The sequence below is a fragment of the Haliotis asinina genome, chromosome 7 (assembly GCF_037392515.1).
Source record: "Haliotis asinina isolate JCU_RB_2024 chromosome 7, JCU_Hal_asi_v2, whole genome shotgun sequence".
Taxonomy (NCBI): Eukaryota; Metazoa; Mollusca; class Gastropoda; order Lepetellida; family Haliotidae; genus Haliotis; species Haliotis asinina.
Genome location: NC_090286.1, coordinates 37506396 through 37650574, shown reverse-complemented (window position 1 = coordinate 37650574; position 144179 = coordinate 37506396). Strand labels below are relative to the sequence as shown.

The window sequence follows — 144179 nt, the reverse complement described above, 5'->3', positions numbered from 1 at the left end:
GACATATAAGACAGATATAGAACGTTCGGGTTTCTGGTCAACTGCACCTTGATCCGCTCAGACTCAGTCTAGAAGTCTCGTTTGCTATCGGAATATATGACACTGCGTCTCAGCGTATTCATTTGTTGGTGAACAAGACTTGCAACAATGCCTCTTAAATAAATAGACGAAAACCACTGTAGATCGTTTGCTGTTTCCAGGGTGTCAAAACAAAACCAGCTTAATTACATCCTGATGTGAAACAGTCTTGTATTTGGTGTTTGTGTAAGGATATATCACCTTTTGTAATGATAATCTCTAGCAGTGATTTCTGTTCATTCAACATCCAAATGAGCCTCTGGGTGGTTTGAAAAGATAAAATTCAGAGATACACTTGAGGTAAATTATTGTGATAATTAGTCATCAAAGTGATGAATCGGCTCTGTGCAACAATTATGTCTGTAAATGCATAGAGATGAATTACTCACTCACAACTTTGTACAGTGGACGTTATGGGTCGTTGTTCATGATATCAGTGACTGGTTAAGCTAACTTACTGGTGACGCATTATCGCTTATTATATTATACCTGAAGGGGGACTGATTATGGTGTATTGTAACATCCAAACACTCCACTGACTGGCTTATAGACCTGTGTAAAGTAGCTGAGAAAAAGAGAACTTAGTATTTATTGATTACTTCGATCGCTGATATTGAGAGCTGATGTGGCTAGTAGTAAAATGGCTCTATATCAGATAAATTACATATCAGACCACAATCAATATATCCGTGTTACAAGGACTTTTACAGAACCAGCTTTACTCGCAGTGGAACTAACACGAGATTCAGACTTGATCCCTAGCTCGTTTATCCTAAATGCCAACATTAAAATTGTATTAAAATTTGGTTTTAGTACAACGTCTTGAGAATCGTATGAACAACGCAGAGGATGTTTGTTTCAAGAACACTTTTACGTAAACGGATATGATTCATATGATACGAGGGGATGTAAATAAGTTTTGAGCTTTGCATAGAAAAACACAAAATATTGGTATGTACCACATTTATTTTTCAACATAGTCCCCTTGTGAGTCAAGACACTTGCTCCATCTTTTCTGCCAGTCGCTGATGCCATCTCTGTAGAAGGCGCCATTTTGGTCCTCAAACCAAGCCTCAGTAGCAGCAATAAGCTCATTATCATCCTGAAATCTACGACCACGCAAGTGTTTCTTGAGATTTGCGTACAGATGGTAATCACTTGGTGCCAGGTCTGGAGAATAGGGGAATGCGGCAGGATTTCGTACCCGCATTTCTGGACAACAGCGGCTGCAACGCGAGAGGTGGAGCATTGTCTTGATGTGGAACAATACCACGTCTGATCTTGCCCCGGGGCTTTTCCTTGATTGACTGTCGCACTTGCCTCAACAAGTTAGCGTAATATTCCCCATTCATTGTTCTTCCTTTCGGTAAGTAATCTATGTGGATGGCACCTTTGCTATCCCAGAAGTCTGTCGCCATTACCTTCTCCACTGATCTGGAGGCTTTGAACTTTTTGATCCTGGGAGAAGTGACATGTTTCCATTCCGTGGATTCTTGTTTGCTCTCAGGATCATAGTGGTGGATCCAGGTTTCATCACAGGTTACCAGCCTAAAGTGAAAATCTTCTGGATTCTTGTTGTATCTGGTTAGCATGGAGTTGCTTATGGTGACCCTTGTTTGCTTCATTTTATCTGTAAGCATTCTCGGCACCCATCTTGCGCACACCTTAGACATGACGAGATGTTCATGAAGAATTGTCTTGATGGATCTTTGTGAAATGCCTGTGGTCTCCTCTAACTCATGGAGCGTGATTCGACGATTTTCTAGCACAAGTCTATGCACTCTGTCAATGTTTTCCTGACTAGTGCTTGTTGTTGGGCGACCTGGACGGAGGTCATGTTCAAGACTCTCTCTACAATGCTTAAATTCAATGACCCATCGTTTGATGGTAGCAGATAAAGGGGAAGACTTCCCATAAACTGCTGAAAGCCTTTCTTCAATGTTCTTCGCCGAGTTTCCTTCAAGAACTAAAAACTTAATTACTGCTCTATACTCAATTTTATTCATTTTCACTGCCGTGAGGGGGGTCTCTTTCTGTCAATGTGAGCTGTTCAATAACTTCTGAGAGTAGGATACCAAAACGTATATATCACATCTGCTACACCCCAAGGTTCAATGTCGTACCATAGGCTGTGACACCTGGGTATGAAAAATTGGTGTAATTCTTTCTCTTGCATTCTAGTTTGTTTGTTTTTTTCAATCTTTCGATACGTGTGTGACTATAGTTACCAAGGGGGTTGATATCCAAATGAATCAGCTACCAAGAACTGATCCCCATCTGCATGCTCGAACAGGTCCCATTGTGTCAACAGCGTAGTGGAGGAGGTGAAGGAAGCGTTTTGGTGGATTTACCATTTTCTACCTTAATGAAACCCAAAGAGCATTGGATGGGTGCAACGGTGTGAAAGTACGTGATGAGCGTGATTAGTAATGCAATGCTGGTGTAATGGTGATACGTTATGCCTGCTGGCATAACCTGACAACCATGATTGGTGGTATGGCATGATAGAGTAATATGTCACCGGTGTCATGATCTGATGCCTGGAATGAGGTGGACGCGTGAATGTGATTATACAACTGAGGTTGCCGTCTAATGGAATGATGACTGGAAGGGTGAATCTATGTGGTTTGTCATGTTGAAGATATGACGTTTAATTGACGGTTACCACCCTACACTATTGTGGGTTATAAACATAAGTACAATGGATGTTCCCTTCGTATCCGTGCTCGCGTGCTTCCCGTTTGAAATACCTTCATGGTGACAAAGCAGTCACAATCATGTATTCAACAGAGGAGTGCTATTGTGATCTAAAACCCCTGACATCCTCATCAAAATCACCAAGGCACGGTAGAATATGTATAACGAAATGTTAGCGGAGCACAACAGAGATTGCATGCCTGCACAGTACAGCCAAGGGTGCACCATCTCACACTCAAACGAGACAAACAAGATACTGTAACTAGCTGTTATGACTCACATCAACCACTGTACATAATTACACCCAAGAAGTGTGTTCCGATCTTGAATTAAAAGCCTCTTATCGTGCCAGTTGGTTTTGGATAAGGAAATTTTCACTATCAAAATCAACCAACATTACTCCTGTATGCTATTGTGTTCCCTGTTTTAAACACCAGCAACCTACAGACACTAAAACTTGCATTATCTCCCATGGTAATACGCGCAGTTTATGAATGAGTACTGACCTCCAAATCAGAAATTGAACTGTTTATTCAAGGTAGATCGATGGAAGTTACATAAAATAGTTTTATCAGGAACGTTTGAGTTACGCTGGAATTTATGTTATTGGAACATGAGAGAGATTTGATTGACACTGGGTGATACAACAAAAAGTTTGTCTAATAAGAACAAATGGTAAATATAATCTGCACTCATTATGTTTCTGACAGCTGGTATTAGGCAGCAGGGAAACTATTCAAGGACGCTTGGTGTGAGCTATCAGGTTTAATGTTCAAGCAACTGCAAACGTAACCCAGTTTTCTCTTTCATATTGCTTTTGCTTCTCGTTTTTAACACATAGAAGGCTTATTAGATCAATTCTCAATTCACATCAAAGACTTGTGTACTGCATCCTAATCAAGTGATGAGGTGATGTTAAAGAATGTTTTGATGGTGGGATTTGAGGTGGATTCTGTGACTTGCAAAATTCGGTGGCGAGAATTCTCACGAGCAAATTCGAAGGACGAGGGTACACGTAAACACAAAACACCTGTATAGGTGGTTGACGTAACAAATAAAGCTAGCAAGATGGATGATGACGTGACCGTGCTGGGAGTTTTCATATAAAAAAACAAAGGAAACTAGAGGAGCGATAATGATACTAACAAATCATTCCTACAGTGCTGACATACAACACACTCAAAGAAGGAGTAGGATGTATTGGCTATCCACAGCGACAGCTATTTCCACGAACAGAGTAGTTCAAGTTGATAGTTATAAACCAGATTATACAAGGAGACAAGGTGACGTGACATCCACACCAGACAATGGGATGGTTAAGTAGCAACGAGTTTAGATAATGACGATTGTAGTTTCAGTCGCTGGGTCAAACGTGGCATTGTCATAGTGAAGTATTTTCTTTTTGTCATGTAATATGTGGCTCTGTGATTCTTTTTCTTAATCACAGGAGCACTGGATCATTGGAACACTGGGAAACTGGATCACTGGAACACCGGGACACTGGAACAGTGGGACACCGGATCACTGGAACACTGGGACACCGGATCACTGGAACACTGGATCATTGGGACACTGGAACACTGGAACACTGGGACACTGGATCACTGGAACACTCGGACTCTGGGACACTGGGACACTGGGACACTAGGACACTGGGACACTGTCAAATGGCTGAAGTAGTTCCTAAGCCAGACACTTTTTTATGTTACATGCAGGTTGCTGTCGAATATGTTTTCACAGACAAATATCATTCGCATAATCGCAGATAGTTCCACAGTGTAAGTGATTTATCGCCAAGCAGAACCACGATGACATAAGTTTGAGTCTAAGAAGCAACCTTGTTTAAGCTTCACCGAACGTAAAGGAATCTTCAGTGACACACATACGGGAGATATCTAGAAAACACTGATTATCGGTGAAATCAAGTGTAGAATTTTAAATGTGGTTTACATAAAAACCAACTTAATCATTTGTTCGGAGGAAAGCATGATTGTACGTCTGTTGTGATGAATTATTTCAACCAAAGTGGAAGAATTCCTCTGATAATATAAATGAGGGTCAGTACAAATAATTGAGCCATCAGCTATCTATCGTTACACAGACTGGAGGGACACGTCTCCCCTAATGAACACCTTATTCATCACAAGTAATCGCTCGAAATTAAAGATTTATTGTAAGCTCAAAGTTTCCACACGAGTGACTTTAGGAACAATTTATCTTCCTTTCCGTCAGAATGCCGACTCTGAGTGTCAAGGATTGTTTAACCGGCACAGGCTGGCCTCAACACAAGGAACAGGTTATTCATCAACGATGGGATTGGGTTAGGACGATGATGTCAGAAATTGTTGAATTTTAACGTAACACACCGACACTGCATCTGTAAGACATCAGTTATGAAAACGGTCTGTAAATAATCTAGTTTGTTCCAGACAATTCAGTGATCAAAGGCATGAGCATCGATCTATGCAGTTGGGATACGATGACATGTGTCAGCCAAGACATCGAGTCTGACCACCCGATCCCGTTAGTCTCCCCTTATGAAAAGCATAGGTTACTGAATATCAATTTTAACCCGGATCTTCACAGGTCCTGCCCGACAAGTGCAGAGGAAAACAGCTGCAGATCCACAGACAAATGGACTGCAGCATGGATCTGTTAGCTTACCAATATCTGACGAACAAAAAAGAAATTCTGGTCTCGGGTATGACCGATGCTTGTTTTCAATGACCCTTGCCTCATGACCCTTACCTCATGACCCTTGCCTCGTTTGAAAACGTTTCTTGAACATTGTCGTTGAGTTTGTAATAACTTCAACTTTCATCACTACATAATATCGTAAAATATATGAAAACGTTTGATTGTCAATGGCAAGAGAGTGATAAAAATGTTATGAATGGCAACTATAGTTTTTTAGAAAAGGTTTGTCCTTCTCTACGCGTAACGCCAGTCAATATCACAATTTGCACAAATACATAGATAGACATCGTATAATTTTCTAACAGATGTAGTGAAACCATTATGCTATGATGATGATGATGAGAGTTGATGTGTATAAAATAGACATACGAGTAAGAAATGATACTCATCCTGTATCAAGTTACAATTACATTTATCAGATTTAATGGAATCCGCATTTACCTTATTGTAACGGTTGTGTTGAATTTTAAGTTTATGACTCATGCGTCTGATTTTGAATAAAATGCGTAAGAGATCTTTATCGATCTTGACATAACTGTGATATATATTTTTCACGTTCAAGTACAGTTTTATATGACGAGTAATGAATTAAGAATGACGAAGGAGTGATTTTTGCATACCAATTCTGGATATGTATGTTTATAAAGCTTTGTTACATCGATACAATCTTGCCATTGTAGTCGTATGTGTTTAACATTCCACAGAACGATCTCTACTCCTCAGTTGTTTTTAAACTGGTACAGGAAAGAGGACCAGATCTGTGGAATGCATTCACAACTTAAAGGGGAGATTTCAAACAATAATTTGTCTTTCTACTTCACACCATGGAGAATCCATCAGCTTCAGCAACATATGCACGGGTTGTTGTCATCAATTAAGGTAAATTAATTCTCTGTCATCACGGCCTGTCGTATGTGAAACGACTCTGAACAAGAATGATGAATCAATTGTCGATGATTGCAGGGCTGTTTACAGCCTGAGGCTTTCACGGCCTGAGCCATTACAGTTGGCTGTGTAGGGTTACTTCCCTTGAGGAGAAAACAGTGGATCTCTGAGCATAGAGTTTGTTGAAAATAGTGAATCCTCACTGAGTCTAATATGAAGCCATAGGTTACCGGGTACAACTATCGTTACCACAATAACACATGCCTTTGAAGTGAGCAGAATGCAGGTTCGTTCAAAACGACCACCCGTGTAGAAATATCTTTAAATGTTAACTTTAAAGGCAATAACGAAGAACCGTCCCTCCAGATACTATGTGTTCTTCTTATGCTACATTGGTGTATAAGTTTGATTACGTCTTCATTACGTCTTGTGCGCAGCACAACCATGGGCTCTTAGTTTATGAAACACCATGGCGTTACACTATTTGAAACATTCGGAGAAGAAATGTCTTTTTTGTTAGAATTTTCATCTTAAGTCATCAATACGCAGAGTCGTTGCTCGTAGTTAATAAGCTTTCATATCCAGTTGTTTTAGACGGTGAAAACGATATTAATGTCATATCACATTATAGATTAGGACAGCTTAAAGAATAATCAGTACGAGGTGCGCCAGGTGTTATCTATTATGTTTCTGTTGTAAATCCAGCAACATGGAGGATAAATATATAAAGGAGTGGTTTCCATACCTTGGTGTTCGTCAAAACGACTTTATCAACACTGTGTGTACTTTATGTAGGAGTTGTTTTTACTAGCTCAAGCACAAATTTCCTGTGATATTAAGACGTTAGTTCCTTCGATGTTGGGACGACAGGATCTTGAGATTAAGGCTCCTATTCTGGCCCCTTCATAGGCACTGTGCTTGAGACCCATTTCAGTAGACATTGACGAAAGCGATTCCCCAACTTACTGACCCAATTAAGACGGAGCTGCGGCCACACCGTTCGATGAGGCATTTGTATGGAGAATCTGACTTTGCCTTTACCCTGATCACTGAGTTGGATCTAAAGCCAGGTTAAACCGAACAGTGATCCAGTCCCACAAAACATTGACAAGAATTTAACCAATATGGGAATCCAATCCGAGGTTCTCCTTGGAAAAGACATAATCCTTTTTCTTCTTGGATTGTATCTTATAGAATTGGACGCGAGAAGGTCCGGGGAAGAAGAGGCCTTCAGTAACCCATGCTTGCCATAAAAGGCGACTATGCTTGTGGTAAAAGGTGACTAACGAGAGCGGGCGGTCAGACTCGCTGACTTGGTTGACACATGTCATCGGTTCCCAATGGCGCAGATCGATGCTCATGTTGTTGATCACTGGATTGTCTGGTCAAGACTCGATTATTTACAGACCGCTGCCATATAACTGGAATATTGCTGAGTGAGGCGTAAAGCTAAACTCACTCACTCAATCACTCAATCACTCAATCACTCAATCACTCACTCTTCTAGAATTGGCTACCTGCCAGGTCAGTTGATGATGGAGGGTATGCAATATGCTAGGACAGCATGAATCTTTGCTAATGACATCAGTGATTGGTTACCCTGCCCTGGAATCGATGCTTTACTGGTTACCATAACCTAGCCTAGAGGGTGCTGGGTTTGATGTGAAACAGCACGCACCCAGTCCATTGTCTATTAAATGATTTGATTATGCAACTATTTAAAGGCAGTTTAGGACAAAGGCACTATGCATTTTGTCACTTTGATTGCTGATGTGATGGGTTCATGTGCACAGTCGAAAAATGGTATAAACGAGGCACTATGTTAGAATGGTTGATGAATTACATATTAGATCGTAATCAATATATTATTGTTGCCATGCCATTTAAGGAATGAGCACGCTGCAGGCGAAGGACACGGTAGTTGGTCATAGGTCCTCCATGGTGTGATACTTCACACTAATTGATTGTTTGCTTCCGGTCTGCACCATAAACGTCACAAAGAACCACTATCCTTGTTCATAGACTTGTCTATCAGTAGCATTTTAAGGGAATCTGTTGACTGCTACTCCAGTACATATGCTCTTTTATATGCATCATCAGAATGCCACATGTTGATCGTCATAGTAACGCGTTCTTCATATTTCAGTTGTCATGGAACGGGACAATATTTTTACTGTGTAAATCCGATTCTTTGTATTCTAATTCGTTCTCTTTGGTATTCTTTTGAATTATGTTTGATTCAAATTTTCTTCGCCCTTCGCACAGGGGCTATGATATGCACATAATTATGAATCAGTTGTCAAGAACATTTGTCATTGATGCCTATTCATGATCACATCTATACATGGACTGTGGACAGACAGAATAAGTGTGTGTGAATAGACGGATCACATGTGTGTTAATAGACGGAACACATGTGTGTGAATAGACGGAGCACATGTGTGTGAATGAAGGGATTTACTTTGATGGCCACCAGTATTTAGGTGATTTCCTATTGTGCCATCTTCATGTGGGAGGCAAGAAAAGTGTAAGGCGGGGATAAATCATTGTCCATATTAGTGAATAGGAATCGTTATTAGGGCGAATCTGTAAAAATCGTAGAAGCCTTGGAACTCCAAGGAATAGTAGACATTTGGCACACACATGCTTCTGATTATTATGCTGTGCTCTAGGGAAGATGGACACCATTTCGTTATGGTTCAATTATATTTTCTTATTTAGTGTACAGCCTAATGATTATTTTGTCATTTAGGTCCACCCTTATTTGGTGGCTGTATCTAAATAAGATAAAGATTATTACATCCCTCCATTGGGACATCTTCCAATCCCCCACCACCTTAAAAGACCCTTCTCTCAGGCCACACACTCACACACGCGTACACACACACACACACACACACACACACACACACACACACACACACTCGGACACACGCCTATGAACACACTGAATGAAACGCAATCCACCCCACCCCCCACCCCCCTCACTCTCTCTCTCTGTGTGATGGTGATGGTATGGCGTTTCACTGGTCCACATCAAGTCACGATATTGTGGGTTGCAAGATCAATGCGATGGGTGACTTTTTTATGTTTGCTCAAATGCCTACAGGATTTCTGTATTGCAGCATGGATATTTGCGTCTTTGGGTGCACATATGAATGTTCTTTGCACTTATATGTACAGAAACTATTCTTGAATGAAGTTTTTTCCGCGGTGATAAGGCGGTCAAATCCTGTTCACAGTTTGACATCTGACATCAACCACGTTACAGTTTTATAACGAAGAGAACGAGATCTCACTCTCACGAGACAAGTGAGAGGTTCCAGCTAGCCCTTATGACTGACACGAACCACTTTACATAATTGCACCCAGGAATTGACAGTAATGCGGCGTGATTATCATATAATGACAGCAGAGATGTCGTTGAACTAAATTTGTTGCAATCGTGAATTGAAAGCGTCTTTTTGTACTAGTTAGTTTGCTATTTGGAAAATTTCATCAACATACCAACAGGCAGCACTCAGTATGCTATTGTACCACCTGTTTTAAACACCCAGAAACAACTTTGACTAAAGCGTGCTTTATTATTATTAAGCCCTGACCTCAAAATCAGAAACCGATGTGTTCATTCAAGATAAATCGCCCCAAGTTACATAAATGGCACCCTTGAAGATCCGGGTTTGTATTGGTCTTCAGCAACCCATGCTTGGTGACTAACGGGACCGGGTGGTCACGCTTGTTGATTTTGACATGTCATCGAATTTCAGTTGTGTACATCTATACACATGTTGTTGATCACTGGATTATCTGATCCAGACTTGATTATTTACAGACCGCCGCCATATAGATAGAGCATTGCTTAGTGCGGCGTTAAACAACAACCAAATAAGCATGAATTCCTTTCAGGAATTTGTCAGGAAAGTTTGTTACTGGTGTAATTAGAGACTAAACTGACACTGGGTGAGATAACAAACAGATTGCATAATAATAACAAATGATAAACATCATCTGCCTTCTTTTGTGTCAGAATGTATCTGGCTTCAGAGAAGCTATGCAATGACGCCATTTGGTTTGATGGTCAAACAATTACAAACTATAACTCAATCTTACCTTTCAATATTCTGCTTGTTTCTCCCTTATAATGAGTAATTTGGGTTATTAAACCCCAAAGTTCGGTCGTGTTTCAATTCCCATCAAAGTACGGTTTCATATCACATGCTCCACTGATTTAATATGATTATTATTTGTTCATTAGAAGTGAGGTGAAAGTTTCATTGATTTCATGCAATGTCTGTGTTGTGAATTCTCGCCAGCAAGTAGACGAAGTTTGATGTCAAAGTGCAAGACAGTCATGTGATTGTTGACGCACCAGATAAGGCTACCCAGATGATTGATGACGAAACAACGACACTAGACGCAACAAACAAATCAAGGATATATGACCCAAATAAGAAAGAAAGTGAGTGAGTGAGTTTAGTTTTACACCGCAATATTCCAGCTATATGGCGGCGGTCTGTAATATAAATCGAGTCTGGACCAGACAATCCAGTGATCAACAACATGAGCATCGATCTGCGCCATTGGGAACCGATGACATGTGTCAACCAAGTCAGCGAGCCTGGCGGACACCAGAAATGGGCTTCAAACATTGTACTCATGCGGGGAATCGACCCCGGGTCTTGGCCGTGAAGAGCGAACACTTTAACCGCAAGGTTACCCCAACCCCCTGGACGGTGTGACAACTACTGGTGGGCAAGGACACAGCTAGCACAACAATCAATGGTTTACAGGTTGGTAGTAACAAACAGTACCATACCAGAGACAGATGAACATCAGAGAATGACAAACCAGATGTCACAAAGAGGACCAATTATCAGCTCCTACGGATCCACAGTGAATTTAAAACCCTTGAAAATCCCACCGATGACAACCTTGAATAGTGTTTTTTGAGTATTTGAGATGATTCCGGTAACGTTTAGAAACTCATTATCATGGCTACAGTGTCGATTCCAGTTGTGGTTGTGTAAGATGTGTTGCTTCAACCGTTACAACAGACATACTGAAATAGATCACTGAAGTCATTAATGGGCGTCTCAGTGATGCCCTTCCGTGGCAGCGTGTTCAATCACTGGAACATTGAAACCCTCGTTCGTGATGTCTACGAACGATTTCAGTCGCAGAATAGTTCATATTTATTGGCCGCTTCGTCCGTCATTTCCTTACAGTTTCCGACGACTATCTCCCTGACACAATGACATATGTTCCATCTGCTTTCCAATTACAAGCCGACCTAATTCGGAAATAACCAAAACCAAAATTGATCTAATATGTCAAATTGGCTGAAGTTGTTCCAAGACATATATACACCAAGGCGTCTGTCGAATACGTTTCCACACACAAATGTCATTCGTACAGTCGCAGACAGTTCCAGGGCGTCAGTGATGTATCACCAAGCAGAGCTCCGATGACATCATAACCTTGGGTTAATAATGCACAGGTCTGCTAACCTGTCAAGTTTATGCCTCAGTGGACATTCTCGGGGTCTTAAGAGATCCAAAATGCAGGAAATATCTTGAAAAGCCAGTGAAGTCAAGTGTAGGACTTGAAGTGTGGTTTACATAAAAAGTAAACTTATCATTTGTCCGGTGGAATTTTTATGTGGTTTTATTTGTTCAAACAGAAGCGGGATTGCACTTCGTAGGTGATGAATTATTTTATCCACTGACGAGGGAAATCCTCTGACAATATATATGAGGGTCGGACCATCAACAATCCATTGCTTGTCAGACTGAAAACATGTCACCCCCAATGAACACCGTATTCATCACTTGAGATCGCACGAAATTAAAGATTTATTGTGAACTCGAAGTTTCCACATGAGGGGTTGTAGGAACAATTTATCTTCCTTTCCGTCAAAATGCGAAGTGTCCGTCAAGGACATGGCTTGTTATCAATACCAGGAACAGCAACGATCGCGTTGTTCTGCGTGTATAAATCGTTGAATATTAAAGCCCTCATTGTATCTGTATGAAATCCTATTGTGTCAACCGTTGCGTGGATACAATAAGAAAAATAGTAACCACCAACGAAACGAAATAATCAGCCTTTTTTCCCTACTGAAGCATATCCCGTATTAAGTAAAAGGCTAAAAGGTGAAAATTACAGCAGTGGGTCACTGAAAATCGGTGATGAAAAATCGGTGATGAAAAATCGGTGATAACACACAAAGCATGTGTTCCTGTACCGGCAGCACCCGCCATACGCTGAATAAGCATGAAAATATAGCTAATTTTGTAAATTCTACTGATGGCAGTATTTTAATTATGTTGGATGTGTTTTGACTTATCAAACGTTTGAGAAAATCACAAATGCTCCCATGTCCAAACACTAAATACCGCTCGTGGTCTCCTTTGGCAAGGATGTCGCTCAGTGTCTTAACGTTGCATCATTGGTGGAACTCAGATTGCGTTGCAGACTTCAAACAGCTCAGCTAGTGTCTAGCTAGTGGACAAATACAATCATTCTCAACACTAGTAGTAGCATTTACACTCAGTAGTATTTCTGACAGTCCGGCAACTGTTAACCCGGTACATATGTCTAATCAGCATTGGTAATCACTGCAACGCGTTTGCATACAGCTTTACGATGTTTCAGTTGTCATGGAACGGGACAGTTATAATTCCTGATTTTTCGCTCAGTTCTTTGTTACTATTTTCAAATGCTAGACATGTCGTGTTCTCCCGCGTGCGTTAAGAAGCTGATACACACTTAAATCTCAATCAGTTGTCAAGAACTGATGTCTGTTCGAGATCACATCTGTACACGCGGACAGTTCCGTACTGAGTGAGGGAGCTTAGTTTGAAGATATTTTCATGTCATATTCAGTTGTGTCAGCTTCATGTCGGATCTACGTACAACGTCATTTAGAAACACGCGTGGCTTGCCATCCGCACTCAGCAAAATACAGATTCGTGTACATGACGGATACGACTCAACCCAACAAAAGTATATGTACTGGAATCTGTACTTAACTGAGAAAGTGTAATCCAACATATGTACCATGTTACAAGTGTGTTGCGGGGATTACTCGTTTCCTTCCTTAACGAAGCGCACGAGTATGGTGTGCCATAGGGCAAAGCTGTAATGATCGTACGGCATGAAAAGAAAAAACTCAAAGAATTTCGGCGCCACAGACAAGTGGGACACCCGTGGCCCTGGTTATTATCCTGTGCTCCAGTGAATTTAGGCGTCGATTCGTAATAGTCTAGTTTCATTTTCTAATTTAACTTCCCCCCAATGATAATTTTGTCAATATAATCATTTCCTCTTTCTGTCGTGCTTGGTGTATTTTAAGTAGCATGGAGAATTTTATGATCATATTCCTCTTTCAGGGCAACGACCCTCCTTCCCCAAACACACGAGTTGCTTTACAATGAAATATGTTCTTTCAACTCTGAACAAGCATTACGATATTTCTTCAATCCATTTACTAAATGCCGGAACAATAAACTCTGAATGGTCTAAAGTCAACAAGCGCAATGAAACTTTCGATTACCTGTAGATCATTCTCAACAAACAGCTAATCTCAGTGACGATGTGGTGGTGTGATGGTATTCTGGTATGGGTTATCAGAAAGCATGATAGTCTGAAAACTTGATGTTTTTCATTGATGTAATGGCCTTGTGGGTGTGATGTCTGATAGTATGATGGGGACTGATGTGTTCTGGAATGACGAGGAGAAGAGTGATGGCATGAGATGTATGGGGTGATGGTGTGACGTTTGACAGGTAGTCTTCAACCTATGCTGTTGTAATTTATAGACGCGAATTCAGTGGATGCTCAATTTGAATGTTTGCTCAAATGTTTCTCAAAAACAACATTAAAATATCAGACTTTGCTGTTGAGTAATTAGGGGCGGTAGGGTAGTCTAGTGGTTAAGACATTTGCTCGTCGCGCTGAAGACCTGGGCTCGAACCTCCATATAGTCACAATGTGTCAAGTCCAGTTCTGGTGTCTCAGATAGTGGTGTTCTGCTGCACTATTGTTAAAAGCGGTATAAAACTAAACTCACTCACTCTTGGTTTTCTTTTTTCAATCGTAACATTGACAATTATGATCCTTGAAACAGATTTGATATCTTTATGTGCTACAGTATTACAATAAGAAATATTTACTTACTGATAAGGTTGTCAAATGTTTAAAGGAATTCAATACAACATATTCGTGGAGACAAACAAAACTTGCATGCCTGCACGTTACAGCCAAGGTTGGAAAATCTCATACTTAAGGCACAAACGAGAGGCTAGCTTTACATAATTACACCAAAGAAGTGACAGTAATGCGGTGCAGTTATCATGTGCAGGTGAGCAAAGAAATACCATTGTGATAAATTTGTCTAATCGTGAATTAAAATCCTCTTATCCTGTCATATTGTTTGGGATTATCAAAAACCAGTTAACATAACTACTGTATGCTACTGTTCCAATTAAAAGGTCATTGTGGTGACATTTCTCCTGGAATTGGAACGCAACCACTACCGCACCAACCGATAGTCCGACAGTTAGCTATTGTACAGCCCTTTTCAAACACCCAGAAACTACAGTTAACCACTGACCTCCAATCCAAAACCGACCTGTTTATTCAAAGCAGATCGATTGAAGTTACATAAAGTTGCTTTGCTAGGAATGTTTGAGCTCCAGATTGTGCGGAAGATTTACGCTATTACTACATGAAAGAGATTTAATTGCCACAAGGTGAGACAACAAACAGTTTATCTAATAAGAACAAATGATAAACCTAATCTGCAGTCTGTTTTCATTATGTTTCTGACAGCTGGTATTAGGCTTCACAGAAGCTATTCATTGAGGCTCGGTGTGAGGTATTTAGTTTAATGTTCAATAACTGCAAAGATGTAGCCCAGCAACTATTTCGACGTTTACTGTTTATTCGCTGGCGTTGGCGCTTTCTATCCTTTTATCCAAAGAAGCAACAGTTGAGAGAACAGGACATTTTACAGCTACGGTGAATGTTTCTTTACGTTTATTGTTCAACAAATATATACTAGCAAAACAAGCACGTTGTAGAAGCACTGTGTCGGTTAAACAAGCCTTGACACTCCGCGTCGGCATTCTAACGGAAAGGACGACAAATTGTTTCTACAACTGATCATGTGGAAACTTTGAGTTCACAATAAATCTTTCCAGCTATCACTAGTGATGAATAAGGTGTTCATCGCTGGTGACATGTTCTTCCAATCTGACAAACGATGGATAGCTAATGGCCCGACTCTCATGTATATTGTCGGAGGATTTCCCTTGCCACTGCTTGGAATAATGTATCACAACAGACGTACAATCATGCTTTTATTTTGCCAAATAACATAATTCAAAATTTCTTCTGAACAAGTGATAGATTTGGGTTTTTTATTTTGAAATTTTACACCTGACTTCACTGGCAAAATGTGTTTCCTATACATCTCCCGTATTTGAATCTCAGATGATCCCAGGGGTGTTCAGTGAGGCATAAACTAGACGGAGTAGATGAATTGAGCATTCCAACCCAATGTTAACCTGTCATTGTAGTTCTGCTTGCTGATAAATCACTGTGGAGTCATTTGCGAATGACATTGGTCTGTGGAAACATATTCAACAAACTCATGTTGGTAATATAAGACGCGTTTGTCTTTGGACAACTTCGACATTTTAGATCGATTTTGCGTTTTGGTTATTTCTTGAATTAGGTCGACTTTTGATTGGAAACCAGAATGAACATACGTCATTATATCAGGAAGATATTGGGCACACGATGTTAAGAGAATGGCGGAAAAAACAAACAATAAATATGAACTGTCTGCGGCCGAAATCGTTCGTAGACATTACGAACGACGGTTTCACTTTTCAGCGATTGAACACACTGGCACTGAAGGGCATGACAGAGACGCCTGTTACATGACTTCAAGGAAATATTTCATTATGGCTGCTGTAACGGTTGGTGCAACATATCTTACCCAGTCAAAACTGGCATCGAAGCTGTAGCCGTGATAATGGGTTTCTAAACGTTACTCGAATCATCTGCAATACGCTTTCAATACCATCTCAGGTATTTCAAACTTGTCATGAGTGGGCTTTCCATGGAGTCATTATTCAGACCGGATCCGAAGGAACTGGAAAGGGATAATATTTGTGACGTGTGGTGTCTAATTGCTTGTTGCATAAACGATCCCATGTATCACTGCAATGATATTTAGTTACAATTCATAAACTGGTGGAAAAAGTGCAGTTTGCCGTGACATCAGCAAAGCACCACCGCTGACTATAATATAGTGGACTGACTTTGACGTCTAACAACATGTGCTCACTAAAGCTTCATTGTACTTCAGGCAGTTTAGGAAAAGAGCATTTTGTATTCATAGCTTCGATAGCTGATATTAAGTGCTGATGTGTAAAGTAGAAAAATGCTGTATGTGAGGCACTATGTTAGATTGCTTGATAAATTACGTATTAGATTGTAATCAATAGATTTTTGTTGCTGTGTCATTCACATGATTAATTGCATGCGCTGAGGGGTCGTTAAGGGCTCAGTAATTGGTCATGTCTTCCACCATACACTAATCTTGGAGTGAACTGCACTGTATGTATGTATGTATGTATGTATGTATGTATGTATGTATGTATGTATGTATGTATGTATGTATGTATGTATGTATGTGTGTGTGTTTGTGTGTGTGAGGGAGAGAGAGTGTGTGTGAGTTTAGTTTTGCGCCGCATTCAGCAATATTCCAGCTAAACTGCGTCGCTCTGTAAATAATCGCGTGAGGACCAGAAAATCCAGTGATCAATAGCATGAGCATCGATCTACGTCATGGAGAACCGACTATATGTATCAGTCGCCTCTTACGACAAGCTTGTGTTAATGAAGACTAATTTTACCCGGGTAGTAAGTCAGGCCGTTGGGGGAACGCGTTTGTATATATTTCTTCATATTTAAGTTGCAATGGAACGTGGCAATATTTTCCCGGTGAAATTCTGATTCTTGCTGTCTAATTAGTTCTCTTTGGTATTCATTTGAAACTTTCTTCGTATTTTATTGGGGTGATAAGCACGGCGGAAATCTGAATCAGCTGTCAAGACCCGATGCCTATTCACCATGACAATGTACCTTGGACAGTTTTTTGTTAGACGGAACACGTGTGTAAATGAATGAGTTTACTTTAATGGACACCTGTTTTCAGTGATTTCTAATGGTATTATGTTCATGTGGGAGGCAAGTCAAGTGTAAGGGGAGATAAACCATTACCACATTTTGAACAAGAATCCATAGCTGGGCAAATCTGTAGTAAGTCCCTGTTAACTCCAAGAAGCTGCAGACAAGGGGTTCTATTATACAATGTAGCTCATTTCTTGCAATTCTGTACCTGCACAACACTATCTTGTGAGTAATGGAATGAAGATGTCTAACGTGATTATCTGTGGTGGTGATGGTATGACGTTTCATGTGTAACTGCAGTGGATACCTTCATATGTTTGATCACATGCTCTTCACTTACAAAACTGAAATTACTTAACTTCAGGATATCTCCATCGCAGCATTAATATGTACGTCCTTTGCTACACATGGCATCCTATTGCACTCAATATAGAGAGCGAGTATCCATGTTTTAACATGGTTAAAACCGTCAAGTTCTGTTTAATGTTACTATCCTTTGAAATCTGATGGTCTCATCAGAATCAAGGCACGATCTGCCTCAGAATATTAGAGGAACTCAACAGACATTGCATGCCTGCACATAACAATCACGGTTGCAAAATCTCACTTTTAAGAGACATACGAGAGGTTGTAGCTTGCTCTTATGACTGAGATCAACCACTTTACATAATTACGCCTGAGAGGTGACAGTAATGTAATACAATTATCATGTAATGGTGAGCAAAGAGATATCACTGAACTATATTTCTTCCAGTGTTAAATTAAAAGCCTCTTAGCGTGCCAGTTGGCGTGGAATCACAACAACCAACAGTACAAATGTATGCTGTTGTACTACCTGCATAAAACACCCAGAAACAGCATTCACTAAATTTTCCTTTATTTCACATGGTAATGGATCTAAGTTACATAAATGGCTTAGTCAGGATTATTAGAACTCTGGATTGTGCGGGAGATTCGGACTGAGAGAGATTTAATTGACCCTGGAGGAGACAACAAACAGCTTGAAGTATAACAACAAATGATAAACATAATGTGCGTTCCTTTTTCATCATGTTTCTGAAGGGAAGCTATTACGTGGACCAACTGGTGCAATATTAAATAACTGCAAACTTATAGTTCAACTTTCCCTTTAATATACTTTTTGCCCCTCCTTTGAAACACGTAATTGGGGCTATTGAAACCAAATGTTTGGTCGTGTTTCAATTCACCTGAAAGTACCGTTTCATATCACGCGTGAACTAGATTTATTGTATTCTATTTTATTATTTGTTCATTAGAAGTGAGGTGGACCTGTGAATGATTCCATGTCTGTGTTCAGACTTTTCACCAGCAAATCCGAAGAAGACGAAGCAAAAAAAACAAAACAAAAAAACAAACAATATAGCCATGGTGACTGACGTAACAAACAAGGCTACCCAGATGATAGATCATGAAACAAACACATAGGCCTTGGTGGGGAATGTCCACAGAGAAAACAATTCAGCATTGAGGATTACTGACCAACAATGACGAATGAAGCAAACAGTTAGACGCTGCAGTAAGCAAATATACCTCGGGAATGGCTGACGAAACAAAAATTATTTAGGTGGGGGACGATATGACAACTACTGGGGCTTTCAAAACAGTAAACACAGATGACATAACAATCAACGGTTTAAACGTTAATAGTAAGAAACAGTAATCTACCAAAAGATTTCAGACAATGCGACAGTAAACGTCACAAATAGTACTCACTATCAGCTATTAGGTTTTGAGTCTGAATAATAGCCTCATGGACATTCCACCGAAGATAATCTGAAATATTTGTTAACAGTGTCACGTTCGTCAAATAATTATCGTGGCGGAAGCTTCGACTACAGTTATGCTTGGGTCTGATATGTCTTTTTAGAACTATATCCCTGTTTACCGGTTCACGTTTTACAATAAACGAATAGTTCATATGTCAATAGGGTCTTATATAATGCTTCTGCCGTTACAGAAACCATGACATTTTCTTGAAGTCATATGATAGGTGTCTCTGTGATGCCCGTCAGTGCCAGTGTGGTCAATCATTGGAACATTGGATCATTTGTTACTTAGTTCAGTCACAGAATGTGAAAGATGATATTTATTGTTCGCGTCGCCCATCATTTCTTTAAAAGCATCCCACTACTATCTTCTTAACAAAATGACGTATGTTTCTTGTGTTTTCCAATTACATGTCGCCCTAATTCGGAAATAACAAAAACGCAAATTTTAAGTTATATGTCAAATTGCCTGAAGTGATTCCAAGACAAGCACGTCCAATATTGCACGCAGGCTCCTGTTGAATGTGTTTCCACAGACAAATGTCACTCGTATAATCGCAGACAGTGTGAATGATTTATCACCAAACAGAACTTCGATGAGCTTTGGTTAAAATGCACAATTTTTCTAACCTGTCTAGTTTATGTCTCACTCGACACTCGGAGGATCTTCAGAGATAAACGTACAGGAGATATCTTGAAAACACATTTTGCTAGTTAAGTCAAGTGTACAATTTCAAATTTGGTTGACATAAAAAGGAAATTTATCATTTGTTTGGGGGAATATTTGTGCGGTTTCATTTGGTCGAACAGAAGCGGGTTCGTACCTCTTACATGATGAGTTATTTGAGGGAAATCCCCCGTACAATATACATGAGCGTCGGACCATCAGCTTTCCATCGTTTGTCAGACTGAAAGAACATGTCACCAGCGATGAACACCTTATTCATCATTAGTAAACGCACGCTATTAAAGAGTCATTGTGAACTCGAAGTTTACACATGAGTGGCTGAAAGGACAATTTATCTTCCTTTCCGTCGGAACGCCGACCCGGAGTGTTAAGGATTGCTTAAGGAGCACGGACTGGACTGGAATAGGATACTCATCAGTCATGGGACTCTTCCGTGAGGAAAAAACACATCACTGTATGTACAAGACGTCCATTCTTTCAACCGTTGCGTTGGTACGATAAAAGAATAGAAAGCAGCAAACCGGAATAAACAGAAAAATTACACGAATGGATCGTAGAACATTAATTATATCACAAAACCTTAAGAAAACAGAAAACATGTCATTCGCTGCTGGCAGCACCCGTCACTCAAAGTTTGCATAAAAGTATATTGTTTGTGAATTTTACTGATGGCACTAGTGAAATCACGTAGGTTCGGTCATTCCACCATTATGGTGCCAGTTGATGTTTATCCATGTCGCCAACAAACAGACGGTAATGGACATTTAAAAATAAACAAGAAACTGCTTTGGGGGCGAATTTAACTTTCGTTTAGGCAAGGATGACTACAAAACAAAAACAAACTGTTTCACTACTGTTTGTTGTCAGTGCCAGAAAGTGGTAGTAATATGTAAAGACACCAAACATGCAATGTCGCCAGTGAATGTCTATAGTTAAATAAGGTGAGGTGCAATGCTGTTGTTGGAATTGTCAAAAATCCATGTTATTTCTTGGCATTAAATGTAGAAAAGTTCTTCTTGAAAATAGTTCCACCACAGAGTACTAAATCCACACTCATTGTTTTGTTTTAAATGTTTTCATGTCGCCCAAACTCGTCTAACCTACGTAATGTTTTGATAATCACTCGGTTATAGTACTATAGGTTTTGTAATTAGATGTCTGTGATGACAAAACCCTAACGTCTGTGACGGTAACCTATACTACAAACAAAACGTATATATACTTAAGCCTGGTGACGTCATAGATACTTTAAGGTAAATGCAACTCTTTGTGTGCGTAATGGACACTTTAAACGGTATGTTGGAACATGCAGTGACGCTGATTAAATACTCATTGAGTTTGAGTGAAATGAAACATTGCCAAAACAGCGAAAAACAAGGGTGCTGAAACACACAAACACCTTTTCGATTCCGAACCACAACAGCCAACTGCATGTGGAAAACAGACTTCCCCTTGCAGCTTCTAATAACTGGGCACTAGCAGTTGTGAATGAGTTCCTAGGGAATTGGAGCAGAACGTATCGGTAATCAGCCGATGTTTTTCGGGGTCTTCCAAAGCGAAGTCTGTCCTTTACAAGAGGCCTGCCCCTCAGTCTAGGAATGGCAAAGGTAGACATTTGAAGACAGCGAGCAACACTTCTTATGGAATCAACAACCTGTAACCATGCAATGGCCCTGCTTCTGTCGTGGGCGCTGAACTCACCAAGCTACGAGTATGGCATGATGAAGAATTTGTGAAGCTTCAATATTGCCTGTAGCTTCTTTCATAGGAAACGGTGCCACAGACTGATTTCCAAGTCAGTCTTCCACATGCACTGGGCTGTTGTGTTTTTCCGCACCCTTTGGTTTTCACGTTTTCAACGAAAATTGAATCATTTACTTCACTATACGTTCCAACATGTAGAATGTGACCATTAAGCAAACAAAAAATTGCTTTTGCCTTAGAGTATAAATGATCCTGAGATTACAACATTTTAGTTTATGTACGATTTGTAAATTTCAGGATGTTTCCATACCATTCGCTTGTAGTATACATAGCAAAGCGGACATTACTTTACAGGGTTCTTCACATGCTTCACGTGTCCAGTGTACACATGGTGGATTCTACGCTTCTCCGGTTTTGATAAAACGTGTAAGCTCCAAAAAGTGACGCAAAGTACAGCATGCATTGCTTAATAACTTTTAGAATTACAGTGATAATGCCCTTTCAGAATTATTACTTTGATACTATCGGTATTTACGCTTATATTTGAGAACTTCATGTCAAAATATAGCCTCCGTAACAGGTAGACGCCAATGTAAATTTGGCATTACCGATCATGTCGTTTGTCTTGTTGTTAAAATGTGTATTCCTAACGTTCATACATGTGAAATCTTGATAAAGTTACTGTTTTGACTGATAATGGTGCATGTTTTATGTAAACACATTTGAAATGAAACATCTATTTTCTGTGTAAGTTTTTCATCAGACACGAATGTTTTCTTTTTACGGTAAAAGAAAATATAAAGGCTCGGGGTAAACAAAGTCTAATGTGCTTCTACGGAATACATATTCCTTTTTCATTTCACAAATATTCAACTGGCTTATCATAATAGGAAGAGATTAAATGTGAAGTATACAATAATTCTTACCTCCATAACAGAGGATTGAGACGGTACATTTGGAGGTTGCATATTTCGAAAAACAAAAGTATTTTGTGTGTGAAATTTTTGTTTTGAATAGGTTAGATGCTTGTTTTCAAGAAATAAATCTTATTGTAATAATATTATTAAATATGTTTTATAAATATTTATATTTATAAATTTGTTATTATTTTTGGTGTATGACTAACCACAATTGGGTCAGTTATGCTGGAACGACCCATAAATGTTGTAGCATCCGAGGCTATCACAGCATGAAAATTGAACACTTTCGTATTGAAGCATGTTTGGTATTCCTTTGGGGGCACTATTTGCTATTGGTATTCCTTTGGGACACTATTGCTTGGCTCCTTGAATAGTGACCAGGGTACATGTGAGGCATGTATATATCTCTTGCCCTGATTTCACGGATATATTAATTTTGTATGTAACAAAGAGTGTCTAAGACCGAGCAAGGTCTTGCAGCAGATTCAGTACATGGTTCCTTATTAAAACTTAGAAGGAACTCAAATGATTTGAACAACTCAGACTCGTTCTTCACATGGTTTTAAACAGGTTAGAAGTAGGGGCTATTGGACTGTATGAAACTAGTGGCGGGGTAGCCTAGTGGTTAATGCCTTGCTCGACCATAGGTACAATGTGTGAAGTCTCCCGCCATGATGTTGTTGGAACTTTATTACTTTATTAAAACCATACCCGGTCATTATTCACTCTCACTGTATGAAACAGCATATGATGCAGGTTGTGGAACAGGGATAACACCAGAACACCTCAAGTTCCTGGGTAACTTCACAGGTATCCAGCTTCGATTAATGATGTTCAGTACAACCTCTTGTGTTGAATCATGCGTATGTTTAAAGTGTTCATAAAACCCATCCACCAGCACTAGAGATGAAACCAATTGCGTAGATCGAGGGTCATGTTGTTGGTTCATGGATTTACTCGTCAGGACCCGATTATTTACAGACCGCCGCGATATAGCAGAGTGCGGCGCAAAACTAAACCCACACACTCACTCCAGATCTCGAGATGAAAAAGTGAAGTTATTTGGCCAGAACTTCTTCAGCGTGACAAGCTTGATTTGTTTGCTTGCTCCCCTTCACTTCATGTTAACATCACAAAGGTGTCCACGACACCTATTGCACGTCCTATATTATACGAGTACAGTGGAAGCTGTCTAAACCGGCATTAATTGGGACTGAAGCAACAATCCGGTTAGGACAATGTGCCGGATTATTGAGCTGATGGTATGAGACTGAGATTTTGTGCGGGTGTTGACAATTTGCCGAATTGTGACAGATGCCGGTTTTGACAGCTTCCACTGTAGTATACACACTGTCTACTAGTAACAGTGCTAGTGCTCTATAAGCACCAGTCCGTGGATAGAACCAAGCAAGCTTGTGTGAGTTCCAACAGTCCTAAAATTCAAGCACTCTTGGTCGGTCCAAGCAAAACACAAATGAGGAGGATGCAATATTATTGTCATGAATAAATAACTCGATCAATACTCACATTGAACGACTGAATGAGCCATTATTGCCAGAGAAATGGTCGGGATTGCATGGCCTGGAGAGTAGTAGCCATCTACGGAAGATCCTAGCTGCTGCTGACCCATGAAGTTCATATCATGGAAATTGAAATAAAAACACAAATTATCCTGCGTCAAACAGAACAAACACGCCGTCGTCGCTAAGTCTACTCAATGCGTGGCTAGCATTATGTTCTCCGAAACATTACAATAAAATTAATTTGATATTTTCAGCGTTTGATGTGTTCTCCACGCCTCATATAAGACGTGTAGAGAGGCATTAAGCGTGAGGAACGTGTTCATCATCAGATCTCTCAGCATTGGAGCTTTTTCACCAACTTTTAAAGCAGACAGGATTTGATTATACATCATTTCGTTATGACATTGTAATTTCCTCAATGTAATTGTGTAATCTGACCGCCATAAATGTCTTTATTGTGGGTAATATTTGTTTCAGTTTGCAGTAATATTACGAAACTCTGTTATATGATCATTTTTGATGATGTAAACTGACGTGCATAGTCGCGTCCTTTCGGCGTGACAGATACTTATGATTGTTGGTCTCAATCCAAAATCATCCCCCTCCCCACTCTTTAAGGGTTAGCTTTGCAAAGCAGCGTATGCATGTCGTAAGGGACGTCTAACAGGATTTAATGTTCAGACTGGTTGGTGCACATGCCATCGTATCTCATTTGCATAGATCGATGTTCATGCTGTTGATCACTGGATTCTCTTGTCTAGATAAGATTATTTACAGAGTGTCGCCATATTGCTTAGATATTGCGTTAAACAACAAATGTTAACTTTTATTATTATAGCAAAACATTTCCCGACATCAATCGTCCACAACAACAAAACAAATCAGCCACAAATCAACCCAACCACACTGCTAACCGGGGCATGTCATACTCAGCGTGTCAGCTGTAGGAATAGAAGACACATGCAATCTGCACCGCCAGCCCCGTAATGCGAGTTCCTTGCAGTCACAGGTCTTGTTTTACAAACCTTTCGCAGGTACATCTGCTATTCCTCGGTAGTTAAGTCCATTGATTCTTGTATTGTCCCATGTAGCATTTCCAGAACAACTGTCGAAACATTTCTTCGTGTTTGGTACTATATACACGACATGGTTGGTTACAACTGAACGTGTCCCAGAATTACCTATTGTCCAGCAAGAGCAAGAGTTATTTACATGAAGAGTAAGGAAGGTGTAATGATATTTTATGACCGCTTCACGTTTGGTAGTTTTGAGTATCCGAGATGAGCCCTGTTGACTCCAGAATGGAAATTTGCTCTGCGACAGCTACACTTTAGAGAAAATGACCAGTTTTCCTACATGCGAGCAAGGCTCGCTTCGGATCGAAAAATATTTTTTCATGTTAAAATATAGCATCGCCATCATCAAAGGTATGCAGCCAGATCTTCACTGGGTTGTGCTCTCACATTTCCAACCCCATGTTGAACAATTACTCACGTGAAATATGTTTTATTCAACATTTTAAGCGCAATTTATTGTGAAATTAGCGGTATCGAGTGATCGAGTCCACCATGTTTGTCCTTCATCCTCAATAAGCATGCACCAACACGATATATCAAGCCACGAAATGAAAATAATACTGGTGTTATATTTTTGACCAATCAGAGAGCAGCTCGTCTTTGGAGCAAGCCTTTTGAGGGTGAAGGACAAACATAGTGGACTCGATCACCCGAGTTCTAGGCGGTTACTCGGTATATAGTGCACCGATTTTGATAATTTTGGATTTATTCGAAAGGGAATTTATCTGGCTTTATTTCAGTAAGGATTGCGGCTGTCCCACCCAGAATTCGCCCATAATGGAGAGTGGGGTGTTTGACAACTTTGTGCGCGTTACATCCCTTTCCTTCTTTATATGTATATGGATATCAGTGTAGGCTTTTTGGACCCAGGAGGTTTTATTTTCATCAATACAAGCCCTTGTGGAAGGGTATTATTCCATATGGAATAGTTACAGTTACCTCCCATGCTTCATTCGCCAGAAATGTTTTTATGTTGAATGAATGTTCCGTAAATAGCGACGACAGATAAGAACGATCTGAATACCGCGAATGGCGCTTAAAATGTTGAATAAAACATATTTCACGAGAGTAATTCGTAAATGTAGGATAGGAAATCTGCGAGCAGAACCAAATGAGGAAATGGGAGTGTACCTTTGATGGTGGTGATATTTTATTTTGACATGAAAAATATTTTTCGATCCGAAGCGAGGGAAGTACGTTGCCAACCTTTGCTCGCTTCGATCGCATGTACGTGGACTTGTCATGTTCTCAATGCTGCGCAACCCCATTTGCACTTGACCTGAGCTACTCAGCATATGCATGACCCGGGAGGTCAAATGGCAGAAACAACTGGTCGAGTTAGGTTCGGTAAATAGGGGAGCAGAGAATGTTGTTATTGTTGCGTTCGTGCGAAACATGCACACATGGATTCGATTGTCCCGGAAAACAGATCTTCTGAAAAGGAGCCAGTCATGTTTCAACTGAATTGTTTTTATAGTCATAAACTATCTAGTTTAGTTTACTCACTTTACAACGTAAAGTCAGTTACTTTCAGAACCCGATTCACTACTGCTGCTGGCTGCCTAGAAACCCGAATAGGAAACACTGAACCATCTGAAGCTAATTGTTCCCGAACAGGAAACACTGATCCATCTGAAACTAATTGTTCCCGAATAGGAAACACTGAACCATATGAAGCTAATTGTTCCCAAATAGGAAACGCTAAACCATCTGAAGCTAATTGTTCCCGAATAGGAAACACTAAACCATCTGAAGCTAATTGTTCCCTAAACGTGCTTTAAAAGGACTATTTAAATATGACGTGACGATCACTGATATTTTATACATTAAATTAAATACATTAAAGTTGTTTCGGAATTATACGATTTGGTCATGATTGGTTTAGGTATGAATAGTATTTACCGACATATTGCCGCTGGTATATTTTGTGGCGTTAAACAATGATCATACAACTTAGCTATGAGTACTTAGGAAGAGTATTTTTAAATTATGTGGCTTACACAATGAGTTGGTCAAAGTGCCTGCGATAAACATCCGTAAACCGCCGACATCGCGGACCAGTGAAAGTTCCAGGGTAGAGTAGGCCTTCAGCAACCCATGCTTGCCATAAAAGGCGACTATGCTTGTCACAAGAGGCGACTAACGGGATCGGGTGGTCAGGCCCGCTGACTTGGTTGATACATGTCATCGGTTCCCAATGGCGCAGATCGATGCTCATGTTGTTGGTCACTGGATTATCTGGTCCAGACTCGATTATTAGACCGCCGCCAAATGGCTGGAATGTTGCTGAGTGCGGCGAAAAATTTAACTCACCCACTCATGATAAACATGCGCTAACCGCTGACATCATGTGTCCAATGTCACTGGAAGCTGCGGTAAAATAATACCTTGAAGCACGATGACTTCTGGTTAGTTTGTTGTTCGATCAGCTAATGACGGGGTCTGTAAACGATCGAATCTTCTGTAATCAATCGCATGATCCTCGATCTACGTAATTCGAATACGATGACATGTGTCGACAAAGTCATCTAGCCTGACCGCTGGTTACTGAAGATCAATTTGAACCCACACGCATCAGAGCTGCGAACACAAAACTAACAGCATCATACATATACAAAGTGAACAAATGTAACGACAATGTGAGGTTTACGGACGACAGTGTTTACTCGGGCTGCAAGTGATTGGTGCATCACACAGACATCGTACATTCTTGTATGATGGTTGTCTTTAAGATAATGTTACCGTTCATAGGTTAATGACACGTTTTACAATTGTCCATGCGACATTAGCCCATTTTCCAAGTATACGAGCCTATTACACGAATATACGCGTTGTTACGGTTAAGAATTTACCGTGACAAACTATGTAAGAAATCCCCAGTGAACCAGCAAAACAGAACAAAGACAAGTTTAAAATACTCAGATATTATTATTTAGCAACGAAAGCAAGTTATACAAAGTCAGAAGTCGATTTCACAATACAGATTTCAAATACAATACAAATGCGGCAAAATCTAAGGCAATGGGTCACAAAATAAATAGTATAGCAAACTCATCAAAGTCTTAGTGTGAGAGAGAAAGAGTCTTGCAGATTGAGCACAGTGAACGTTCTGACAGCAGTAGATCAGGCGTTGAAGGATAAAGCGTTCGCAATATAACTCCAGTGAATGTCCGAATGTGAATCTGTGTCCCTCACAACACGACAGCTAGCATTTATATACATTTTCAGTCGTTTCCCGAAAGTACGAGCACTTACTGTCATCGCTAACAGTGTAGAATGCCATGGAAACAATGTCCCCCGGAAGTAAAACAGGAAGTCAAGGGCAGATATTTCCCAAACAAGCATGCTGCCAAAATCTTAAAATGCGGATCATCCATTATACGAAATGTGACCCATCATATTTATTATTCAAAACACTAAACATTGTGACCCAATAATAATTATTACTGAATTAATAGCACAATATACAGAAAATAGACACTCGTAACAGTGTGAATATATGTGAATGGAGTAACGTGTAGTTATCGCCACTTGTAACGCTTTTGTTCAAATATTTACTAATTGGAAAGTCGCCACTCTCTCAATATGGAGTTTTATTCATTCTGATAAAAAAATTGGTCTTTTAAGGACATATTCATTTTCCTGACAATAAACACAATCACTGAGTTTTGCTATGTAGTGGAAAGAGGCGGTAGTCGTGTTCCAGTTTTTTTTCGTAAATACCAACCAATACGAACTGTAAAGCGTTGTTTTAACGTCTTTTAGAAACGTTTTGCCTGTGTTGAGCATATATCACTAAGAGACGAAGCTCAGTGTACGTTTATCTTGATTTTGCAAATGTCACATAAATAATTCGTGAATTCATTAACGTTCAGGACGTTTCTTTAAGAGGGACGCACCTTTGTCGCTCCACTGGATACACGTTTGTTCAAGCTTAGCAATTACATACAGACTTTGTGTTTCAGTCAAAAACACTGAATTCAATGCCGCTCTAAATATCCCTCGAAGATATTAGCGTCATACACGACCTCCACTGCGACACAGCACACGGCTTCCAATTCTGCAGATGTGATCATGTGACATGAAAGTGCATCTACTCATCCAGCATCGAGGTACTGGTGTCCACCTACCAGCTTCTTTCGGCAATCACCAATGGGCTTGATTTCCCAACCACTTCCTGGCAAGGCGGAAGAAAACTCGCAGAGCGGGAGAGAACAAAGGAAGACGTAAGATACACTTTGAAACGAGAGGAGCGGCGGTCAAAACTCATTTAAACTCTTTATTAACTCCGTGTCTTCAGAACCTGTGTCATCTTAACTGTCATTTTTTTGCATTGTTGATATATATAGAAAGTGGGTTTCATGAAACATTGAGGGTTCAGTGTCCTCTCAGATGCACTGAAAATATACAGTTCGCCCTATCACCATGTAAAGTGCAATAATGCACACTTTCGCCCTGAGCTATTATATACTTAACAGCAAAAGCTTTTTGTCAAGTTTGTAAAAGAGAAGACAAGCAAAATATGTTGAATCATTTATTCTATAGAAAACGTTTAACAGGTAAGAGTTGCTGTTGACATTGAATTGCAATACGTTCACATCGATCGCAGTCCGTCAAGATACCCCTTTAGCAGCGCGTTTAGCCACCTTGAGCTTGCACACGTGCTGCACGATGTTGCCACATTGAGACTGAAAGAATGCCTGAGTCAAGTGGTTCCACTCAAACACCAATCTCTGTTCCAACTGTGCAAGTGTGAGTGGCTGTCAACCTGCTTCAGTTCCCCGTCCAATGTAGTCTCAGAATGTTCAGTGGGAGCCCTAACCCGTGAACGGTCCATGGAAGAACGTTAACATTGTCCTGAGTCATATGGCCCATCGGTACCCTTTCTTTGTGATGACGTTGAGCAAGTTGTGCAATGGTGGTAAGATGACATCCAAACTGGCTACAGCGGTTGCAGGACTACCTCCGTGCAACTTTCCAGTGGTCATTCCCTTCTGCTCGGTCGTTAGTCTAGGTATCGTTTGTGTGGCGTGTACACCTTCCAGCGCCAATACGGAACTGGTTTTGACGCACACCTTCATAAAGGATGCCACAGAGTGAAAAATGTATGCTTTCCACCCAGAGCCTTCGATGATTGTTCAAGCCATTTTGAATTCATGACTAGAATCAAACGTTTTTAGAAAAGAAATTAGAGAGGGAACAGCGAGATTCGTGTTTTGTTTATTTCAATTGTGTTTCATTGTATAAATACCCGTTCACGTAGCAGTTACCATCGCGATTCTGTTCGACTGAAGATCAAGTGACCTATCAAGGAATTTTATACGGAATGTAAACGGCGAGCTACACGGGCTTAGATATCGGTCTCATGTTTGATACCAGTTTTCTCACATGGGTTTGTCACACACGGGTGATAGTCATGCAATAGTTAATTTTGCCATCATGGCCATGGGGGCTATGTGAGATACTCATAAAGAAAATCAAATCTGGAGAGTAATGAGACAGAAGCGAACCTAGGCTGCATACCTAAACCCCATTTGAACTCTTCTTCATTAAGTGAAGAAAAACCGAAGTGCACTTTATCAGAAACGACTTAAAACCGCTTTCATTTTTGTTTGTTTCTTTTGCAGTTTAAATCCATGTATAATACTCCAGCAAAATGTTGTGTAAACATTCGATATGGACCAGAGAATCCAGTGATCAACACCCTGAGCATCGATCTACGTCACTTGAACGCGGAGACGTGTTAGCCAGGTCAGTGAGCCAAACCACCCGTTACACCAGCATGGGCTGCTGATAACTCGGATCTTCACTGGCCCGTATGTGCAAGTTTCAGTGAGGACCCGCAGTAAACAACAACTGTGGGTCTGACTGTTAAACTTCGCACACGTCAATTATTGACCTGAATGACACAGCCCATCGCCATCTGTCATGAAGAACTGATATAACAGAGAGGGGTGGTGAACACTAGATAAGAAATATGCTACTTTCAGTATCCTTTTTTCTTTTCTTTTCTTTCTATTTTTTTTTATTTTTTTTTTTTGAGCTGAGGCTTTATTTAAAAAATACAATTGGAAACGTAACGTTTGTTTCCCAGTGATGTCATTTACCCTTTAGAAGTGCTACCCCGAGCACATCACGAATGATGCAGTATAGTTGTTTCGAGTTCGTGTACCCCACATGTATACCGGATGTTCTTCATTCAAGTTGCAAACTACAACCATATGAAACGGGCTCTCATGTCATATGGTGTCAAATGATCATGCTGATCATTCAGGAAACAGTATGTAAGTGTGTGTGTGTGTGTGTGTGTGTGTGTGTGTGTGTGTGTGTGTGTGTGTGTGTGTGTGCGTGCGTGTACATACATATGTATGCATGCAGGTGTATGTCTGTGTGCGTGCGTGCTGGCGAATGGCTGATTATAAATTTCAGTATTAGCTTCCACATACACTCATATTCTAATCTAGGTGTGGAGAGATGAATTGGGTTTTCCATAATCCATTGTCACCTGTCTGAAGAATACAATGATCAGTGCCTAAGCCACTAAAGATCAAATGATTAACTTTAGCTTCTTCCTGATTACCATGAGAGTGTTTAACCCCAATATTCATCATTGGTACCAGTGTAACACAAACGCTGTTGAGGAAAGATGTCAAGATTTCGATTTCCCGATGTTACTTGTCAATTTCATTTTATTCAATACGCAGCTTATGGGGACTACATTAGCAGGTAAATACTATAATTACTGACTTTACTGTTATAACCATTTCTGTTACATTGTATACCGTTATTGCTGGAACTATCATTCAGCCAATGTCGATTTATTTGTATTCCTAATCAATGGTACAATTCCGTTGTTAATTGCACATCAATTGTTATGTTTGTTGCTCGCACAGTGCATATGTTTGCGGATATATGTTTGAGTGGAGTTATTGTTTCGATGTGGAAAAATAATATTATTTCCATAACTGCATCATGTAGAAGGACACCGTAGGAGCGAGTAGTGTTTACTCGAACTATAAATAACTTAACGTCAATACCGTTAGTTTATTGCTTGCTAGAACGACCAGAGGCGGTAACCATTTGTTCACAGTTAACTTCATCAGGATTACACAACATAGTGTGCTTGTGTCTGATCAATAAGACTAATTGACTTTGAATACTGTGTGCTGTCAACTAGAAAAACGACATCGTCGCAACAGAGTCATCAAGTCTGCGTACCAAATTATATACCTTTTAACCTGATATCACAAAGCTGCCCTTTTTCGTCTGTTTGCTGTACTGTTATATACAAAGGAATGTTTTGAACGATCTCTGAAAGGAGTTAATTGGTTTTAGAAAGGATTTTCTTTGATTTTGATTTCATAGCATCAAGGTGTTAGTGTTCGTCATTAAAGTGGTAACGGTCTGCGTCACTTGGAATGTTTGTCCCGCTTGGAACTGTCACACCTGCACGTGACGTCAACTCATCGATCAGATTTGAAGACACAGGCGATGGGGTGACCTAATGGTTGAAGCGTTCACTCATCTCCTCGAAGACACGGAGTTTATAACACGGAGCTCATTAGAACACTGGTTCACATTATGTGGACATTCATCCATTTGTTTGTACCTACAATCATAACACTTGTACAATTATGTCATTATAAAACCACAACCCCAAAATTTGTATAAAAGTGATACTATGAAAGAAGTAAATTGATACGTAGCTTTAGGCAGCCTGAAAATCAGAAACAAATCCTATGTCCATCAAAATATTCACAAGGCACAAATACTGTCATTGTCACAAAATGTCAAATACCTTGATGTGGAACTTGTTCAATAATAACTACAGACAGCTAAGCAGCATTTTGTGATCACAAACGTAAATAGCATGTCATCAGAAAATGAAGTGAGTTTAGAGTTTTTATTTCTGTACGAAGGTGTCCTGTGAGGGCCATCAGTAGTGAATAAGAAACGTGAAAAGAAAAGGGTGTTTATGTAAGACTGTGAACACATATTAAGATGTACAAAGGTAGATATCTCATAAATATCTCCGTATTTGATCTTGTAATATTTGCTGACCTTGTCCTGACTAAGAGTATCTATGGATAGAAAGGAAAGTGTGATTGTAAACACATTTTGTTTGTTTTGTCCAAATTCCTTGTTTGCACGTCACTATGGACGTAAAATAAGAAATCGCTTCAGATACATGTTGTGAGGTACATTTTGTCAACAGGAAAGATGGTAAATATATGAAAAGCAGTCACCTCTGATATTTGCTTCTCGTCTCGATTTGGTAAAAGAGCCAATTTGTTTTAGAACCTTTTTGTAGCCAACATTGTCCAGTATCTGTAGCAACAGAAGAATGCATGAGGTCAACGAAAACATACCTGAAAAACGTTTATGATTACATCTTTGTAAAAAAATGATGTTATTTGCTCCCACGTTGATAATACCAGGGATAATATACGTCTATATATAGTCTCCCTGATAATACTGATTGGGAAAACGTACTATATCCACCTGACATAAATGTGAGAACTGTAAAAATCCTATCTCATATCTGCGATTCCAATATACCGAACAAAATTGTTACAATAAGAACTAAAGATACTCCTGAATAATAACATTCGCAAACTCATGCGGAAACGAAATCGCGAAACATAAAAATGGTAAAAATGACTGGGCTAATTTTAGATCACTAAGAAATCAAGTGACTTCTGCAGTTAGAAAGGCCAAGAAAGATTATACAACAAAATTAGACATTCAAGTAAACAATAATTATGGCTCTAAACTATTGTGGCGTTTAGTTAAAAACTATATAAACAAAAACTCGGAAAATATATCCTTTCCTCCTGTATTATGCACAATAATGAAGTTTACCAAGAACCAGAATCAATAGACAACGTTTTAAAATAATTACTTTGTTGATCATTACTTTGTTGAACAATCGCCGACTTTACTAAGGATCTTCCAGACATAACCTTAAACAACAATAGTAAATATATGAATCATTTATATCTTACAAAGAAGGGTGTTGAAGACTTTCTTCATCGTTAGATATTACCAAAGCGACTGGACCAGATGGTATTGGAAACCGCTTCCTACGTCTGGTATCCTCCACTTTGTCCCTAACATTAACTAACTTTTTTTAACAAGTCACTTCAAACATCAGTTTTCACAGACATATGGAAAGAATCACCAGTCATACCAATTTACCAAGGTAACATTAACGACCGTTCCAACTACAGACGAGTTGCCTTAACATCTAGTTTATCCAAAGTCTTTGAAAAATATATTTCTAAATGTATGAATAAGTTCCTGACAGATAATATTTGCCTCTCAAATTTACAATCGGGATTCATGCCAGGAGATTCTACAGCTTACCAACTCACGCATTTGTATAATTTTATTGCTAAAGCTATAGACAACGGAAAAGAATTCAGAGATGTATTCTGCGATATAAGCAAGGCATTTGATAAATGGCACAAAGGGATTATCCATAAACTAAAATCATGTGGGACTGATGGGAAGTTACTTAAATTGTTTGAAAGTTATTTGCAAAATAGGAAGCCAAGAGTAGTTATTGAAGGTTACAAATCAGAACTAATTAAAACCGATAATAGCCGGAGTGCCCCAAGGATCCGTCCTTGGACCACTTTTATTCTTAGTATAAATAAATGACATAATTGATGGAATCGAAAGTAATATACGCCTTTTTTGCAGATGATACACCACTCTATGTAATAATCGATGTGCCCCGTGCGAATGCATTTTCTCTTAACTCAGATTCAGAAAAAATATCTAAAAGGCGGAAACCTGGTAAGTAAAATTTAATCCAAACAAAACTATCCAATTTTCGCGCAAAAGTAAACCTTCTATGAAACCTCTTCTCTCGGTGAACGGTACCCGTATAAACAAAGTGCATACTCATAAACACTGAGGCATTACTTTACAGTAACACCTCCTTTGGCATCCTCACATTACGGAAACGATAAGGAAAATCAGCCCTATGATTTAAATACAAACACTCTCACACAAAACTCTCAAAAACAATGTATAAATCCTTTATTTTACTTTCATTTCACTATTGCTGTCATATATGGGACAGTTGTACAAACGGCACTAGAATACCTTCACCTATATTCCTTACGCACAATATGCTGTGCAGTTAGCGGTACGAGTCAAGCAAAACCATTATCGTGACACAAATCTGACTCCCTTAGCGAAACGAAGAGCAGTTTCCTATTAACGTTATTTTGCAAAATGGTAAGCCATATGGCTGTTGTCTGTCTTTGAAATCTTGCTCCAGGGAATGTTTCTGATAACAGTACCTACAATCTTCGGAATGATGACAACTATCAGATTATGAGATGCAAATCTACTAATTATGTCAAATCGGTTTTTCCCAATACAATTAAACTGTGGAAAAACATAGCTATAAATGCCACAAACGCTTCCTCTGATGGACAGCTTGAGAATGTAATCAGACCACAAGGTAATACCGACACTGTTCGATCTAAATTTTGGTAGTCGATTCAGTCAAATAGCACACTGGCCCCTGAGATTGGGATGTAGTGACTTAAACAGTGACAGGTATAACCGTTTCATTTCTGATGATGCTTCTTGTTCCTGCTCACAAAATTATTAGGATGTATTCCACTATTTTTAGGTGTCCTAACTATGATAGCATTGGAAACAAATCATATTTTCACGTGAAAGGTTTCTTTCTGCGGGATGTGCTGAATGGTAGTACATCTAATTCAGTATCACATCAGACGTATATGAATATTCTACGGTCAGTCCATCAATTTTCTTATTACATCAAAACGATTTAACTCATGAGATTTTGTAGTTTACATTATTTTCCCATTTGTATCAACTGGCCACGAAACAAGACTAAGATAAATTGTTGACATTGAAGTTTGAAATTATTCTGAGAGAGTTTATTATAACTATATTACCTTCATGTACAACATTATACATTAATGTGAACCTTCACATGTATTGCGAAGCGGCATTAATATAAGCCAATTAGGCTTGTTTATCAATCCCTTTCTTCTTTAATGGAATACAATATGTTTAAACCGCAGTCATCTCTCGCATTAAGAAGAGCGTTCCTAATAGTTTCCTGTCAGGTTGGAGGATTGTACTGAGCCATCAAGAATGATTCATTAGTCTGCCCACACCAAAATTAGAAACCAAATAGGAGACTTCATACGTAGAGTACATGTGAACGAGCCAACAGTTAAATCCATCCCGGGATTGATATGTCTATCTTTCCCGTTGATGCTTTAGAATTATGGCCTAGTGCTTACAGATGAAACAGTTTTAAAAAATGGAAACGAAATATTGTTTATTCGTTGAAATAACCGTTTGATTTGTCATGGGTGGGGTATCCCAGAGGTTAATGTGTGAAGCCTATTTCTGGAATCTTGCTAAAAGCGTCATAAAACCCAATTAATTCACTCACTTACTCTTGAGCTTTGTATTGTTCGAACGCTAGTGATGTCACCGCTGTTTTCGTTCTCAGACGATCCAGGAAAAGGCCACCCTCAAACCATTGTCCATCCGTTCCAACTCATCTCTGCCCCCCTCCGCTGATTTTGCTGTAATATTGCTAAAAGCGACGTAAAACGTAACTCGCTCACTCCCTCTTACATCTGTCCACTCCTTGTGTGTGTACTAGCAACACATGTCCATTTGATGAATCGTGGATACAAGCTGTATAGTGGTCTTTTTTATTATCCAAGTATCACTTAGCCGTCATTGGTTTCCAATAAATAATAGATACCGACAGCTGTAGGGGGAATCATTTTACAAACATATGAATATAATAACACTACTAAACCCATATCGGCCATGCCGCTGTGGTCAATTAGCAACAGTTTCTGTGAAAGGTCTGTGACAATATGGGGGCTGATGGCTATATTTTAAATTGTATCTACAAATGTCTTTGACCTTTCAGTTTTTAAGGGAATTGTTGGGTGGATTTCTTGAGCACCTTCTTCACTATGACGAGGTATTAGATATATCTCATGGATGGATCCAGGGGTGGGGTGCGCACCCCCACTCCTTGTTCTAAAATTTTGTTGATCATTGAAACTCTGGTGAAAATGAAGTGTGCATCCACCGGTTTCTCAGAAGTGTACCATCTGTCCTCTCTGAAGTGCACAAATTCTTTTGGCCCGCAGACTTTGCGATAATTCTTTATCTAGGTAGTTCAATTGGGATAACAGTGAGACCTCCTCACATTTGCGTCAGAAATCTCCTTGTATTGCACCGCAATTCCAATGGAGTTATTCGCTGGATCTACAGAGGTCCAACGTAATATTTTGTAAATTGAGCTGTACTCCATGATCACAAACAATCTGATCTAAAACAGTCAGTGAGCCAGTCATTACCATTCAGTTGAGATAAAGCTTGGTGAGACGGGGACATTATCCATAACCGTGTTCCTAAAATGTCACAATGTCACAAAAACCAAAACAAGAAAACAACAGATTTTTACTCTGATAACGTTCAGGATTGCAATGAAACATTTTCACTCCGTGAACTAAAGACAGCCATCGGGAAACTCATGACTGCATCAGGAGCCAACAACTATAATGTGAACTCCGGAAATACATGGCAAATTCTTGTGAACAACTAGATAATGTAGTTGATGAAGCACAACTGGGCGTTTACCTCTTTGTGTCTAAATGCCATTGTCACTGTATGTCAAAACCTGGCTGGGATCATACTGGTCCATCCAAATACTACTGCAAATAACAATTTAATTATGGTTTTATAATTAGTGCATGGCCAACAGTCAATCCTGTTCTTGGTGACCAATAACCGGAGGAGCAACATCCACTGTGATGTCTCATCTGGTGCTTTCAGAAGCAATTATCTGAAATTCCATTTTCAACAAACATCATAATATTCACATCTTTTTAGGAAATGCACATGACACAACGTTGTCACGGATTGAAAGTCTTGAGAGTCACATTCACCTTCACATTTGTTGGTTGCGTAAGTCCCAAAACATTCAAAGAAATATAAGCCAACAGATTATTTTGAAATCGTACCATATGCATGGTGTTAACTCGTGTCTAAGATTGACTAACATCTCCAGCAGCTGAAGGGTTGATATGAGTTCGGCAGTTGAAGGGATGAGCACGTATCAAAGGTACTTTAAGTCACAGTAAGTCACCATGGTCTCAAGTGTGGTGATCTGTCTTCAGTTGCAGTGATCTCCAGCCTTGTTGTAATATTATATTGTCCATAATAGAGGTTTAATTAAGTTCGGTGTTAATTTTAATTCGTTATCTGTGATAATTTAGATAGTTTAGTGTAAATTACAGATTTTACAGTATAGCTGTGTTTTTTATCAACATATGTCATGTATAGTCACGATATATTGGGTGAAATATTGCCGATGTGACTATACTTTTAATTCACTCACTGACCTAGATACTTAGTTCCTTATTTAAACAATGATTAAATATTTATAAAAACAACAACATCGCCTTCATGATAGAAATGCCAACTAATCAAAGCTATATATAATTGAATGTTGAATTTGGATTCGTTTTTATATTGGTAAATATTAGCTGCCGTGTTCAGTGACAATAGTTTCAGATTCAAGAACTGTCATCAGCCCTGTCTCCTAAGTAACTGTAAACAATCCCTTGTCACGGGTAAATTAGGCGTTGTATTGATTACTGAACGGTGAGTGTAGTTACCGAGCGACAAGACTATCCGGAACTTGGCCGACAAGTACTGCCTACCAAAGTCACGTCTCAACTAAGGGATTTGCTACCATTAAACATCAATAGTTGTATTGAAGTTCTGCTGTGAGTGTATGTAAATTGTATTCTTCAAGAGGCGATTACGGACATTTGTTCTTTGGGGCCAACTTGTTCAAATTGGGATATTTCTGTGATTGTGTTGAACACTTGTTTAAAGGCCATTCTCCCAAAGTGCTCAATCGAACAGAAAAGTTAGTATGGCCAAAAAGAAATTCAAGATGTTTGCCAAGTCCATGGTGTCCAAAGAAGATGGGAATGGGGAAACGCCTAAACTGTATGACTGTGTGTGCAGATTACAAGATGGGCCGTTATGGATAATCAAGGTGAGGTATTTCCCTTTCAGTCAGATTTCAGTATTGAATATTTGACTGACAGGCGCACGCGGACACGTGTGTTATATGGTCACAAATATCCATGAACATGTTTGAGCATTTCGAACCGTTATATTTTTCTTGGATTGTTTTGGTGATACAGTGAATATCAAATGACAGAAGCTTAAATCGGTGTATAATTCCTCCAAATATCGTACTTAAATTGTGAAGCTCATAATAAGTGATACACAAAATGCCAAAGGGGAATTAATATCAATTCTTTCACTATGAAATGTTGACAATTCCGAGATCCGTAATTTTTTCCTAAGTTTCGTGCCTCAGTTAATTTGAAGTTTACTTGATTCTAAATCCAGTAAAATTAATATGGAAAATTGAAATCGTGATAGCATCACATGTGAAAAATATTTCATTTCTGTACGTGGTAGAGTTGGAAGAAATAAATTTATATTTTTCTGAATTCCAATGTACTTCCATAACAGGTCATCTTGTACGTCGTATCTTACCTTACCGTCTGTGGAAATTAGGGTTTTTTTTAGGAAATTGTACTCAAGTTACACTGTTTATTATAAATATGTTTATTTCTAGTGTCATCCGTGATATCCATCCCGCACATATATAAACCCAACGCTGGCAACCATCATACAATACAACCACTTTACACTGACAATCATAAAACACTTACGGGCATCGCAAACTGGCAGTCATACTACTCTGGCGATCATAATATACTGACAATCATAAAACACTGACAGTCATCATACACTGGCAGTTATGCTACGACAGTCACCGTGCGCTGACAATCACCTCACACTGACAATCATAATTCTGCACTGTCAGCCAGTGTAGAATCACAGTTTAGTGCCACAGTGACAATCATCTTATACTTGCTACTATCGTACACTGACAATCATCCTACACTTGCAAGTATCCTACACTGACAACCATAATACGCTGACAACCACCGTTCACTGATAATTACCCTAAACAGACAATCATCCTGCACTGACAGCGACGCTGCACTGACAACCATTCTACACTGACAACCACCGTACACTGACAGTCTCCTACACTGGCAATGACATCCAATGGCAAAGATAAAAGAATATGTTGCATTTTGTTTAGAGTTGGTTTGGTTTGGTTTGTTATGTTTCGATTTTGTATTTCATTTGTTTGGGATTTTTGCCAAGCACGTATTTTTTTCCTATTTTTGTCTCTTTTTTTTGTTGAATTTTGTTTCGTTTTTTGTTTTGTTTATATTTGTTTTGAGTTTTCCACATATTCTTACGAATAAAATAATGTCATTTATGCACTTGGGTATACCACTCCTTTTGGGAAATACCTTATGGAGAAATAACTACATATCAACAAATGATATGGCTCTGTCAGTCTGATACTTGGTATCCAATAACAGCAGAAGTAACAAATGTATCACTAACCTTCTGATGTCTTCGGAAAGTATTATCACAATTTTCGTTTTTATCAAGCAGAATAGTGTTTCAATCGTTTTCCAGTTAGAGAATGCATACGACACAACGTCAAAAGGTATCATTTTAAAAGACTAGGATAAATGTTGGTTAAGGGGCAGATTACTTCCCCTTATATCTCCAGATAACAATTTCAAACACGTGGTGACCAGTTCAGTCAAGATTAAGGAATCAACCACGTGACATCCTCCCTGTCAGGTGTTTTGATATTAAGACTATTTGCACCATTTCAGTCAAGACCAGGGAATCAATTAGGTAGCATCCTTTCTGTCAAAGGTATCGCATTATATTAATTATAAGACACATTGCACCAGATTGCTTTGAGTAGTCATGCTGGTGATTCACTTTGTGGATGATGATAAGAATTCCGATCCTAGTGCGAAGATAGGTACAATAGACGGACAACTACAGGTATAGCTTAATAAACACGAACATCTACCAATGAGATGAACATCTACCAATGAGTCAAATGATCTGCTGAAGTGACAACATAGAGTTGAAAATTGATATCAATTGATATCCACCGTTCACTGATATCCAGCTGAAACTGGCATCCATCCTCCACTGATATCCAATCTACATTGATATCTGTCCTATCCACTCTGATATCAGTCCTACACAGATTTATTTTATAAAATGTATATATAATCAGTGGTATCCTACGATGACATCTATATAAAATATCCTCCACTGATATCCTACAGAAAATCCATCGAACACTGCCCTCAATCCTACAATAATATCCATCCTACACTTCCTTCAATCATCCAATGATATCCATCCTATAATGATATCCATCTTGCGCTGATATTCAACGGCTTATTAGCATTGAACAATAGCATGTAATAAAATAGCAAGTTGTACATCATTGGAAGAGGCCAGTAGGGAACTAAAAACAACAAACAGCATAAGTGATGAAGCCTGTGAAGAGGGAGATTAAGTAGAAACAACAAATAGACACGATGCTTTGACAAACAAATAGTTTGATTTGCTGAAAAGCGTTGGAAGTCATCGAAATCCGGCGCCACTGGGAAACAAATCAAATTATAGACATCAATATTAATAAAGTCTTTGTCACAACATACCATGTATATAAACTTCTCACCATTTGGTTGTAGTCACTTTTAACATGATAACGATGTGTGAATCTCAATCGAAACGTCGCTCAACGCAGTAGGCGAGAAATTGTAATTATATATAAAGTTGTATGTTTTAGTTTCTACACTGCCATCAGTCCTACACTTCGGCGGATGTGACTTATCATCGTAACAGTTCAGACCGTCTCATATATGAACAATTCATTGTCTATTAAAAAGCAGTATTACACTTATTTCCAGTCTGCATCCTAAATGATCTTTCAAAGTATGTCTGTTTAAATAGAAAATGGAGACTTGTGCACTAACAAAATTCCTTTGCTCATTCGTCGGAGCTAGCACTCGTTTTATTGTGAATAATGGTCAGTCGTATTGGAATTAAACGTACTTTCTTGTAGGCTGCACAAAATACTTAGCTAACTTCGGCATCACATTCTGGTCCTTAAACAGACGACTTAGGGGACTTATCATGGGCGATGTAGTGGTGGTTTGGCTAGTGTCATCGTGTGGTGCACAGATCGATGACTATGATGTCATTCACTGACATGTCATGTCCAGTCATGATTATCTACAGACGGCCGTCACATAGTTGGACTATTCCATAAGGACGGTCAGTGAAAAATGCTTGGTCACAACCAAAGCGCCGGTAACACATACGGAGCGGTGGCTTGTTGGATTATACACAAGGTGTTAATCAACTACCTGATAGAGCAATCTTAGATAACTCTGTGACTGAATATGGCCGCCTGCTGATTGACTTTTCAATTAATGTTAGTTATTGTATTTTTTAATGCAAGAGGGCAATGCGATAACGATTTTCAGTACATGTCTCCCAGAAGTACGTGGGTTGTGGACTACTGTCTCTGTGCATATGAAGACCTCATCAAACTTTTAAGGCAATTCGACTCACTGAACTAGCCAGTTGGACTCATTGTGTCCTCTCTATGAACGCGCAGCTTGTACTTAAATTGGATCATTACTTTCTGACTTGGAAACGTAACATAGAGTACGATGAATTTCCCTCAACAAGGCAGATAGATCCTTGAGCGGAAACGAAAATCATAGGTGACGCTTCGAATCCTCCAAATACCGTCATGACTTCGTCTGATATCTGTGAATATATTTCATTATTGCTTCTTTTGAATCGCCCCAGTCAACACAGGATAATATCTACAATGCTTTCAGTGATATTTTAGAATGCGTTCGGAGTGAGATGCATAGTGCACTTCCCTCGAGGACTGTATTAGTTGATGGAACACGTAGTAGTTGATTTCAGTTCATGGAGTTTATTTCTTCAGGAAGGTTAGAGTCACGCAAGAACATGTGTATAGTGGTACCCCCATTATAGAAACACGCAAAGGGATGAAGAAATCTATATATGTCGCTTTTATTGATTCTATAAAAGCCTGTCATGGTACAGATCGAAGCGTCTTGTGGGAGACTCAAAACCAAAGGCATAAATGACAGTATGCTGAATTCTATTTTATCGTTGTGCAGAAATGTACAGTGCTGAATCGGACTGAAAGGTCTCTTGACATCCGTTTCAGATGTCACATGCGGTTTGAGACAAGGCTCTCGCCGGTTCTGTTGACCTGTACCTTGATGATTTGTTACGCACAATAGACGCTGTCAATATAGCTAGGTGTACGTATACATAATAATGCGATTGGAATTCTGGAATATGTGGATGATATCATCTAGATGGCTGAGAAGGAAGATCCTAATATCCCACTCAACTGATTGCATAGCTGTTGTGTTTCAGACAGAATAACTGTCAACAGTACTAAGTCGAAAGTAATCCACTTTAGATCACGAACTGTACCATAAACAAGTATGACATTTATGTGTGGAGAGAGTGTTTTAGAACCTGAGGAGAGTTACTGCTACCTAGGATTGCTTCTCACAGAATCTCGATTGCGAAAGGATGGCCAAAGCTGGAGTTAATTCGGCCAGTAGGGCGAGTAGTATAGGTAATGGTGGTACGGGACCGTAGAGCAAAATCGCCTGCAAATTTGCAGGGGAAAAAGGTTCATCCACACCTAGTACTAATTATACGTGCACATTCGTTCGCGTGAACGTTTGCAGGGTAAAACCAAGATGCACCCACATCTAGTATTAATTACCTATACTACTGGGCGCTTGGCCTCTTAATATCTAAATACAAATTGCTTGGTGGAATGGAATATGCTACGTTCACTAAACTGTATGATACAATGGTTTGGTCCCTTCTGGACTACGGTTCATGCATAGTGGAATTTTGTGATATGTCTTGTATGAATGATGTCCAGAACCGTGTCATTTGTTTCTTCCTAGGGCGTAAAACATATGCCCCAAACCAGGCTGTGAATTGTGAAATGGTATGGATACCCCCACTTGTACGCCAGTGGGGAAATACTGTAAGATTTTACAAACGTTTATGAAACCTGCTACTTAGTCGCATTACTAAGAAATGTTCTTATGGAGTGATCGATGGGCGACCCGTTGTAAACGTAATTTAAACCTCCGCATAATTACAAAGTCGGAACTGGGACTAACCCGTTTCCCCGTGAATAACTGTTTTAATATACACTGTATTTCGTCAGAGGCACGAGCTATGTTGTATCAAACGCATGTCACTCAGTGGAAAGAAAGTATTTTACAGCCACAAAGTCCGTCCCGAAAGTGAGCTAATATGTTAAGATCATATTAGGACATGTGTTAATCCAGCATGTTATGTCTGTCACAGCTTTCCAAGAGCACATATAAGTGCATTAGCACACTTTAGATAATAATAATATGTGCATTTATATTGCGACTCAGGAGGCGAATGCTCATAGCGCTAACAGTCAAGGCAGGCATATCATTACCCCGGATAACCCAAGCTGTCTGTTAGACGCAAGGTTATAGTCACTTGACTTCTTCCACCGGACACTCACTTTCTGCTGGGTGAACAGAGGCAATTTTGAACAAACTCAAGGTGAGATAGGACTCAAGTCCCAGAAACTCTCAGGAGTTAAGCTGCTGGTCACCCATCCGCGCATGGAGATGAGGCACAGCAGCTGTTAATATTGAGCTGGGCAGATATAACAATACTCCTCTACAAGGGAGAACGTGTTCTAATTGTGTAAATGTAATTCAGGATGCAAGATGCAGTCAAGCGATGTAATTGACATACCAACAGAACTCACCAGGGGGTCATCTCAAAGTCTTATTCAAACAGCAAACATCACACAACAGCAAACAGCAAAACGAACCACATAAATACCAATTACTCGTCTCTTCATTCACGATCAATAAAATTAATGTTCAATACATAAACATGGCTGTAATATTAGCTTTTAAGATTTCAATTTATTAACACAAAAATGATTCACGTATACATCGGTTCACATGACTATGAGATGGGGCAGCGTCTGCATAGTGAAATGAAGTGTTCACACACAACTGAAGTTCTCACACAAGTCTTTTTCGCTTTAGAGGCTTGGATCTAAGTGTCTGTACTTTTTTCTTGGAGGCTGTTCCTTCTGGATATCACTTATGAATTTGAACAAATTTGGAAGAAAAGATTCAGTGTTAATATTTAGATCCTCATTACATATGGCACCCGTGAAGGTTCCTGGGTAGAATAGGCCTTCAGCAACCCATGCTTGTCGTAAGAGGCGACTAACGGGATCGGGTTGACACATGTCATCGGTTCCCGATTGCGCAGATCGATGCTCATGTTGTTGGTCAATGGATTGTCTGGTCCAGACTCGATTATTTACTGACCCCAGCCATATAGCTGGAATATTGCTGAGTGAGGCTTAAAGCTAAACTCACTCACTCACTCACTCATTACATACGGACATATGAATTTACTCATCGTTTCCTAAAATCCTATTCGGATTCGCATTTACATTTGCAAGTTTTTAAGTTTTTTACGAGTTTCTTTTCTGTTTCAGAATTCATAAAAACTACGTGAAGTAATATTGTGTGTGTGTGTGTGTGTGTGTGTGTGTGTGTGTGTGTGTGTGTGTGTGTGTGTGTGTGTGTGTGTGTGTGTGTGTGTGTGTGTGTGTGTGTGCGTGTGCGTGCAAGATGGAACAGGTCTGCTGTCCAGCCTATAACCATGTCCTTCACTGAAGGAACAATTTATCGATGGAAATGGTGGTGGAGTTAGGGTTCGTGATTGTTAATGTTGTTGCCTGTTGTTATGGGGTCCTTGGTAGTGTTGAGCGTGACTGGACATGTAGCTTAGCAACATTTCCGGGGCATAGTGGTGCTTCTAGTTCTCTTCACTCTGTTCTTGAAACCCTGGTACACAAGGCTTCTGACACCACGACTGTTTGGAATGAACTGAATGTCAACATTTTGCAGTTCAGCTCTTTATGTAGTTATGATAACTTAATGGCCAACTGCAAACTTAAATAATACTAATTCTTTCAATAAATTATTTTCAGATTCATTAGTTTACATAACAGGTCATGCCACTAATTACAAAGTGAAATATGTTCACCAATAAGTGAGATTTTGACAGCACCCCTGTGCTTGTATAAACATTGCTAATAGTAGTCAGTGTTAATGCTAGGTGGCCTGGGGGCAAAGTAGGGATAAACCCGGATAACCGGTCCATCTTGGGCCCATGCAGGCAGCACGCGTACTGTATGGTCGATAGTTTGGTGGTCTTTCTTCAGTTGCTTTTTTTCAAGGGTAAATTAGACTTTGTACTGATTACTTCACTGCGAGTGAAGTTTCCGAGCGACAAGACTGTCTGTTGAAGTCACGTCTGATCTGAGACACTGGCTATCATTGAACACTAATAGTTATACTGAAAATCTGCTATGATTGAACGTAAATTGTCTTTTTCTAGTGGCATTTCGGGACATGTACATTTTGTTCTTTTCGTCTAACTTGTTCAAATTGGGATAATTGTGTTGAACGCTTCTTTGTGCCTCGCCGAGTGCGGGATCGTGCAGCTTTAGTCTCTTTGCATCAGAAGAGTAAGTATGACCAGAAAGAAACTCAAGATGTTTGCCAAGTCCACGGAGTCTAATGAAGATGTAAGTGGAGAAAAGCCACGGCTATGTAACTATGTGTGCAGACTTCAAGATGGGCCCATGTGGATAATCCAGGTGAGGCTTTTCCTTATTTGCCAGACTTGAATATTGAAAATTTGACAGACGCACACACAGACAAGCACAAAGACACACGCGGATCATTAAATGATTTGTCATGTCCATGATCATACATGAGCGTTTCAAGACGTTGTAGTTTCTTGGAATGCTTTCATTATACAGTGATGAATGTTTGAAATACCAGAGGTTGAAATCCGTGTATATGATACTTCCCAATATTGTGTTGAAAGTGTTTTTTACATTATAAGTGTAACGCAAACCTGCAAAGGGGAATGAACATCAGTTCTTCCTTTGGAGAATCAATGACATAGGTCTTTCTCATACATTATGAATGAGGTAAATCCAGATGCCGTATTCTAACTTTCTACAGCCAGTAAATCTGTAGTTCAGTTACTTCTAAATCCAGTGAAATCACATGTGAAAAGAATTTATTACATTTTATGCTGAGCATATTTGGTAAAAAAGAAATTTTCTTCATTTCCAAAATAATTGTTCACCGTGTATGTCATACCGTACCTTATCGTCTTCTGATGAAGTGATGAAATGTGTAAAATGATGAAATGTGTAACTAAATGCTAACGTTTGTACAGTTAGTTCAGTTAAGACAGTTAAGTTATTGGTTTTCGTCATTGGGTATAATATTTGATTTTCTCTGAAGAAATATTACTCAATTTCGACTGTTTATGATAACTGTGTTTCATTGTAATGGTGAACCGTGATGTCCATCCCACATTCGTATCCATCCTAAGCTCAAATCTATTTCCACCCCAAATTGATATTCATCGTACACTTATATTCATCCTGGGGGTGGTGGGTAGTCCAGTTGGTAAAGCCTTCGCTCGTCACATAGAAGACCTGTGTTCGATTCCCCACATGGGTACAATGTGTGAAGCAAATTTCCCCCGTCGTGATATTGCTGGAATATTGCTTAAAAAAGCGGCGTAAAACTAAACTCACTCATTCACACTCGTATTGGTTTTACCGGGGTTTGTGTCTGAATATGATGACCAGGTTGTCTGGTCCAGACTGGATTATTTATAGACCGCTGCCATATAGCAGGAATGTCGTCGAGTGTGGCGTCAAATTAAACTCACTCACTCACTCATGACTGGCATTCAATGATCCAGTTAAACAAATGCAATGATTATTTAGTTCCTCAAGCCGTATGCAATTTGACATTCTATATTCAATGAAAACGGAATTCTTCTATGTTGAGGAAACGCATGGTTTAATACAGGCGGTGACTGAGTAGATTACGTTTGCTTTTCAGTTTGTTTATTTGTTAGTTTTTAGTTGTTTTTTTAAATATTCAAGCCAGTATAAAACTGTTGAGACGACTGATACATATTTCTGCTGTTCTTCATGGCGGCGTGTGTATGTACGTTTATTGTATGCACAAGCTCTCAGTTCGCAAAGTAATCAAACAAGTATCGAATAAATATATAATCATGGTCATCATATTCAAATCATGCAGCGATACTTCAACAAAATCTGTATGTCCAACAACATATGCAACGATTATACATGTAACATAAACTTTACGACTGACCTTAAGATTACAGGTAAATCGAAGCCACGATTTATATAGCAGCGTCAGAGTAATCTGCACAATATAACAGTGATAAAAATAATAATCTCTCCATTATCTACATGTACATCAAGCAACACTGCGTAATCAAGGAGTTCCAACTGCATAATAGTTCCACGATTTTATCACAGCAATCGGACTCCTGTGTCATTGGTTGTGTGATGACGTCTTTCACAAACATGATCTTTATAACGAGGCTTTCTTATTTAATTGGGTTCTATCTTTAATTGCAATGTAAGTATCAACTTAACATAGGAAGGGTCCTGTGATGTAGAGATGAATATGTAACAATGAGAACATCCAATGGCAAAAAGTAAATGAATACGTGGCATTATTGCGAGATTAACAATTCGAGACACTTTTTGCGTTATGTCGTTTTGTTTGTGTGCGTGTGCGTCCGTGCGTGCGTGCGTGCGTGCGCGCGTTTGGGTGGGTTTTCTTTGATTTCTTTTTTTTATGTTTAGTTATTTCTGTTTAGTTTTGTTTGTTGTTATGTTTTGGGTTTTTTTTTCATTTTTGGGTTTGTTTGATTATTGTCCTGAACCTGCTTTGTCGTACCTACATGCAGTTGTCGAGATGTGACATCACGGTCCATGTGTATAATCTGTTTATTGTTGCAGTATTGTATTGTAGACTGTATCGACGGTGTGTTCATTGGTCTCAATTAATATTTGTATTAGATGCACTCAAAATCATGCTCCTTAAGGAGAAATAATTCCATATCAACACATTTCTTGCAAAAAAAGGGTTAAAAGATATGTATCTGCACACTATTTTCCGACGGTAAAGATGTTATGGGTTCCAAATAACAACAAAAACTGTTGCGGAATCGGACTGCATATTTAAGCATGTAGTTGACTAATTGCACAAATACTAATGCCCGCTGAGATGAATACCTTTCAATAAGCAGATATACGACAAAACGTTGCTTTGGCCACCGAAACATAGAAAGTGTCTGGTCCCAAAATACAACCACGATACTCTTATGAGTTACATCAGCTTCGAAATATTCCTTGCGGTTTCATTTGTAGCCACCATAAAATATCACTGAAGGTGAACTGATATGAAACTACAATCTTCGGCTTGACCAGCTTGAAGTATTATTTCAAGAACTTTAATCTGAACACATGCGAAAGTCACCTTGGAGTTTTTAAACCCGGGTCTTGTGTGGGCACATTGGGTGGTTGTGAAAAAGGGTTTATGCCGTGTTCGATTTAATAATAGTGAAAGAAGCGGCTTATCAATGCCTTCAGCATGAACCGGAGGAATGAGCCGGTCATTAACAGCTGAAAACAGCTGACATGTAAGCTAATATACAGTTTATTCAACTGATACATAAACCAATGAGGCGTGTCTTCTCAGATAATCCCCTGCTTTGTGCCTGGTTACAAGTATCACTTCTCCGGAAAGTGTCCAAGCACAAAAACTGTTTTCTTTCCATTAGTCGGTATTTCTGAGTGAAATTACAGGCAATTCCACTGATCGATCGCGGTTATTGTGTTGACTCTACGAGCCTTCCATTAGTGCTCTACAACTTGGACACTGACATTATTGCGCGATGCTGCGGCTGTGTACGGAACACCTTCACCCACATCCCCGCAAAATGATATAATATCAATAATATTTAATAGTCAGGAAAGTCTAGAGAAAAATTCGGAACAAATGGCACGACGAAGAGTTTTGTTTCATGTCTAAAGAGATCAGTCTTTAGACGAAAATATTGACAGTCACGATGATTTCACGTTAGGGAGAGCGAGGGTAAGGTACAATTAAGGCCATGTAGACGTCCAAAATCAACTTTATAATGGAATTGTTTCCACGTTTACCTCAATGCTAAGTTTCTTCAGAACGAATATCGCTAAATTACTCTGAAAACCGTTGATACTCATGTAAAGTCATTAATGGTTAAGATTTTCATATTTTCTGATAAGGACTTGATATATATGAAAAAATAATGGTTGAATAAATTATCAGTAGCATTAAGAGAAAATTGAAAAGATCATTTATTCTTCGTCACAGATAACAAACAATCACAGAAATGTAATAGAGGGAACATAATTTCTTGTTCATGAATCGGAACTGAAAGTTTCTATTCATTTATCTGTGGTGTCTTAAGATCATCTGAATGTCTGAAGCTATAATTTGAGATGATTACATAATGAATATATAATTTTCAAGAACATCTCTCAACTGTTCCATGTCAGGACAGCGTTGACTAGACCATCATAATTGATTAAGAATAATGTGATGATATTTGTCCATGCTTGTAATTCTACCATAAAGCGTAGGAATATTGCATGAATTACTTGCGATAGAATTGTGCAGAATCGGTTCACCTAATTGGTTAAAAATCACCTTGCATGAATATTGCTGTAAGGTGGACCTGTTTGTTTTAAACATGTTATTCGAACATGAAATGGATTGGACCCACTCGATGGCACCTATCTATATCTGTAGGTGATACATTTGTATTTCCGGGTGCACCTCCTACAGAACATCTTCTACACACTCTATATCTTCTCGCTGCCGTTCCCTGATTCCTGTGATCCTGACTGGGTTACGGCGGCTTTACTGTTCCAGCTCATCAGTCTTGAGTTCCACCTGATTTTTTAATTCACTGATCTCGTTTTTCAGAGGTGTCACAATATCTTGAATAACGTCGCTGACCGCTTCCTTGGTACCACTTATGAACGACTCTGGGGTACCAGTGAACGACGTTCTTATCTTACCGTACATCTCTGGTTATCGGAGCCTACACATCAGACAACCTGTGTGAATCATCAAAGGGTTCAAATCTTGCATCTTGCAGGCATTGTCTTAGTAAAGTCGCCGCAGTGAATTCTCTTTCTTAATATCCACAGGGACAACATTTGACCGTTTAGTCAAATGTATTTAATTGGAATGCGAGGTAAAACCTTTTGTAGCCATCGTTAGATTTTGTAGACGACATGAGAAAACAGACTTAAAGTTATCTTGCGTCCATCGATTTGTATTCGCAAAACATCGGTAATGGATGCGGTCATGCGTGATTGGATGTTATTCGAAATAAAGATGTGCTACCAGGAAGTACCGAATGAGTTACTGTTGCCAGCGGCTTACAAGAATCGCCATAAAAGAACATCATGAAAATGAACGAAAACAATAACTATTACGTGTATCAACAAACACGCTGCACTTGCTGCAGCAACAAATGTGCAACATATGAAACACTTGCAGCACTCGTGCTGTGAAAATACAGTTTCAGTTATCATTGAAACTTGTTAGAAAACTGAGCTAAATCGCCTGCTTCTTGTCACAATGTTACTTCCGGGGTGTCGATGACATAAACTGCCAAACTAGGTTACCATCCCTCAACATTCAGTCGCTTTGGTGAGGAAATACCTCCAAACAAACGACGTATAGAATCTGCATCGTTAGACAGACTACGCAAGACATCAGGTAGACGATATACGCAGCTCTACTTCGACATGTTCGTCGATTTCCCTTTGCATCAAGTCCAATGTTAAAACGACAAAAGTCTCTACACCTGCGCCTCTGTCATGAACCTATTAGGAATTGACTGCAAACAGTAGGATGCAAGGGCAGGAGGCCTGTCCGACGACTTTTGGTGACGTGTGTCCACACGGTTGCAAGATTACGGTGGTGTCTTTGGAACCTGAAGGAAGACCCATTTTTCAGACGAGAGCTGTTTTTGCCGTTTGGTACTGACGTAAGGGCGCGTGTATGGCGTGAGAGGGAAAGGACATATGCTCGAAAAAACATCCTGAAAGAAGTTCGCCGGATGATCCTTGGTGATATGGGGCTGTGTTTCGTATGACTGCATATTAAAGCTTGTCACAGTGACTGGACAGAGATACCAAGAGGAAATCTTGAGGAAGCATGTAAGACCTCATTTGATAATCATCCCTTGTTAGCAAAGCCAGTCTTTATGGATGACAACGACAGGCCATGTCACGCGCGCGCATTCTTATTCTTATGTTTTACAGATAAGAATTGAATGCAGCAGAGATGGTTTGGGTGATCCTGGCAAAGTCAGGCTGGTAAAGCTCATCATCAGCTCATGGCCCTCACCCCCTCTACACGCAGCCCAGACAGCGAATGGGACTTCTCCCAGAAAACACTGCCTAGTCGAACCCACCAAGAACTTTTCGGAGAATATGGAGGCTCCCCAACACTGCAGCCTTCTGTATTACCCAGATTGTCGGAAGGGTTGTGCTCCCGATGGAGAACCCGGGCACTCTCCTGATTTGCGCCAAGAGATCAGGAGGTACCAATCCAAGGGCACCGAGAACAATGGGGAGCCTGACGACAGTGTACTTGGGATGCAGGCCAGACATTTCAAAGGCGAGGTCCGCATATTTATCACGCTTTTCCTGAATCTTGCCAATCACATTGCTGTGAAAAAGGACAGAAAATTCAATGATATAAATAATTTCACTAGTTTTATCAAAAAGAACCAGATCAGGTTTGTTGTCTCAGGCTGTATATTGGCCTATTCCAGAGAAGTTTAAAAGCATCATTTTCCAGGACGCCCTGGACATGTTCAGGGTCGTACCATGGATGAACCACGGAGTCAAAGTCACAGGCATGGCGGAGACGATAGTAAAAGCAGCGAGCCATGCCATCATGTCTTTGAAGATATGCTGTTTGTGCCAAGGAAGGGCATCCACTGACAAGGTGTTGGACAGTCTCTGTGAATTCCTTGCAAAGACGACATTTCATATCGATATTTTCTTTTTATTGTTTATTTTTTTATTATCATTATTTTGTTTTATTTCCTGTACTACCACCCTTCCATGGTCAGCCTGAAGCCCTGAACTGAATCCTGTTGGGCATGTTTGGGACATTCTAGGGCGTAAGGTTCGCCAGTTATTGATACATTAGAGCAAGAATGGAACAGGTTGCCCCAACATCAAAGCAATACTGTGTCTTCTGTTTTTGAAACTATTTGTGAATTGAGTGTATGAATAAGAACTATTCATCTTGTTGCCCGTTTGGGATGACCATACGTTTATTGACACGATAGTGTTAATTTCAGTTGTATTACATAGCAAATGTTTAATCAAGTTTTACAATTCAGATTCTTTACGGTTAGCTTTTGTGTTAATGAAAAGACGTTTCAGCACTCTGGTTACAAAATACTCTTCTTCTTTGAGACACATGATATATATTCTCTGACTGAAGATAGGTCCTGTCATAACTTACGTTTTGCGATACCTTTTCCCATCTGTATAACGTTTTTCGCCCATCTATACAATCCAGCATGAGAACGCTTTAATAACAAATTGAAATCAACATTCTTTCTCATTCTACCTCGTCGACTGAATGAAGTCACCTTAATCCATACATATCTTTTTTTCAATACAAAGCATTACCGGGAATAATTTCAGTTATAGTTTATGTTTACTTTGCACTGAACGTTTCTTCACGAACACTGACAACTGAGTTATGGATGTTTTTATACTTCACTGTAATGTTGTCAGTTTGCCCGAAGTTGTGCGAGTTTGTCTAATTAAGTTAATATATATTTCAAAAACATATACCGTATCATGTCGATGTTTATAGATTAATCGATAACTGTCTTGGTAGCAAAACAGTTCCACAGTTGAATGCTGACAAGTAACATCGCAAAGACCGTTGATAAAGTCTTCATTAAGCATATGATCCGAGAACCTAATAATACATGAAGTGTGATCATCGACTGTCAGGTAATGATAGAATACAGGATCATTACGTTCCCTTGAAATCTCATTCGGGTACTGTGGATACTCAATTAATTTTCTAGTTTATATATCCATTTGTTTATTTCTTGTTAGAAATGTTTGGCTTTGTATTCATTTGTCTGCTCCCAGTATCTGTCGTGAAGGTTACTGTACAATACCTGCATGTCGTTTCCAATAACACAAATCACTTTAACATTACCAAACCGTTGTTATGGATGTTTAAAACATAAAAACGCAAAGGCCAGACAAACTTACAGTTACGATTATGTGACGAAATTATGTGATGAACAGAGTTATTTCCTTTGAATTTTATTCTGTACCCTTCACTATTGCATGAAATACTTTTTAAAGAAGTTTTTTAAAAACAACCATCGGGTTCCTGGCGATGTGTCCGCGTTAGACATTGGTCAAAAGAGGACAATAAAATGCTACCGGTAACGAAGAGAGATACATTAGCCACCTATGTTGGTGATCTACATCCATACTGTTTCCTGAAGCATTTTGTTTCTGTATCTGGAAACACAGAGTTTCCTCGTAACAACCCACTCCCCTGGTGTCTCTTCAGGAATGTTTTCAGACCAAGGTTGATGGTACCCTCTGTGTGTCTAAGGACGACAACAATGGATGCCGTCTTTTCGTTTATCATTCTTAACATGGACTTGGCATGTCATCGCAATTATTGCGCTCGATTATTAATTTAGAGGTAATACTTATTACACCCATGAACAGGGGCAGTGGATAAGTGTTCGCTCGTCACGCCGTAGACCCTGGGTTCGTTTCGCCACGTGGGTGCAATGTGTGAAACGCATTTCTGGTGTCCCCTGCTGGAACATTTCCAACAGCGGCGTAACACTAAACTCACTCGCTCCCATGCAAGGCACCAATTGCATTTGAGGGTCTCATTATACTTGTTCCAAATCCAAAATTTCCAACGACTCTCACAATCTGGCAGTTCGTGCTAGAACCTGTGTTTCATTTCAACACTCAAACTGTTGAAATTAAGTATATTTAATAATTCAACAAATTCCCGTTTTGCAAAACAACGAAACAAAGCTTTCATTGTTCGACAGCACTTAAGCATGCAGTGTTAGAGCGTTTTGATGTATCGTATAAATGGTTATGACACAACGTGTGATGCAGTTGTATATTTGTTGATCAGTAGAACCTCCAGATATATAGAATTACAGTCTGTCTCACAGTCTCTTAACCACATTATTTTGCCTACTGCCAAGCCTATCCTGCAGAGCTAAAGACTTAAATATAGCAAGTCTGGATTTCCTCTGAATCTCTGGTCTCCCTGGGGCTCCTTTTCGGTTAAAATGGGTTTGTTTGTTACTATCAAAATTTTATATATATATTTCAAAATTATATATATATTCAGGATTCACAATAGGAATCACTGGGCCACCAGTACCCTCTCTATCTAAAAAGGAGCCTTGCCTTTTGTGTGTTCACTATAATACACTCAGCAATATTGCAGCTATCTGAAGGTGACCTGTTAATAGTGGTCTTTGAACGTTATCCGTATGAATTCCGTGTGTTAGCAATCGTATCTGGGACATGCAAACCAGTGATCGATGTTTTGAACGATAACTAACGTCGGTGGGTTTATTAGAACGAAATGACTCCACCAATCGCGTCTGACCTTCCGATCCATTTACTGGCATCATGGGGACAATCATACGTTGCTGGAAACCAATTCATGTCCGAGGTATCTGTCAGTATTTATGATATTCTGTGACCTCGGCGTGTGGCAGGTCAATTAATGATTCCAAGTGCTGATACTGACCACCGGATTGTGCTTAATGAGGCATGAGCATGCATACCTGCTAAACAGAAGTGATACCCAAATTGCTCAAATTGTTCGTTGCTGTATGAGTGATGGGTTAAGTGTGTTTATCCAATTATAAGTGCACCACAGATCGATACCCTAACTATTCCTAGTCTGTACCGTTATTTATCGATAATATCGGAGAAGCTGACAACCATATGTTACACCGGATAGCCCAAGCGTATACTGGAAGATTGTGGTTGTGGCAATAGCTCAATGTTGCAAGAACGGGAAGAGGTTGTCATTACTCAGAGGGTGAACAGACGTGTGGGAGAAGAATAAACCAGAGACTGAAAGTGTGGGACAGTAAACCTGTAATTCTCTTTCATCATTGCTCCCCTCACCAACAGTTCCCTTATCTCCGCGGGGCAGCAATGACGGTGGTTGGAGAAGTGTGTTTTATAACTGAAAGTCCTCTCCGAATGCTGAAGGTAGGTTTGCTATGCTGCGTGTCAAAGAGTAATAAGTGCCAATGGGTGATGATTGTATTGGCGTACGCCGGTGTGTTGAAATGGGTATGCGAGTTTTGTAATGTTAATACTGTTAGTAATAATTTATTTATATAGTGCCGAGTATCCATCTGACTAGTTGCTCACTAGACACTGTAATCGGAATCTGATGCCCCGGATAACCCAAGCTGCATGTTACGCACTATGTAATAGTCACATGACTTTAACCAACTGGATAGTATTACCTATTGTGCACTGGGTGAACAAAACTCATTTGCCTAAGGTGTGACAACATGCTGTATAACATAGGTAACACATGTGGTGAGATGTCTGTATCTTATCAGTGAGTGTCGTATCAAAACGTGGGATACATCACAATGGGGTTGATTGATGTCTGAACTGTCAAGTTTACACTGCTTTCATCCGGCCGTTTACCTGCAATTATCAGTATCGGACAATTAAATCAGAACAAATCACGGTATACTAATCTAAAAGAGTTCTGATATACTCAGCTAACGACTATTCACAACAAACCTGTTTTTGGACAAAACCAAAACTATCACAGATATATGTATTCCACGTATATTTATATTCGAGTATTACATGTCCCCGTTTATACGAATGTGACCGGCACGATTCATGCGAAACATGGCATATATATGATCCTCACTTAGGAAATGTCACTCTTGCATACCGAGGACCCAACTGTTAACCTTTGTACTTGATGTCTCACTTCTGGTACTGCCCAGTCGCTTGACTGGCACCGTCAGTCTTCTCACTCTGTGAAATGGTTTTGATGGATGCGACCAGACAGCATTTCTTGGTACAAGTCCATTCCTTGTCTGGGGAGCGTTAAATGGGGGACAAGGGCCTGGATCACCTTCTTTTAAATTTCAATTTTTCCTGTTCCCTTTAATCTATATTTACTTCGTAACGGCCGTACCCAGTTAAATACCGATGAGAAGATACGAAAAACACTTAAACGGATGTTTCTTTACGGTATGGACAAATAAATACAGTGGTATTTCATGATGAATGATGAAAAAACAGACCATCCAAATCATTGGTTTAATGGCATTAACGTCTTTAGTAACCGGAATTGCTTATCAAGAAAAAGTGGGACTCTGTGCCTCGAGAATTGCAAAGAGGGAGTGAAGAAGAATATGAACGGAATATTTTATTTTAAGCAGAAAATAGGTCGGGTGTATATTGAAAAGGACTTGATACATGTGTTAATAACAATGTGTCTAATTCGGGGTTGTTGACACATTTGTGCGTCCTCATGATGTATTAAATATGTGTTCATGTGGTTCTTCTCAAGAATATTTGCGTTTGTTACTTCTTCAAACTAACCTGAAAATAGTACCTGAAATAGTTTTGACCCTGATTGTCCTATCGAATAAATTAGAATTAAATTAAAACCTTGATACATTTTCTTTACAGTAGTATTAAGAATCATTGCGTAAAGAACATTGGATATATTATATCTATGTCAGTAACAGACAGAAACAGTAATACTGTAGACATTTGTATTTTGCACGAATATATTAAAGACTGCCACTGACATACGCGGACAGATGGATAAACAGACGCAGTCAGACAATTAGTTTTATTATGAATGTATTAAATCACTAACATCACACGTGACAGACTGACGGATATTACATACGTTCAGTTACATTTGGTAGTACGGCATAAACGAACCATCGCAAAACTACATTGTTATATGGCAGGTATACTTGCATTGTATAACAGTGAGTTTGATTCAGTTAAAGGCAATAACCCTATGTTTGAACATCGATTAGTTGTAGGGAACCACTATTCCACGAAACCTTGTGTTCGGATGTCGCTATACTTAGATAACTTTAGAGTCCACTGTATTCTAGAATGTTCCAGAACACCCATAGACATTGAGACAAAGGAGCATTCTAGAAGGTATTCACACTATCTGAAGGGGCAGGCCAGGGTTAGGTGAATCTTCCAGAACACCTGTAGACAATGAGACATAGGAGCATTCTAGAAGGTATTCACACTATGTGAAGGGGCAGGCCAGGGTTAGGTGAATCTTCCAGAACACTTATAGACAATGAGACATAGGATCTTCTAGAAGGTATTCACACTATGCGAAGGGACAGGCCAAGGTTAGGTTTAAGGTCCATCATGTCACGGTACATCAAAAACAACTTTTGTTCTAAGATAATTGTTTTCAACAGTGGGAACCCATGATAGGTCCAGTACTGTTGCTGCTGGGTGAATATCATTATCTATGACTTTATTGCTCTCCCACAGGGACTGCACTTATATTTATGAATACTACATTCATTACTATAATTAAAGTAATTTCCATCGATCTGTAAACCTTGTTGATAGCATACTATTGTTAATGGTATTAATTGTCTTTCTTGTTTGTTGGTTTCTCAGTGAATTGTTTTGCGTGAGATTTCTGAGAAGTAATAACTGCCATATACAGAGACACATGCTGGGGTATATACAGAAGGATATGTTTGGTGTTAAGGTAGGGAGAACAAGCCATACAAACATTGTCCAAAAGACAGATAGATGTGTATAAGTACAACACAGAGAAAACGTTCTATTTAGTATCCATGTAGGGTAGAAAAGGTCCAGAAATGCACATTCCTTCCCAGACAGATTCAGAGGAAAGATAGGATGGTACCTTCAGGATTAAGAAAGGAGAGAACCAGCTCCGACACTCATAGTCATAGGGAGAGACACAAACATATATAGAACACAGACCGAAAGTTACATTCTGGATTACCATAAGAAAGAACCTGCACACACATACATGGTCCTAGAAAAAGACGCACACAGACATTCAAAACACAGTCGAAAGTTTAATTCAATATTTTGGTAGGAGAGTACCAGCACCAACATTCTCGGTCCTACATACATACAGACAGACAAACAGACAGATATAGAAAACAGACCGAAAGTTACATTCAGCAGGATAGAACCAGCACGAACCCATGGTGCTAAAGAGAGGCACACACAGACATATTTAGAACACAGACCGAAAGTTATATTCAGGATGGCCGTAAGAGAGAACCAACACAACCATACATGATCCTAGAGAAAGACGCACAGAGACATTTAGAACACAGCCAGAAAGGTACATACTGGATTACCATAAGAGACAAAACACAACAAACATACATGATCTGACACCGACATATTTAGAACATGAACCGAAAGGTACATTCAGAATTTCTGTAGGAGAGGACAAGAAAAAACCATACGTAGTTCTAGAGATAGACACAGACATGTATAAAACATACAAGGCAGTCTGTCAGTTTCTATATATCTTTCACTAATTGCACGTCATCGTCAACAAAGTAGAATCAGTTATCGCCAGTCATGCCCCCGCGTGGTGACTTGTACAATAGAGAGGCTTCTGGATGGATTTCACATCATAGTTGAAATCGCTTTCATCATGCCTACACAACGGTATTAGTCACGCTATCAGTGTGTACACAGCGTCACAATCAACTCTGTCAGGTGTCACTGAGAGGGGGCTTGAAATAATTACACTGTTCTTGATAAAATGACGGCGACTGTAACACCAACTTAAGTCTCAGGACAGCCATGTTTTTTCACATGCAAATACCTGACATATAACCTTTACTGAACAATGAACGCAATGCTCATGGCAGTGATATATTTACAGTGCTTGTTTACATGGGGTTTATGCCTGTCCATGCATAGGAGAGATTAGATGGAATGTTAACGGTATGTTTCGACCACTTTGAATGAAGAAATACAAGTCACAAAGTCATTTCCAGAATCATGAAATTTTTTTTTGGAAATAAAGTCCGTTGCATGGTTCACACTATATTATCATAAGCATGTGTTTTATCGCTACAAAATAATGATGATATTGCTGGAATATTGCTAAAAGCGGCATAAAACAATTTTCACTCATGTACTCTTTTTGTTACAAAGATAGAGCTTTGGAAATCAGAGGAAAATACGTAAGGTCTATTTATTAAGAGATTCGATTACGTTTTGTTAATCTATGCATTTATGATTTGGATCGGCACTGTATAATTTAATCTGTTAAAATGTGATAAATAGACTTGGTATTTCCCTACCCTGGTTAAATAACATAACCTTTGCATTTTGCGTGCTTTCCAGATATTTCTCAAAGGTTCTACTTTCCTCGTACTTGTCACAACTATACAAATAGATTCGATGTTAAATGGTTTTAAGTCATGTGATATATTCAGTCGTGTGCATGCGCCTCAAAATGTCACTGACACAATCTGTGTGGACTGAAGATAAGATTGTGAGTGCCCATCGTAAATCGACATCCTCATCCGTTTGACCTCTTCCTGCATTAGTTAAAGTCCCCTGCAGTATGTGTAACCAAACCCGTGGGTATTTATGGGGTAAAAGCATGATTCTGTATTCACTGGTCTCTCTATCAGGACCCGCCGATTTCTGTGTCAGGTAGACGATTACTAAACAAATATTTCCGATTGATCGGCCTGGCTTAATAGGCTCAGCACTTGGCATCAACAACATACGATTAGTTGTAGAACACTCCATCTGCATGTTGGACAGCCGTAGCAATTAGAGGCATTACAAACGGTTGAGGTAGTTCTCCTACGGGAGCTGTCGTCACTGAACGGAAGTGCATGTTAAAACGTCTGCGTTCAACACCGTGTTGACAACCCCCTCGTCAGTTCAGCTTAATCATAGTCAGTGTATCAATCGGTCAACGAGGATCAAGAGAGCACCATGCTCAAATCACTTCGCAGAAAGTCTTTCGGGAGCCATATCCAGTCACAGTCCAGTCAACGTGGAAGTATTTCCTATATAAGCGTCCCCACGAAAGACCGGGGCAAGGAAAGGGTGTGGAACGGAAAGATACCTTTGTCCCGTATACGAAACATATCCCAGAGCACTACAGTGGACAGAGACTTCTGCCTCGTTGATGAGAGTCCATTCCGGATGTTGAAGGTAGAGTGTGCTATATGTATTTGTTCAGATAGATTGTACTGCCGATAAAAGATGTTGACGAAAGACACGTTTCGCTGACATTCAATGGGTACAGGTAAACACCGCCGACACTGGCGACCTTAGAGCTAATATAAGCTGAAAATACTTTTCACTTGTCATTTGATTATATGTCGTGCATTCATGCACGGCTTAACATAAAGTTAAGATCAGAAAGAATTTATTATATACATTGCTGTTGTGTGTTGATAGGGTAATAGTATGCATTTTACGCCACATACCCTTTCTGAATAGGTTGGCGACAAATCGTCAGTAACCCTTCGGCTCATAGACATGGCTGGAAGGTTCTCTCATATCGGTGTGTAATCAACACCAGTACCAGCCTCTTTATATCCCCTCCCCCATCAACCACCACTACCACCCTACCGCCACCTCACCTCTACACTACACCACCCCTCCACCATCAGCCCTAGGTATTATTCAAAATATGTTCAATAACATTCATCAGTTAAACTTGAAACATTCCTCTATCTCGTCATAACTCGCTCTTCTATCCCCCACGCCACTTTCGTCATTCTATCCCAGTTCGTCACCCTACCTCCTCCCGTCACCCTCAGGTATAGTGGCGCCTGTAACAGTCGACCTTCGTACAGGATAGAAGCATTCCTCTATGTCTTAGGATATAGGTTAAGTCGTACAAACAGCTCTACGAAATTGCATGCCATCTTTCTACATGTGTTCTTGTAAGGCTGTGTGTAGTGTGTTCGTTGATGTGTGAAGGATTACTCGCTAGCAAAATATCTGTATTGACCCCGAGGAATTGAATACCTGAATGGGTCATGCATGATCACCACAGACTAAACCTTTGCGAGGCGTCCCTTAGTCATGTCATTACGACCAGGCGTGTTATCTTTAACAGGACGACACTACTGTTGTAGAGAGAGGTGTATGGTGTAACGTGAACACACTCACCTCCTCCACGGTCGGTCTGACCCTCAGTATAGAGAATAAACCCATCCACTCATAGCGTTTCGAAATATACTTAAACTGTCCCAATCTACTATGGACACTTCTGTGTAACTCTCCTTGAAGTCAAGAGGGTGAATCAACACAGTCCGAACCTCGGTCAGACTCTTACATCCAACACACAGTTTGTCGAGTCATTCCCCATCCTGTATCCACGCTATTTCATTCAAGCCCCCGCTCACACGCTCCAGTTTTTAATCTCATTCAAATCCCACAACGCAACAATCAAGTTCTATTTTAAGTTAACAATGCTGTGACATTCACACTCACCGTTATTCAACCTTACTGCGTTCCTACTCGAACGTTCTGGCCTCATGATGACAAGCAAAATTTCATGCTTCAGATTAACACTTCTGGGCAAATGTGGAGAGAATTTCACAACATGCGATAGCGATATCCCTAAGATAGACACCCCTTTGGTGTCAATAGATTCATGACAAACCTGCATACACAAAGTCGTTGAGGCACCCATAAACTTATTTATGTTTCTTTACAAGTAAGTTGAACATTACTCATGACCTGTGGCTATACAGCTAGCAGGAAGGGGCAAGGTCGGAGACGTACGGTATACAATAATAGCCTCACAATGGATGTGGATGAATGCGCTCTAAAGGTAGAGTCTGTTTAACATTTTTTGTTCATTGAAATTTTCATTCCCTTTCTCGATAAAATAATGGAACAAGCACTGTGAACAGTTCAACCGATATACTGTGTCATTACAACGACTAGCCTGAACTGTCCTGTCAAAACGTCCATCGTGATATTACAGCGACCTATTAAAGGTCGTCGTCTCACTCTCAGTGATCATAGTTTTAACGAAAAAGTAAGCACGAATCAGGGCGACTTGATATGTACATCTCGACGTAAGGCTCAATGTGATACTGCTCTGAAATAAATGAATTGTGATGCATACATTAGCTCATCTCTGGGACCGCTTCACATAAATGTTATGAAAGAGAGAACAGATATGCGTTGCTTCTGTAAACGTTGTTGTTGGAGTGTGTTTTTGCGATCGGAATGTTGGGGTTTTTTTAATCTGAAATAAGGTCGTGTACTTATCCCACTATATTTTGACCGTCTAAAGTTACTTCGCAATTTGTTATTATTGTATTTGATGCTATACATTAAGGTAAAATATGTAAGCAAAGTAGTGACAAATGAAACGAACAATGTTGTGTCGGTTGATTGAACAGGCGTGGCCGGTTCACGTGACGAGTTTCCATGGTCGGCACTAATATGTCTCTCGTTAAATAAATCTACCATCACACAGAGGGACCATTATGTTAGCTTTAGATTCATCACTTTAATGTACTTGTACAAATATTATCGCATTATACAGTCAGAATAGTTGTTCTAAAACACCACAAATATACATCAAGTGTTTAGAACCATTGTCCAACGCGAATAAACACATGTACACGTGTGCCTGTGCACGTTTGTGCCAATGTGACAGAGAGGGACCCGTGTGACTGTCAGCTATGGTACTTTATTATAATACAAGCACCTGCCTACAATTCCGTAGTTTGTATTTGTGTCGATGTGTTTTTCGAATCATACTATACCATTAGCTATCGAGGTAACTGATCTTGTTTGAATTTCTCATTTATTTCAACGTGTTGTATTTGCTCCAGAAAGTGCGTGAGTGAGTGAGTGGGTTTAGTTTTACGCCGCGTTTAACATTATTCCAGCAATACCACGGCGGGGGACACTAGAAAATGGGCTTCACACATTGTACCCATGTGAGGAATCGAACTCGGATCTTCGGCGTGACGAGCGAACGCTATAACCACTGAGCTACCCCACCGCCCTGCTCCAGAAAGATCAGTGTGATGGAGCTTGTTTTTTCTGTCTACATATGCATGGTGCTTGAGTTGTGGTTCATACTTGTTTTCAACCGAAATTTGTTAATGTCACCAAGTATTTGTACAAAAGAACATATTTCTTGTAAAGTAGTAATTATCGTCATATCCAGGAAACCGTTCTCCTGTGGCACTGTTGGTGGTTCTTTTTGTAGAATACAATGGCTATAAAATTGAAAACGGTAGACAGAACCTGAACGCGTGTCGTCAATAACACGACGGTGAAATGCTGATGGTGAATAATGGTGTTGGATCAAGAAGGATCGTTGAACCGCTAGGGGAAAATGGCAAAACTTAACTCTTGAAATATTGTGGAGGGTAAACTCTGCAACGGTGTTATATGTTAAAGTTATATGTTAATCCAAGAGCACAATCATGAAAATCCAGGTTAGAATTGTTCTTAATAGGCGACTGGTGGAATCGAGTGGCCAGACTTGCAAACATATGTCACCGTATCCAGACTGAGTAGATAATGGCTCATCCTGTTGATCACTGGATTGTCTGGTCCAGTGTCGCTTATTTCACACACACTCCGTATAGCTCGAACATTGCGTTGCAGCAAGTAGGGCATTGAACAACAAACAATTATTCTGTTGGGAGCTCGTGGTAGATGACAGTTAATGCGCCATACGCACTGTTTATCATGAGAGTCAAATTTTTTGAAGTATGGAATGTCAAAAGAAGATATAATGAACATATTGTCATGCACTTTTGATTTTTATCGAGACAAGAGTAAGATTTTTAACCTTAACAATTATTGTTGATTTATCGTGTCCAAGACAGTGCCTCTTTAACAGAAAAGAATCTGGCCGATAGTTCTAGGCGAACCTTCATGGTAAAATCCATCACTGGTCTGACATCTCAAGTAGCGTCACCTTACCAGCTGTTGTACGCTGTGCAGTAAGTCATTTCAAATGTCAAACGACATGAACTAGGAACATGGATGTATATCGGGTGCATAATAACAAGGCATTTGCGATTCTATTTTACATCTTCTGTGATATTACCTTTCTACTTTCTTGGCTGGATTATAAAAACATCTTTACACGACTGTGGTTTGGTGAATGGTATGGATCACATGGACGTCATAGACTTTGCAAGCTAGTGCATAAATCTCATTATCGGATACTTAAGTCCCAAAACTTTTCGTGTAAATCTAAGTTTTCCAGGTTTTTAATGGTAGAATAAGTGTTCTTTGACTAGATTTGTCTAAATTGCTAACGGCTGAAGGGATGATGTCAATACAACTAGGGTCCATGCAGGAAGCAAATGCACTGTAAGTTCCCATTGTCCTTAGTATAGTGATCTACCTTCAGTTGTTGGCAACATATAACTCATTTTAATATTGTACTGTCCACTATAGATACATTGTTTTAGGTCTAATCACTAGTTTTACATTCTATTCTGTGATATTCTAGTTAGTTGTACTGTCCTTCGTTGACAGGTTTTTACAGTGTATGTGGTATTAGTTCATTTGTATTTTTATGATTAATCGTTCTCGTCACGACATGGCTGCAATATTGCCGATGTGACCTTAAATATTAACTCACTCACTCATCGGATATGTTACAGTATCCCAGTGATGTTATCTAGTTCTTAATTGCTTTTACAAGAACACCGTCTCCTAGGATACGCAAAATAACAATTACCTATCGACTTGCAAAATATTACCACTTTGGCCACAGTGAGGAAATGATGAAGCGATATTCGAGTTATTATTGCAATGACAATAAGTGATAAATGTTTTCAACATGATCGTGAATTTAAATCTGGAATACCATATTGATGAGTCAAACACCTCTTTCTATGACGATATGACTAGAGAACGTGTTGCTGTCACCGGAAAGCAGGGCGTGGAGTCACTCCCCATATAACATCCTGTCAGACTGCTAATGAGGATTAACCTCTTTGGTCATGTGGGCAAGGCAAAGTGCTGTGTTCGAATCCTATCAAGGTCCTCGGTAATTCTATTGTCATTCCATTCTGAGAAACTGATAAGACGCCTGTCTGTGTCTGAGGAGAATACTTCTCTCTCATGATCCGTTTCCTATGCGTTGTATTCATTTGTTTTCCGTCAAGGAGAGAGCAATACTGGAGCAATAAATATCATAAAGGAGAATACAAGGTTTGGTTTCACATACACGAGCGATCGAACTCAAGTCGTCGGCGTGACGAGCTAACACGAATCACACATCCGTTTCGTTTTTAAAGGTATTATTAGACAGCATCATCAAACCTCTAGGCTTGTAACTTGTGTGAAATATTAGTTGGGTTCTTTGGATATTTTTATAAAACCACGGCGTTGTACGCATTGTTTAATTAACAGGGTTGTCTACGTGTTAAGGCTCTGGTGTCAATTATTTAGTCCCGATGTTTTTTAACCACTGAAGCCTATGAGAATAATGAGCGGTATTCGCATACCTGAGTACACTTCTAGTGTAGCATTGTGAAGTGACAAATAAATTCACAACGCGTGTTGGTAATCAGACCCATGTACTTATTGAGTTTTGTCTTTATTTTCATCATTAGGAAACATCTAGACTAACTGAGACAAACGGGTAAATGTGTTACACCTATTCCGTGAATTTTCAGTGGAAACTTTTGTACAAGATTAACAACTGTAGTTTTGTTTATCGTGGCCTGCGTTGTGTTTTACAAGGATGGTGAATACGCTCTTTGGTAGGCGTGTAATATTTGGTGAAATCGAATGAGACTTATTTTCTCGTTATATTATTATGTATTAGGTCAAAGGATAAATCTTTTAAGACTATTCCGTTTTCAGTGGAAACATTGTACAATATTAGAAATTTGTACATTTTGTTTAGCTTGGTGAATACGTTCCTATGTAGGCCTGTCATATTGGGGGAAATCGAATGAGGATAATTTAGTTCTCTCTACATTTTCCTCATTGGGAGACACCAATACTAACTGTGGCAAATAGGCATTGGTGTTAAAACCATTCCGTTAATTTTCAGTGGAAATGTTTGTACGAAACCTAACAATTGAGCACGTTTTGTTTATCGTGGTCTGAGTAGCCTCTAAAACGTATGGCGAATACGCTCGTATGTAGGCCTTTAATATTTGGTGAAACCGATGGAGTTTACACAAGCAATGGACTGACCACGCAATCAAACAATTAATGTGTACCGAGAGACTGAAACCCAATAAAGTACTTGTCTTATTGGTTTAATGATTTTCTGTTTTCTAGAATCTATATATTATCCCTATACAATATAACGTCCCTCCAACGTCTCGTGAATGTAGTCTATTAATTAAGCAAATGGCCAGACAGATGTTGATAATCTAAATAGATATCATCGCCAGCAATCACGATGGACAAGTACGGGTTAACAGAATCAGTGGTGCATTAGCGCACGCGTTTGCGCTGTCGGAGACTCACATCAAACAACTTGTCAAACAGCAGTTATTAACTATTTTGTATTTATTGTGTGCCGTTCCTGTGAGTAAATAGCGACAATGTATGTAATTAATCGACATTAATCGACAAGTTTTCGTCACCGTATGATCTAGAACATTGATTTGTATTAGTGGATTGGTGCGGAATATCGATTTCACGTTATTTAGCTATTCGTTTGATCACATGACTTATACAACCAATACCGATGTGTTTGCATGGTGACACAATCGTTTTAACGGAGGGTGCGCCTGAGGTAGAACCAGGGATAATGACGTAAACATTTTTTTTGGATTTCGAAGCATTCAGCTGAAACTGATCAAAGTGGTGACATATCATCAGACATCGCTTCGTTGCAAGGAGTTATCACTCCGCTTTGAACTTCTGATTTATACGTGATCTGCCTTATCATCTGTGTAACACAAAACAGTATCGCGACTATCATTCAGGGGACAGTGTGCTGCGCGACTTCAACTTTGGGCAGGTTGTGATCTTGACATCATGCCGTTTACAGCTGAATTATTAAAAAGTGGTAGAAGATGGTTAGGATTAGAACAGCGAATGTCAGATGTCAGTCCCCACCCCATGGAGTCCTTACCGCCTCCGGAACCGAAGTGCGGTCAGTGTAGGAGACCAAGCTATATCATGGCCACGGGGCATGGTCTGGTTGTCGATGGGAAGGACAATAGCTCTCAATTTGGGAGTCAAACATCCCTCGGCACAATAACAACTTTTGAAGTAAGTGTATCATAAATCTCTTCATTTCGTTCGTGTATTTCATTGAATGACCAGTATGGTTCATATTTTCGAGAGTGGCGCTACAATTATTGTAGGTGCCCATATGCGTTTAGTGTGAGGACTCTGCAAGTACTTTCTATAGGAAAACTTATTCTTTACAATGGCATTAGTTCCACAAGTGATCTCTATAGTTAACCGCATGCGTTTACCATGGTCGGGTAATGACAGACCATGTCGTGCCAGGATACAAACTTCACACCAAATTACTGTAGGTGGTCGTATGCGATTATCTTACCAGGCTACTCATTCTACAGTTAATTTCTGAAGGTGACCCTGCTCGGGTTTTTTTTCACAAGTTTATTGAGTCTACAGGTACTTTCTTTAAGTGACCGTATGTACTTATTGTAAAAGGATACCGAATCTACACGGTACGTTCTGTAGGTGACCACATTCGTTTATCTTAACAGGAGACTGATTCTTCAAGTAATTTCATAGGTGCCCGTATGTGTTTATTGTGCCAAGGTATTTCTACATGTACTTTCTGTAGGAGGCCATATTTGTTTATCTTAACAGGACGCCGAGTCTGAACGAAATTTCCATAGGTGCCCTTATGTGTTTATCGTACCTGGGTGCCAACGAAGTTGCCAAATGTTCCATCTTACCAGATTGCCATTTCCGATGGTAATTTCTGTCGTCGGTGCATGCTATGTTTTCATACCCATGTGCTTACCTAACAAGCAGTTTCCCTCGATAGCATGTTATTTTGCATCTTTTCTTATGTCAACAGGGTTCCAAAGTCTCAAGTCCATCATAACAGGGTTCAAACGCTGTTCTCATGTGTGTTTAAACGTATCATATTGCCTACCCAAAACGTACGATCTAAAGGTTCTTTATGTCTTACCTTGGTGCCATTTCTGCATGTGAGCATATGATTTCATAAGTATAATTGTCACAGGATAATATGATTTATTATTACCAATATATTATGATTTAACATTACTAAGTCTAGGGGTTTTAAGCTGGTACATATAAGAGTCCCTTGCCAAAGTGCCAAAGTAGGTGTTACATGATTATCCCTTCCTATTTTAAATCTTAATAGGGAGTTTCAGTTGTTGCCACTTTTCAGCGTTTCTTTATATTGTATTGTCCTAATTTGAAATCCTATTTTAGAGATAAATACTAGTTTGGATTCGTGTCCCTCTGATGACTAGTTTTACTGTCCTTCGTCGATGGGTTTTTTAAATATGTGTACGAATTTAAAACAAACTGTTTTAAGTCACGGTATGGCAGCAATGTTTACAGGGTCCTACCCCTAACAGTACCTTCACCTTACTAATGTGTCTACATAGATGTACTATCTCTCCAGAGTGCGAATCCAACACGTACGTTCTGTATGTGCCTTATGCTTATGGTGATGTACGAACATTGTACGGCATGTATATTGGAACATATACGGACAATTAAGCTTCCTAGAATACCAAGTTTTCTATCATTGTAGTATTTTTGTACTGATACGTACTTGTAGACCTAAGACCAAATTGGACTCCTTTGTATTTATCATGTACAGCGTTACTATACTGACCTAATTATTAAATTGTAACGTGGTTTTATAGTTCCACAAAAAGTTGATTTAAAAAGTCAGCGCCAGTTAATAAGCAAATAAGTCTCGATTTTCTACCGACACAGATTCGTAAAGGGACGACAATTATGAAAACTTTATAAATGGATACTGGAAATCATGCTATGCCGACTGCATTAATCAGTAATACTGCTATCATAGACGGTCGATGAACCATTGATGACTAAACAAACCAGTGGTTAACATCATGAGCAAAGTCATCAGAGTTCCACGGCATGCTTATCAACTAAGTCAACAAGACGCCATCCGATTTATTAAGAAGGTGTGAAAACTCTCTTAAAAAGGATAGCATCATGCAACAAGTTGCTATTTATGTCTGCTGATTTCCGTAATTCCAGCGCAATGCCACAATTGTTCCGACAAATATCATCTGCGTTGTTTATGCAACATTTAACGATGTTTGACTCAAGCTCATCTCGGCTTTTAAGGTGCTGGTGTTGTCGGTCATGTTGTTACACACCTCACTACGATTCATGGCTGTGTGAAGTGGACATCAAACATCCAACAATGGACTGTGAAGTGGTGCCATTATCAACAATATTACAATATCATTTGGTGCGGTTCAAGGTGAAGCTAATAATGCGTACCACTTGATCGTGGAAACAAAGCTGCACGTGGTTCCATAGACTATTGCCTGGTCCAATGAGAAGCATATGCACCAGAATAGAAATGAACGTAAACAATAAAAGTTAAAGACTGACAGTAGATGCGACTCAACAGTTTGAAAAAAAATTAGACGCATTTCTTGTTGAAGTCAAACATTTGGTGGATATTGACGTGATATCAGGATGTAAGAAACCAAACACTGACTCTCAAAATATTTCTCATGAAAACTAATTAGCTGTAACGGATATACGAGAACTGATTGATGATTACTAGCTTGTCCTTGCAGCTATTGGTTATATGGATGAAATATGAGCCCAAACAACCATCATCACGTACTTGATCGAGTTTATATTTTTTTCCAAAGATCACATCCACCTGTGCATATTTTATTACGAAATTTGCGCATAGTTGACGCAAGATTACGTGCACATCTCCATGATATCTTGTAATGTCCACAAACAATGTTTTACCCTTATTATGCTATCATTTCTACGTGAGACTTTATAGTTATCAGTCAACCGTCGTATTTTTAGTCATTTATGACTGCCAGAGCCACTCATTAAGCTATTCTTTATCTGAAAACATGACAGGTCGACAGGAACAAATCATATAGTTATTGACATGCTGTCAGACTTTAGCGTGGTCTTTATCAATGATGTTTGAGAAGCTGTGTCTTCCCTGATGCGCGGACTGAAGCAATAATTATAACCTAAGGTAGCACAGTTGAACGGTCAAAACCCGACAACCACAGGATAATATCAACATTTACGCTGGAATTTTACCCAAATTCTTTGTTGATTTTCTGAGGAAAATACTCTACCACAGACCAATTATTCACTTTAAGGTAATAATGTTGGATGGAAAAGGAGATTTTATGTGGCATTTTAAACAATGTGTTATAATATAATTTATAAATCAAGCAAAATTATAGCGAAGTTTATCATCGTTCTTAATTGGGAAGATGTTAAGAGGTATCAGTGGTATTTCATTCTTCATTACTGTCAGTGTAAATTTCTGTACCCTTACGGTACTGTTGGTTTCGTATTGGTTTCACACAGGGTTTTACACTTAGTCCCCTTGTGTTTTCAATCTATGTTATTGGATTATGAGCAGAGGGTGGCGTGACTTGTATGTAGTACAGTTCACCATTTCTGTAGGCGAACTAGAGAGGGGTAGAGAGGCGAGGCAAGTCTCTCTGTGTAGTTTCCGGACACCTGATCCTATAGCTTATGTATAGTGTGGAAAATCCATTTGATATACATTCGAGGAAAAGTTCAGATATTGTTTATGTGTTAGACTAGATTTTATAAGAGCATTTGAGAATGTAGGAATGATTTACAAAGACGTTCTAGTTATTGGAACTAAGGAATCCCCATATATTCATGAGCAGCCCCTGCAGGGCCCGTTGTAAATAGCATAAGCTTGTGTATATTGTTCTGCATAAAACAGTGTAATTATAGGCGGGCGTATCTAGCAGCGCCCATCACGAACATATGCAAACTGCCGTGTGATTTGTTCATATGAAAGCAAACACATATGGTACTAATGGGCTTAATTTTTGTCAGAGATGCTGGAGGATATCTTATGGAAGCTATACTTGAATTCAGAAGGTATTTACGAACCTGAACTGTTTTAATCTTGAGATATGACAGAAATCTTCAAAACATTTTAAGCGATTAAGATCTGGTACATTATGTTGAAAGATGAAGGTAGGAATGTGGTTATAACATATTGATATTACGTGTGGTCTTACATTACTCATTACTATCTGTATACTACAATATTTGTATTACACGTTGTCTCTTAAATGCATATATACTAAGTCTAATAATAATCTGATCTCCAGACGTCATGGGCAGGCTCTAATCGCATATAACAGGTCAAGTAAATTGTTTTAATATCTCCCAAAGTGTAAGGTCTTAATATCAGCTTTAAAAATATCAAGTGAGGCAGAACATCTTAGATCATAGGGGAGCGAGTTCCAAAGTACAGTTTACGTATTCTGAACAGTTCTGGCACCAGATGATGATAACTTGCAGAAAGGAATACAGAGGAGGAGCGGATCAGCAGGATGAAGGCTTCGTGTAGGCTGGTAGACCGAAATTACAATGTATATGAAATTAATCTATCCCAAGAGGTGTACGTACATCTTGATATGAGAACAGACAATTCCTACTATATAATGCAGTGACATGGTAGCTGTGTGTATACCGGTTTGCACCAAATCATGTGTGTTTCATTACGTATGAAATGTACATAGCCACATGCACTCATGCACAGTTCACACAATTAATTCGAAATGACACGGTGCAAAGTGAAAATATGCTGGTGCTAAATATGAAACCTCATTTACAAGGATCGGGTTGATTGATCACCTGCCTATAAGACGCCAAGGTTTTCATTCTGGAAACGTATTTGTCCGGAAACTCTCAGAAACGTGGCTAGTCCTGCTCAAACGCTGTTTCCATGAGTATATACTTAGGACGATTTTCTTTTTTAAAAATCCGAAATCCAAACACTTTATTCATCTCATCAGAAAAATAAGATAGTGACTCTGTTGTCGATATCTGTTTCAGGTTGCCAGCAGCGGTAACCTCAAGGAGTTTGAACGAATCTACAATTTAGACCCATCTCGACTCAGCGTTCAGGACTCTAAGGGAAGAGCACCCATCCACCAGGCGGCGATCAAAGGTCGTATACAGATACTAGACTTCATAAAGAAACATGGAGGAGGTAAGATTACATTTTGATGTACATGGTTGACACTGATCACAGCTGATAGTTTACTGTTATGGATGGATGTATGTGATATAAAACTGTTTAATGGGTGGTTCTGCCATCCCACTGTGTCGTTGTCTAGAAATAATTTGATTTAGATTCTGCTCACCGTAATCATCCACGTTGATATATCTATAAGATAAACACGGCGGACAGCAATGTCGGAAAACAAAATATCTTAATACAACATGCTTGATACGAGGTCATATATCTTCATTACGTTTTTTAGACTAAGACTGAGTAGTAAAGATTGGGTTTAGAATTGTTTTCCAGCAATCCGTGTTTGTCGCAAGAGGCGACTGACGGGATTACTTGGTTGGCACATGTCATCGTATCCTAATTGCGGAAATCGATGCTCATGCTGTTGATCGCTGAGTTGTCGGGTCCAAGCTTGATATAGATGGAATATTGTTCCATACAGATTGAATATTGCTGAGTGTGGAGTTAAAACCTAAATATTCGTGTCGTCAAAGGCTTGTAATCATGTGTTTGAATACCGGTTATGTTTTAGGTGCATCAGCATTATTTTTTCAGTACCCCTGAATGCCCCGGGGTAGAATAGGCCTTCAGCAAACCATGCTTGCCATAAAAGGCGACAATGCTTGTCGTAAGTGGCGACTAACGGGATCTGGTGGTCAGGCTCGCTGACCTGGTTGACACAAGTCATCGGTTCCCCAATGCGCAGTTCGGCGCTCATGTTGTTGACCACTGGATTGTCTGGTCCAGACTCGATTATTTACAGACCGCCGCCATATAGCTGGAATATTGCTGATTGCAGCGTAAAACTAAACTCACTTACTCACTTCTTCAGGTGCATCAGCACAAACCCATATTCGTTTAATGTGTCGAAGACCTGTATTTCTTCAGGCATTGGTTCCAAAGTAAGTTGACACTAATGACATGACGAGAAACGTCAATCGGCGTTAACGCATTCGATCGGGGCTGTGAGGTTCTCTTTTTCACGGTGAAGACCAGGGTTGCCTACATGGGTACAATTTGTGAAGCCTATTTCTAGTGTCCCCTCCGTGATATTGCTGGAATATTGCTAAAAGTGGCCTAGAACCCACTCACTTATCAGACGATTGAAAGCTTAAACCCCTGGGCTACCCCACCGCCCCAACACTGATTGAAATTCATACACAGTTGACGATTTCGTCATGACTGTTAATGATAAACAAAATGACAACTGTATTCTTCAGACCTCAACATTAAAGACAACACCGGCAACACAGCCCTACATCTCGCCGTGGAGATGGAGCAGGTGGAGAGTATTGACTTCCTGGTGGATGGTGGGGCCGACGCCGCCATCATGAACGACAAGTCTATGCCTCCGGTGCATTTAGCGGTAGATGGGGGACTCTACAAGTCGCTGGAGGTGAGTCCACTGGCCGCTGCTGCAAATATATGAGACCATTATTCCCGCATCATTGTTTCATTGGGTGATGAAGACCTTTCTCTGGCAGCCTGACGTCAGAGCAACTTCAATGCAACTCCTAATACGGTATACTACTTAGACATGGCCTTCTGTACTAAAGATAGAAGTTTATGGGAAGTTAGTTCCATTCAGGAAGACGTAACAAAATATGAAACGTTCATGAACCCATCCGCATTGTTCAGCATGTTACCAACGATAGGTTGAACCATGTGACTTAGAAAGTTCCAGTTCTGATTGAACTGTTAAACTGAGCAGATAAGTAACGAACTGTGCGCTATTGTGTTTGTTTTAATGTTTGGAATCAACACTGACGTACTGACGTTGCCTCCACAGGCGTTATTAAAGCACGACATTGTGAACGTGAACCAAAGAGGTGAAGATGGTGTCACAGCGCTTCACATATGCGCCCTCAAGAACCAAGACGCCTGTGCCAGTTTGCTGGTCAGTATTGGACTATTCCTTATCAAATAACCACGTGGAGTGTTGTATATATTCTGTATTATTACCTGCCACATAAAGGCAAGGAACAAAATGCTGTTCGTTTGTGTGAGATGAAGTGAAATGGTTTAAGATTATTAGCTGAAAGGTTTTGTGAACGTTCATAGGGCAACGTTTTATTCGGGGTGCTTTACGTCGTGTTCGGCAGTAAGTGTTGAAATTCGCCTGAAAGTTATTTTTCAGAGTTCCCGTGACTAAAGGACGATATTTTTTTTTATATTTCCCATCTAAAGATTAGACCTAGACTGTCTCCCTTTGTCTGTTTATTGAAATGATGTCCCAGACACATTTTAAGTGAGCGTTTTAGTTCAGTTTAGTTTAGTATAGTTGCATAATGATTGCATGTTGTCATGTTATTCTCACATACTTCTGCTTCTTTTGGCTTCATGCAACACATCCAGGACGTGAAATTTCATTATGATGACATGTGTTCAGACTTCACGCCATGGTGTTATACATGTACACAAGACAGCAACATTCAAATCATTAGTTCCCTTATTTTGTCGGTTGTGTATATGTGTTGACGTTCTTCGTCAGCTGGAATACAACGCCAGGGTCTGCATGAAATGCAACTATGGTTTCTACCCCATCCATCTGGCAGCAAAGTCGGCGTCCGCTGAAACCCTGGAGGTCCTCATCCAGGCAGGTGAGTAGCTGCGTGCATCCGTGCTCCGAGTCTGAATCTCTGAAGACTACTCTTCTATGCTCTCGTAGAATTGATATAAATATTCAGGAATACTATTGGAATTGTTCAAATAATGTGAGTCGCAGAATGACGATGCATGGACCCCTTGCTCCCTTGGTACTGTCAGGGTACCGTTATTAAGTGCAAAGTTAGCTAATGCCAGTCCATGTAAAGGTATGGGGATCAGCATCACCTTGTCATTAAGATCGTTTTGTACAACTGCACCCTGATCTTCAAAAGATTGCAAATTTGGAGAGAAAAAATTATTCAATTCATTATTGAATTTAAACATCATATGAGAAAGTAAAGACTAAATACCTCAACGAAGTTTAATATTGAATTATCCTTATACGTCTGGAGGTATAAACAAACAACGACAGTTGAGTTATTCAAATGTTAAATTCGTGAACAATAAATTTTCGAAGCTTAGCAGTGTCGTATTGAAATAGTACCTGCTGTTCATGGAGTGAAGCTGTGCCTTCCTCGGTAATATTTTTAGAACGTTTGCCATATTCAAAATCAATGTCCTCTCCCTAGGAATAAAGAATGGTTACAAGAGAGAGGACATCTTGTCCTTTAAAGACATGGAAAACAACATGCCTCTTCACTCTGCTGTCCATGGCGGGGATCTCAAGGTAAGAAGTTTTACCGTTTAATTCTTGGCCATTCTGACACACCCAGAATATATATTCTCAGTCAGTTAGATCGCTGATCTACTGTATTGGAGATTAAGTTCCTTACTCTGAGAGTGTGGGTTCAGAGGGCTTTTGTCATGGCCTTACACAAATTATTGGGTCTAGCCAATCAGTTGTCAGACTAGGTTAGAGCAGTGACTTTGTGTGCCTTATGCTGAGTGTCTGGGTTCGAATCCTTGGAGTACCAGAGTTTGTACTGACTGACGAGGTTAGATTATTGACTTTGTGTCCCTTATTCTGAGAGTCAGGATTTGAATCCCAGAACTAGAATATGTACAGAGCAAGTGTGATCCCAAATATAACACGTGTGATACTCTAACCTTGATATGGCTCTTTCGTAAGGACTGGGAGTGGAACTTAACGCTGTAAATAGCCAGCTGTGAAGTCGGGTAGATCGTTGAAGCAAATAACCAGCTACGGCAAGTCCTTGCTCAGTATGACCAATCCATGTTGTATGCCATATATATTCATTCAATCCAGGAAGTGCTACAGCATAATAATAGAAAACAGATTTATAGTCTGATAAATATTGCTAAAATATATGAATTACACAGTACTATATAATATGTTGTCAGTTGTTTTGCGAACCAGTGGATGTGTATGAATACACAATGTGATTTAGAAAGTGGTCAACTGTAACGTACGTTACATTTGGTTTTACACTTTCTCATTAAAATACTGAATCCATTACTTTTGTTGCCAATGGGTTGAGTCCCATCCATGTTTCGGGATTCGAAATCTATTCAGAGAGTGTGGGTTCGAATCGAATGGGACTCAACCTAACAAAATTAAACTTTAGTTAAATCTCTACTTTACTGAGAAAGTGTAATTCCAAATGTGGCATACGTTATAGTGGGTGCGTAGCCTAGTGGTTAAAGTGTTTTCCCATCACGTAAAAGATCGGGTTCAGTTCCTCACATGGTGACAGTGAACTCTTGTTCTGGTATCTCTACCATGAAATTTGCTGAAACGATGCTTAGAGCAGCGCACGTACCATACTCACCCATATAACGTAAACGTAGCATGCTGGAAGACGGAATATTTGATTTTGCTTGTATCATAACAGAGACTTTGTGTACGGGCATGTGCCCTCGAGACATATGCGTCTTGCGTTACAAATGCAAATACGCTTTTCCGGCAAAGCGATTATTGAATGTGTACAATACTGTAATAGATATGCCTGTTAATACATTGAACCGTTTATCTTCTGTCAAGGTCGTAGAGGTCTGTCTTAAAGCAGGAGCGCCTGTCAACGCGCAACAGGTAATGTGCATGGGCATGAATGAATGAGTTTAGTTTTATGCCGCACAAATATTCCAGCTATATTGTGGCGGTATGTAAATAATCTAGTCTGCACCAGTGATTAACATCATGAGCATACGGGTATATACGCAAAAGGGTAACGATGAAATGTGTCAAGCAAGTTAGCGAGTCTGACCACCCGATCCCGTTAGTTACCCCTTACAAGCATGTGTTACTGAAGATCAGTTTTAGCCCGGATCCTCAGGAGTTGTATGGGCATCGAGACATTTGGGCATTTACTTGATTCTATATGAAAGTAATTCAGGGATTTGCTAGGATTTCCTCCAAATCAGGCGTATGTATGTTACAACTACTTACCATATCAAATCAAGTTTACAAAAATATTGTAATATTATTGTAATGCATTAAATTAGGTTACTGCCAGCTATTATATTGATGGATGTAGCTTGACCCTGTCAGCAATTTTCAGCAGTTTTGGCCACACTTAACTGTTAAATCCAACTTGTTTAATCTTATTTTAAGGACGACAAGTCGACCCCTCTTCACTTTGCATGTGCCCAAGGAAATCTGGAGATGATCAGGACGATGCATGATATGCAGACAGATAACTTCATCTCCGCCATCTTCATCACCGACGTCCAGAACATGACGCCATTACACAGGGCAGCCATCTTCAACCATGTGGCGGTCGTGGAATTCCTGATTGAGAAGGTGAGTCCACTACTCAGTCAGTCGGGAACGTATAGCATAATAAACACATTCGATCATGGCATGTTTGATGGATAACAAAAGGAGTCTTTATCGCGACGTTTCAGAGCTAATTCTTACTCCTTCATCACCACTCATCCTTTATAATAAAGAATAAAGAAAAACGCTGTAATCCATAAAGCGTCTCACGTATTCATGTTCGTCCAATTCCAAATGCCTTTCAAGAACTGCAAATTCAAACAAACCTGTGTGACAAGAGAAGCCATTTATCAATGGATCTATTATTCAAACGTCTTTGACAAGAATTGTATTTCTGTGTGGATATTGCCGCCAATACGTGTTGTTATTTAATCGTCCAGGGCGCTGATGTGGATGCAAAAGACATCCAAGACAGAACTCCTCTTCTGTTGGCTGCTTCAAAAGGAGGCTGGGAGACAGTCACGTGTCTCCTAAGCAACAAAGCAGACATCAAGGCCAAAGATCACAATAACAGGAACTTCATGCATCTTGCTGTCAAATTCGGTGGCAAGTTGAAAGAGTTCGGTTGCAGTATTTTGCAGGTAGGGGATTATGTTTATCATGGAATTTTAACCAGGTCCAAAAAAAGATGATTGCTACTATGGTTTATGATGCCAATATATTACTGGAACGAAATGGTTATTCCATAGGGTATACAGCATTACCTGAACGAGAAGGATGACTTTGGGTGTACACCTCTTCACTATGCGTCCAAGGAGGGGCACCTGTTGGCCATAGACGACCTCCTGAATATGGGAGCCGTCATCAGTCCCAAGAATAACATGAAACAGTCTCCTTTCCATTTCGCTGCAAGGTAAGCTTCTGTCCTTCATGGGAGACTGCTTACGTTAAAATAGAACATCTTTCAGTATGAAATACATGAACCTTTTCCACCAGCAATTCTTGATATATCTGATATAAACACTAAGATCTCTACCTGACATCCAACCTTATTCCATCTTTTTGGTTTGAAATGCATGTCTAACCAGGTTCAGAAACAGAAAATACAGTAATGTACTTTAATGTCATCGGTTACTATATTCAAAGCGGTGTGATGTTTTTTCCGTTACATCCCATTCGCATTTCATAGATCATTCATCCAAATGATATCACTACTAACCCTAACCCTAACCCTAACCCTAACCCTAACCTGTGTAGTTTGTTTGGCACACATCAAGGGGAGAAGCATCAAACATTCAAAAAAAGATTGTAGTTCAATCCATGTAATCCATAACTTTCCAATACTGAGTATCAAATTAGACTTATCGATTAATTTTTGGTCATGGCCAGATACGGACGTTTCAACACTTGTAAGCGACTTTTGGAGAGTCATAACGGGCCCAACATCATAAACGAGACTGACGGTGATGGCCGTACCGCCCTACATCTTGGCGCCCTCAACGGTCATGTCAAAGTGGTGACCCTTCTTCTACAGAAGGGGGCTGTGGCAGCTAGGTAAACACTCCTATCCCCTAACACAGTGTCACAGTGCGTATCCGTGTTTACGTATGCGTTTTGCCTCTGTGATTGAGTCAATGTGTCTCTGACTGAGTAATTGTGCGATTGAACGTTTCTATGGGAATGAGTCTCCGTCTCAAAAGTAAACGTGTGTATTTGGTATAAGTAGGCTCGAATTTTTATTTTTTTTATTATGTTTGTCCACAAAATTGTGTATCTCACCAAAGCAGCAAATGTCTGAGGCCCACGTCACTACTGGCATCCCCTATCAACAGTCTCATAGCGCAATGATGCAACTGAGATGATGTTCAGTTCTCACAATTGTTGAAGTAGAAGTTGAACCGTGTTATAATACGTTGTTCCAAACTGAAAATACTGTTAAAATTGATTATGACTAATTACTACTCCCTCACTCCTACTTCACTTTTGTAAACTGTAATTTGTGGCCGTGTAAATTCGTCGACAAGTAGTTGGTAAGGGGATAATTAAGCGGGTTTGAACACCCGCCCCCGTGAATCCACCAATAATATCGGTAACTTAATATTATCTTTCTTCACGCTAGAAATGTAGTCTCTCTTGCACCAGTATACCACGAATAAAACTGGCACACATTGAAGAATTGGTTAAGATTGCATGACTTTTACTCATGCCTGAATGGATGACGTGAAACCTGTGAGTAATGATGTCAGCTATAGTACATTTCTCACGTTATCTCGCGATGTTTCAGGGACAGAGATAGCAATACGCCACTCCACCTTGCGTCGTCAAACGGCTATACACAGTGCATGAGGCTACTGCTAGGGGTGCACGCGAACCTACTCGATGTCGCCAACGTGAACGGTGTAAGTCTAGTTTGGTCTTCCTGTAAGGTCTATTTATTCCTCATTGGGCGTTCGAAAACCACCTGATCATGAGTCCAAACCCCAATGTGGCATATTTCAGGTTTGTATAAAGTATTATACAGCCTGTAATAGGTTTTCCTACCACAAGAAGCCGATCTATTTTGCAACTGAAATATGGTTCAAAGTTACGTTGATCCAAATTCACTAACCAATTTATGATTTTGGGGGAATGTCGTCATTGTAGGCACACTTCATATTTCTTGAGGTCAATTTCTTTGACCGATCCAGATATACATTTGGATGTAGCTCAGAAAATGGGATTAAGTTGAAGATTGCTTCAGTTATTGTTGAGACAAATTTGGTACTTGAAACTGTGTATTCGTGGAGACAACATGGAAGGTCAAAGGAGATCATAAATGTTCATCCATAACCCACTGCTAACAAAACGGTGGTTAGGTCACGTGTTACATGATAGCCAATCAAAATGAGTTAAGTTCAATTGCCCATCTTATAGGACACGGCCTTGCACGTGGCAGCTCTGAACGGAAACACGAACGCGGTGACCCTTCTGATGACCATGGGCGCCGAGTTCAGCAAAAACACCAATGGAAGGTCATTCTTTGACCACGCCATTGAACAGGGGAAATCTGAAGTTGCATTGGGCATAATTGGTCATGACAGGTTTGTTAGTTATTTTATACGTATGTTTGTAAATGTTACACCGATGTTTCTGATTGCTCAATTCTAAGCTTTATTCTACTATAAAACGGCCCTATGTTAAAAACACTTTAGTCATCGATGTCATGAGCATCGACCAACGCAAAAGGTTTGTTGAAGACCACTGCTTGCCCATAATCACTATCATGCTTACCCAAAATCAGAACAAATGTATTGGCTTAGACGTATGTATATGTATCGCATTTCTAAATGTTTAAATGTCTCAATTTCTTCTGTCAATACTTTATTCTCTACAGGTGGGAAGACGCTATGGACCTTTGTTCCAACGTGTTCTGCGCCCCAATGATCGGTCTCATCCAGCAGATGCCCGAGGTGTGCATGGTAGGTATACCCAGAACTTAACATATGTAAATATTTCCGACATTTATTTGGTGAGTTAAGTTTTACTCAGCAATGTTCCAGCTATATGGCGGCTGTCTGTAAATAATCGAGTCTGGACCAGACAGTGCAGAGTTCAACAGCATGAGAATCGATATACGCAATAGGGAACCGATGACATGTGTCAACCGTGTCTGACTACCCGGTCCTCGCTGAGTCGCCCCTTACTATGGGAATGGGCTGCTGAAGATCATCTCTAGCCCAGATCTTCAAGGTCAATCATTTACTGAAACAGACTTTGTAGGGGTAATCCTCATGCTATTTTCTTAGAGTGCAATAGATTCAACTTTTCCAACACTGTTTTTACATGTAAGCAAAAACATTATAATAACCATAATCTGTTGTTTCATTGTTTCAGGCCGTGCTAGATAGGTGTCAGACTCCGTCCAACCACGACAAACGAAGCAAAGATTACTATGTAGGTGCACATGTACCATAAACTCCATAAACAGTTCTTCAAATTCTTCACCATATTTCGTCATTGCATTATAGCTACGCCCTCTGCAGCTATCGTGTGAGTGAGTGAGTGAGTTTAGTTTTACGTCGCACTTAGCAATATTCCAGCTATATGGCGACGGTCTGTAAATAATCGAGTCTGGACCAGACAATCCAGTGATCAATAACATGAGCATCGATCTGCGCAATGGGGAACCGATGACATGTGTCAACCAAGTCAGCTAGTCTGACCACCCGATCCCGTTAGTCGCCTCTTACGACAAGCATAGTCACCTTTTATGGCAAGCATGGGTTGCTGAAGGCCTATTCTACCCCGGGACCTTCACGGGTCGCAGCTATCGTGTAGTTTCATCTTGGAGGTATAACATGCAGGAGTGAGTGTATAATGCCTCAGCGTCATTGTTTAGAGGACGATATTTACCCCGACGATATTTATACTATCCTGCTTCGATCTTTCCAGATAGACTACAATTTTAAGTACCTGCGGTGTTCGGCCAGCTTCATGTTGCTGAAGAAGAAGCGAGGGGAGGAGTTTGAGCCTATGCCACAACTTAACGTAAGTGTAGACTACTCATAACACTACCCCGTCACTTCACTCCAGGACCCTGATCAACTAGCATTACGACCTGTCGGAACTCTACAGCACACCACAGGCTTACGAATGCCAGAGCGTTACGAACACTTTGTGGATCAGGACCTTGTATCAAACACCAATATCGTTAGATGACTGTCATTATGAAAAAGGCATCCACTTTACATTTCAAAATTCATACACCTCATAAGTTTTAGTGTTAAAACAGTTAATCGGACACTTGCATAAATTCTTGAATGTGTTAATTTTCATCTCCTGTATTTAAAAACGTGACAAAAGACAGAGTACCATTTACCACCGATGCCCAGAGACCCAAATAGAATTTCCAAGATTGTAAAGTTTTCAATATTGGAAAATAGGATATTTTTGGAAATCTCATATTTCCCAAATTGGAAATGTTTTGGAACCACCATCTTTCCAAAATTGTAAATGTCTTGTAAACATCATCTTTCCGTGATATTTACAAGCTTGTAAATGTAGACTTTTTTGCAGTGATACCTGTTCAGTCCAAAGAATAAATAATCTACATGTAGCATTTACCTCTCTTCCAGGCTATGGTGAGGAACGGGCGGGTTGATTGTCTGTCCCATTCAGTTTGTGTCAACTTCCTGCAGATGAAATGGTAACTACCAAATGTACAGAATAAATTTATGTTCAAGTGCTTACAATTTATAATTCAGATAACATTCGAGTTGCCTACACCCATGCTTCGTGCTCTATTCATCCTGGAATAGATACCTTCACTCAACACTAACAGGTCTACCTGACCAATACTTGTGATCAAGCTCACACGAATGACGTGTTTAGAGGTGCTTTGAACACTAGTTCAGTTATGTCGCTGAGCGAGCGTAATGATGTGGGTGGTATTCAGTTTGCATGTGTGTGCTGACAAAACTAGACAAATAATTCGGATTATCCGGAATTCGAAAAATTAAACTTGATACTTTTATACAGGAACTATTATGGGAAGTGGATCTATTCTGCCTACCTCTTTATCTATATCGCCTATCTGGCCCTACTAACAACCTTCATCATCAACCACGACTCACTTCAACATCACGACGCTGGCGTCATTGACAATAACACCATGAAGATGCTGAAAGGGAACAGCAAATACGGCTACCGGGTACGTCGTGATTGTGTCAAATACAGTGATATTTGACTGTGTCAGTAGTGACTCATAGTGATACGGAGTGGTGGGGTAGTCTCGCGTTTACTCCCCAACACATGTGAAGCCCACTGCGCCGAGTGGTGGCACAAACCAGACCTTAGTTCAAAGAATTAGATGGATGAAAATACACCAGTATTGTTAATACAGTATATTACCTTTGTGGCGAATACGTTTAGAATGAACTGTCTGCATCTTGCAGTAAAGCATAGTCGAAATGCTTATGATGAACTATGGTTATATCAAATCAATCGATACGTCAGCGTCCAGAGTTCATTATAACCGCTGTTTACTGTATCTGTGAAAATACAACTACGAACCTTCAAACAGGATTGCTTTAGGTACACTTTAGTATTATTTTGTGACGCAGTGTGCAATGAAAGTAAATACATATGTGCTACTGCTAAGAATATAAATGAAATCATTCAGTACCTTTATTATACCCTGAAGTTTCTCTGGAATTTACTGTAGTGTTATTTTGTCTACAGATTTATGTGTTTGTTTTCCTTACAGTTCAAACCAATGTATGCAGTGGTACTGTGGTTGATAGGGATATACGCTGTTATCAACATGATAAAGGAAGTATTCCAGATGGTAACCCAGGTAAGATTTGTCTCCCAGTGTAATACATGACATCGTATCATGATTCAGACCACACACTAGGATTCTGTATCTAACTGATCACTCGTTCCGTTCTAATCCTTTACAACACACAAATCTGTCTCTCAGTGTACAATGCATGACGTCGTACCATGATTCAGACCACATACTAGGACACCCTAACTGATCACCCGTTCCGTTCTAATCCTTTATAACACACAAATCTGTCTCTCAGTGTAATGTATGACGTCGTACCATGATTCAGACCACACACTAGGATTCTGTATCTAACCGATCACTCGTTCTGTCCTAATCCTTTACAACACACAAATCGGATCCACACACCACAATCCTTTGGGAGAACACAATCCTACATCATATCGTAATGTCATGCAATGCAAATTTAGCCCACTTTATCGTGCTATCTTTATCCTGTTCACAGCCTCAGTCCTGAGACAACACCACAGATCCTTTCGGACACCTGAATCATATACAACATTATTCTATACACCATTTGAACCACGGGACGACGTAATTATCCTTTAGTACCGTCTGAATCTAAGACATTCATATATCCCTCATTGTTCTTTGTTTACCATTATGCCCTAACTAACAGGACCAGATACAAAGTTTCCTGATCTCTTTAAGCATTAAAACCCTCTATCTCAAAAACCATGACCCCGATTCTCTCTGAAAATATCGAATAAGCCTATCCAACAACCACATAATCTTGACACCATGTTGACAATTTGACTCCGATAGCAACCTTTAAAACACACCCAAAGGCTAGGCAATTGGTCAATCTGAATGGAACATATGGTAACCGAAACCCAGGAATACAAAAATCTAATTGTGGTGCCGTGGTAAATAGTATGCCTTTAGGTTTCTGATGGTGTATGCGGTGTTTCAGAAATGGCGCTACTTCATGGACAAACAGAACATTCTGGAGTGGTCCCTGTACATTGCAACCATCTTATTTATTGCCCCCTTCTTGTTCCATCTGTCCTTCCACTGGCAGTGGGAGGCAGGGGCCTTGGCGGTCTTCTTGGCCTGGTTCAACTGTCTCGTCTTTCTACAGAGGTAAGCAATGACGCGGACGTTTACAGAGACAATTCGTCTTTCAGCATGTTTTCGGTAGTGAGCTATTCTGGTTGACCCGTTATATCGTTACTTTTGAATGGGTGGCGCATCGTTCACAAATCATTTAGCTATGGGATTAAGATGCATGAAGGCATATATTTAATATATTGGGAATGCGCATTTGCAAGATGTCCACTTGCTTTTCAGACCCAAATACATTAAGTAATGAATTCCACGTGGCCTGTGTGGAAAGCCTATTACACTAAAGCATGTTGAAAATAGAATGTCAAGCAGCTGCGCAATTATTGAGTATTGTGTCATACCAACTCTCCTAGACAGTTTAACCTTGTCACAGTGCCACTTGTGTTGTACTCTCCGCGGTACGGAAGAGGAAATGAAAATATGTGAGAATGGCAGTAAGAAGATGTTTGAGACATGTCCCGTCCTATTTAAGGTTTGACTTCTTCGGCATCTACGTGGTGATGTTCCTGGAGATCTTGAAGACTCTCCTGCAGGTCATCTGTGTCTTCTCCATCCTCATCATAGCCTTCGGCCTCGCATTCTTCATGCTGCTCAAACATGAGGTACGTTTCATCCTTACCTCACCCTCAACCTCACCCTCGTCATCAGCCTCACTTTCAACCTAATCTTCATCTTCACACCCATCCTCACCATCAACCTCACACTCAGTCTTAATCTTCATCCTCACTTTCATCCTCATCCTCAACTTCACACGCAGCCTCATCTTCATCTTCACACTCAGTCTCATCTTCATCTTCACACTCATCCTCATCCTCATCTTCACCCTCAGCCTCATCTTCATCCTCACACTGACCATCTATATCCCATAATCTTCACCTTCACACCAACTTTTACGCCCACCATGAGTTTCAAATTTACATTCTCCATTTATCTTTTCATCACCCTCACCCTCTTCCATTCAAATATGAAACTTGCCCGTAACGATGTACTTTAAACGCTACCATTTTCCAACCTCAGGCACAACGCAACCATTGTCTCTACACAGTTTGTATGGATGGTAAAATGTGCGACTCCACGGGCATTAGTCTCGTGGTTTCAAACAGAAATATATTTCCCAACACGAAAAAAAATATTATCACAACTATCAATACAATATCCTATCATCAACAAAATAAATGTAAATGAACCTAGAAACGTATTCAACAGTTGACACCTGTTTATTGAACAACATTATAGACAAAGGACGTCCACAAGAAAGGCATTATTCCATGTTTAATATCTACTTTCCACAATCCATCTGTGTTTGGTGTTAGTAATTTAACCGGGTGCATCCCGTAAAGCCCTTAATCACTATTTACTTTGAAAGGAAATCACAGTGAAGCACGTCATTATCGTTCTGAATCTGTTCGGTTATTAAGGAGCATAATGATCTGCAGTTACTTTATCACCTAGTACGTTTCGTCACGCCAAATTTACGTACTCGTGTTTGTTTTCCATTATAGTAGTTTCATCCACGGTTCTACATAGGAAATGATTAATTGATAATCTTTCTGAACAATGGAACCCATATCCATAAATACACGGATTAAATAGTAATCCTTTGTAGGTCGAAATTATCCGTTGACTATTACAGCAACTATTAAGGGTGGCCAGCCTCTCGTTGGTTCTTGTACTGGAACTTTAAAGCACTTGTAAAACCTCGTGTAAAACGTGTACGCACTTACTGGTAATTTTTCATGTGATACAGTTACTTTGTAACAGCTTGAAAGCAGTCCTGTGTAAACAGAGTCCCGTTAGCAGTTACCATACGTAAACACACGTGAACGAAGTCAATTCTCGCTGATTGTCCTCTCTAGCCACCAACAGCGCCCATAAACGTTTAGCGGAATACCGCGTGTGAATTAACTGTGGGGGCTTTTAAAGTCCATTATAAATTTGCAAGTCATCTCTTAATGCGATAAAGTAGTCCTGTTTTTGTTTAACTAATAAATATTCAACGTTCACAATGAACGAGCTATCGCAGTTGAGTGATCACGGATTTTGATAATTTGCTTGAGGGAGTTAAAGTACATGTTTTGAACCTGGAACTGGGACGATGATTTGATGGTCAGATCTCTTGTTATATGAACATTCCGTATTTACATGACGTTAAACAGTGACCCAACCGAACGAACTAGTTGTAACCACAGTGTCACAATACTGCAGTACTGTGTCGAGAATCTAAACACATTTATGTTAAACATGTTAAATAAATTTCTCGTTTAGACATGTTCATGTTTTAACATGTTTAAGGTTGCTGTTACCTGTTAATCGTGTTTAGGGTCAAAATGTGGAAAGGATTATCCTGTATGTTCATTGTACGTCATTTGAAAATGGCCCCATTTCTCGAATACAGTGTTGAATATTTTGGTGTTTTCTGAGTTCAGGATTCGAGAGCCTATTCTAGTCCTGGGTTGGCGCTGTTGAGGACCGTTACCATGATGTTGGAGATGGACTATATGGAATCCTTCAACAAACCCTTCACCGACGACCTCGGCAACACCCTCCACTTCGGCACATTGACGTTGTTCCTCTTGGCTGTGTTCGTTCTCCTCATGCCTATACTTCTCATGAACCTCCTGGTAAATTTGTAACATATACACTGTGTACAATTTCCTTTTCTCAAACATTGTAGCATCCCTCCTCTTAAACCATGAAGTCAATGGCTAACAAAAACACCAAGCTACACCTTGTAGAATCCCGATTCATAAACCCTTTTTAAACCATTATATCCACGACTAAAATATACACCAAGCTACACCTTGTAAAATCCCGATTCATAAACAATTAGGTACATGCAAATGTTTAACATATGCTCCTGTAGAATCCACAGAGGTATGTGAAGAATCCTTGGGATGCTTCTGGTGAAAAAGCATATACACAGAGGTACACTGTACAGAATCCTATATCTATAATCCTCCTGTTTAATTATTATCCGATACAACTTACATCGAACATCGAACACTCACGGCTGCATACAGGACAGTTTTGATAAAGTTCGATATAAGAGGTATATCAGGCATACTCGAAAGCATAAATACATTGTACTCTATTGCATTGTACAGATTGGTCTGGCTGTTGGTGACATCGAGTCTGTTCTGAGAAATGCCCGCCTCAAGAGACTAGCTATGCAGGTACGTAATGCTGTCACACGTAGATGTTACAGTTCCCTACGGAAGTTGTTTTGGTGTCACTATCCCCTACGTAGGAGTTATTTCGATCTACGTAGGACATAGTATCTCCTACGTCGGAGATAATGAGAGTAAAGAAGGTTCACTGCAGCCCAACTACGCTTCCATAGTCTTTTCCTACATCTCACTTTGCCTCCTGAATATACTTAGTTATTGGTTTTCACAAGGTGAATATCACACGATATTATAATATAATCTTTTTCAACACATTTACACCACAGTTACCTTTCTCGTTGCTATATTGAAATATCAACCTGTATAATATGTTCCAAAGTTTTCATGTTCACTACCCGTATACCCATATACGACATTTTCTGTGACTGCAGGTTGAGCTTCACACAGATATGGAACGAAAAATGCCGAACCAGCTATTGACCAAAGTGGACAAGACCACCCACCGTATCTATCCCAACAAATGCAAGCACATGGTGTCTCAAGTACGTAAATGTTACCATTATGTAGAAGTGCATAAAATACATTGCATTCTGCATGTTACATGTGCTGAATAATCATTACTGAATACAACTCCTGTATATATATATATATTACTACCGGAACGATGGATCCCTGATTATCCCTGTAGTTATTATGATTATTTGGTAGCCACATGTTTTCATAAAATTATTGTTCTGGACAACGCCATTTACTGTTTTGGCAATGTGTGAGAGACTTGGTATGTTTCACGCCGCCTTACAAAATATCGTGGCGAGGGACACCACAAATGGGTCTGACTAAATGTTTGTACCCATATGAAGACTAGAACATGGTCTTCTGCTGTACGAGTTAACACCACTAAGCTACCAATTTGCCCCCATTGTTGTATTCTCGAGCACCTCTATAGATATCAGTGTCAAGATTGAAGAATATTAGTCATGTGCTGTTGAGAGAATGAATACAATAGTCAGTCGACCGATTTTTTACCTGCAGTCATTCAGTCATGGCGATGCTTACTGCAGAAATGATCCCTGAAAGTATGATCAATGACCTCAAAGTCATTGTCTCCGCCAGGTTATCCTCTGCCACCGAGTAAGAACAAAGATTGCTATATTCCAACTTGTTTTATGTTGCTTACATATCTTGTGTTTCCCAGCTGCTGTCAATGGTAATGTCATATGACGAAGATAGCAGTGACTTTGCAGACGGCCAGAATTGTTACAACAACTATATATACGGAGAACTCTACAAGCAGAAAAATAGGTACGTAACTATGACCAAACAATACCCAGACTCTGTTATCTGACGAATCAAATGGACGTACACGGCGATGTAGTGGTGAAAACTATACGAATATATCTTTGTCAATTGGCGAAAGCACACTGTGCTCTCGGGACGAAAATAAGCATGCTCTACTCTACCAGTAGAAACCAATCCTGAAGCCATGAGGATCCGAGTTAGAATTGGTCCTCAGCAGTCCATTTTTATTGACAAGACGCGACAAACGGGATTGGGTGGTCATTCTCGTTGATTTGGTTGACACGTGATACTGTATGCCAGTTACGTTGATCGATGCGCATGATATTAATCACTGGATTCTCTGGACGAGAGGCCATTATTTACAGACTGTCGTCATACAGGCGGGTTTTTTTGGAGGGCGGCGTATAACAAACAGAGCCGCCTCTGACATAAAAAGACTCAGTTATTGTTAGTTGCATGACTTCGCAGTGCTCCTGATATGCAACGGCGGTCTGTGACCAGACAATAAAGCTTTCGACCAGGACATCCAGTGATTATAATGGATTAAGTTTACAGATATCGTTAACTTATAGCGTATGCCCCATCGTCAATACCCGTCACATTCACCTACACTGAAGAACAATACGTGTCTATCAGTAAGTGTTGTGAGTGAGTGAGTTTAGTTTTACGCCGCTGTTAACAATATTCCAGCAATATCACGGGAACTGTACCCATGTGGGGAATCGAACCCGGGCCTTCGGCGTGACGAAAAAAATGCTGTAACCGCTACGCTACTGCGAGTGAAATGTTATGATCGGCGACTCACTCGTCACACATATTCAGTCTCCAATCACTCTGTAACGAAAAGCTCCAACAGAATAGGCGCAGCTGCATGCGAACTTTTACAACCTGCGTCCTGCTTACGTGCAATTCGGCAATGATGTCCGCTTAACCGAGTGACCATAACACGATGGGATTGTGGACGTCGCAATTCCCTGAGTGTGGATATCACTTTGTGGAGCTTTCAGAAATCATAACTTTATTCCACTAACTCTAACCCGAAACCCGCATCCAAAAATTCTACTTTTGCTGTCCAACGTTGAATGTCCTATAGTCAGTCACTTCACTGTATCCTTTCCGTTGGGCAGAATGAAGGATCTGAGCGCATCCGTCGACAAGAGCCACCAGCTGCTGCGGCTGATTGTCCAAAAGATGGAAATTCAGACCGAGGATGAAGTGTGGGATGAGGGGCTGTCCCCCTGCGACAGTCTGGAGTCCATGCTCCACCCCTCGGGCAAGGGTGTGTGGCCGTCGTCCAAGAGTGGGAAGCAGCTATTTCAAAAGTCAATGGTTGTCTCCCGATGGAAGCGCAACATGGACAAGATGTGATAAGATGTGATGAGAAGTGATGAAGATGGATACAGAATAGAAAATCGGACTGAGGAGTTGAAAATACAACTCTATGAAATGTGAAACCATTTAAAAAATAAGGGTGTGACGAAAGAGTGAGTGTGACTTTGGTGTGTAACGGCGGGGTGTTGAATTGCTGAGGACGCTCTGGAAAACGGTATGTTCACATGGGTTGGTATGCAGAGCAGAACGATTTAACGAAAAGAGACACGAACTTAAAGTTGGAAGTGCCAGACTACAGGGATCATAACAGATGTCGCCATTCAGAAGATGCTTAAATCGCAAAAAACATCTGTTTTATGTCAGATCTTAAGCGAAGGCAAATCAGGTTTTATTGTAATGTTTTACCAACAAAATACACTGCAACTGATGTGAATGTGGTCGGTCTACGCAGGTAACCTTCCCTTAATTCATGAAGATCGACTTCATGGTTGTACAGTTGGAATCGCAAAACTTCAATAACAATTTGATATTCTATAATGTATTTTTTATTTGGGAAGAAATAATGATAATGCATAAAGTTTTGAGTAAACCAGACATTTTATACTGATAAAATGACCTGAATAAATCTGTTTGAAAATGCAAATGATGTGTATCTGACATTAACTCCAGCAACAAAACCAGACATTGTAGGAATCGATCCCAATTATTTCCATGGTGATGTTTACTTCCACAGTCTCGACAAGAAGTAAACCTCTTGTACTGAGCATATTTCTTGTCCATCGTAAACAACATATTCCATCAGCTGAAGCAGACATTCAGATATTCTGAGGACATGAAGTATGGCGTGACGACTACTTCATACATTGAGAAATTTGATGGCGACACGATAAGCATGGTTGTGCTGCCCTAAACCTTCCCAAACAAGAAGACAAAAATGTCAAGAAGTGCATTTATTTACACCAATAATTGTTTTATTGTTTACTTTTTTGTGTGTTTATTGTTCACGTACAACTTTTCCAGTAATTACGTTTCAGTCATGAAATAACGTTTCATACATGTGCCGATCAGTTTTACCTTTTTAGGAATAATGGAAGAAAAAACAATTTAGCATCACTGATAAGGTGTCAGTACTTAAATTTGCAACAGAATTATTTTTTAAACCTGAAGCACTTTCATTGAAAGCAATTTCATTTAGAGGTTGAATCTCGTCTATATTATTATCGTGTAGTGTGCCTCCTACGTTGTCAATTTCATACTGCACGTGGTTATGTGATTTGTCATTATGCTATTGTATTATCATTTGCTCATTAACCTTTTACTTATGTTTGGAAATTAAATTTCTATCTGTTCTGTATGAACGTGTGTATATTTTTCATGTAGACCATGGTGTGCACATGACTTGGTGTATTTCTGTATTGCTTCTATAGTTAATTGCGGGTGTTGATGGAGAGTGTGAAACACGTGTTGGAACACTATTCCCGGACACCCCTTAAAACAACCTGCAGCAACAATGCACCAACAATGCGTTAAACTTCAGTCAGGTACAGTTACCTTCTTTCATTTGGAAATGAGCCAGGCCATTGATTCAGAATGACCATTGATGCCTTTATAAACGAAATAGTTATTAATTGTTTGTACACTACGCGATGTGCCTTAAACATATTATACTATGAGACTTTTAAAAGTGGAATTTTGCCAAATGTTGATATATAAGGCCGTGAGACGGTATTACCAGCTTATGGTAAACGAATCTTGGTGTACCTTTACCCTTAAAAACAACAAGCGGGTAATAGTGTCAATCTGTGAATGTATCTCGTGCCAAATAATATTTATAGATGTATTTTCGGACTCGTCAGATATCGGTACATGCGTCCTTCAGGCACTCTAAGGAGGTCTCGCTAAACGCATACTTCAAGAACAATGACGTTCTTTTATTTCCATTTAGTTCCTGAAAGCATAAAAAAGCCATGTTGATACTAGAACATCCGTGCGGTTATGCATTCTATGGGTCAGGATGACTGTGTTTTAGCAATTGTATTTATTACAACCTCTGAAATCTGTTTATGGTCAAACCTCAAGTCCTTGTTCAACATTGTAATAATCTCAGAGACAACTGGGAAGTGTAATCACTCACAACAGTTTATCAGACACGATGGCATGTTTATTCGACTAACACTGAACACGTGTTTCAGACTCACAGTATCGTGTGTTTGCCCAGGAGTGATTTATCAATGGATGTATTGAGTACAAGAGACGCAAAGTGACGGTTTACTAGTGTGCATCTGTTTCAGAACCTTATAGTTGACATGGCCATCGATCCGACATAAAACACTATGTTTACCGTGGTACCTTGGCGTCTCTGTCCTATAACCAAACAAACGGGTAACCTTCTCACTTGTCATTTTCCTTCATCACATTTACCCCTTAAATAATCTTCTGTGTAAATTATCAGCTGGTGGTGTGATTAGATTTGCCTGATTTTATCATTGTTACGGCACAACATTGGTCCAGTATGTCTTTGGAGACATTTAGGACTTGCGTCTTTTGTACATCTGTTATTGAGTTCCTGTTGTGACAAAGTAGAATATACTGTTATTAATGTATTGATGTTAGTATCTGTCTATTGTACCCGTTTAGCATGATGGTACGTTCTTATCCAATGTATGTATTTCAAGGTACAAGTATTTAAATATGGTTGGGAAAAATAAACATCATTATAAGTATTCGAGTACCACTAAGAGGTTTTTCAAATGCTCTAATGCCTGTATATCTCCTTATTTACATGTTAGAGCTAGTTGTATAAGCACATGAATACAATCAACCTCATTTTCGCGACCAGCAATACATGTAAATCCTTTAAAAGTAGAAACTGTCAACGACAGATGACACGATATTTTGAACACTATTATGAAAGGTTCGTGGGAGCCTGAAGGTAACGGGGATTTGTTGTCTGCCTTTGTCAACGATTCACCGCCTCACTTAGACATTCGCCTGAATCCGTATAAAACATATGGATGATTCCTGTGATACATTTGTCTCTATGTCATAGTGTGTGATTATTGTTTATGTATTGAGTAATAAAAGTTGTTGTTGATATAGGAGTGTGTTGTCTTTCTGTGAGTCCACACACTACACATAACACCACACACCTCACATCACACACAACACCACACATCACACACACACAACACAATACCACACACTGCACCATACCACACACACACAACATCACACCACATCACACACTACACATAACACCACACACCACACATCACACCACACATCACACACACACAACACAATACCACACACTGCACCTCACCACACACTGCACTATACCACACACACACAACAGCACACCACATCACACACAACACTACACGCAATACCACACACCACGAATCACACCACAAAGCACCACACTCCACAGAAAGCTAAATATATATTCTGAAGACACACATAGTTACTCAGACACACTGCAGATGACAACACACCACAAACAAAATTGACACATGCTATCACATATAAAATACGAGATACAAGACACCACAAGTACAATATACAACACGAGATGCAATACCTTCCACACAACAGCTCAATATTACATACACATTGCACGTCTCGACAACAAATGACTCCATACAATGTAACGCGTACATAATGCAAGCAAATGCCCAAAACTGCATCTCGCCACATACACATCATGTTAACACATTCGGAGCACCAGAAATGCAAAACCACGCATGAAAACGCAGCTGTATAAGTTTTTACGAATCGAAACATCAACCCACATTCACGTTACGATTGCAACATCACCTACACTTCACATGTAAAACACCAGATACACTTTACGTGTATAACATTACATGCACTTCACATGTACATCACATACACTTCACATGTACCACATCACATACACTTCAGATGTACATCATCACACTTCACGTGTACATCACATACACTTCACGTGTACATCACACACAATTCACGTGTATACCATCACACACACTTCACACGTACATAATCGCTTACACTTCACATGTACCACATCACACACACTTCACATGTACAACATCACACTTCCCATGTATATCACATGCACTTCATATGTACAACATACCATACACTTCACACGTACAACATCACATACACTTCACATGAACATCATCACATACACTTCACATGTACAACATCACATAAACTTAATATGTACAACATCGTTTACACTGCACACGTACAACATCACATACACTTCACATGTACATCATCACATACACTTCACACGTACATCACATGCACTTCATATGTACAACATCGTCTACACTGCACACGTACAACATCGCTTACACTTCATATGTACAACATCACATACACTTCACATGTACAAACATAATAATACAAAACAACACTAGCTGTAATTAGAAACTAAAACAAGATTATATTTTACATTCTATTCACAATTTACATGAAAACATGAAGACAGAAATATCCTGACACAGACGGAGACATATTGGGTGCAACATGAAAATGTGCGCTTTCCTATCTTTCAGTACATTGTAGTGTTTGCTTGACCTCCTTCAACACAAATCATAGGTTTTTCCACCAGAATCTGAGTTGTTTATGATCTTAATATTTGAAATAAAGCAAAAAGAGATACAGTCACTGATTTCCTGGTGATGAGGTAGCGAGAAACGAGGAAGGTGAGTGAACCAGGGTGTCAGCGCGTGCGGCTGACCAGTCACGTAACACTGACATACAAAGTTGAGATCAAAGTGAAACGGACTTTGATGGTTCAGTTCAATGTGTACGAGACTTTTACATGTCAAATGCATTGATGAATGACAGAACATCGGTGAGGGCAAGACGTGAGCGTCATTGACTTGATAGTCTCAATAACTGGAACAAGTGTTAGATCTCGTCAGTGTGTTATAAACGCTATTGTGAATGGGAGGCTGGATCGGTTATGAGGAGGTTATAACAGCCTGTTTATATTTACATCGTGATGTACACCTTTCTTAAGAGGTCTTTAAGGCATCTGAATTCTTTATGTCATTAATGCGAGTATTTATGCACAACTCATGCTAGAAGCCGACGGAAACTTACATAAGTACAACTTTTGAGCAGATTCCGGTGCATTTCTTGGAGTAACATACGAACTTGCATGTGTTGATGTTTTATATGACAAGAATGGAAAAGGGAATAAACCGATGGTTGGAGTCATGGATAAGATCGGATATCCCCTTCATCCCCGATGATGAGCGAAGGGATAGCATCGCCAGTGTCCGCAGTACCCTCACAGAGGTAGGTCATCGTTATTAGATATAGAAACTCGTGCCCCTTTATCTTGCCAGGATCCGCTGACAGTGGGTTCGAGTTTCTTTTTCCCTTATCTTATGATACTAGGTGTTCTAGCACAATATCAATCTTCCTTGACATCACCAAATTGTATATGTGTACGCACTGACCCGTCTTGGACTTTAATCACTCGAGATATATATGAAAAGGTTTTTGAGTAATCTTGCTCATTTTAATGTACACTGTATAATAGCAATAATTTAGTGAAAGACAGTGAAACATATATTATCTCAGAAAGACTTCATGTTGTCGGTGTTGTGCAAAGTTGATGTCCTCTGTTTACAATATATTCTTTCAGATTTATAATCATTTCTATCAATATTGTCAAACGTACCTTCCTTCAATTTTCGATTCTCTTACCATCATATTTTAAGAAATCAAGCTTCTAAAGTTTTATATAGATGGCGGGCGCCATCCTACTCGATTTTCATCATCTTCTTCATAAGATAATAAGTATCCTGAATCCATTTAAACATGTTTCCTTTTGGATATAACGGGTTTTTTTCTTTTATCGCTGGGGACGGTTGGGTAGCCTAGTGGTTAAAGCGTTCGTTCGTCAAGCCGAGACACAAGTTCTATGCCCACATGGATACAATGGGTAAAGCCTTCTGGTGTCCGCCGCCGTGAAATTGCTGGAATATTGCTAAAAGCGGCGTAAAACTAAATTCATTCACTAACTCTTTTATCACTATCACAGTTCACATGTACAACATCACACAGATTTTCTCTTTTGATGTGTGTTGATTGCTGGGACGACTATATTTAGCAGTGTGTCGTGGAACCGGAATCAAATGAAGTCAATTATCAATAGGTCAAGGCTATTTATCTAAGAGAGAGGAAATCTCGTAAACCATGAATAATTAAACCAAACAAGGTTATGAAAAATACTATATTGGTAATTCGAAGACGAGTTTATACGTTGCTCTACGTAACCCAGCAGGTGGAAATGTACTGAGAACCAAATTGACACTATTCTTTATTAACAACTGGAACCTACGTGTCTGATATTTGTTATCACACCAAGTTTTGTTTTCCGATGTCTGTATTGCAGTTGGCAGGTCAAGGGAACCTCGAGGAATTTGAACTCGTCTACAGGAGAGACCCTTCACAGTTGAATGTCAAGGACGCCAAGGGGAAAGCACCTGTTCACTATGCATCTGCTAGAGGGCGCACAAACATTCTGCAGTCAATAGTGAAACATGGTGGAGGTAATGTGTACATTGTAGATTAATAGTCTCTGAATACGTGTAATTTTGATAATCTCATTACACTGGAAAGGAGCCCCGTTTAGATTCAGAATTTCTTGAACCTGAGGAAACCTGGTTTCGTTTAAGGTAGAAGGTAGAAACAGACTATGTCTCTAGCAATGACAAGCTCGACGAATGGCTCGCAGCTGTTGTCACCTTATAACTAACTTTCACGACTTTCAATTTCACCAAGAATTTCCATAAAATATATTTCAATAGTTTTCTGAAACAAAGTTGTACCTTTCCTCATGCTCATAATATTAAACTGTCGTGGAACACTTTCTTGTTAATAATGTGGCTTCCGACAAGGTACAAGTGTCTGTAAAACAATGTGTTATCTGCATGATGCCACATTCCGTTCCCAGACTTGAATCTGAAGGATCACCATGGAAACACCCCCTTACATTACGCCGTCGAGGCGTCACAGGTGGAAGGCATCGAGTTTTTGTTGGACGCTGGGGCTGACAGCAACATCCTCAACGACAAAAACATGGCCGCCTTGCACGTAGCAGCTGATGGAGGGTATCTCAAGTCTCTCAAGGTAACATATCTAGGCCTACAATGACATAATTCCTTAATACAACAATCTCAGAGTATGCTGCGACTTCAGTCCGTATACACCCCAGACAGTTTCTGATATTTCTGAGTCATTTACCTTTTTAACTACATCCCCTACCATGTAGATCGCACTCCTGTTGGTTAAACGTTTTGTGGTGTAGCCAGGTGGTGAAACTGCTGGTTCGGCAGGACAATGGCAGATTCGATTTCCTACTTGGGTATAATGTGTTAAGGGTCCTGTTGCATCTTGGTGAGATATTGTTGGGATACTGCTGAAGACGAGAATACATTCTTACTACTTCAGCTGAGCGATGTCTTCCAGGAATCAGTGTGTAACGTCCAAATTAAGTTCACCTCTACGTAATGGCTATAACAGTTTCAACAGGAATTTACATGTAACTTTTCTGTCATTACTGCCACTGTTCAACATCGTACTTTGATTAATACTAACGTCATTTAAAGTATATCTTGTATCACGTTATCAACGTTGTTGCAATTCATGAAGGCGCTGGTGAAGCACAAGGATGTCAACGTGAACCTACGGGGGGAGATGGGAGGGACGCCGCTCCACTTCTGTGCCAATATGAACACCGGGGAATGTGCCCGGCTACTGGTGAGAAACGCGTTTATCTCTAAGGCTTCAGGTTGGAGGAGTGTGTGAGCTTAGTTTTACGCCACACTCAGCAATATTCGGGCCATATGGCGGTGGTCGGAGCCATGCAATCCACCCGATCCCTTTTGTCGCCATTACTAAAGATCAGTTCTTCACGGATCGTTTCAGGTTGAACATGAAGGAATGACTACTTATAAAAGAAATACTGTTACAATAGGTACAACTAGTAATAGTAGTAGCATAGTAGTAGGGGTACCGGTGATAGTAGCAGTTGTGCTTAACCGTGCCTACGATTCTGTCATGCTGCACAACACAACACAGGAGACATACAAACACATAAAGAGACACATATTTGAAACCCAAATGTAATGAGGTTCAACTCTGTATCTGTCCCTCATTAGCTGGAGGCTGGTGCTCTTCCCAACATGAAGTGTGACAATGGCTTTTATCCCATCCACGCTGCTGCTAAGTCGGCGTCCGCAGACACTCTCAGCGTCCTCATCCAGACCGGTGAGTCCCTCACTCCATCAACTAAGACAGCTTCAATTATTATGTTATCCCTTGATTCATCCTTACACGTTCCCAACATTGCTATGCACGTTATCATACACACGACATTTCTGTTTAGCTACCTTTGTAATTACAACCCTACCGTCAATCATTGAGGAAGGCTTCTTGAAACGTACACCTCTCCTGCACTGATAAACGGATATATTGACAATCGATGGTGTTATTAATACAAACATTCTCTTCAGTGGTCAATACGTAAATAATGAAATGTCAACCTATCACATTATTATTCCAGCTATCAAGCGAGGTTACAACCGAGATGAGATATTGTCCTTCCTAGACAAAGAGAATAACACGCCACTCCACTCCGCTGTTCACAGCGGTAATTTGAAGGTAGTCGAAGACCCTTTAGCATTAAGGTCTAAAACAAATCGTGTCTGTTATCATAATAGCTGTAGGCAGTTTTGCTGTCAATATGTAGTAGAACTGTAAGAATTTCTAAACTCATTTGTAACATTATGTTTATACGTTCTTTACACATATTATTTCCTTCATGTGTTGTTGTGTTGTAGCCATACAAATGAGTGTATGAATTTCCCATAACATACCAGAGAAGAATAAGGTAATTCAAATGCATGTAACTGTCATTGTGTGCTTAACACGCATGGAAACCGATGGTTACATCGAACTTAAGGTACCGCTAATCCCAGTATGAAATAACGTACCGTAGTTCAAAAAACGTACTTTGTCTAAAATATACAGAAGATAGCTTAGATCACAGCCCTTCGTTATATCCATCACTTCGTTATAAGCGTAGTTCGCTGTGTAATAGGTGAGCTGGAACATCGCTCTTTGGAGTTATGGCGTGCAAACATCGAGAGTCATAATTAATTACTCAAATTAATGACTCCGTGCTTAGTATACATCAATCTTACACACATACCCCACTTTGCGACTTTAATGAGCAGGTTTGAATCCCCAGCTGATATGTTTTCACTGAAGTCGAAAACGATAGGTCTGAATGACTTCGGGTTTATTTACACACGCCGAAATATAAGCGAAATATTTGTATTAATTACAAAGCATCGTTGAAACGCAACTCACATAATGGTGAAGACGACGGCCTTTGCTTCATCTCTTAGTTTATATGTTAGTGAAGAGATAAGTGTGGCTGCATCATCCCATCCATACATAATAAAGTTAGCCCTTATCACTGTTATCTTTCGCTTCCTGTATGTAGAGACAATGATAGAAGAACATGTTTTCCAGTGATCACGTTGAATAGTTTGTCTAAAGATACGTGATGTCTGGGAGTTTCGTGGACGCAGCCAAGTCGTCCTGTTCCGAACATTCCATGCTAAGAGAACATGAATTAGGCCCCATCATTACTTATATAACCAATTACCTACATGACGTATTGAAGCATGTTTCCTTGTATATCTGCAGGTTGTTGAAGTGTGTTTGAGTGCGGGCTCTTCAGTTGCAGTACAACATCAGGTATCTATAGCAACATTGACATTTACGAATTTTTTGGATGATTATTACTTTTATCTTTAATTCATGTATCATTTGCTTACTTGTTTGTTTATCTTTATATTTGATTGACTGTCCGACTGACTACTTGTTGAAAGGACCAGCATGGATGGTGTGCAGGCCTTTGGTTAACAGCCTGCTTCACAAATATTCTAGTAAAATGTAGTGACCTTTAAATAATCCATTCTGCAATTACAACGTACGTTTTCTCGTATATTTACACATTTATCATTATAAAAGTACATATACATTACTCCAGGATTGAATGAAATCTGCCCGAAACGCCACTTCATAACTGACTCGTTTTTGCCTGCGCTTTTTTTAAATGAATTTGCGGTGAAATTATTTCATTGTGTACCTTAACGAATAAAAAAGGTGCCATTAGCATGTTTTAGCATATTTAACACAGCTATGCATCATTCGTTCACCGCCATTATGTAATGTTATGGCACGGTATTGATGTTTTACTCCCTGGAAACGTTTTAGTAAACAACACAATCTGTTTCAAATGTCGATAATGTTTATGCTCTGTGGTCCTGTGTTTAAAAAGAGAAAAGCATTTGTTAATGACATGCAGGATAAGGATGTTTGGATTTAGTGTGTTTGCATGTCAATACCGCTCGAAGCGAAAACATGTTCCTAACATCAGACACTGAATGTTGGGGGTCAAATTTGTGCACAATCTTCAACGTCAGAGTGTGGTTAGTGTCTTTTCGAGAACGATTACAAATATTACAAAACCAGTGTGGTGGGGGATTAAGCGGCTTTGCAAGAGGTACCACGTTACCAACCTACATACAACACCATACCTTGGTGAATAAACGTGAATATATAATATAGGCATACAATGATGTTTGATATCTAATATAGCCATACAATGATGTTTGATATGTAATATAGCCATACAATGATGTTTGATATCTAATATAGCCATACAATGATGTTTGATATGTAATATAGCCATACAATGATGTTTGACTCTCGTCCATATTGGGCACCTGTTCCAGCGTTTACAGATGAAACTTACGATAGCGTTGTTGTTTCTTTGAACTTGAGATTATTCCATTTAGTTTGACTGAAGTATCGATGATAAATGTGTACACTGGATGGCTAGTTGCGAGTATGCCACGAAATGATATGTGGCACACGCTTTATAGGCACAACGTGGAATTTGAACAGTCTAAAATTCTTTGGTTCTGTCAGCTCAAGAGAAACTGGTCTTGGGTTATGTCCAGTATTATTAATGTAACCCTTGGCAGGTTTAAGATATTAGAACGTGCTCAGTAGTATTTCCAATTTCCGTTCACATATAACGTCACAAAATATTTGTAAAAACTCTGTCCGCTTCCCCCATGTTAATAGAAATGACGGGAAACGGCACGCACAATTCATCTCTCCTTGAAGACATCATAGTTTGATATATGGTCATTTTATATCAAGGTATCGGGTAAAGAATTCCAAGCAAAACCATCCTGTACAAATATGGTCAATATCTGTGAGAAGACTCATAGCAGAGCCAAACCCCGTTTTCGCATTATCGATGCCAATGAATAACTCGATACTATGTTTACACAATCATGCATGGTATCGGTCATTGAAGAACTTTTGTTTAGAGTTTACTTGATTATCTAATCGTCTTGTAAGCAAGCTTGAAGAAAAATATAGACTAAAATTCATGCAACCGCGGGTATATGGGCATATATGACGGTGTCGTTCTCATTGTTAAAAATACACGTTACAATCCTTGTATGTATTCAGTGTCTCCCTCTTGCTTGTTGCCAGGATGACGGATCAACCCCGGTCCACTTCGCCTGCTCCCAGGGGAACCTACCTATGGTATACCTCATGGACGACATGCAGCCTGACAACTTCTTGGAAGCCCTCAGTGTCCGCGACATCGACGACATGACGCCTCTTCACAGAGCCGCCATCTTTAATCACTTCGCTGTTGTAGAATTTCTCATAGAGAAGGTAACAAAACATAATACTTGTACTTCTCTGAAGAAGCTGAACAAATAAAAATTCATTTTGGATATTTATATAAGCATCCCCTTTTTCAACAGGGCGCTGATATGAATGCCAAGGACACTCAGGCTAAGACTCCTCTCCTATTGGCTGCTTCAAAAGGAGGCTGGGAGACAGTCACGTGTCTCCTTGGCAACAAAGCAGACATGCATGTGATGGATCATCAAAACAGAAACTTTTTACATCTTGCAATCAGGTTCGGTGGGAAAATAAACGACCTTGGTTGTAATGTGTTGCAGGTAACTGGGACAAAGGGCAAGACTGCTTTATTTATTGTTAGTTAATTTGCAAATCTTTGACCCTTTGGTCGCGTCTTACCAATTTCAATGTACACTGATAAGAGGCGGTGCATGAAGTTCAGCTTGTAGGGGATAAAACAAGTATTTTCCACTTTATGTCAGTATCGAAGGTATATCAGTTGCCTGGTACTTGGAACCCTACTTAGGATCGGAACAGCAAAGACGCGACACACACGTAATACCCTTTTTCAGATGTTAATGCTATTTTGCTAGTGGTATGAGAAGCTATACATGTCACAAGTTAACGCTTGAATGAGTCTCCTGTCCGGATGTCACGCAGCCTGATAACTTACATGACAGAATGACATCCACGTTGATCATCTCCCGTTGAGAAAACTGCAGCTGTGAACTTAATGGTTTCCCCATTTCCGCGTTATGCAAACCGCAAACAATGTTCTGAGTGGATAAATATTGCAGGGAATGCGTGATTATCTGAACGAGAAGGATGACTTTGGGTGCACACCTCTTCATTATGCGTCCAAGGAGGGGCACCTGCTGGCCATAGACGACCTCCTCAAGATGGGAGCCGTCATCAGCCCCAAGAATAATGAAAAACGGTCACCGTTCCATTTCGCTGCAAGGTTTGTTTCACAAATACTGTCACGATGGGGATGTGTTCATTTAACATTGATGAGTGCGACTGGTTGGCTGGTTGTTTTTTAAACGCCGCATTCAGCAAAATTCCTGCTATATGGCAGCGGTTTGCAAATAATCGAGTCTGAACCAGACCATACACTGATCAACAGCATTGATCTGCGCAATTTGTATACTCTGATACGTGTCATGGGACTGATGTGAACGAGGGTAAGGAGTTAAGGTACGGTACTAAGACGACAAAATGCGCGTCTGACGTGGGACACAAATGTCCTTGTTTGTTAAAGTCGCTGCTGTGTTTCACTGTAGGAACGGGCGATTGAGCACGTGTCGGCGCCTACTGGACAGTGACCAAGGAGCAAGCATCATCAACGAGTCGGACATCCATGGCCAGACTGGGCTGCACATGGCGGCTGAGAGAGGACATACGAAAGTCGTCAAACTGCTACTACAGAAGGGAGCGATGGCTGGAAGGTGACATACCCTCGGATAAAATGAAAAATTGTTTGATGAGACTAGCTCAATAATATCAAATACATGTGCCACTAGAGATTGTGTTTTCTATGTGTGAACTGACAGTGAGTAGGGCTTCGCTCCATACTTACAGATACATGTATTAGCAAAAACGAATCTAAGAACGAATCTATTTTTCCACTATGCTTTATTGGTCACCATTTGAAGACCAAAGTTCAAAGATCGGAATGAACTGACCTGTTAAACATATAACAGATCCCTCAACTTATGGCGAGTTTCAAACACTTTCAAAGACACGCATAAGTGTGTGTGTGCGTGCGTGCGTGTGTGCGTGCGTGCGCGTGTGTGTGTGTGTAATGAGTCGCACAACTTGATCCAGGAACTTATATACTGGACAAAATATGTTAGGGATATAGGTATTCATATTTTATCAGTGTGTCAATTGAGTAAACAGATCATTATTCCATCTTTCAAACTTTGCATATATCCATAACTACTTTTTCCAGTATGTAATTGGTTATTCCCACACAGTAGTGTTTCTATCTCAATATGATATTGCCATGGTGTTCTCTCAGGGACTTTGACGGGAACTCTGCGCTCCACCTGGCGGCGTCCAGCGGCTACACGCACTGCATGCGGCTACTGCTTGGGGTATACCCCCATCTGCTGGACTTCAGCAACAACGATGATGTGAGTGATGCGCACAGGTCTACATTAGACCCCATTATCTCGAAATCTAAGTGGAATTTCTGTTCGAAACTATTTAGAATATTATGGAAACAAGTAATAAATTTCCTTGTCTTAGAAAGTTGAATGGCTCGATAACAAACATCAGTTTCAATCAGGAGCATTTGGGACTCTTTCCTTAAAACGCCTTAGACTGTTTTAGTTTCTAAGTCACATGGGGCGCTGTACAAATATTGTATATTATTTACTATTATTAAACATGTTAACATATTGTGACAAGAGGATGGTTGCCTGAACTAAATTGAGAAACGAGTGGGCCAATTTTGAGTTATCATTGTTTGATTGTGTCATATTCTATGTTAAACAGTTATTGACACATGGCCAGGCTAACCGGGCATCGACGGTGTACTAATCAATAAACAGCGATAAGGATGACACACTGAATCAGCTTGGTTCAATACCACTGTCAAAATCACGAAAGAATTCCAATAACCCACGGTGACCACCTTGTATTGCTTATAGACAGCGATTATTGTGTGGTTGTTTTCCATGTAAATTTCCGTGTTTTTTGTTGTTGTTTTTTTTCTTTTCGTTTGTTTGTTTGTTTTTTGTTTGTTTGTTTTTTTGTTTGTTTTCTTTTAAACTTATTTAAACTTATTTTACCTTTATCAAGATGTTGTTCTGCGAAGTAGTGACAAACGGTACTTTCAGTTTTTGAGACTATGTTTGAGGTAGTGAAATTTGCGAAAAAACTTAAGGTTGTTTCGAGAGGGTCCTTTTCATTTATCATAAGATGAGATGGGTTATACAGGACACACCGCTCCACCTGTCCGCCCTTCACGGCCACACCAGCGCCGTCACTCTCCTCATGTCTATGGGGGCTAGTTTTACACAGAATGTAGACGGTAGGACGTTCTTCGACAACGCCATCCAACATGCCAGCGCTGACGTCGCCATGGGGATTGTCATCCATGAAAGGTCTGTGACAACCACATGCATATACAGTGACACCCTGATAGCCAAAAAATCGATGCCGGCCTGTGTTAAAGTATATGGTAGTTTAAAGACCCACACGCCGCTTTGTTGACTGAGGCCTATGTGACTATGGTGACGCTGGGAATGCCTTCCTATATACAAAAGAATAATAAATGAATGAATGAATGAATGAATGAATGAATGAATGAATAGGTATCTCACAAAATATTTCTTGGATTTATTGAATGAACATGAGACAATTTGTAAATTCTTTCTTATCTGCCTATATCTGTGGCTACTTTTACTTCACGTTTAGCAGTGAAGAGTAACGGGTGCCCAGTCGTCTCGTAGATACGCCTGACACTCGTGACTATGGTTCGTTGCCGTTGTGTTGAGAGGTTTGCTAGTACTAGACTTCAACTTCATCCTTGCATCGCTTTGCTCTCACCTCCAACGTTAAGACGTCACGCTGGAACATTGTTCAATGTTAAACCCAAAATTACTCAGGTATAAATGTAACACGATTTCATTACATCCATCGTATTTCCCTGTTGTCAGTTCAAACAATTTCAGGTGAACTAATTGCAGGACACGGGTTTATGCATTATGTGGCCATATTTCATTCTATTTTGAAATGCAAGCAAATTCAAAGAGCCCATCTATCGAATCACACAAATGAACAGGAAGTCACGTGACTCTGACTGGTATTTGCCAACGTGACTTTGCCTACGAAAGCTAGATCACTCACGCTGTGCAGGGCGTGGTGGTAGTAACCGGACTGTATGATGTCCCGTACTGAGGGACTGTCTTCATCAATTTCATGTATGTTTCAAAGGATTCAACAATAATTTGTAGGAAGTAGAACTCAAGGTCGAGGAAGTAAGACATAACCAGTCTTTTGCCAAAATTGATAAACATTTCAGAGGTTGTGATATTCTTTATACGGAAGAAGGAAGTAGGCATTACGATTATATCATTGAGATAAAAACGCTTGTTTTGTCATTTTCATGTATATATCAAAGGATATAACAACTTTGTCTTTGAAGTAGAAATATTATTCTGTAAAGAAACAAACCAATTGTTTTATCAGTTTCACAAAGTATAATTGGCGGATCCCTATTGTCCCGAAAGGGTATTAAATGACCATTGAAGCTCTCTTAAAACCGAGTGAACTAGACCCTCCACCCCCTGAAATATCTGCATCTTCCCCTTTCCCAAAAAGCTGTATCCACCCTTGAAGACAGAACAGTCTTTCACCTTCTTATCATTTTAGAGGCGGTGGGGTAGCCTAGTGGTTAAAGCGTTCGCTTCGATTCCCGTGGGAACAGAGACATGTATCGGTGCAATGTCATGAGCTAACTAAGTATTATTCCAAAATCCCGACATGTATCTCGTTGTTGTTGAACTGTTTACTTCGTTAGCCGCATTGTTTCCTAACACCGATACCATGCGACCGTTGCAGGTGGCAGGAAGCGATGGATCTGACGTCACCCCTGTATGGGTGTCCAACAGAAACATGTATCGGTGCAATGTCATGAGCTAACTAAGTATTATTCTAAAATCCCGACATGTATCTCGTTATTGTTAAACTGTTTACTTCGGTTTCCGTATTGTTTCTAACACCGATACCATGCGACCTTTGCAGGTGGCAGGAAGCGATGGATCTGACGTCACCCCTGTATGGGTGTCCAATGGTGGGACTCATACGACAGCTGCCCGAAGTCTGCATGGTGGGTGAATATATAATGTATCACATGCACACACATATATGTCAGTAATCAGACTCACATATATGAGCAAATATTACAACTACATGATAAATAAATGGTTTATTTCACCGCAAAAAACATACTCAATCTGATGACGACATGATTTGGATGATGCTATCTGGGAGAAGGTAGTGAGTTATTTCCCTTAGTTGAAGCTGGACCGAAAGCCGACATTCCAACGAAATGTCAGCGTGACATGGAAATCGGTAATAGGGCGAAAGGAGCAGATAATGACCGTCATTTATACATGTGGCACATTTCCTTTGTAGAGTGTTAAAACTAAAAAACCCGAAACTTGGAAATAAATGTTCATAAATTGGACTTGTGCAGGTTGGCGAGATTATATTTGATGAGACGCCAGTAATAACAGGTAATAACTTCTGAAGCTTGTAAATGTTATTAGCATCCTTAAAGAAGCTGTAAATACTGACTTATGTGTTTATATTAGTCGTATCTCATGTGGTCGTTGTTTATCTGTAAGGACCCCCCTACGTTTTACTCTCCAGGAAGCGTTTTGGTGTAAAGTAAACGGACCCTCTCTTCGTTTCGTTCATATTATGCAACAGAAGAGCGATAATTTGTGATAAATCTCGGAGAGACACTCCAAACACCTGTGGTCAATTTGCACCGGATACGATGTTTATATATCCAATATATTTCTATGCAGGTTGTGTTAGAGCGCTGTCAGGCACTGTCAAGCCTGGACCCGAGGAGTAGGAACTATTTCGTGAGTGTCTGAGTAATATTTTTAAAGTCTGCTTCATTTAAAATCTGTTATAGTGAGTGAGTTTAGTTTTACGTCGCACTTAGCAATATTCCAGCTATATGGCGACGGTCTGTAAATAATCGAGTCTGGACCAGACAATCCAGTGATCAACAACATGAGCATCGATCTGCGCAATGGGGAACCGATGACATGTGTCAACCAAGTCAGCGAGCCTGACCACCCGATCCCGTTAGTCGCCTCTTACGACAAGCATAGTCACCTTAAAATCTGTTATAATGAAGATGAACAGTTTGTTATGGATAGACAACTTCTTCATTGAACGAATGCGGTGCTTCGGTGTACAAGCTAACACGGTTATCAAGCAAGTGATACTCAACATCATGCAGAAGGACAATGCATGGAGGAGGACTATTTGAGGATTCTTCATTTGAATGAGTGAGTGAGTATGGTCTCACACCGCTTTGAGCAATATTCCAGCAACATCACGGCGGGGGCTTTACACGTTGTACCCATGTGGGGAAGCGAACCAGGGTCTTAGGTCTAAAGTGGTTGATGTACTCTGTGATAACTAATAGTGACTATTTTAAATAGGCCTGCTGTGAATTACGTTTCTCATTACTCTTACACCATTGACACAGTTCAGAGATAAACATAGGAATCTACGGATATTTTAGTTGCCGTAAGACAGAAGGTGCATGCATATACACAAGTCAGTCTCTACGGGTGAGTGAGTGACTGGGTTTAGTTTTACGTCGATTTTAGCAATATTCCGGCAATATTCCAGCAATATTACGTCAGGGAATACAAGAAATGGGCTTCATACATTCGAACCCTAACGAACGCCTTAACCACTAGGCTACAGTCACTACGGCGATGGTCGCCACCCGTAGTGATGAATCCACCATTTGATTGTTTCATTATTTGATTGTGTTATCATTATAAAGCGGACCTTTACATCTACACTACACATTTTGACTAGTAATACTTTAAAGTAGCTTCTTTGAGTGGTGTGGTGAACACCAGGGAAAGTTACACTCACTCACGTGCTTGATACGTCGCTTATAATAAAGAAAAGCTATATACATATACCTTTCCCTGTTGTTCAATGCTTTATAACGTTAAAGTTTATAATTCTGTTTCCTTTGTATAGAGGGTCAGGTACACCACCTATACCAATGTAATTATGTTTACAGATAGACTTCAACTTCAAGTACCTGCGCTCTGCTATGAAGCCCCTCCTTGACAAGACCCAAGGTGGAGCCCCCCTCCAGCCAATGCCAGAACTAAACGTCAGTATCTCAGCCTGAGTCCCCTTGAATGGCGAATTTTCTGCGGCGAGGTTAACTACTTGTGCTCGTTACATGTAACCCGTTCCGTCTGTGGTCATCAGGGCATGCTGCATTTTTATAAACCAGTCAAATTATATTTCATGTGGGTATGGGTGGCCCAGTTGTGCTGTTCCCGTGAATCTCTGCGAGGAGTTACGTCCCTTGGGCACACCAGGGAACCTATGTTTATGGGTTGAAGCTGGATTGTTACAGATTATTGTTTCTATGGTTTTTCAGTTCGTCACTTCGGGTCTTCCTCTCTCATCTCCACCCTGCAACACATTCCCATAACAAACATTAGTACCGGTATGGCCTCTATTGGAAGTAAAACATTCATGCATATACCTTATTACTTATTATTATCTGATTAAACATTAGCTATCGTTGTGTCATAACACAGTTATTCTGTTGCTTCTTTATACAGATGATGGTAAAGACCGGCAGGGTCGAGTGTCTCTCCCACCCTGTGTGCGTCAACTTCCTCAGGATGAAGTGGTAGGGTCAAGATAACTGTGCTCGCGACACTAAAGTGTGTTTGCGATATATTCATTACGTATTCAACGTATTAAAGGAAAACATCCATCCATACCCACTGATAAAAATTCGGAAATTCCTCAATCCATTTTATCAATTTTGTAAATCCAATATCCCCTACTTTTTAATGGTGTATTATTAGTGTGCATTCAAATCATCAGCTTTATTGGTTGTAGAAATACTTCCCCTTGTTCCCATACACATATATTTTGGTCATGACTAGAACGCACTGGGTCGATTTCCGGTACCTTTCCAGATACAACTTCCCGTTGGCAGTTTTCTGCATTGTGTGTTGCAGGAACTACTATGGCCGATGGTACTGTTCCGTCTACCTCCTGATCTACCTCACCTTCCTCGCTTTTCTCACCACCTTCGTCGTGAGCCACGACTCCATGGACCACTTTGACGAGGGTAAAGTCGACAACGCAACCATCAAGGTTCTGCACGGCAACCATCTTGGCGGACACTATGTACGTTCAACAGTGACCTTAAACATAAGATCAATAATATTTCCTCTAGCTTCTGTTTTGATCTGAAGTTTAAGATTTTGTAAGACCAAAGCCATACCGTGTGGGTTAAGTCTCCGATTTCGGGAATATCATGACCATACAATTACAAAACCTACACAAGTACCCCAGGATGCATTTGGCCATCTTCATGTTGAAAGGTAGATTACACTCAGGGAGTTTTCTGTTTCATTAACAAAGAATCCGTAAACAATACTCCTGAATATACAATTGCAATGTCGTCCGACCCAAAATGCAAATGGACATTTCAGACTCCGGGGTTCATGGTGGAGGTAGTTTGTTCGCCCAACCTGATGGTTCAGTGCTCATTTCACTGACGAAAAATCTGTAACAGAATTTCTGAATAGCACTAGAGAATTGATGACATTATGTTTCTGCACTCCAGTTCTCTCCTGTATTCACCGTGTTACTATGGCTCATCGAGGTCTTTGCCGCTCTCAACATACTCAAGGAGATCTTCCAGATGATAACGGAGGTATTTACTGCTTACCATGGGTTCTTTGATGACAGCAAAACACAAAATATCTATTCTTTGGAACCAGCGTATTTATGTATGTTGCGACAGGCAACAGCAGGACAAGCAACAGCAGGAATTCTATAAGATTTGAGCGCATTAAGCACTTTTATATAGGGGAAGTCTGCACATCGTGTGACCCGTGAAGGTCCGTGGTAGAATCGGCCTTGAGCAACCCATGCTTGCCATAAAAGGCGACTATGCTTGTCGTAAGAGGCGATTAACGGGATCGGGTTTCAGGATCGCTGACTTTGTTGACGCATGTCATCCGTTCCCAATTGCGCAAATCGAGGTTCATGCTGTTGATCACTGGATTCTCTGGTACAGACTCGATTATTTACTGGATTATTAGCTGGAATATTGCTGAGTGCGGCGTAAAACTAAACTCACTCACTGTACATTATGCTTGAATAAAACGTGTGCACACGCTATTTATGCTGGTGTTTTGGGATCATCCAGAACGTGTTCAAGATTAGCAGGATCTTTCGGTAGCTTTGTACAGCATTACCACAGGGTCACGTCAGTTTCTGAAAGTGGTCAATGATCTTCTCACAGAGGTGGCGCTACTTCACAGACTGTCAGAACGTGTTGGAGTGGCTGCTCTACGTCCTCACACTTATCTTCGTGTCCCCATTCCTTGCTCACTACTCCACACACTGGCAGTGGGAAGTCGGGGCATTCGCAGTGTTCCTGGCGTGGTTCAACTGTCTTGTCTTCCTACAGAGGTACGTCCAGAATGCGTTCCCTGACCATGTGCCTTTGTGTTTCTCCATTAATGAGTAAAACTCCTCTGCTGAGGTGCAGTTGCCTTGTGGTCCTTAATTCTCTCGTTCTCTTTCTTCCTTGCCGACCCGTGAAGGTCCTGGGTAGAATAGGCCTTCAGCAACCCATGCTTGCCAGAAAAGGCGGTTATGCTTGCCGTAAGAGGCGGCTAACGAGATCGGGTGGTCGCAGGCTCGCTGACTTGGTTGACACATGCAATCGGTTCCCAGCAGATCGATGCTCATGTAGTTGATCACTGGATTGTCTGTCCTCCTACAGACCTTACAGACCTCCTCATATAACTGGAATATTGCTGAGTATGGCGTAAAACTAAACTCACTCAGTCCTCCGTGATTTTTTGTACAGTCTCTCTATGGTCGTGAAATTATTTGGGTGTTCGTTAGAGGGGAGTCTAGACTTCACGACGTGATTCGAAAGAACTTCATATTCCTTTTCTTGAAGTTACATCCTGGTGTTTGCCTATTAGGTAACTGCTAGCAGATTGCCCCAATGCATCATATAGTTATCCACACCATAAGACCACTTTTTGCTTACAATGAACATTTATCGTAATTGGAAATAGTTAAATCCTTTGCAAAGACGGCTCGCATGTGCTACCAGTGATACTGACTGGCATGAATAATGTATTGTCCACTAGGTTCGACTTCTTCGGGATCTACGTGGTGATGTTTGTGGAGATCCTCAAGACTCTTCTGCAGGTCATCGTTGTTTTCTCTATACTCGTCATCGCCTTCGGCCTCGCATTCTACATCCTCATGTCTCACGAGGTGTGTGAACGTCAACTTAATCGTGATCAATATCCATAACCGTGATCAATATTCATAGTCAATAGTTAACTATCCATAGTTAAAGAACGGCAGTGACATGATTATGATTTTCATAGTAAGGATATCTGATTCAAAGAAGGGTCTGTGACTTGTTCCAATGATTAATTTATAACCATGCGCATCAAAACACATGGCATAGACACACATTTAGAGTACATTTTATGTACATACTGGATCGAATCATGTAAATGCCCTGATGAAGAGCTTGACTCTGATAGAAACAGAGCATTTTAATTTTGTAACATCAAATTTAGATATAGAACAAATATGGTGAACTGGGCGTTTTATGCAGTTTGAAGATATAATGCAATGATTGGTTTCATTATAACGACCATGAAAATGTGATCATGACAATTCACGAGATTTTGTCCTTTCACAGAAGTCGCAGGCGTATTCGACCCCAGGGTTGGCGATGTTGCGGTCGGTGACGATGATGTTGGAGATGGAATATATGGACACCTACAACGAGCCGTACAACGACAACTCCGTTGTCACTCTTCACTACGCCCACGGCACGTTATTCTTCATGACAATCTTCGTTCTCTTCATGCCAATCATTCTCATGAACCTCCTGGTAAGAATATTGATTGTAAAAGAGTTAACCCCCTTTCGCCTCACATAACTAATACTGAGGTTTTGTGTTAAACGTTCATATAGGTTTATCTACTTACTGCGTCGTCAATAATTGAAGAGGTTTATGTTTATTATGATGTTTTTGTCGTCTATATTGTATATGTACACTTACACGTGCCTACAAGTATATGTAGTACAAAACGTTCAAAAATATAGAAGCACAAATAGTAACATAAATTCCATTGGAAGCACGTTTTACTGCACTTTTATTGCAAAATAGCGTTGGAAATTATAGAAATAAATCACTAAAAATCAGTGATGGCACTGAAAAAAGAGGGTGAATGTCTTGCCTGCCGGTTACACGCACAGACCTCAGAATTTGCGTTACAATGTAAATTAGTAGTGTGACATATCACACTCGTGCTTATTTATTTCCACACTGAGGTATTTGATATTAAATCGGTTTTGTCGATAATTATATTGACCAATAATTATTTATATGAATGAATGAGTGAGTTTAGTTTTTCGCCGCACTCAGCAATATTCCAGCTACATGGCGGCGGTCTGATAGATAATCGAGTCTGTACCAGACAATCCAGTGGCCAAAAACATGAACATCTGCGCAATTGGGAACCCATGTGTCAACCAAGTCAGCAAGACTGACCACCCGATCCCATTAGACGCCTCTTACGACAAGCATAACGGCATAAGTTTTTTGGCAAGCATGGGTTGCTGAAGGCCTATTCTACCCCGTGACCTTCACGGGTCAATTATGTTATACCAGGATTTAAACAATTTGAAAATGGTTATGTACCATAATATATCATCGTAGTCTGTAACTTAGTATTACTAATGTGATCAACCCAAGATATTTATTATATGCGTGCGTGCGTGCGTGCGTGCGTGCAAGAACTGGGAAATCTGGCCAGTGTTATTAGATATAAGACCTCATTCCGGTTTCATATTCATATACATATACAATAACACCGTGACAGCAAAGAGTGTGGTCAAATCTATATCAAGGGGAAATTAAAAGATAAAGTAGTGGTATCACTGCACCAACTGTAACTGGAATAACTGCAACTCATTTGTCTAAGTCCAGCAGCAACTACACCTACGCCAAATTAAACACAGTATACACATCAACATCCGCAGGGATGGCAAGCAAGAGGTACAATTTCATTTATGAAACCTCAAACCTGAGAACTAAAACGGCCCCGTAGTGTGAATGTCTTTACATTCCCACTAACCTACAGTTTGTGAAGATAATGACGGGAAATTACGAAAAAGCTGGCATAACACCGAAGGTTTTATTGTAATTGGAACCATCAAACAAGGTTGAGAACTAAAACGCCATGTTACTTTCCTCCACCTGTCGCAATAAACCTTCCGCTGTTATCTCCCTTTACTAATCTCGCACAAAGTGCTCAATGAATCTGGTTAAGGGGTAGTTGTGTCTTGCTTGTGTGACGATTTGTCTGTGCAGCCACTATGTTGTCTGGTGATGTTTCAGATCGGTCTGGCTGTAGGGGACATCCAGAGTGTATTGACCAATGCACGGTTGCAGAGACTGACACTGCAGGTAACACAACAGATATTTCACCCACGAAAGGGGGGAGTCGCTTGCATGAATGGCAGTGGTCGTTTATTACTATATGGATAACGAATTACATTTTGTTTGTTTTGTGCTGCCACTTTTTGATGGAAGATAAGACACCGAGTTCTCACAGCATGAATATTGCGTTTAACTATATGCAACACCTGCAACATTTGTGATGCCATCTTCTGTACCCCAGGTGAACCTCCACTCGGACATCGAGAGGAAGATGCCAAGAGAGCTTCTGGTGAAGCTGGACAAGGAAACCTACAGAGTGTACCCCAACAGACGGAGGACCTTCCTTCAGAACGTCAGTACTGCAATAAGTCCAAGGAATCTGTAATCAGCGTGTACGCTTCACCTTACACCGAGTGTGCACCTTACAATGTGCACCTGAAATTCACATGCCAACTGACAAATATATTTGACAATATAGTGATATTGGGATGGTGCATCAACAAGAACATTATATTGTGACAGATGATAATATCTGTCTGGTATCCGAGGGTCTAGTGATACGAGCTTTCCAATTGAATTGAATACATTTTTTCTTTCTCGTTTGAAACGCATTTTACACAACACACAGGGTTAATTCTCAAGGATTCACGTCACATTTGAATTCTTTACCATACCTTGATGATGCTCTTCGTTGTTCCATAACGTGTTGAGGCTATGGTTAGGGTTGTCAGGTCAGGGTTAAGTGTAGGTGAAACCACGACGTCGAGGGTTTACAAGAGATTGTGAACTCTGTGAGGAGGGAACATCCAGAGGACCCGAAGTCCCGATTCTCAGAGTGTACATTTCTCTTGTAAACTCGAGTAGGAGTGTTTTCTCCAACTTATCAACCGTTTTTGTATAAAATATCTTTTAAAGTAATATACAACGATCGATATCAGTAGGACCCAGTGCTTTATAAGAGGTCTCCATGTGCACACGGTATCGCGAGTCCGTGGATGTCACATGGCCGTAACCTGGCTGATTTTCATGACAAGCTCGTGCATTACACGTATTGCCCGCAGCACCCGTCTTGTGAGGAACACGTGGTTCATACAGACAACTCATATTTCACAGCTATCCTTCGTGGCCACGTGGGTAAACCCGCCCAGCTGGAGAGCAAAGGGTTGCAGGTTCGAAACCAGGTGTCGCCACAATATATTGGAAGTTTCCAATTATGTGATATTTCACGATGAGTTATAGCAAGACGAAATTATTTCAAAACCTTGGTTTAGAAATTATCAAAATGACATCCCGGGGACTTTCAATACACTTCGCTGATTATATAGTCTAACCATGTGATAGGCGAGCCAGGTTGATAAGCAGAGGTAATTGTTAGATACGGTTCGTTAGGTGTGTGGTTTCTTATGTTGGGGGTTATCTGTGGAAGGTCTCATGACCATGCTTGTGTCGCTGCAGATGTGGTCCAAGGTTATGTCCTACGACAACGAGTTTAACGTCATGGACGAGGGTCGAACCGCAGCGCACAACCAGTACGTCTACACGGAACTGAACAAACAGAAGAACAGGTACACTCATATTGGGGACATGGAGGCTTAGTTAGTTTTTGAGATAATGGTTTCGTTTGCTGGTCGCAAACCATTCATGAACTGAGAACTATTCTTAAAGCCACTTCCTGTAATAGGAATGGGTGTTTACTTGGTTTGCATGCTCAAGTTGCTTCAGGTGTGTACTCATGGCAATTGGCAATGCAGACATGATACTAAACGGGACATTTAGTTTCAGGGCTTTTCCTTTATATCTGTATCTGACTAATCTTATGCTTCAGGTGCAGACTATCTATCATGTCCAAGGGCCATTGAATAAAAGTTAAAGTTTACGCAATAAATTTTGGAATGCTAACTTTTTGCAAGTAATTGATATCAAGTACACTTCTTGATAAAATGTTGAGACCTTTGCAATAATTCAATCTGATATAAGATAACGAGGATGTAAATAATGCACAGAACGAAATTATTAATCTGTTCACAGATTGAAAGAGTTGTCGAACACGATGGAGCGGAACCATGACCTCCTCCGTCAGATCGCCCGGGGGATGGACATTCACTCGGAGGAAGATGCCAGGGATGAGGGCCTCGCACATGCGGACAGTCTCCAGTCACTGCTCTTCCCTGACGGCCAGGCCATGGAGTGGTCGTCCACGTCCCTCGGGAGGGTCATGCTGCAGCAGTCCATGGTGGTGGCCCGGTGGAAGCGGTTTGCTGGACGGGGGCGAGGGGGAGGAAGGCGGGGACGAGGGGGCAGGAGATGAGGTTAAGGTCGTGTACTGTAGGGTATTACTTTTTGGAACTATGTACATCATCCGTTCATTCGTAGTTGTTTACTTGGGTGTATACCGAATCGTGGTGTGACTGACAACCACAGGCATTTTACACTGTGTATAGAATATCATTTACAGTGTAATGAACTGCCGTGTGTCGAAACTACAGTTATCTCGAAGAAAAGGTTTGGTCACACGGTATTCCATATTTAGTCATCATTTTGTGGTCGTGTCGAACTCTAGGTATTTGTATTTGTGTGGGACCCTTCAACTTCGAAACGAATCTACGGGGTAGAATAGGCTTTCAGCAACCCATGCTTGCCATAAAAGGCGACTTGGTTGGCACATGTCATCAGTTTCGAATTGCGCAGATCGATGCTCATGCTGTTGATCACTGGATTGTCTGGTCCATACTCGATTATTTGCTGACCGCCGCCAGCTGGAATATTGCTGAGTGCGGCGTAAAACTAAACTCACTCACTCATCTTCGAAACAACGGTATTTTTCGTATTAATATGAGCCCTGATTTGTTTTCATAATTGACGTCTGGCAGAAAATCTGTTTATCTTTAATATTTAAAAAGCATTGTCCTGTAAACCTGATTCAAGTTTCGTCTGGTCTGCCTGTATGTAGCAAGGGACTGTATAGGAAGAATTGATCAAACCAGTCACACACTGTGATTACCTATCATGCTAGCACATTAAGACACAGACAGTGGCGTTCCCGCCATTCGCCACGTGCATACGCTTACTCTTTTTGACAATTTTTTGCACATGTATGTTATGGGTTTATTTTTTCAAAAGTAGTCTCCCTCTCTGTGAAGGTGAATAACCCCCATGCTACTTTGATGCCAACAAGGTTTCTAGCACTTCAGAATAGACACTTTTCATTTGTTTAAATTATGTTTACAAAGTAATCGGGACCTAGCATTGCCGCATTCAATATGTATTCACAATACAAGACTCAACAGTTGGCTTCAGCCGATGTAACTAGTACTAGTCCGCAGATTTTTCTATAGGCATATACCCAGAAGTAAATCAGCTGGTGCATAACATTTTGTGGCCAAATACATTAATGGCTTTTGCTGAAAGAGCATTTTTTGTCATTCCTTTAATATCTTTTAATATATTTGTTAGAATACTAAAATAATCAGTTTGATTTGAGTAGCTTCTCTATGTTACTGAAATATCTTTTATAAGTTTTAAATACACTTTTTTCAGGAAAACCATGTAGTGTCTTGTGGACTGAGGGTGGAGTCATTAGCGTATTGTTGTGCACGTTTCGTTCAGATGCCACATTGAGTCATATCCATAATAAGTGCGTATATCACCCTTATCCTAGGAAATGAGAACATGTCACTTCCTTACAACATTTGTAAGACGTGTCCATTAGGAAAACGGATTCTTACATGATTTTCAGTTGTGGGAATAGCATATACACAACACAAAACAAGCCTAAGAACTTTAAAAACAGTAAGGATGGGTATAGCGATTCCAATAAATTCCTTTTATATGAATATATGACGACAGTATCATATCCATTGTATACGTGTTGTATTTATATGTTATGGGTTTATTGCACTGGCTGTCTTCAGCTAGTATTGTTTAAATGTTCTAATGTGAATAGGTATAATGGTATCCTGCTGTGTATATCACACGTGCTAAATGAATAAATATATATTTACTATAACCCGTCTTTTTCGTTACAATATGTTACTAGTATATATTTGAATGTGAAAAGTGTCCATAGGTTTCCAATCCTTATTTCATAGCTTCAACAATCAACGGAGATAACACTCGAATCTTCTCCTTCCGGAAATGGAGTAAACGATCCATGGAGAAATCACTAGTCTTTGGGGGTGAGATAGACACAGTTGCAGGAACCAACAACTTGATTGATTGTTTTGGGCCTTTTCCGTAGCATATTTCCTCACTACAGAAAACAAACAGCCTGTTTTCATCCGTTATACCAGTACATGAACCTAACTAAAACTGATTCTAGCAATACTTTGACACTTTCATTCTGAAAATAAAACTTCCACATGATGGCCTACAAATAGCCATATGTAGGTTTCAGATGTGCGTTAGTGATCTTGAAAAGGGAGAGAACTCCGTGCACCATAGAGGCTTGAACTGCACTCCTTCCTCAAAAATTGCTTTAAAACAGGCAGTTTTCGCTGTTCGGAGAATTTCCATTAGCTTGTATATTTTGACAAACCTCATTGTTACGATTCTCATGTTACACATTACTCGTAATTATAACTAGACCGAGTATACAATCATGAGATGAACCGAGCAGAATGCGTGTCTCTTTGCCCCGATGGCGCGTTTCGGTGATCAGGGTTTACTTGGTCCTCAACTCCATATTCCATGCATTGGTAAATGCGATGTTGAAGATTATAACGTTATAAACCCGCTCGTTTTAACCGTAAAAGTGACAGTAATGTATCTGAGTGCCTGCGTGCGCGCGTGTGCGCATTGGTCTTAGACAACTGGTCATTGCCATGTTTCGAACGTGAAGTATGATAACAATTAGTATGACATATCACAATGTCTTGATGCCACCCTATATCAAACCAGTGGCATTCCTCTCGATAGGCAGGAGCTCTGTCACTTCAGGGGCTGAGGCGATGGAGAAAGCTGGCGCTCCCTCTCGTAAGATTTGTTGGTCTGTTGTTTAACGCCGCACTCAGCAACATTCCAGCTGTAGCTGTGGCGAATGTACATGACAACATTATGGGTAAGATTCGATGAACAGGTGAGTGCCTATGTGTGGAACAAGGTATGGTAGTATAAGAGGTTCTGTCTTTGTGTAAGGACCAAAGCATAACGTAGTCAAAAGACCAGTGTCTTCATGTTCTGGACAAATCATAACTTTATTGAAAACCAGGGTCTTCATGTGTGGAACAACGCATGGCATTTCCAAAATGGCAGCTACTTCTCGCGTGGGTTAAGGTAGAAATACCCTTGGCTTGGCTTGTGATGTCAAAATGTCAAAGTCTTCTAGTATAGGAGAAGTCATAGCATTATCAAAATATCAGAAGCTTTATGAATAGGACTAGACATAACTTGAGATTCCTTAGAAATATTAAACGTGAGTCCCCACAGTATTGGACAATATTTGTAAAACATTCCTCCAACTCTGAGTTAGGGTGAGACCTTGAACAATTGCGTCGCCCTCGCGTCTTCCCAGATATGTTTACAAACTCATCGTGTCGGGGGAAAATATAACCAATGAGACAATATGAAATAAGGGCAATAATTTATTGAATAAACTTTGTATTTGCTAACATGAAACTAGCATAGCACCATCGGCAACATAACAAACACTGTCAATACGAAGTTCACTCACACACGTCCGGAATTCATAACGTCATCTTCACAACGAAGTCCTGGGGGAGATCAAGATGCACCACTATGTTGGAAAAGCCCTGTCAGGCTACTGCATCTTAAATATCTTGGAATGTCTTGACAGCTGTGCAGACGCAAGTCATACTCAAACGTCTCTGGACTCGTTGGCTACCCTTGGATGTTAGTTACCCTTGCACGATAGTCACACTTAGGTCGCTGTTAAGGATAACATCGTCATCAGGGAAAATCAGCGAGTCTTTGAATGTCTCGTACGTGGAACATTTCACCGACATGCATCCTCAGATCTTTGGCAACTGTTACGCTACTAACAGTGTTACAGTTTATTGACAAAAACTGATGTTTCCATCACGACACTGCAGAACGTACTCATTAAAACTGATAAAAGACATAGAAAAATTAACCAATGAGATCTGAACTAGGGGTTTTTAACATGCACAGTCCCATGGGACTTTTCCCTGGAGGAACATTCAGCAGCGTACGTTCCTGAACTTCAGCAACAGGCGACTCTCTGATCTATAAGGTTGTATTCAGGAGTCATTTGATGGGAGGCTGCAATTGTCCCAGCACCTGCTGCTGTCCCACGACAGCATCCACAAACAGCGTGATGCCCATGCTGGTGTGCGTCTACACCCATCAACCATCACATCTCAAGTGAAACATGAAATGCTCGATCTGTCGTATTCAGATGTACTCGTCGCTCCTCCACTTGATGCGAGTACACCTTGGGGAACCTTGCAGAGACAGGAGGGACTTTGTTCGCGAGGTGAAGTCACTGTCGCACCGGGGCGACTTGTGTCGACGCTTGTGTGCGTCGTTGAGGGATGCGGTGCTGCCGTCGAGGCTGCTGACGTCGGAGTTGGAGGAGTGGTACTCGTACATGCATCGCAGCTGGAGGATGTTCGCCCGTAGCTCGATGAACTGTTTGAGGAGAGATTTGTCCTGCTCCTTCATCTGCAGCTGTGGGGAAAGAAGGAAAATGTTACAGATGGTGTGGTACTGAATATATAGTATTGCGTGTAAAATGGTTATTTACTCGAACTGTATAACATTACTATCTTTACAATGAGATATATTTATGAGTTATATTTTATAGACGAAACTCGACCAGGCAAATCATTGTTACTTCAATACACGCTGTCGAGCGATGGGGAAAAAACCCTCTTAACAACATGGTTCTACTTCGGTCGTATTCCCTAGATGAGCATCCGCAGTTAACTGGCAGCAAAATACTTTTAAGAGGGGTGGTAGTTACACTTGCCAAAATATAATATCAAAATATCACAGACTAAGCATCTTCGACGGTGTGTGTGTACACGCGGGATGTGACTATTCCATGAAACCACACATTCAAGAGGGATTACAGAACTTCTACAAAACGTGTTCTGCCTCGCATACAAGCACAATAAAGCGCCATCAAACTACAGAGAGACTTGTTCAAGAACAGGCCTGTTTTGAACAGTTTCCCGTTTGTATCAGAGCATGAACTATATGTTGTCGGAGAGCGAGATGGTGTTGCAGGTTCACCTGATTAATACCTCGTGAACAAACAAGACGAAGAGAGAACGATTAATATTACTTTGATAAACAGAGAAATACTTCTTTGAGTGGCATTTGTAGAAGTTGGAAGTCAGATAGAGCAACTATGGATAATTGATAACTTTTGTAATTCTCGACCGCGACGTTTTGATACAGGTTTGTACTAATTGTGTTCTAACAGAAATGTAAGGGTAAATATAAGCTGATGTTAATTGTTGAATACAAAAGGCAAGAACTGTGGTGAAATAAGGCAGTAGGGTTGATACAGTTTGTATAACCTCAGACTGGATGTATGTCCGATCAGTGGTATGTTGTGGGCGTTGAAAAAAACTGTACATTCTTTACCTGAATACCTTCAGGCAAACCACCCAAACGACTAAAACACTGACAGTTTCGCTTATACAAGTCAATGTCAAACTGAAGCAGCGATAACACCATTGTCAACCCACTGGTGGGAGATAGGTGAAGGTTAGAGGAATTCCATGTTAATATTATCAAACATAACTGCCGAGAGTGTAAGCGGCGTTGATCCAGGAGACTTTGTGAAAATACACGCTGTGATCCCACGACTGGGCCGGGCTGCAGCGGGTTGCATCAGGTGACACAGGAAGTTTGTCCATCTCTCGTGATCAACATCAACACTTGCGCAGCTAAATATTGACTTGTCGAAAGTGTACCCGGTGTGATTGCCTTGATGCAGGTGGTGTACAGACAAACAGAAATACTGCTTCCTTGACAACTTAAAGCAGTTCTCAAAAATCCTAACAGGAAGTGGCGAGCAGTCCGAATATGTGTTCGTGTCCAACAGGCAAGGGTGCACATATAGCTGTGTTTGTTATCCCTGGGAAGAACGGCCCAGTTTTATACAAGACTAAAGCGGCATTTACAATACGTGCCTAGCTCTACAGACTAACCCGTTATGTATATTGCGATGAATTTTATGAACGTTGTTTTATGCAATTCATGTTTAAAGCAAAACAATTTTAACTCAGTGTTGTGCCAAATCCATATATGGATTAGTTGTCAGACAATGAATTTTAGAGAGAGGTCATATATACATACGTGTATACATGTATCTGTGAGGATTAACATTAATTTTCTTAGTTCGTCTCACGGATGAGTACAGTGGAAGCTGTCATAACCGGCACTCATTGGGACTGAAGAAATAATCTGGTTTAGACAATGTGCCGGATTGTAGAGCTGATAATGAATGTGCAGGCCGCAGATGGGTCTGAGAATTTGTGTCGGTGTTGTCAATTTGCCTGACTGGACAGATGCAGGTTTTGACAGCTTCAACTGTGTAACCAGAAATGTCACGTTACAAGACTTAGATGATAATTATATACATCGTAATATTAATACCCTGGCAGTAGCGTTATAATTAATAGGTACTTAGGGAGAGGGAGAGTGACACTAAATGGATGAGGGACAGAAAACAATGCGAGATGATAATATGCCAATGTCTGAGAGAATCAGTGATTAAGCAAACTTCATGGAGGAACAACCTGCTGGAATGCCTCAGTTAGAGTGAATGGCGCTGGATGCTGTGTTTATTAACAGAATTGTTCTTTCACGGAAGTGAATGATCACGGGTGGACCAGCAAAATAGTGGCTGAAAAAATAGCAACGACACTGGTGCTGTGTTATTGCAACCCCCATTCAGCAAAGTTACGGGGCCAATCTGATATTTAGTCGCCTCCTGCTACACAAGCACGGATGACCTGACAGCACGGGTCCTATGGTCTTCTGACACAAATTAATGTTGTGCTACGTCTTCCGCCTTTGGGATCGGGTGGTCAGACACGCTGATGTGGTTGACACACGTCATCGTATCCCAATTGCGTAGAACCCGCGAAGGTCCCGGGGTAGAATAGGCCTTCAGCAACCCATGCTTGCCATAAAAGGCGACTATGCTTGTCGTAAGAGGCGACTAACGGGATCGGGTGGTCAGGCTCGCTGACTTGGTTGACACATGTCACCGGTTCCCAATTACGCAGATCGATGCTCATGTTGTTGATCACTGGATTGTCTGGTCCAGACTCGATTATTTACAGACCGCCGCCATATAGCTGGAATATTGCTGAGTGCGGTGTAAAACTAAAACTCACTCACTCACCCAATTGCGTAGATCAATGCTCATGATGTTGATCATCGCACTGTCTCGTTTGGACTCGATTATTTACAAAAAGCCGCGATATACCCGGAATATTACCGTGACAACTAGCAACCATATCCTGTGTCTTACTATTTCTTGCCACGTCGTGCTGTATTCAGCTTACTATTGCGAGACCTTGCTGTGTGATGCAATGTTTCGCTGCTCTAGCTATGAATTGCTATATATATAACTATTTCAGCAATGCGTTGTTAGGTATCACTATTTGTCACAGTGTCTTGCTATATATCACTCTTTCATGCTAAGCCTTACAGTTCTGTGGTTAGAGCTGTTTGCAGTAATTATCAGCCTCCTCTGTATACAGACACTTGGATGTAGATGTGAAGACATACATACTTCCCAAATACATGCTCGTCGTGTGTATTTATCCCAAGTATTTGTCTAGTTCTATATCTGTCCCGAGCCTCCATTCTCGCCTCCTGCTTACTTCCCTGGGTCAATTAAGCTTCTGAGTCTCTTGTTGGCCAAACAAACACAAGGATAATCTGTTAATCCGTCCGTGCTTCACCACGTGACGTCCAACTGGCCGTGATCTTCATGCTTCGAGGAGGGGGATTTCGAGAATCCGTCATTCCCGCCTAAGTCAGCAAATATGTTTGAGCATCGCTTTCCTTAGCCATCCCTCTGCATTAAAACCCTTGAGAAAAAACATCGCTGGGGTTGCTCCGACCGACGACTACATCCTATTGATACAAGGGTGGGGTCTGTAAGGGGGGTAGGGGTAGAGGGGGACACGGTTTGGGCGTGGGGACATTCGTTCTGCAATCATAATCCTTCGACTTGTTGGCAGAGGCAATAAGTCACAATGTTTTGGGACGAGGTTAATTGAATTACGCCATGTTCTCGTGAAGACAAGTCGCAATACCTCGTCACACGCTTCCCCGTCCCAGCCCCGTCCCAGTCGTCGTCTCCTCCCTCGTCAAATACAACCAGGACAAATTCTTCCTGTTGATCTTGGAACTTCGTGCTGTTGTTAACTGTTGAAGGCTTTATCAAAACAGTTTGAAAGCATTGGAAGGACCTCAAATCATTTTTCAGAAACATTAGACTTCCGTTCGTCAAGTTCCCCAAATATTGCCACCTTTTTAACGTGATTATGAGATGTGTCAATTACACAATATTACGCGGGAAAAATATAATTATGTTAGGCTTAGGTTTAGCCTCTGTTCTACTTATAGCTCGTGGAAACATTGTCTCTAGCATTAGAGACAAATTTAGATATCGATATTCGGCTGTTCACGACAACAGTCACGTTTACAACAAATACCATTAATCTGATACGCGCTTTCTGAAATATCCAGTTCTACATGCTCTGGCAAGTGCACGCGATATTTGTTTTTGGTGCTTGCTGGGCATTTAGCATCTGATCCGTCATCTACATGGAGATGAATTTCCCCACAACTCCACTATCAATATTTGTTTTACAACTGCAGCTTGTGCAATGACAAAAACGATATCTACTCACGCCATGTACATGCCTACAGTGAACCTTTCTCGAACAGTACGAGGCCACTATCTGTAGTGCAATACAACATACCAGAGGTCATTGTGAGTCCTGCTTCCACCTACGGGAACGACGGGAACGACGGTTCTCGATCAGTTTTCTTATGGAAACCTTCGAACAAATCTTATTACGGGGTTACAGCATACGTGTGGTAGTGTTTTGCTCGCACCTCTTATTTTGTAAGGGACGGTGGGTAGGTCTGGGGTAAATACGTTCGCTAGTCGTGCCAAAATCCCGGTTCCACTGCTGGCATGGATAGAAGCCCAGTTTTTTGTGTTCTCCCGTGATATTGCTGGAACATTGCTAAAAGAGGCGTAAAACTGAACTCACTCAAGTATCTGGTGATGACATTCATACGACCCTGCATTTTCCACAAGGATGCTTTAACAATTTTGGTTTCCAAACAAAACGCTTTGCACATCAATATACATTGAGTTTTTTCATAGATGAGAAAAACAAGTTCTGTTTAGAACGAAAGCAACGGTGAGTTTCTCTAAACAAACAGATTACAATCGCAACATAGCCTTCCATCCTTCTGTCTAATCATATTTCACCCTGCAAATGCTATTTTGTTTACAAAAACTAGCTTACTTGACAGACAGCAAATGCCTTTGAGGAAAATGTTTCATAAATGTGCACTTGAATTTATGCCGTTTCTTCAAACTAAAAGTTGTGTTTACTATTGTAGTCCCATGCCGAATAATTAAACAGTAGTGTAAAGGTCATAAATTGTATACACGTATGTGCGTCTGCGAGTGCGGCTGCATGTGCTAGTCCAGACGCTAAGACAGATTTTATTGACTATCTGCTGATCTGCCGTTACTTTATTCCTTAGCATTGAGCATTAGACACGGCAACACGCATCATTGTCAACGTAGCTGGGTATAACAAGGCCGGGAATTGGGCCTCTGACCTTCATACCAAGGCCATGATTCACGTACACTTGTTTCTTTGAACTGGGTCCCGTCTGGTTTCCCGTGCATGATTGACTGGTCCCTAGTAACTACACTTTTCGAGAGGGTCGATTAAATGAATCGATTTATCTGTGACTCAAGTGAAGGTGTATCACCGACGGCATGGACTTCATGATATCAACCTCTGGTTTGCTCGTGATAGGGTCTGTGTGGTACAGACAAGTTGGCGCTGATAAACAATAATTTCCTTTAATATATAAAGTGAACCGATACTGGAAGACACGAGATTTGTCCAAAGCAAGACATTTGAGTGGGCGAGTATGCTTACACGCCGCTTTAGTCCAGCGATATCACGTCGTGGGACACCAGATATGGACTTCACACAACGTGCCCATGAGCGAAAACGAACCCGGGTCTTCAGCGTGACGAGCGAACGCCTTAACCACAAGGCTACCCCACCGTTCAAGATATTTGAACTACTTAACATCGAATACTAGTATATTAACATGTGCATATATCAATTACAGTATCCATTACATATTTTGGCCTAAAATACACCCCGACCACCTGTGCGAGGTCTTATCAACGCAGTTGAAACCGCGTGCACTCATAGCCATGCCTCGAGGCTTAAGTTTAACGAAACGAACACAAAAGCATAATGCTGAATATGTACTTGGCGACCCGCACGGCCGGGACCTCTTGTCAGTCAGTGTCAATGGCCTGCGCTTCATGTTACCAATATTGGGGTAACATTACATCGACCACAACAACAGTTACCTACGGTCACTTCAAGCGGACCGCGGGCTATTAGAAACCCCATTAAGTCTGCCGCGCACCTGTTAAAATGAACTACCTCTGACTAAACATTGTCAGGTAAAGTAGGGTATTTAACCTAAATAGAATTAATATCCCCAAGCGTTACATGGCTGTTACTCCACGATGGTACCACATTGTACGACCACGTGACGTAATGTCTCATGACATGCATTCTTCAGACGTCAGTATTCGTTGTCCGGCACTTGAGAGTAGTAGTACTTAATTGTGTGTATTTATCTCTTGATCGCGTGTCGTAAGCGTCATGTTGTAGTTGTGAAATATTGGATTTGCTTAGCATAATGACATGCATAGCTGAAATTTTCAGTCAACAGTCACTGAATATGACATTTGAGCGTATGTTTGGATAAGGTATTTCCGAAAGCCACGATCCCATGCAGATATAGAATGTTTTATAGTACACTATTGATCTGTGGACATTGAGTGCCATCAAATGCGTTATGAAGGAATGTTGATAGGCAGGTTTAGAAATACATTTGATATGAATATAATATTACAATCTTGTTTGAGTGGTATTTTAGAAGCTGTGACGTACAATATAGAATAACGTCGCACTCATGAAATAAAGAAACTGATATCTATAAAATATTGTTCTATATTATATTACAACCTGTTTACAATTAGGTGAGTGGATACTTTAGCAAAGTATGAGTGTTATTTCATAAAATTGTGTCTTATATGAACACCGTATTTCCCCTTAATAACCAGGCGCTTGTTTGTCTACAGTCCTCCAGACCAGGCCCACAGTTTCGAAGAGTTCTTAGCGCTAAGATAGTCGTAACGTCAATGTTAATGTATGGCACTTACGACCATCTTAGCGATAAGAGAGCTTCGAAAATCCAGGCCTTGGCGCTCATAAGAGATCCAGTGGTTTTCTGCTAACTGGGTGTAATTGCCGTAAGTGTTAGTGAGTTGGACTACTTCCCGTGCTTATGAAAGGAAATACTGTCGTTTCCCATATGGTTGTAATATGGTCCATACAATGTAACTCACTCGTGTATGGTTTTCAGTATACTTTTTAGACAACTATCTCTTGTTTTACTCAGAGGAAGACATGAACGAATGTTTTGTCAGACACATGTCTGCCTGGGACACGCAGTTAATTAACTTAAGGGTTGAGGGTAAATGGGTGGAGGTGACTGAGATCTCTACTAGAGAAAAAATAATTTTCCGTTTACAACATTCACCTGAGGAAGGAGTGTGAATGTTCATGCACTTCGTGCCCATCACAATAAATAAGTTTGACATCCTTAAAAACGCCTTGACTTCATAATCAGAACATGCCCTTTTAACAGAGTTCTTCTATTGTAAAGTCTGAGTACAATTTTGGGCCTTTGTGCGTCTGTGATGGAGAAGGGGGAATGATAAGATACTTTTACAAATGTCTTCGCCCTCGCCTCCAAATATCAAAGGTTGTTCCCTGCCATCACATGCGTTGTAGTGTAACAGTAAAACCAACGTCATTACTTAACGGGTAATTATACCTTTGTCTATAAATAGAAACATGGGATTGTCTTGTACATTTTCAAGTAGCCGTTTCAATAATCATAGCAACGCCCTGCACGTTTGAGCATGATAACCCCTCCCAAACCAACACGTGTAGAGTAGGCAGTGCGCGCGACCACAGCGTTATGTCATAGGGTGGGACATACCTCTGGAGTTAATGTCACACCGATAACAAGGTGATATATAGCCTGTGTCAACTAGTACGTCTAATTCAAGTTTCAATGACTGTTTCAACGTATACCGACTCCCAATTATATACCAGTATAGAAACGTGTTTCACTTGGGATTTCAAAATCACGAGATAAGATCGGTCTCGTGTTTTATGTGTGTAGGGATTGTTCGTGAATGAGAGTGTGTTGCAAAATAATAGCTCTGGAAAGTTTATCGCTCGTAATCCGTGCTTTATATTTTAACCCCAACCATAAGTGCAGATATTTGTCAATTTATCTTCTACTTCAGATATGATCAATACATAGATAACATTATATGCAGTTATTATGACTTTAAAAACAAGGAAGGTGTTATGGGTAGAAGTGTTACATGGTCGTGTCTAGAGTGGGCGTTAAGTGAATGCAGTTTAATGCCGTTTTTTCAATATACCAGCCACACCATGACGCGGAAAAAACAAAAAATGGGTTTCATACGTGGCTATGACTTGAACCCTGATGAGAAGGCGATTTATCCACAAGGATACCATACTGTTGATAACAAACATTCAGATAATTTGAAAGTAAATGGCACTTACTATTTCCTGTCTGATCCACTTCAGAGCCACCCCAAGGTCTTTCTCTCGAGTCTCCAGATCTTTCCCCTCATCCTCGCCAGTTTCTTTCCCTCTCTGTTGCAGCTTCTTCTTATACCTTGTGGGCAGACTCACGCTATCACCTGCCTGCACATCCTTCACGTTCGGCACGTGCTCGTCGCAGACGACACTTGCCATGGGCTTGCTGCTGATGTGGTTGTTGTCGAAAATGGTGGCACTGACGCCCTCTTCTACACTGCCGACGACACTCCTCATAGTTCAAGTCGAGTGGTCAGAGTAACGTCTACAAAAGTTAATCCACAAGTCTTGCAGAGGCAACGTGTCGTATTCCCCCAATCAGTTAATCTAATCCCGACTAAGTATCAGGATACTTGGCTCTCCTTTACACGCTTCCTAATATTTATCAACGTGACAGCGACGTGTTGTCCAATCAGAGATAATTATTTATCAGTATCCACATCTCTTCGTACGTCTTTCTCCGGAAGATATCTTCTCTGCTGGGGTCTCCCAGTATGCCAGCAGTCAGCTCTAGTACTGTCAGATCCAGTCAGTTGATCAGTGTTGCTACAGCTCCTCCTCACAAGCTTAGAACTACTGTCACAATCCAATAGTCTTTCACTGATAAATCGGCAAGACACACTCGGAGAATCAACCAGTCAAGTGTCGTCCACTCAAGTGAAAACTTTCTCATGAACCCGGTATAGAGGAAAAGGAACAGACTATGTATTGTGTTTTCCCAGCAGGCCGATCTGTTAGTACAGCGGGTGTATCGTGTATAGACACACTCTGGGCCAGTTAATGTGCTCACTGAGATTGTCCAGGGTGTTTTCTCAATGAGAGTTGACAGACGCCGTGTTTATAGAGGAGGGCTTTGTTGACGTAATGTGCTTCCGAGATCGCTGATTGGCTGCTTCAGTTGTCAGTTAGTCGTGATGCGTGACGTGCGGGGGAGAATGACCGTTACGTCACCCAATTACTACAGCGATGACACACACGGTCAGTGTGTGTTATACGTTGTGTGTGTACATTGTAGGTCTCGTGTGACTGCCCATCTTAAAAGTCCTTTTGTGGAAAGCTTAAGACTTAACACAAGGCCTAACAGTGAGACATAATGACTACTATATCGAGAAATGATGCATAGATAAACATATATAATGATTAAAAGCACAGTAGCTTATACCAACATTGACCAACTGATCAGATGGGTTCGCTATCCGCAAGATTCCAGGAGAGGTTTATAACTTGCTTGTACAAGTACATACCCCTCGTTAAATTTGTGTTCCATGTTTTGAAAGCTTGGAACAAGTCTTGTAAAAAGGGTCATGTAAGTTCGAGTAATATTTGCGAAATCCTAGCCCAACCACTATGATTTAACCATAATTTCAAAAAACCCAACATATTACAATAAACACTGGGCAAACAAAGGCATTCTTACAATCAGGGCCTATGTAACAATACCGTTTTTTTGTCATTTGACAGGTCTAAGGAAATTTGTGACATTAAAGGGACATACCTGAACTATTTGCATGTCTTGAATATACTTCCTGATTCTTGGAAACATACTATTAGACACTCTAGAAATATCCCAGTTTTTGATTTGCTCATAACTGGGTGTCATTGGCATTTATTGAAATCATGCAAAGGGGCTAGAATTTTGTATGACGCCTTGATTTCCGATCTAGGTTGACCTAAAATGTATCTCAAATGACAAGAAGCTTTTGGTAATGTTACTTTTGATTGGAATCAGATTTTTATCATGGTTTGAACTACTTGATTTCCAGTACAAGTTTTTAATACGGTTTTATCTGTATTACAAATGTACTATTTATAATGAAACTTGCTGACATGAGCTGAATGAGAATAGTTGTAATGTTTATTGGGAATGTTGATTAACACAAACATTCTGGAATGAACTTGATGTCTGGATGAATGATGATAGTGAGAATACACTTAAAATAACAAAATATCTTGTTTGGTTTGGAACATTATACACAGACTGATTATTAAACCATATTATCCTTACTACCATAAATATATCCATCCATGTGGGATTAACCAATACACTCCAAAAACAAAAGTTCATGTTTATTTTGAGAGAAATTTTCAAATATAGAAAAGTTCATTGTGATAAAAAATAATAGTGTCCAAGGGCATTACAGAAAGTGGAGATCTATATTCCCAACTTAACAAGGAAATTTGACTCTATATTCGGTCAATTTTTATGGGAAAATGTTAATTTTTGTGTACTTTAGAACTCTATCTACCAAACTGTAAAATGTGAACTGGTAACTTAATTATGTATCCTTGGGAACAATAAAAACATATTTAAAAATTGTGTTTCAGATTTTCGGCCATGTATATTTTTCTTGGTTAGTTGTGAGTTAAGTACTTGAAAGTCTTTCAGAAGTAGGACGACCAGAAATATGTGTTACGTTTTATGGATAACAGGTTCTTTTTTATTCTTTATCGCGACATTTCAGAGCAATTTCCCGTTCCGCCATTGACCAGAGGAAGGAGCAAGGATTAGTTCTGAAATAAAGAATTAGGAGAAGCTCTTATCCATAAAACATGTCATGTATGCTTCTGAGTTAAGATAACCTATCTGGACTCTTTCGTCACATGTTTGATAAGATCACCAAATAATGAAATCCACCTAAACCTATACATTTGTCAAGTTTTGTCTCAAATCTAATGTGATTAGGGTTAGCTAATGTGAACTAATGTCCGGGATTGTTCTACAGGTGCTTATTAGTCTAAATACCTGTCATTTCGGCATGTTTTGTGTACTATCATTTGTATCAGTCTGTTGTGTATGAATGCAGAACATTTTGTGGGGTGAAGTTGATAAAACGTCCCACACGTTCCCACGCTCTCTCATATATATATATATATATATCTCCAGTATCCTTGTACTAAGTAAAATGTATTTGGTATTTCAACAGAACACAAAACACTCTAGCGTGTCCTTCTTTGTACTGCGTTGCTTTATCATTTGAATGACATCCGCGTTGAAAGATATTATTCTATGAAGTGTAACAGCATGACTCTGAAAATACATAAGCATTAAAAATTGAGAAGGATCCCCAGTTGGATGGGAGATTCAGATCAGAAGAAATCTAGACTTGCTTTGCGTTTTTTGAACGTTTCCAGTACAAACAGGGTTAGCCCGAGGGGAAATAGTGTGGTCAGGGGACTACGAGAAGGGCTAGCGAGGGGGTTCTTTTGTTTTGCAGTTGAATATATTTATATTATATCTATGTTCATACAGACAGAGCCGGTAGGGTAGCAGTATGGTCCATCGTAACGCATACGGTACGTGTTCGATTCTTAGTCTGCGTGAATCCAATTCTTGGTGTACACATTGTTACTCCAATGTATTAAATTCACGTCAGTTCACGCATGAGCCATTGAATGCACGACATTGTATTACTTTGGTTATAACAATGCATATCCCACTCTTAATAATGTTTTGTTAATTACTTGAGATTTTAACGTCTTTAACGATCAAAGAATCGTAAAATGCGACACACGGGATCGAGTGGTCAGGCTCACTGACCTTGTTGGCACATTCCTTCATATCCTATTGGCGAAGGTCAATGTTCATACTGTTGATCGCTGGATTTATCTACAAACCGCCGCCATGCAGCAAAATACCACTGTGTGCGACATTAATAAACAAGCACATATATAATCGGGTCACACTTAACATAGAATATTATCCGTTGCCAACTGGGTATCAGCTCCTTTGTGTATACTCATAAACCCGCATGAATTATTAGTTATTAATATAGAAACTAGTACTGTATACATGTTTAGACAGAAACTGTCGGGATGTGTTGGTACAGGATGTTCCACGAGACAGGCTAGGTGTGGTATTATAGAGATAGATACGGCTGTCTGTATCCCCAGGGAAACCATGTCTGTATCCCCAGGGAAACCATGTCTGTATCCGCGGGGCTATATGTGCATGTTTCTACCAAGCAGGTATAGTATGACCGCACTGATGACCATCTATCTGACCGACAGGTGACCTAATTAACCCCCACTTTACACCTGCACCCCCTTCCGACCTTAAATCGCCCTTCCAACTCTTGCTGGAGACAATATCATATAACTCGTTCACAAACCTCCTCCAGAATATGCATATCATAACACATATATTCTTCACAGTTATATATCTGAATACGTGCGTAACTCATAGAGTCAACACGACACTCAAAACGTCATAACTCCCTAATATCTACATCCTTCACACACACGCCCTTATGAAAATCTGTTCCACTCACACTGACATCTTCAGAACGTCAATACCATACGTACTAATGTAAACCCTCCTCCCTCTCTCCCTCCTCTCTCTCTCCCCGACCTCTCTCTCTCTCCCTCTCTCCCCACCCAACCCCCTTTTTTTTCTCGCACTCACGCTCATACGTCCTTCAGAGAGTGTGTACCATACACACGTTTTTAGAACGCCAGTGACATGCACACTCAAATTAATACGTAAATCCCATCTCCCCCTCCTCTCTCTCCCCCTCTCTCTCTTCTCTCTCACACACATAAAAGAAGACACACTAAGATTAATATAGAAATACTCTCTCTCTCTCTCTCTTGAACACACGCGCACAAAAAACGCACACACGCAAAACACACACATGCACAGGCAAATCTTTCCATGTACATGTGTGTATGTGTGTGTGTGTGTGTGTATGTGTGTATATATGTATATATATATTGTGTGTCTGTACATCCCACGCCCACGCGCACGCATACACACACACACATACAGACACGCATACATATTGTGTGTATACTTCAGAAAGAGTGCTTTATGCACACTCACATCTTTAAAAGACCAACATCTTACATACACAGCCGTATTCCCTAAAGCGTACGTCCGCCACACAATCACAGAGCGTATATGTCTTAGTACATTTTTGATAATGTTAACTATGAAGAAATGTGGACTGAAGGTGGTGATGGGTTGGGGCTGGGGGAGGTTATAGCCAGAGACAGAGATGTAATACGGTAGCCCATGAATAATGCAGTCTTTCCCAATGATAATCACAATGACAAGGCGTTGTTGTTTCAGATTATGCCCGTCTCAAGGACAGGAGAACGTCCACAGCTGACAACGAAATCAGAAACATGCAAAGCCTCTGCCTCTGTACCTATGAACGTCGCTGACCTGTAGGCCCCAGAAATCATCAAATTTAAATCTACATGTTCTGTTTTGTTTTATTTGTTGTTTTTATCTTTCAGATCAAAGCACTTGGGTTTTTAATGTTTTCTCTATGATTTCAAGACCCATGTAGCTTAATCTAAATTCAACAAAAGAGATTTTAGCGAGCGAAAATATAGATAGTTGCACTCGTAAAGACGAGTACAACTTGGCAGCACTATAAACGTTTGAAGGTGAAGGACGAATAGCAACGTGTATAATAACTACTTACGGTATTTTCTTGATACCTGTAGTAAGGTATACTCTTTACTGTCTTTAACCGTGTTTATTTTGGGTTTGATTTTGTCAAATACCTCGAGACGTTGGTGCGAATCATATTCAAACAATGTGAGGTGTGTTTTTATATTAAGTGTTGGGACAGTTTACCTGAAGCCAATAAAGATCTCATCATCACCATTACAAATAGACAGTTAATAACAGGTATTACTTTGTCAAGGTTTCGTGTGTTTTTCACTAAAACTTAAAATGCATGCACAAGCATGCTCTTTTCTAAAGCATTAACAACCGAGTATTGAGCGTGAAAACTAGGCTACTTGTACAAATACTACTTGGAGAGTTAAACGTTGATTTGCTGGCTGCCGATACAAACACAGCGAGTCTCTCTACTGAGACGCGGTATAAAGTGTAACTGAGGCTAGAAATATGACCCGAAAGTCGAGTGATTCGATGTATGTAAATAGAAAATACACTCAAACCCACCATATATTTACGAACGGAAACTATTAAGAATACATTACTAGGTGAATATAAAAGATGTCATTTAGTAAATAGGGTAACTGCATGGGAAAAATATAGCGATTCACTCGCCAAGGTGCCTTTTCATGTTAAGTTTGAAGTGGCGTTCAACAGAGACGTTCTCTGACACTGTCTGTTTGTGTGTGTGTGTGTTGATTGTTCGTATGGGGACGATATCGACAGTCCGACACAGTGAACTGTTGTTCTGAGATGAACAACGGAGTACTGAGGTGGGTTGTCACATTGAGGCAGTGGGGGGGATTCCACGCTCCTACTGACCTCGACACACAGGTACATAGATCTGTATACAGGGGGGTGGATGTACAGGTTATTCGGGTAGACATGAAGGTGTAGCTCGACACAGGTACATAGATCTGGTTATTCAGGTAGACATGAAGGTGTATCTCAATCACACAAGTACATAGCTCTGGTTATTCAGGTAGACATGAAGGTGTACCTCTACACACAGGTCGTTAGATCTGTATACAGGGAGATGGATGCACAGGTTATTCGGGTTGACACGAAGGTGTAACTCGACACACAGGTACATAGATCCGGTTATTCAGGTAGACAGGAAGGTGTACCTCGATCACCCAGGTGCATAGATCTGTGTACAGGGGATGGATGTACAGGTTATTCGGGTAGACATGAAGGTGTACCTCGACACAAAATGTACACAAAAGTTTAGTTCATGGGATCACGATTGCCCATGAAATGTTTAGGTTTAACTTTGTTCATACACATCGATTCATATAAAGGCGAGTTTGGTTGTATTCCATGAAAGTTTTCAATTTAAACGAGTTGATCTCCCACCATTTAAGCCTAACATATTACAGCCTAACATATCACAGCCTAACATATTACAACCTAACACATTACAACCTAACATATTACAGCCTAACACATTACAGCCTAACACATTACAGCCTAACATATTACAGCCTAACATATTACAGCCTAACATATCACAGCCTAACACATTACAGCCTAACATATTACAGCCTAACATATTACAGCCTAACACATTACAGCCTAACACATTACAGCCTAACATATCACAGCCTAACACATTACAGCCTAACATATTACAGCCTAACACATTACAGCCTAACACATTACAACCTAACACATTAAAGCCTAACATATCACAGCCTAACACATTACAGCCTAACATATTACAGCCTAACACATTACAGCCTAACACATTACAACCTAACACATTAAAGCCTAACACATTACAACCTAACACATTACAGCCTAACACATTACAACCTAACACATTACAGCCTAACATATTACAGCCTAACACATTACAGCCTAACATATTACAGCCTAACATATCACAGCCTAACATATTACAGCCTAACATATTATAACCTAACACATTACAGCCTAACATATTACAGCCTAACATATTACAGCCTAACACATTACAGCCTAACACATTACAGCCTAACATATTACAGCCTAACACATTACAGCCTAACATATAACATATTACAGCCTAACATATAACATATTACAGCCTAACACATTACAGCAGAAACGTATACGTGTAACACAAGAAAAGAGATAAGTGTGTATCTAACACAGTTACACCTAGAGGTTTAATGTAACACCACCCGTGCAGCTCTATAACATCAGAGCGATGGGTGTCCAGTCAGGTGTTTGTGTGATATCTACATGTATCAAACACACACACACCATTACAATAAAACTAAATCCCTTCCTTGCCAGCACTGACGTCATGTACCGCTTCACTGTGCAGGCTTGAGTTCAGTTTTTATGTGTACATTAACCCAGATATTACTCATCTTGGCTGTTTTAATAGCAACACTGTCCGAAATAAATTCAAATTCGAATCAAATTATGTGTCACAATCCCCTCATGAGTTCAAAGTAACAAAGTTCTCAATTACATAGATACATTTGAAGCTGTCAAAATCGACATCTGTCCAATCCGACAAGACGTCAACACCGGCATGAAATGACAGTCCTATCCGTAACTCCTACATTTATCATCACCTCTACAATCCGTCACATTGTCCAAACAGGATTATTTATTTAGTCCCAATGAGTGCCGGTTTAAAGAGCTTCCACTGTACATATATACGTAGAGCAAGGATGGTTCCGTAGTCTAATGTTGCGCCAATGGTCTGATAGAGTTAAAGTCCTTTAAACTGAAAGGATCCTCTATCGGTGGACTGATATCGTACATTGGTCCTTATTGTGACTCTTGATTTATCCGTACCATATTATTGTAAATTATTCCTATTGGTAAGCATCTACGGCCTGGGTTACGTTAAGGGATGGGATGGAGCCATGGTTCGGGACCATTTAATTATGCTCTCCTTGATTTACTACCTATGAGGTCTTCTTAGTGGTTATTCACAGTGATCTTGAGTGTTTGCGTTGTCTTTATGGGATCATTTTATTTGCCAACTTTTGTATAAGTGCACATCACTAGTTTCATGATTTTATGCTAACTGTAAAACTATTGTAGACATCTTAATTCAGAATACATTGTTATTACTCTAATCTACATATCCCACTGTCATTCCATAGAAAGTGACAATACCTTACACGTGTTATGAATACGAATGAATGTCACATTCTTCTGCATAACAATATTCCGTGAATGACAGGAGGTGTAAGTCTTGTTCTTAAATAACTGTAAAAAAGACTGCAAATTTCCATCAACATCCGAACAATATTATTGTGGACAGACAGGAGCAGATTCACATATGGTACCTCTGACATTGCAATCGGGCGACGATGGGATAGCTATTGTGGTTAAAGAGTTCGCACGTCACACTTAGGACCCCGGCTCGATTTTTCCGCATGGGTACAATGTGAGGCCCAATCCTGGTGTCCTTAGCCATGATATTACTGGAATATTGCTAAAACTGGCGTACAACAAACACTCACTCCTTCGCTTAGTGACCGTCTTCAGTGTGATTAGCAATCATTTTATAATTACCTACGTAGGTATCACCACAATCCCCGTTTGAACATGTGTTCAATATGTTTGAATTAACGTATAATGTTAATTTAGTAAATTGGCCCAAATATGTTCTGTGAGCAATAAGGGTCGTGTTCCGGAGTAACCGTCGGGAGACTGTACAGAAAATATAGCTGTGAATACACAATGCCATTTAGAAAGTGGTCAACGCATGTGATATATGTTAAATTTGGGATTTGGGAATACCCTTTCTTAGTAAGCTATACATTCTTGTACTGTTGCTGGATTGAGTCCCATCGGGGATTCAAACCCACCCAAAAGAATATTATTGTAAAGAGTGGCTTCGATCTGCTGTAACACCTGTCAGCTGATCGTTAGTAATGGACTGGTCAATGAGACACACGGATCAGTGTATGTCAGGATACAACACACTGCTAAGGAAGCACTTCGTGACCCCACGGACCGTACCTCACAGGTCACCTGGTGACTGAGTCAAACTGTATACATAACATTCTACGTGCGATTACATCGTCATGTTGAAATAGCCCAGGGCAAGAGGAACACTTCATAAACACATCATTAATCAAGAAATAAAAAAATAGTACCGGACTTCATCAACAAGTATTGTGAATGTATTGTGTTTATAAACTTTCATCAAATTGTGTCGGTGTTTAGTTACGGATGAGGGGGTGGGGAACGGTGCCCTCGGGGTGTAGGGGGTACAGGGGCACCTGTCCCTATTGTGCGTTCTCCGGTCGCGTGTGATGTATCCCGGTGATCTGGCGTGACGTCACAAGGTGACAGGTACACAGGTGCCGAGGCAGCATGGTTGAGTGACCCCTCTTCGCACTCCTATCAGGTGTCGCTGGGATACTGATAGCTTTGTCACCTACAACAATATGCAATTACAGGTGACGTAGTGTACAGGTATTGTCAACCTTCACTGCCATGACCCCACGGGTTGTCAAAAGGTGTTGCTTTTCCTCTCGCGTAAACAAATCATTTCTGGATGATCGATGGTGTGGTTCAAGTCACAAAAAGACGATCTTAACCGTGTCTGTGTCCCATACAACATATTAAATAACTTTCCAAGGAGGTGCGTTTGTGCGTCATATGTTCCATTCAATTCCATGCAAGACGTGCCAGCTTGGCTGAGAGCCGTATATAACAAAGAGGGAAATTTTCCCACCTTAAAGTACGACTAACTTAAATGCTATACTGATGTGCAGATGATCATAATATCAATCATTGGTTTGTCAGTTCCTCCGATGTATTTGTGAGCTCCACGAAGCTGGAGTGTGTTAACGTTGTTGAACAACAAGCTTTAACTTTGAACATTCCATTAATCATTAGTTAGTGTGATTCAGACTCGATAATATATATTAGTAATAAACCTTGAGTGCGACGTAAACAACAAGCAAACTTTGCCCACCACAGCAATCACTATTTTGTCTGAACCAGACTCGATATCAGTCCGTGTCATGTTTTGCCAAAGAAAGCAAACCTCAAAAACACACACAAACGCTTACCATACCATCAGTCACTACTTTGTCATCATCATCCAGATCCAATCATTAAAGGCCACTATAGCCACTATTATAAAGCCGGAACACTTAATTTAACAAACATAATTATTTTTCAACTTGCATTTTGTTATCCCAGTCCACGCACACGATACACATTTTTGTAGCAACGCAGTGACACAATTATCTACAAAAATGTTTTTGTATCTTATATTAAAGATATGCTGCGTGTGTTGATACATTTTCCATTTCACCAAAACTATAGAACTTGATTGAACTATTTCATCGCAAACAATTACAGTTGATTCTATTTCTGTACAACCCAATCCGATATCTTGCGACGGCGCAGCAAACCAAAATGGTTACAACTAATCATAAGTATATCGTTTCTAAAATATTTTGTTTCTTATTTTTAAACATTTTATTACAGTTGTTTTTAAAATGTTTTATAAAGTCGATCATAAATCCATGTTTATCTTTTCATCTTTCCTGTTGTCATAACTACGTAGATCTGGGATTGCGGTGTGTCTGGCGCGATGTTAGACCAGTTTTTATAAGGTAATGTATTACTCTTTAGAAGGAAGATTTTTTGACAGGATTAATTGCGTTGGTAATATTTATATATTGATGTAATCTGGGTTAATCTCTACATCATGACGCACGCCAAATTTCAACGCGCATGGGTGCTCAGTAAGCAAGAGGATCATCTCATAACACATTTTATTGGTGTAGTGGGTGATATATCCATGTTTCTCACGACTCTTGTAGGGATATATGTTAACCTTGTGTTATACCTACAATTGAGGTTCTACATGGATGGATCATCTTTATGCCGCTGCTAGCAATATCTCATTCATTTTCATTTCACGGCGTGCCTACTTCATTGCGAGAACCTACCAATGTGTTGTTTTCGTAGGCGTTGATCATTCAAATTATACCCATGAGGGAGAAAATCAAGCAAACATGGTGACAGGATTCGAACCCGCGACCTGAGAACAATGAGAGCAAAGAGTGGCATTAGTCCTTCGTTCTACCCGTGCATCTCTCTTGTTCCACAAGAAGCACTAAACAGAATTGTTTCATGTTACTCGTCAAAAACACAACAAAATTTATCAAACAGCTGGTGCGAGCAGTTTACAGGTGTTGACGAGTCGTGTCAATGTGAGATGAGCAACAGCAGGAGTAGTAGTAGCAGTAGTAGTCGTAATAGTAGTAGTAGTAGTAGCCGTGATAGTAGTACTAGTAGTCATCGTCGTAGTAGTAGTCCGAGGAGTAGCAGTAGTAGTACTAGTAGCAGTAGAAGTAGTCCGAGTAGTAGTAGTCGTTGTCGTAGTAGTAGTAGCAGCAGCAGCAGCAAAAGTAGTAGTAGTAGTAGTAGTAGTAGTAGTAGTAGTAGTAGTAGTAGTAGTAGTAGTAGTAGTAGTAGTAGTAGTAGTAGTAGTAGTAGTAGTAGTAGTAGTAGTAGTAGTAGTAGTAAGATGGCTACATTTTACTAATCCACATCATACCATGACTTTGAATTTGAATTCACCAAGACTCATGTTAACTGTGTCGAACAGTCCTTGTTTTGTCGGTAACGTCAAACACCGTCCCTGGGTATGACGCTGTCGTGGATCGATGTGTACAAGTTCAATCCACTACATCAGGCAGACAGTCGCTAGGGTAAAACCTGTTGCGATGATTCATAAATAATTCATATTGTAACCATGGTAAGACATGGGCTCACTCACTCACTCACTCACTCTGACTGCGACATAAGGCGATATCAAGCTGTACTAAATTATCGGCCGTGGCTTCCTGTATCTGTAGTTATATTTGTCAACAAAGAACGAAATACAATTGTCAACAAAGAACGAAATAAGAATCTTTACTGGGATGAACCGCAGGCGTGGGTGGAAAGTTGAGAACCGCCATAAGACGTTGTCTGTGAAATCTCATCGCATGTATCGTCGAAAACACGGCTTTTTATCAAACACAACAATACACATTAAATCTGTAAGCCTTTGTTTAAAGCGATAGGGCAAGTACATGGCCCTAGGTAATGCACACATTTTAAGAGAATCTTCACCTTTCTTGTGTCTTCACTCAGGTCAGGTGAACGTCAAGAGTACAGCGTATGTCAAAGGTCAAGGAGCTGCCGGGCACGTTCAGGTAACGAGATTTATACACATAATGGTCATTTGTTCCTGGTGATTTTTTATAAGATTAAAACCACCCGAAAATATCAGTGTCTACGGAATAAGATAAAATACTTACCTCACCAAGACGGCAACCCATCTCCGGATTGTATTATCCCCCAACAGCGGCACAAACAACCGGACATTTTCGTGTCTCCATCTATTAGTCGGAAACCCAGGGTTGATGAGAAAATAATTGTGTTTCTATTTCTCTCGCGTCAACTGCGATTGTTGGGAAGCCCTTAAAGGAAATGTACGAAATCTTAGGTTTGATGTAGTGAGACGTTGCGGTGTATGTGTGGAGCTGTGTGAAAGAGAAAGCATGTTATTTGTTAGCGTATCTCTATTTGAACCTTAGTAAGCAATGTTGGCTTCAAAGCAAATCAAGTACAATGAATGTCGGAATATACATACAGCTGCACACACAATTGCTGTTTATCGGACATTGTTCTTCTAAAAAAGAGCGAGCGGTGCTCTTGGGTTTCTTTTTCTTTTGTTGCCTTGCCAAAAGAGCAACGACCTATTTATTCACGTTACCCGGCCCTATCATGCAATGTGACTTGGCAAATAAATGTCTTTTTTTCAAGACAGACTATGCTGCATGTAATC

General features: G+C 40.1%; 3 protein-coding genes across 3 annotated transcripts; 2 read left to right on the top strand and 1 right to left on the bottom strand.

The window, feature by feature from the left end:
• The first annotated feature begins 61542 nt into the window (after window positions 1–61542).
• On the top strand, window positions 61543–95109 carry LOC137291803 (transient receptor potential cation channel subfamily A member 1-like). Its single transcript, XM_067823334.1, has 26 exons — window positions 61543–61603; window positions 73460–73616; window positions 74861–75036; window positions 75430–75537; window positions 76132–76240; window positions 76817–76914; window positions 78190–78237; window positions 78760–78948; window positions 79305–79505; window positions 79614–79777; window positions 80254–80418; window positions 81149–81263; window positions 81778–81944; window positions 82238–82322; window positions 82738–82797; window positions 83296–83391; window positions 83979–84049; window positions 84382–84553; window positions 85109–85198; window positions 86106–86275; window positions 86730–86859; window positions 88684–88878; window positions 89362–89430; window positions 89814–89924; window positions 90578–90684; window positions 91809–95109. Exons 1-26 carry the CDS (start codon window positions 61595–61597, stop codon window positions 92047–92049), a joined length of 3303 nt encoding a protein of 1100 aa, XP_067679435.1. The 5' UTR covers window positions 61543–61594; the 3' UTR covers window positions 92050–95109.
• A 3295-nt stretch (window positions 95110–98404) lies between these two features.
• Window positions 98405–120024, top strand: LOC137291460 (transient receptor potential cation channel subfamily A member 1-like). The gene is made up of 25 exons (XM_067822810.1): window positions 98405–98576; window positions 98981–99156; window positions 99679–99786; window positions 100188–100296; window positions 100592–100689; window positions 101743–101793; window positions 103612–103800; window positions 103893–104093; window positions 104571–104734; window positions 105057–105221; window positions 105797–105911; window positions 106720–106886; window positions 108529–108613; window positions 109320–109379; window positions 110573–110668; window positions 111132–111202; window positions 111540–111711; window positions 112154–112243; window positions 112838–113007; window positions 113703–113832; window positions 114272–114466; window positions 115979–116047; window positions 116262–116372; window positions 117476–117585; window positions 118049–120024. Exons 1-25 carry the CDS (start codon window positions 98405–98407, stop codon window positions 118326–118328), a joined length of 3354 nt encoding a protein of 1117 aa, XP_067678911.1. The 3' UTR covers window positions 118329–120024.
• A 1557-nt stretch (window positions 120025–121581) lies between these two features.
• On the bottom strand, window positions 121582–131790 carry LOC137291748 (uncharacterized). Its single transcript, XM_067823252.1, has 2 exons — window positions 130921–131790; window positions 121582–122665 (listed from the first exon to the last, which is right to left on the bottom strand). The coding sequence occupies exons 1-2, from the start codon at window positions 131191–131193 to the stop codon at window positions 122390–122392; spliced, it is 549 nt and encodes a 182-aa protein (XP_067679353.1). The 5' UTR covers window positions 131194–131790; the 3' UTR covers window positions 121582–122389.
• Window positions 131791–144179: the final 12389 nt, after the last annotated feature.

What these genes read in the sequence shown, in the direction of transcription:
- LOC137291460 (XM_067822810.1), top strand. Translation starts at nt 98,405, where the DNA reads ATGTCTGTATTGCAGTTGGCAGGTCAAGGGAACCTCGAGGAATTTGAA. An exon ending in TCTTCCAGATGATAACGGAG is followed by an intron (nt 112,244 to 112,837) that starts GTATTTACTGCT and finishes ATCTTCTCACAG; the next exon opens with AGGTGGCGCTACTTCACAGA. An exon ending in GGAGGACCTTCCTTCAGAAC is followed by an intron (nt 116,373 to 117,475) that starts GTCAGTACTGCA and finishes GTGTCGCTGCAG; the next exon opens with ATGTGGTCCAAGGTTATGTC.
- LOC137291803 (XM_067823334.1), top strand. An exon ending in ATGTCGCCAACGTGAACGGT is followed by an intron (nt 81,264 to 81,777) that starts GTAAGTCTAGTT and finishes CCCATCTTATAG; the next exon opens with GACACGGCCTTGCACGTGGC. An exon ending in AACGAAGCAAAGATTACTAT is followed by an intron (nt 82,798 to 83,295) that starts GTAGGTGCACAT and finishes CGATCTTTCCAG; the next exon opens with ATAGACTACAATTTTAAGTA.
- LOC137291748 (XM_067823252.1), bottom strand. Translation starts at nt 131,193, where the DNA reads ATGAGGAGTGTCGTCGGCAGTGTAGAAGAGGGCGTCAGTGCCACCATT. An exon ending in AGTGGATCAGACAGGAAATA is followed by an intron (nt 122,666 to 130,920) that starts GTAAGTGCCATT and finishes CTTTCCCCACAG; the next exon opens with CTGCAGATGAAGGAGCAGGA.